At 39.4% G+C, this 144,179-nt stretch overlaps 1 protein-coding gene across 1 annotated transcript; it reads left to right on the top strand.

The window, feature by feature from the left end:
• The first annotated feature begins 39,026 nt into the window (after window positions 1–39,026).
• Window positions 39,027–112,745, top strand: LOC122023017 (histidinol dehydrogenase, chloroplastic-like). The gene is made up of 9 exons (XM_042581117.1): window positions 39,027–39,084; window positions 39,135–39,220; window positions 39,328–39,399; window positions 39,486–39,548; window positions 39,631–39,672; window positions 40,516–40,575; window positions 41,500–41,610; window positions 41,792–41,938; window positions 112,371–112,745. Exons 1-9 carry the CDS (start codon window positions 39,027–39,029, stop codon window positions 112,743–112,745), a joined length of 1,014 nt encoding a protein of 337 aa, XP_042437051.1.
• Window positions 112,746–144,179: the final 31,434 nt, after the last annotated feature.

Here is a 144,179-nt window from a genome sequence, read left to right as displayed (position 1 = left end):
ATTATGAACAATCTCAAGGAACTCTTTGGTCATCAGGATAGGGCTTCTAGGCAAGAAGTCATGAGAAAGATAATGACAGCCACCATGCAAGAGGGTACTCCTGTGAGGGATCATATCCTAAAGATGATGGCTTATCTGAACGAGATACAGATCCTTGGAGGAGAAATTGATGGGGAAACCCAGATCGATATGATCCTCCAAATTCTACCTAGAAGTTTTGAGCAGTTCCGCCTGAACTATAATATGAATAAGAGGATTTATTCATTAGCGGAACTACTGACAGAACTTCAAGCAGCAGAAGGATTATTTCGTCACAATTCTCAAATTCACTATGCTGAAAATGGTTCTACTTCTAAACCCAGAGGAAAGAAGAAGGAGAAACAAGCTGGTTCAGCAAAGAAAGTGAATAAATCTCAGAGTACGGGATTTAAAGCTGGAGTGAAGAAGCCGAAGGGCAAGTGCTTCATCTGCAAGCAGGCAGGACATTGGAAGGCGGACTGTCCTCGTAGGAACCAAAACAAAGGTATATCTCATGCTCTAGTTGTTGAAACATGTTTAGCGGTGTTATCTACCAGCACCTGGTGTGTAGATACGGGAGCCACTGATCATGTCTGTAATTCCCTGTAGAGGTTCCAAGAAACCCGACGACTAACTGAAGGAGAGATTACCGTCTACATGGGCAATGCTACTAAGGTGGCGGCTGTTGCAGTGGGAGACGTCTACTTATCTTTTAGTAGAAATAGAAATTTGGTTTTAAGAAATTGTCTTTATGTACCCAGTTTTAGAAAGAATTTAATTTCAGTTTCTAAACTGTTCTTAGATGGATATTCAGTTTCTTTCAGTAACGATGTAGTTATTAAAAGAAATAAAGTGATTATCTGTTCTGGTGCATTAGTTGGCAATTTGTATACTTTAAATCCAATTTCTTCCACAAAGCAAAACATGGAAATTTATAACTCATCTTCTAACTCTAATAAGAGAAAAGAACCTTCGGAAATGAACCAAGCATATCTTTGGCATCTAAGGCTTGGTCATATTAACTTAAGTAGGATTCAGAGGCTTATAGCCGATGGACTTTTGAGTTCATTAGAGTTGGAAAATTTTCCAACTTGTGAATCTTGCTTGGAAGGTGAAATGACCAAGAGGCCGTTCAAGGCCAAGGGGTATAGAGCCAAAGAAGTGTTAGAATTGGTTCATTCTGATTTGTGTGGTCCTATGTCTGTCCAAGCAAGAAGTGGTTTTGAATATTTTGTCTCTTTTATAGATGATTATTCAAGATACGGATATATTTACCTAATGCGCCGCAAGTCCGAGTGTTTGATAAGTTCAAAGAATACAAGGCTGATGTGGAGAAACGATTAGGTAAAAGTATCAAGACACTACGATCTGATCGTGGTGGCGAATACCTCTTAGGAGAGTTTATGAATTACTTATCAGAGGCCGGGATCCAATCCCAATTGTCTACACCTGGAACACCCCAACAGAATGGTGTAGCAGAACGAAGGAATAGGACTCTTATGGAGATGGTTAGATCGATGATGAGTTATTCAGAATTACCAAATTTGTTTTGGGGATATGCTCTGGAAACAGCAGTATACGTTTTGAACTTAGTACCTTCTAAATCAGTTTCTTCTACTCCCATAGAATTGTGGAATGGGCGAAAGCCCAGTCTAAGACATATTCGAATTTGGGGTAGTCCAGCACATGTGCTAAAACCAGATGCTGATAAGTTAGAATCTCGTACAGAAGTTCGCGTGTTTGTGGGATATCCCAAAGGAACGAAAGGAGGTTTATTTTATAGTCCTAAAGACCAGAAGGTCATTGTTAGCACCAATGGTCAGTTTTTAAAAGAAGACTATATAATGGATCACAAGCCCAGTAGTAAAGTTGTTTTAGAAGAACTTAGAGAGGACACGTCTACTTCAGTACCAACAGTACAAGATGAAGTACCACAAGAGACTGCAACACGTGTCACACATGATACACAACCACAGACAGTGCCTCGTCGTAATGGGAGGGTTGTAAGGCAGCCTGAAAGATTCATGTTTTTGGGAGAGTTTTCGGACTTGATCCCGGGTAAACATGAACCTGATCCACGAACATATGACGAAGCACTCCAAGATATAGATGCAGCATCTTGGTAAAAGGCAATGAATTGTGAAATAGAGTCTATGTACTCTAATAAGGTCTGGGATCTTGTAGAACCACCTGATGGTGTAAAAGCCGTTCGATGCAAGTGGATCTACAAAAGGAAAAGAGGGACAGACGGGAAGGTAGAAACCTTCAAAGCTAGGCTTGTTGCGAAAGGGTACACTCAGAAAGAGGGAATCGATTATGAGGAGACCTTTTCACCGGTGGCCATGCTTAAGTCTATCCGGATACTCTTATCCATTGCTGCTCATATGGATTATGAGATTTGGAAAATGGATGTCAAGACAGCTTTCCTTAATGAAAGTCTTGAAGAGAACATCCATATGAAGCAACCAGAAGGGTTCATTGAAAAAGGCAAAGAGCATCTAGTGTGCAAGCTCAATCGGTCCATTTATGGACTAAAGCAAGATTCAAGATCTTGGAACATCCGGTTTAATGAAGTAATCTGGTCATATGGATTTATTCAAAGTCCGGATGAGTCTTGTGTATATAAGAAGTGTAACGGAAACGTGGTGGTATTTCTTGTACTATACGTAGATGATATTTTGTTAATTGGCAACAATGTCAAGGTATTATCAGACGTAAGGGTATGGTTGTCCAAACAATTTGATATGAAGGACTTAGGAGATTGTGCACACATTCTTGGGATCAAAGTTATAAGGGATCGTAAGAAAAGAATGTTGTGTCTGTCCCAAGCTTTATATATAGATACAATCCTTGCTCGTTTTAGCATGCAGGATTCCAAGAAAGGTTTCTTACCTTTTAGGCATGGAGTAGCTCTATCTAAAGAGATGTCTCCGAATACGTCGAAAGAGATAGAGGACATGAAAGCAATTCCTTTTCGGTTGAGGGAAGCCTAATGTATGCAATGTATGTACGAGACCCGATATCTGCTTTGCTGTGGGCATGGTCATATCAGAGTAACCCTCGACAAGGACATTGGACTGCGGTAAAACATATATTAAAGTACCCGAGAAGGACTAGAGATTATATGCTAGTTTACCAAGCGGACGATCCGCTCCCATGGGTTACAGGATTTAGATTTCCAATCGATAGGGACAACGAGAAGTCTACATCAGGCTATGTGTTTACTTTAGGAGGTGGAGCCATTTCATGGAGGAGTGTTAAGCAGAAATGCGTTTCGGACTCAACCATGGAAGCTGAGTATGTAGTAGCCTCTGAGGCAGCTAAAGAAGCAGTATGGCTCAAGAACTTTCTAATGGACTTAGATGTGATTCCTAGTTTGCCCAAAATCATCACAATTTATTGTGATAATAGCGGTGCAGTTGCAAACTCGAAGGAACCACGAGCTCATAAGGCAAGTAAACATATAGAGCGCAAGTACCACCTGATACGAGATATCGTGAAGCGAGGAGAAGTTGTCATCGCCAAGATTGCATCAGCAGATAACCTGGCAGATCCTTTCACTAAGGCCCTTCCGGCGAAAGCTTTCGATCGACATGTGGAGGGAATGGGAATCAGATGTATGGTAGAAGATATGACAGCTTAGTCATTAGTATAAGTGGGAGATTGTTGGAGTGTATACAGAAAGCCTAAGCTTTGTAAACATTCATTATGAATAAAGAATCACATTTGGTCAAATTGTCTACATTTATTTGTAGTTGTTCATTTAATTTATATTGTAGATAACATAGTATGTGGTGTCACATGCAGAAGATGATGTTATCGGTACCTTATAAATTATAAACAGTAGCTCACAACCAAAATGGAAAGGAACAAATCATTAGAAGGTCGTAGTGTAATTAGGTATTAGTTTATCTTTACTATATAATTACACTAGTACACTCAGAGTGTATTGAGTAGGACCATTTGAGGTCGTTTCTTTTATACTGACTTTATAAAGGAACAAAGACCTCGGTTATTATGGAAGTGTGTGCTCTTAATCCTAATATAATAACAAGCACATATATTTGATATTTATTTCTTTAATTTATCAATGGGTGAGATTTAGTTCGATGAATCAATAAGCCTGATAAGTTGGGAAATGGTATCACTTATAGTGTGTGTTGTTGATTATAGAAGGAAACTGTGTCCTAGAGATACTAGGTTGATAATGTCCTCAAGAGGAGCTCATAAGGATTGTCATGTTAAACCCTGCAGGTGGACCTAGTTCGACATGACAATAAGGTTGAGTGGTACTACTCTTGGACTTAGATATTAATTAAATGAGTTGTCAGTAACTCACTTAATTAGTGGGCATTTGATATCTTAAACACAGGGAGACTAACACACTCATAATAAGAAGGAGCCCAAAAATGTAATTTGGGATTGGTGCGGTAGTTCAATAATAGTTCTCTAGTGGAATGAATTATTATTGATAAAATTAAGTTGTGTGTTCGGGGCGAACACGGGATGCTTAATTTTATCGGGAGACCAAAACTAATTCCTCCTCTCGGTCCCTATCGTAGCCTCTTATTTATAGAGTACTATACCCACCTATACCCACCTTCTATACCCACCAATAGGGGGCCGGCCAAGCTAGCTTGGGAGCCGACCTAGGTATAAATTGGGGTGGCCGGCCCTAGCTTGAACCCAAGCTAGTGGGGGCCGGCCAAATTAAATTAAAAAAGAATTTTAATTTTAATTTTTATTATGTGGAAGAAATAATTTATTAAAGAGAATTAAAATTAAAATATCTCTCTTATAAAAGATTAAAGAAAGAGATTAGATCTCTTTCCTTATTTGTAGATTGGTGAGATATTTTATTTTCTATTTAAAAAATTATTCACATGTTGTAAAATTAAAATTATAGAAATTTCCTTTTATCAACCATGAAGAGATTTTTTAAGAGAAATTTTATTTTTTAAAATTTCCGAAAACAAATTAGGAAGTTTTAATTTGTTGATTAAACTTGTCTAAATTGTTTCCCCTTGATGTGGCCGGCCAATATAGATTAAATTGGGAAATTTATTTTATTTTTCTCAATTAAATCATGTCAAGGAAATTAAGGAAATTTTATTGTAATTAAATTTCCTAATTTGCCTAGGCCAAGGAATATAAAAGAAGGGGTGAGGGTGCCTTCATGAGACACAACCTCTATTATTTCTCTCCCTCTTTTATTCCTTGGAGTGGTCGGCCATCCTCTTCCTCTCTCCCTCTTTGTGCTGGCCGAATCTCTCAAAGGCTTGGAGCTCTTGTGGCGGCCGGATGCTACTTGGAGAAGAAGAAGAAGAAGAAGGAGAGAAAGCTAGCATCTCTTGGAGCTTGGTTGGTGTTTTATTCTTCATCCTTGGTAAAGCTTCTTTGTGGCCGAACCTAGCTAGGAGGAGAAGAAGGAGGTTGGTGGTTTCTCATCTCGGAAGATCGTTGCCCACACAACGTCCGAGGTTAGAAGAGGAATACGGTAGAAGATCAAGAGGTTTTTCTACAAGGTATAACTAGTAATTTTTCTTTCCGCATCATACTAGTTATTTATGGAAATAATACCAAATACAAGAGGCTTACGATTCTAGAATTTCGAATATATTTTTCGATGTTGTGTTCTTTTATTATTTCTTTTCCTTGTGATTTGATTGTTTTTTTCGGTTAACCTAAAGTTATTTTAGGAAATTAAATATTAGCTTTCTATAAAAGGTTTTGTCTAGTCGGTGGTGGTTGCTCCCATATCCAAGAAGGCTATGTGCCTCGCCACGTTAGTACTGGGAACCGATTATGGAAATTAATATTTAATGGAATTAATAACTTAAGGTGATTTGGGTCGAACGTGTTAAGTTCCGCAGGAGATCCAAGTCAAAACCTAAAAGAACAAATAGATTAAGTTTTGGATCAAACGTGTTAAGTTCCGCAGGCGATCTAAAATTTAATTTAAAAGAACACATGGTAGCTAGGAAAAGGTTCAGACCTTTGTACAAAATTTTTGTACAGTGGAACCTCTAGGCTTTCCGAGTAGCAACCAACATGAAGAACCATGGAGACTTTACAAATAGCTTAGGAGTTTCCATTACCTTGACCAGATAAAGAAGAAAAGCCACATCGCCCTGAAGAAGAGGAGCAAAATGAGGTCTGCATACATCTAGAGTGGGTGGATGGGATTACACGAATATCTACCGACCTAGAGCCAGGGTTGAAGCAACAGTTAATACACTATTTGAAGAAAAATTATAATATCTTCGCATGGTTGCCAAATGAGGTCAAAGGTGTTTCTCCTGATCTAATATTACACAAGTTAAATATATTGTCAAATTCCCAACCAGTCAAATAGAGAAGAAGGCATTTCAGTGTGGAGTAGAATTAAATTATCCAAGCAGAGGTTGATCAACTCCTAGAAACATGGTATGTAAGGGAGGTGCAATTCTCGGCCTATCTCAGAAATGTAATATTAGTCCCAAAATCGGTCAGTAAGTGACAAGTCTGTATTGACTTTCGAGACCTCAACCCAACATGCCCGAAAGACTGTTATTCTCTTCCTCGTATTGATCAGATGGTAGATTCAACATCTAGGTGTAAGCACATTTGTATGTTGGATATCTTTCAGGGATATCATCAAGTCCCGTTAGCTCCGAATGATCAAGAAAAAGTAAGTTTTATCACTACAGATAAAAAAGTTTGTTATGTTGTTATGTCGTTAGGTCTAAAAAAAATGCAAGAGCCACGTATCAAATGATGATGGATCGGGTGTTTAAACACTAGATCAGGCAAAATATTAAAGTCTATGTCGATGATATGCTTATTAAAACTATTCGTAAGACTTAATCACTGATATTCAAGAGACTCGTAACACTCTAAGGCAGCATGGACTTAAATTAAATCCAAATAAGTGTGTCTTCAGAGTGAAAAGTGGGAGTTTCCTATGATATATGGTGACCGAGCGAGGGATCGAGGCCAACATCGACAAAGTAGAGGATTTGCAACATATGACTCATCCTCAGAACCTTCAAGAGACTCAGAGGTTATTGGGTCAAATAACCTCTCTATCAAGGTTTATCGCCTGAACAGCCGATCGAAGTCTACCCTTCTTTAAAATCCTTCGGCTTCAAAATTTGAGTAGGATGCCAAATGTGATCAAGACTATAATGAACTCAAGGAATATCTTACTGGATTACGTGTGCTCTCTAAACCAGTAGTGGGCAAAACATTGTTTATATATTTATCTGCGATCGAACAAGCAGTCAGCTCAGTTCTGCTACGGGAGGAAGGTACCATTTAATATCTCATATATTTTCATAATAATTTATTGAAAAATACAGAAATAAGATATTCCCTATTGGAGAAGTTGGTGTTGGGGTTGATTTTAATCGCTCGACGGCTAAGGCTATATTTTCTGGCTCATCCTATTATTGTTCTCACAAATAGCCAGCTCATCCAAGTTCTTGTTAACCCTTAAGTTTCTGGGAGGCTTGTAAAATAGATAACTAAGCTGGGAGAATATAACATACAATACCAATCTTGTATGACAATTAAAGCTCAAGCTTTGGCGGACTTTATGGTGGAGGTATCCAGTCTAGATTGTGAAGAGACATGGAAGGTATATGTGGATGGTTCCTCCAACCGGCTGGCCAGTGGAGTAGGAGTCTTATTAATTTCCCCACGGGGAGATATTATTCAACTGGCCATTCAACTTAACTTTCGGGCATATAATAATGAGACTAAGTATGAAGCTCTATTATCTGGTCTCCAAGTAGCGAGAAGAGCATGAGCTACTTGGGTAATTATATACTCTGACTCATAGCTCGTGGCACAATAACCGAACGGTACTTTTGAAGTCCAGAATGAGTGGTTAAAAAAATTTATGGAGGCATTTGATCAGCTAAAAGCAAATTTCCAAGAAGTAAGCCTTCAAAAGATATCCCAAGCGGAGAATATGAAAGCAGATGAGTTAGCAAAGATGGCAAGCTCTCTAGCCTCATGGGCGGTGGATAGTCCAAGCTCCTAGCCCCTGTACTTAGCTCAAAAAGTAATACTATCAAGCGGGAAGAAGACTGGCAAATTCCTATGATTTCCTTCCTCTAGAGCGGAGCATTACCGGCCAACTCAGCTAAGGCCCGGCTATTTAAAAGAAATCTTATCAGGGAACAATTATATCACCGAGCCTTTACCCATCCTTTACTTAAATGCTTAGGACTCGATGACGTAGATTATGTCATGATGGGAATTTATGAAGGCATCTGTGGAAACCACATAGGAGGAAGATCCATGGCTCAGAAGGTGTTATTAGCTAGATATTATTGGCCCACATTACAAGCAGACACAGTTAAATTTGTAGCCTCTTATGAGCAATTGCCACAGGCATCATCCTCTGTCACATCGCCCAACTGAGCAGCTCAAAACTTTTACTATATTATATCCCTTTGACCAATAGGAATAGATATAGTAGGCCCTTCCTGATCTGTCCAAGATAGAAGTGATTCCTACTGGTCATCATAGACTATTTTTTAAAATAGATAGAAGCTTAGGCTCTTGCTCATATCACAGAAGAAGTAGTCATGAAAGTGTTATGGAAAAAATCTCATTTGTCGATATGGAATACCCCATAAACTAGTATCAGATAATGGTTTGTAATTTCAAGGATGCAAGCTTCGGGAGTGGTGAGAAGGTCTTGGTATTCAGTAAGACTTCACTTCGGTGGCTTATCCTCAAAGAAATGGGCAAGTAGAGGTTGCCAATAGTGAAAATGTTTGGGGCCTTAAGATTAACTTAAACCATGTGAAAGGAACTTGGGTCGATGAACTACCGAGTATCTTGTGGGCTTATCAAAAAAATCCAAGAGAAAGCACTGGTGAACACCTTTTCATTTAGTTTATAAAGCAGAAGCAGTGGTACTGGTCAAGATAGGAGAAGATTCAATCCATAGGCAAACCTATGATGAAGAATTGAATGCTGAGTAGCACCTCAATGATCTAGACTTAGCTATCGAAGTTAGAGAAAAAGTAGCTACTTGGCTTATTGCATAGAGACAAAGGATGAAATAGGTGTATAACAAGCGGGTAATACCTCGTTCATTTCAGGTTGGTGATCTAGTATGGCGGAGAGTCAAATCAGTCAGGGATGTTGGCAATCTTGACCCACGATGGGGAGATCCTTACCATGTAACCACCAAGTTAAGCTTGGGGAGTTATTATCTAGAATAGCTCAATGGGTAAAAGCTACCTCGATCATTGAGTGCCAACCATTTGCAGCTCTACATAAATCAATGAAACTTATATCCCTTATATTAAGATAAATGTATGCTTCTTTTTTTAGAAATAAACATCCATTACTACTCAGCCTCTCTACTACACCATCTTGTTATTCTCTAAACGAGAGTTCAACCTTCCTGAGCGGAAGCTAGCCAAAGACATCCTCTAAACGAGGGTTCAACCTTCCCGAGCGGAAGCTAGCCAAATACTGTTAGAGTGTATACTAAAAGTCTAGCTTTTTGTAAACATTTATTTTGAAATAAAGAATCACATTGGTCAAATGTCTACATTTATATGCTAAGTGTAGTTGTTCAATTAATTTATATTATAAATAACATGGTGTGTGGTGTCACACATAGAAGATCATATTATCAATTCCTTATAAATTATAAACAGTAGCTCACGACTAAGATGGATAGGAACAACCCATTGGAATAGTCATAGTGTAATTTGGTATTAGTTTATCTTAACTATAAAATTACACTAGTGCACTCTGAGTGTATTAAGCAAGACAATTTAAGGTAAATTTTTTTTATACTGACTGTATAAAAGAACAAGACCTTTGTTATTATGGAAGTGTGTGCTCTTAATCATGATATAATAACAAACACATATACTCAATATTTATTTCTTTAATTTATCAAAAGGTGTGATTTAGTTCGATAAATCAATAGGCCCGATAAGTTGGGAAATAGTATTATTTATATGGTGTGTTGTTGATTATAGAATGAAACCGTGTCCTAGTAATCTAGGTTGATGATGTCCCCAAGAGGAGCTCATAAGGATTGTCATGTAAACCCTGCAGGTGGACTTAGTCCGGCATGACAATGAAGATGAGTGGTACTACTCTTGGAGCTAGATATTAATTAAGTGAGTTGTCAGTATCTCATTTAATTAGTTGGCATTCTATATCTTAAACATAGGGAGATTAACACACTCATGATAAGAAGGAGCTCATATAGTAATATGAGATTGGTGCGGTAGTTCAATAATAACTCTTTAGTGGTATGAGTTATTATTGATGAACTCGAGTTGGGTGTTCGGGGTGAACATGGGAAGCTCAAGTTCATCGGGAGACCAAAACCAATTCCTCCTCTCGGTCCTTGTCGTAGCCTCTTAAATATAAAGTGTTATACCCACTCATACCCACCTTAAGGTGGTCGGCCAAGCTTAGCTTGGAGCCCAAGCTAGGGCCGGCCAAACCAAGGTTAGATGGGTCAAGTAGGTGGCTGGCCCTAGTTTGAACCCAAACTTAGGTGGCCGACCACAATTAAATTAAAAAGGATTTTAATTTTTAAAAATCTTTCCTTATGTGGAAACCATGGTTTTAAAATAGAGTTTAAAATTTAAATCTTTCCTTTTATAGCTTTTTACAAAAGATTAAGAGAAAGGTTTGATATCTTTCCTTATTTGTAGTTAAAAGGAATATTTTAATTTTTATAAAACTTTCCTTTTTTGTAACCATCCTCATGATTTTAAAGAGAGTTTTAAAATTAAATCTTTCCTTTTATAGTTTCTACAAAAGATTAAGAGAAAGGTTTGATATCTTTCCTTATTTGTAGATTGAAAGGAAGATTTTAATTTTGGAGAAAAATTTCCTTATTGTAATCATTCACATGTTTTAATTGAGAGATTTTAATTTATAAAAGTTTCCTTTTATAACCAACCATGAAGGAAATTTTTAAAGAGAAATTTTTATTTTAAAAATTTCTGGAAATAAATTAGAAAGTTTTAATTTTGTGTTTAAAACTTTTCTTGTTTGGAGGAATTGAGGTGGTCGGTCACATTGATAGAGAAAAGGAATTTTTTTTTAATTAATTAAAATTTTCTTTCAATGGCAAGGAAAATAAGGAAGTTTTTATTAAAACTTTTCTTATTTACCAAGACCAAGGAATATAAAAGAGAGGGTAGAGGTGCCTCACCTCATAAGAACATACATCTAGTATTCCTCTCTTCTCTTCCTTGTGGTGGTCAACCCTCTCTTCTTCCTCTTCCCCTATTCTTCTTCTTAAGTGGCCGGTGGCATCATCTTCTTGGAGAGATCTTGCTGGCCGGATTTTTCTTGGAGAAGAAGAAGAGATAGGAGGCATTGTTTTCTAGCATTCCTTGGAGCTTGGTTGGTGGCCGAAAGTTCTTCATCTCTTGAAGATTGGTGGTGGCCGAAACTTGCTTGGAGAAGAAGGAAGCTTGGGTGGATTCTCGTATCGGTAGATCATCGCCCACACGACGTCTGAGATAAGAAGAGGAATACGATAGAAGATCGTGAGGTCTATAAGTTATAAAAGGTATAACTAGTTATTATTTTCCGCATCATAACTAGTTATTATTTTCCGCATCATAACTAGTTCATCTTTTTGTTTAGATCTTGAAATACCAAACACAAGAGGCTAACGTTTCTAGGTTTTGGATTTATGATTCGAATTTGTGTTTCTTTTATTTTTTGATCTTGTGATTTGATTGTTCTTATTGGTTAAACCTAGGGTTACTATAAGGAAATTAAATATTGAATTTCGTTGAAAGGTTTTGTCTAAGAAGTGGTGGATGCTCCCATAACCAAGAAGGCCTAGTGCCTCACCATGTTTAACTTGGAAACCGATCTCTGAAATAAATATTTAATCAAATTTATAACATAGGTGGATTTGGATTAATAATGTTAAGCATCATTTGCGATCCAAGTCTAAACTTCTAAGAACAGATAAATTGAATTTGGAATCAATAATTTTAAGTTCTGTTTGCGATTCCAAATTTAATTTCTAAAGAACACAATAGGTTGTTAGGAATGATTCAGGACTTGTACAAAATTTTTGTACAGGGAAACCAGTACGATATTCCGAGTAGCAACCAACAAATACATCCTTTAAATGATAGTTCAACCTGCTCAAGCGGAAGCTAGCCGAAGTCATCCTCTAAACGAGGGTTCAACCTTCCCGAGTGGAAGCTAATAAAAGATATTCTCTAAACGAGGATCAAACCTTCCCGAGCGGAAGCTATCCAAATACATCCTCTAAATGAGGGTTCAACCTTCCTGAGCAGAAGCTATCCAAAGACATCCTCAAAACAAGGGTTCAACCTTCCCAAGCAGAAGCTAGCCAAATACCTCCTCTAAACGAGGGTTCAATCTTCCTGAGTAGAAGCTAGCCAAAGACATCCTCTAAATGAGGGTTCAACCTTCCCGAGTGAAAGCTAACCAAAGACATCCTCTAAATGAGGGGTCAACCTTCCCGAGTGGAAGCTAGCCAAAGGCATCCTCTAAATGAGGATTCAACATTCCTGAGTGGAAACTAGCCAAATACATGCTCTAAACAAGGGTTCAACCTTCCCGAGCAGAAGCTAGCCAAAGGCATACTCTAAATGAGGGTTTAATCTTCCTAAGTGAAAGCTTGCCAAATACACCCTCTAAATGAGGGTTCAACCTTCCCAAGCGGAAGCTAGCCAAAGACATCCTCTAAATGAGGGTTTAACCTTCTCGAGCGGAAGCTAACCAAAGACATCCTCCAAATGAGGGTTCAACATTCTCGAGTGAAATCACATCCTCTAAATGAGGGTTCAACCTTCCTGAATGGAAGTTAACCAAAGTTATACTCCTAGAGAGAGGGCTCAATCTTCCTGAGCGAAAGTTAAAAGTTATGCAAAGTGTAAAGATTTCTAAGTGTTGTGTTCTCGAGAAGGCAACATGACATATTCAAAATGCATGGTTCTCTCTCGATTAGATATGCATTGTTCTTGCTCGATCAGATATATCACAAACATCCAGCAACTTGCATAATTAAAACAGATTTAGGTAACTTCAACAAAGGCAAGGATTTGTATGCTCTAAAAGCTTCAGGAGTTTGAAAGTTGTACAGACATCAATCAAGTTACATCTTTTTTATAGTGTCTTTTCAGACTCAAGTAACTCCTCCCATACTTTTTCTAAGTCTAAGAAATCAAGGTTGGTGCCTAGAGAAACCAATCTTGCTCTAACAAATTTTTGGGAAGCTCCTTCAAAACCTTACTTCAGTCTCTTCAAAATCTAAGCTGTCAGCAGATCAGAATATTCCTCGAATTTTAGGAAGTCTAATTTGAAGGTCGCTCAATGCTCTCCTTCTTGGGATTTGTAAGAAGCCATCTCCAATTGTGCATCCTCAAGAAAAGTCATGACCTTCACCTCGTGCTGAATACATCAGCCATCAGTTCACAAAGGGTGGCCACTTTTCCATCAGCCTGAGTTAGTTGGCCATGAAAATCGGATACTTGTTTATCCAAGGCGGTGAGGCGGACCTCCTGTTCGATGACTCGGGCAGTAAACTCGATCGACTAGCCTCCAGTTAGACAACTTGGGACCATGATGAGTTTTCCCTCTGAATTGCTTCATCTAGATCAGCTTGGAGGAAAAATACTTGGGACCTAGAAAGTTTGAGCTGCTCAAAGAGCCCTGTAGTTGAGTTTTGCTGGAGGAGGCACTTTTCTTTTGCCTGAGTGACTTATGCTTTAGCCTCAGCAGCTGCTCAGGTTGGTTCTTCAATCAACATTTCCAGATCGGTGATTTATTGTAACAATTGACCGATCTGCTTAACTAGCGTCGGAATGCGGCTGTGAACGTGCATGTTTTCTGTCCATAGCTAAACGAAGGATTTCTATCTACCTCAATTGACCACTTAAGGAAATGAAGGAAAAAAAAAGTAAAGAGTATACATTAAGCATGATACTATTGGTACGACTACTAACTTTCAGCAAGTCTATTTTCTCTAGAGACTTGGCATAATCACCAGTCTTTAATAGTTGTAACATATCGGCCTGGCATGCCATTTCCTCCGATCAGCTAGCACTAAGAGGAATTCGAGGAAAGATGGGGCTCGAGGAAGTTTCTAGCTCGGGGATGGAATCACTCCTGGTCGGGCCCACTAGAGTGATAAGTGGACCTTTAGATGTAGAGGGAAGAGGAATGGTGACCGGAGAACTAGTTAAGGGTTCCCCACTTGGCTCCCTAATCGTAAGGCTTGCTCTTGATCGGGAGGACGGTTGCTCAAGTGAAGGTGTCGCTTGGCTGGGAGGCTCAAAACACTTGTCCCTCCTAATTCTCAGAGGGGAAGATGGCGCTTTGATCTCTTCGTCGATTGGGGAAAGGGCCACTTTATTTCTCTACTGAGGAGCTAGATTCGCAGTTGACTGAGGGTCCAATCGGGCGATCTCCTCCACTCACTCAGCCACTGGTGGAGCTGCTCCAAAATCTGCCTCAGAGGTTGGGGCCTCTTGGCTAGATGAGGCAATTTCATTGCTCGTTCCCAAGGGCTCTCGAGGAGAAGGCAGATCCATCTTACCTGAAGCAACAGCAGGGGCATCAAATGAAACCTCTGGAGTCGCCAGAGCCTAAAAGATCGCTTAGCTGGCCTTCAGTAGCTTGCTCATTGAAGTGTCCAACATTGTATCTTCTACAAGATGACTAGAAAAATAAGTTCGTTCTCACAGAAGATAACAACTATGAAACTCTTACTGAGCAGTTTCTCCAGATTGACTGCGTTAGGACTTAAACATGACCGATAAAGAAGGCCTTCATTCTGGATGATGGCAATGCAGTTGAAGCACACGCCAGCTAATATCTCCAACGCTCATTAATACTTAGGATTCTTCTTGCACTTCCCGAGTGGAGGTGGTTCGGGAAGCTCTTCTCTCCAACCGGTTGGGAAGTTGAAGGGAGTCGAAGGTTTCAAATAGAAAAATCTATTCTTCTAGCCTTTATGAGATAAGGGGTTGCCTTCTAAAAATTTACATCCCACATGAGACATAAAATAAAAGGCTCCTAACTCAACTTGCTTCGGATGAAAGAAGTAATAGAAGAAAGTATGGATGAGAGGAATGCCATATAACTAGAAAATTACAACTACCTCGTATAGAATCCTAAAAGCATTCGGGGCTAGTTGGTGAAGAGAAATCCCAAAATACACAAACATCTCAGAAAAACTCAGGCATAGGAAAATGAAGGTTGCTCTTTATCTAGCTATAAAAGAATGTGGTAAAATCAGGAGGTGACATTGAGGGCACTTGGTCCCCTCTAGGTACTTGAATCAGATAATCCGGAGGAATGTCATAGTCTATCCTAAGTTTTCCCCTTAATTTCTCAGTCATAGAGGAATTCGTGGTCTTATACCACAGGGTGAAGGCCATGGGAGATTTGTTGAGAAAGAGATTTAATAAATGAAGAGGGGTCGAACGAAGGGAGAGGGCATACACAAGAATAAGGGATTATAGATGCTGAAGGAAGATGTCGCAGATTCAGATAGAGGCGGTGAAGAAGAAAAAACATTTAAAACCCTAATGTGGCATTGATTCCTTGACGTCGACCATTGGATCAAAAGTTGTTATAGTGGTGGAATTTAATTGACATCATTGGATGCAGTGCAAACTTCGAGAAGCATGCAGGTTATACTTACCTGTGCTAACACTTTGGAATTGCTAATGGTCACATCACTTGATGTGACCATGATGCGACTTCATTCGGGTAAATGATGACTCATAATGGTATTGGTCTGCTGAGAATGACATGTCACTAATCTGTTGGAACCCCAAGGTTATTTTGCTGTGATCGACTAGTTAAGTTAGGTTCTGTGTTGTTTTAACCTTATGTCTAAGTGTGCAGGAGCTTAGGAGCACAAGTACTCGAGCGGAAGACGCAGCTAGCGAGAAGGATGGCACGCGGTGCGTCCGAGGGATGAGGTGCTGCGGAAGAGTACCCCGATGGACGAGAAGGAAGCGTGCGGTGGTTCCGAGGGACGAAAGCCGGAGCGGAAGATTGCTCGGGGAGCAAGAGACGCAGCTAGCGAAAAGGTCGGCACGGGACGAAGACTGCGGATGAGAACACTGGTGGACGAAAAGGAAACACGCAGCGATTCCGAGGTACGAGAAGTCGGAGCGGAAGGCTGCTCGAGAAAACCGGAAGTTGGGTTCGGGTGAACCCTTTTCCGGATGGTAGAGATCACCCAAGTGAGCGGATCCGGAGTGGAAGACCTGGACCGAGCTGAACCGAACCAGAGCAGTGGTCCCGGATGAAAAAGTCAACACAGGTTGACTTTACTGGTCCGGGGCGCCCGGAACAGCCCGGGGCACTCGGAACCCTTCCGGGCGCCCGGACCAGCCTTTTGTCCAGGATCGAGTTTTGACTCAATCTAATCGTTGGGGGATAAAGTTTATCCTCCCCAGGGCGCTGGAAACCCTTCCAGGCGCCCCGACCAAGGCTATAAATAGAGCCTTGGTCCAGAAGCTTTTCAACGAACTCATTACTTGTAATTCCAATGCTTGTGCGCTTTAGTTTAGAGTTAAGCTTCTGTTTTCTGCGCTTCATTGTTGTACGAGGCTTCTCCGCCTGAAGGAGATTGATAGTGGGCTTTATCTTCCTTGGATTAACAACCACATCGGTTGTAACCAAGTAAATATTGGTGCCTCGTCTTTTTAATGTTTCATTTACTTTCTGCTTATTATTTATGCAAGTGTTAGCTTAAAGAGTTTGAGGAAGGGTTGTTTGTTTTGATTTTGCAGGATATCCAATAACCCCCCCCTTCTAGCCAGCCCAATGGTCCTTCAAGTGGTATCAGAGCCGAGACGCCTCAGAAGGACTAACTGCCGTCTGAACCAACAAAACGATGGCCGAAGCTAGCGTCTACCCACCAGCGTTCGAGGGGGAGTTTGATTCTTGGAGGCAAAGAATGGAGGTATACCTACACTCATATATTGGTATTTTTCTAATAATGAAAATAGGTTATGAAGCATCGAAGAACACGAACGGAGAAAAAATCGACATACGCCTCTGGAACGAGAAGCAACGTGACGAGTCCATGGAAAATGCTCGGGCAGAGTTTCACATTCTAAGCGCAATACCAACTAAAGACTTTGACAGAGTCGGAGAGTACAAAAGCGCTAAAGAACTTTGGGAAAAGTTCTTAAAGCTCTACGAAGAACTGATTGAAGTCATCTCCTCAATAGACATCGAGCCGTCATCAGAAGAATCCGAGACGGAAGAAATTACCGAGACAGCCCCAACAGCTGAAGTACATCCCGAGGACACAGAAAGCCCCTCGTCAATCAGCATCGATGGAGAGGAAGAATCTTCGGAAGAAAGCAACTCAACAAGGGGAGAACCAACGGCCAACGAGGTAAGTAAGGTATGGCTTCTACCTTCTGAACAATTAGTTAAAACAATTGAAAACTTACCTAAAAATTTTTCTGAATTAGAAATTATGTTACCAAAAGATTCTTTCGAATCCAAATTTTTTTTCGAATCACAAAATCTATTATCGAACGAGTCTTGCAAACTACAAAATATTCTTTCGAACGAATCTTGCACATTACCAAAAGAATTTTTTATATTGTCGAAAATTTTTATCAAGTTAGAATCTATGCCATTGAAATATTTTTGTGAATTTGAAATTCATAAAATAATAGAAATTAACATGATACAAATTGTTGCATGTTTAATGTTTGTGGCTTTAAATCTGAAAAAATGTAACTTAAGAAGTTATAAAAAATTAAAATGGAAATTTAAAACTTTCTGGTAAAAGCATTAGAACTAAAAAATAAAATAAAAAAATAAATAATTTAGAAAAATTCTCAAAAAGCCATTTGTGCTTAAGTTAAAAAGTTTTTTTTGAAATTAGAAAATTCTTCTTAAATGACTTAGAAAATTTATCAGTTTTTTTTTACTTAAGTCATTTCGGTTTAAATTACTAAGAAAATCTTCAAAAGTTTCTTAAAATTTTACTGAGAATTTTTTTAAGGAAGTTTCTGTGAAAATTTTTGCAAAACTTAAACTTGTGTTACTTAAGTTTTATTGATGCAATACTTAGAAATTTAACAACAGGTCTTTTACTTAGAAATTCTGTTAAATTGAAATCAGTTTCAAAATTTTCTAAGTTTTAAACCCTTAGATTTCTTCTTACAAATCTCAATTTTTTATGTGATCAAAGGGGGAGAAGGAAAATAAAAGTCTAGGGGGAGGTAGACAATTTAAATTTTCTATCTTTTTGTACTTAAATGTAAATTTTTATTACTATCAATTTATGTTGGTTTCCCTAGCTTAACTTGGGTTGATCACATCAAAAAGGGGGAGATTGTTGGAACCCCAAGGTTATTTTGGTGTGATCAACAAGTTAAGTTAGGTCCTGTGTTGTTTTAACCTTGTGTCTAAGTGTGCAGGAGTTTAGAAGCACAGATACTCGAGCGGAAGACGCAGCTAGCGAGAAGGATGACACGCGGTGTGTCCGAGGGATGAGGTGCTGTGGAAGAGTACCCCGATGGACGAGAAGGAAGCGTGCGGTGGTTCCGAGGGACGAAAGTCGGAGCGGAAGATTGCTTGGGGAGCAAGAGACGCAGCTAGCGAGAAGGTCGACACGGGGTGCGACCAAGGGACGAAGACTGCGGATGAGTACGCTGGTGGACGAGAAGGAAACACGCAGTGATTCCGAGGGACGAGAAGCCGGAGCGGAAGGTTGCTCGAGAAGACCGGAAGTTGGGTTCAGGTGACCCCTTTTTCGGATGGCAGAGATCACCCAAGCGAGCGGATCCGGAGTAGAAACCCCAGACCAAGCCCAACCGAACCGAACCAGAGCAGTGGTCCCGGATGAAAAAGTCAACACGGGTTGACTTTACTGATCCGGGGCGCCCAGAACAGTCCGGGGCGCCCGGACCAGCCCGGGGCGCCTGGAACCCTTCCGGGCGCATGGACCAGCCTTTTTACCAGGATCAAGTTTTGACTCGATCTAATCATTGGGGGATAAAGTTTATCCCCCCCAGGGCGCCCGGAACCCTTCTAGGCGCCCCGACCAAGGTTATAAATAGAGCCTTGGTCCAGAAGCTTTTCAACGAACTCATTACTTGTAATTCCAACGCTTGTGTGCTTTAGTTTAGAGTTAAGCTTCTGTTTTCTACGCTTCATTGCTGTACGAGGCTTCTCCTCCTGAAGGAGATTGATAGTGGGCTTTATCTTCCTTGGATTAACAACCACATCGGTTATAACCAAGTAAATATTGGTGCCTCATCTTTTTAATGTTTCATTTACTTTCTGCTTATTATTTATGCAAGTGTTAGCTTAAAGAGTTCGAGGAAGGGTTGTTTGTTTTGATTTTGCAGGATATCCAACAACCCCCCTTATAGTCGGCCCAACAGTCCTACATAATCATGGTATGCTTCATTAATAGGCATCATGGCTCATAAATGAGCAAATCTCATGGATTCTACTATAATAAATACTGGAGATTACCTTCTTTCTCTCTCACCCTCTTTTTCCACGTGATAAGAGATGGTTAGCTATTAACCAAGTCCTATCTTCAATAAGTCAGCTATACACTTTCCTCGACTGAACTAAAAGGGTAGGATTATGATGTGATAGGCCATATGAGATGCCACATGGTGTCAAGAAGTCAATGACAGTCAAAGTCTAAGGATTAAATTGGGAAAAGGATACATGCAGCTTGGGGTAATAATTTAGCTGGTCAAGAGAGGGGAATTCGTTTACCAAGAAAGTCCTTATTGTTTCTAAAGCCTTATCGACGGGAATTATAGCAGAGTTGCTGCTCAGGGGTCAAAGGTACTTTCTAGTTTATCACCGTCGAGCAGTAATTAAAGCATAAATTGTGTCATAATTTGAGCGAACACTGTCCAGGAGGTAAATCACCGAAGCACCGATCAGTTTAATTATGACATTAACTTGATGCATCATTGGGCAACACTAAATGCCCAATACCACTTACATTTAGTGTTTATTATGGGCTCGTAAATATGTGAGAAAGGAGAACAGGTAGAAGAGGCCAATTAATAACCTGGTGCATTTATTATGTCCTCACCAATAATAACCTCGTTAAAAGCCTAGAAGAAGATGAAAGGTCTCTTGTAATTAATACACCAATAATTGGTTCATCATTCTCTTGTAATAAACATAGTTTCATTAATGAGGGAGGTGAAATGTTTGAGGGAAAAGTGTATAAAAGGATTGTAATAAAAAAGGAAAGGGGAACAATTTTTATTTTTGTTTTCTCTTCTCTAATTGAGATTAACCTCCACATCACTTGACCATACCAATTCTCTTGTAATCTTGCAAATATTCCAGCAAGTCCTTCTAGAGAAACTTGGAGCAGGATTAGCATCTATCAGTCATCAGTCGATTGATAGTACCATTAGTTCTTGCTATTAGTTAGATCCCTAGAGCCAATCATTTGATGATTGTATAGACTCATTGTATCATATTCTTGTATATAAATAAAGGCATTTGTTTTTGGTTATTATACTTACTTGTATTGGAGCCAAATAACTAAGTATAATAGCGTCCTTGAGTAGAAGGTTCTTACCTATATCAATCGATTGGTTGAATCGATAGTGAGATGATATAGGGAACACTACTCTTAATCATTCCTAGTCGAGTATTAACATTCAGGGACAATGTTAATGCGACGAGACTAGCATGTAGGTCAACTCGATGACTTGATCTCACAAGTCATGGATATGGAGATATCAAGTTGACATATGGGTATGTATTGGAGAATGTATACTGAATGACCCGCCATGAGAAAGTATCATGGATCGTTATATGAGTGTCATATACTTTCTCATGTGGTTATTAGTATGACTACTAGTCCTTGGACCTGAAGTCACCATGGTTCCCTACATAAGGAGTTACGTACTTTGGCTTCGTCAAACGTCACCCGTAACTGGGTGGACTATAAAGGCGATTATTGGATATGTAACAAATTATGCGGAGGGATGTGAGTGATGTAGATGGGATCTATCCCTCCTATATGATGGGAGTGACATCGATATTCTTGATAGAGTGAGACTACGAAGTGCATGGCCATGCCCAAATGAGTCAATATGAGATATTGAGCTCATTTGATTGAGTGAGTCTACTTGGAGTTCAAGATTTAGATTGATTAGAGGATGACACGTTCTATGCCTCACATTGATCAATCTAGATGTCAAGGATAGAAGGACACTTGTCATATATTGTGAGGAGTCACAATTAGTAGTCACAAGGTGATGTTGGATCTCAACATTCTTGTAACTTGGGTAGTAATGATGTGTTGCTAGATACCTCTCATTACATATGCTTCTAAATGGGTTTAGGAGCATTGCCAACGTTACAAGAACCTATAGGGTCACACACAAAGGACAATTAGATGGAGATTAGGTTCATTTGATAAACCTAAAGGATTAGGTTCATGTGATGAACCAAATTGGATTAAGAGTAATCCAAATTAGGCTAATTGAGTTGGACTCAATTCGGTCCATGTATTAAATGAGTCTAATTCGGACTTGGACTCATTGAATTAATTTAATTCAATGAATAGAGATTCATTAAATTAAAATTGACTTGAACCAATGGTTATATTTGATCAACCATGGGAGAGAAGTGGTCAAGTTTGACTTGACTTGAGAGGAAGATGAAGGGTCAAGTTTGACTTGACCATTTGTCACCTCATTGGTGAGTTGGCATTAAGTGGGCCAATGATGATGCTCCACATCATCATGGTTGCTTAAGTGGGATGTCACTGTTAGCTAGAGCCCTAGAGCCAATCATTTGATGATTGTATTATAGACTTGTTGTATCATATTCTATATAAATAAAGGCATTTGGTTTTTGGTTATTATACTTACTTGTATTAGTGCCAAATAAACTAAGTATAATAACGTCCTTGAGTAGAAGGTTCTTACCTATATCAATCGGTTAGCTGAACCGATAGTGAGATGATATAGGGAACACTACTCTTAATCATTCCTAGTCGAGTATTAACATTCAGGGACAATGTTAATGCAATAAGACTAGCATGTAGGTCAACTCGATGACTTGATCTCACAAGTCATGGATATAGAGATATCAAGTTGACACATGGGTATGCATTGGAGAATGTATACTGAATGACCCGCCATGAGAAAGTATCATGGATCGTTATATGAGTGTCATATACTTTCTCATGTGGCTATTAGTATGACTACTAGTCCTTGGACCTGAAGTCACCATGGATCCCTACATAAGGAGTTATGTACTTTGGTTTCGTCAAACGTCACCCGTAACTGGGTGGACTATAAAGGCGATTACTGGGTATGTAACAAATTATGCAGAGGGATGTGAGTGATGTAGATGGGATCTATCCCTCCTATATGACGGGAGAGACATTGGTATTCTTGATAGAGTGAGACCACGAAGTGCATGGCCATGCCCAAATGAGTCAATATGAGATATTGAGCTCATTTGTTTTAGTGAGTCTACTTGGAGTTCAAGATTTAGATTGATCAGAGGATGACACGGTCTATGCCTCACATTGATCAATATAGATGTCTAGGATAGAAGGACACTTGTCATATATTGTGAGGAGTCACAATTAGTAGTCACAAGGTGATGTTGGATCTCAACATTCTTGTAACTTGGGTAGCAATGATGTATTGCTAGATGCCGCTCATTGCTTATGTTTCTAAAGGAGTTTAGAAACATTGCCAACGTTACAAGAACCTATTGGGTCACACACAAAGAACAAGTGGATGGAGATTAGGTTCATATGATGAACCAATTGGATTAGGTTCATATGATGCACCAAAGATTGGATTCGGATTAATTCAAATTAGGCTTATTGAGTTAGACTCAATTAGATTCAATTGTTGAATGAGTCTAATTTAAATTTGATTCATTGAGTCAATTTATATTAATGAATTGAGATTCATTAAATTAAAAATTGACTTGAATCAAAGGTTGGATTTAACTCAACAAGGAAGAAAATTGGTCAATTTTGACTTGACCAAATGGAAGTTGAAACATCAAGTTTGACTTGATGTATTGCCACATCATGAAGGTTGACTCATCCTACATGGCATGACTAATCTTGCCACATCATCTCCACCTTATTATGGTGTGCCACCTCATGGAGGTTACACATCCCATTCACTTAATGTGGCCGGTCACATTAAATGAGGGGGTTACAAGATGTGGCCGGCCACACTAATGCTTGTGGAGAGGTTTTGTTTTGTGGCATTGATGTGTGTTTATTGTTGTATCTTCTTCCTTGGGTTCTTCCTCCTCCTCTGCTACTGTTGCCGTGGGTTTCAAGCAAGGAAGAAGAAAGGTGAGTGAATCTAATCCAAGAAGAAAGGTTAGTGAAAGTCACATAGAGTTTTTAGAGGAGTGTGTTCTCTTCTTTTCCTTTCTTCATCTTCCAATCCTATCCAAGAGCATCAAGAAGTGCTAGCACACTTGTGGTGTTCTCTTCTCTATCATTGAGTGTTAGAGAACACTTCTTGTTCGTGTGGATACTACTAGAGGTGTGTACGTTTGAACACACTCGAGATCCGGCGTACCTTGGACGAGCGGGATTCGCAAAAAGGCATGCAACAAGGGTAACCTTCTAAACATGTAGATCTAAGTGTAGATCTAGTTAGTAAACTCGTACATGTAAAATTTTGTTCTATACTCTTCGCACGGATCTGTTGGCTAGGGAGTTTCGGGGTTTCCGTGACGCGAAAAAGCTGTTTTCGCGGCCCGAAAAACCCAACAACAACCTCATGGGAGTTACCAAGAGTTGTGACTCTTGGCATCCCATGGAGGTTACAAACCAATCAAAAGTGGTCGGCCACTTTCATTCAAGGGGTAAGTTTCATTTTTGTATTGAAACTCCCATCTTCTTCCTCAAGCTCTTCTCTTCTCTCCCTCTCCTCCATGGTTACTGATCTTCTAAGGTTGCTAGCACATCCTTAGAGGTTCTCTCCATCGACTTGTTCGTGTGGATACACATAGAGGATTGTACACTTGACAAATTCGAGATCCGGCATCACTTGGACGAGTGGGATACGCGAAGGGCTTCGCATCAAGGGTAACCTTTCTTCCTTGTAGATCTAGTGTAGATCTAGGTTAGAAAACTCATACTCCAAGTTTTACGAAATTTTAATCTTCGCACGGATCTGTGGCATGGGAATTTCGGGGTATCCGCAACGCAAAAAGTAGTTTTTGCGGCCCAAAAAATCCAACACTTGCTTCTCTAATGGTGGTAATTATGTCCCTGAGGTAGAGTTAAGTTAGCTAGTGTGGGGCAAGTTGCTACCATAGGGTAGGATTCGAATCTCAGCAAATCTAAGGAAAAAAAAACCCTCCCCACATTAGTCAAATATAGTTTTTTGATTTACCTCCTCACAGATAACCATGTGGTCAACTATGTTGGACTGTTGAGGTGATGGATTTCACCTTTTGCTACCATCAAATAGTGGTCCAATTCGAATATGGAAATTATCCAGGCTAGAGGTGGTCAACTATCCAGGCTAGAGGTGTAAATATAGAAATTATTTTCTAACTATTATGGCATTTTTCTGTTATTGTCCTCCATGTGCACCAACCCTAGCTGCTGTCATCTTTAGCCACCGCCATCGGGTCGAGTCGTCGCATCCATCTTGCTTCTTATTCCGCTGCGCCTCTGGTGCTCCATAAGTACCACGCCTCGCAAGAATCCGATCCGTGACAAAAATAGAATTTTACATATATCGATCCTATATTCCACGAGGGAATATACATGTAATCTAGATCGAAAATAAAATTTCTAAAAATAATACAGCTCCTGCTGTATTTGATACATATAATCATGCACACAAAATAATGCCCTTGACATGTCCAAGGGTCCAATCACACACAACATCAATAAGTCATAATAGTTGGAGCCTGCAACCAAAGAGTTAGCACATCCTTCTATTATCCTGCCTAAATTATGTATGACATGTGCATAACCTATTTGAATTCTAAAAACACAGAGGCAAACCCTAGCTCTGATACCAATGGTTGGTTAGTCCTAGGAAAACGTACCGGTTCCACTGTACAAAATTTTTTTTTACAAGTGTCGAACCTTTCCTTAAATAACCTATTGTGTTCTTTAGAAGTTAAATTAGGAATCGCAGACGGAACTTAACATCATTGATTCCAAATTTAACTTATCTATTCTTAATGGTTTAGATTTGAATTGCAAGCGGAACTTAACACTATTGATTCAAATCCACCTATGTTATTAATTTCATTAAATATTAATTTCCAAAATTAACTTCCAGGACTGCATGGCGAGGCACATGGCCTTCTTGGATATGGGAGCAACCACCACCGCCTAGACAAAGCCTTTTAAGGAATATTTAATTTCCTTAAATAACTCTAGGTTAACCAAAAAGAACAATCGAATCACAAATTCGAAAAAGAAGAAAGCACAAACTCGAAAACCTATTTCGAAAAACTAGATCTAATTGCCTCTTGTATTTAGAATTCTTACAAAGAAAATAACTAGTATGATGCGGAAGAAAATTACTAGTTATACCTTCTCTTTGTAAACTAATGACCTCGAGATCTTTTGTCGTATTCCTCGTCTCGCCTTGGACGCTGTGTGGGCGACGATCCTCCAAGATGAACACCACCCAAAAGAGCTTCTCCTCCTTGTAATATTCGGCCACCACCACCACAATAGAAAAGAGAGCAAAGGGAGAAGAGAGGGAGAGAGGGGCCTACCACCAAGAGAGTCTCCAAGCCAAAGAATAAGAGTTGTGTCTCATGAAGCCCCCTCACCCCTTCTTTTATATTACTTGTCCAAGGAAAATAAGGAAAAACTTTTACAAAAAATAAAATCATCCAAGAGTTTTTCCTTTTCCCTTTTTATTTTTCCTTTTCTTTCCTCTTGATTGAATCAATCACCAATTTTAATTTGTGATGATTTTAATTAATTTTAATATGGCCAGCCCCTTGCTTGGGCACCATGCAAGGTGGCCGGCCACCTCATCAAGGGAATAAAGGAAATATATTTTTTATAAAATTTTACAAGAAAAACTCTTATAAAATTTTACAAGCTCTTTTTCCTAAAGTAGGAGTTAAAAAAGGAAAGTTCTAAAAATTAAAACCATGTTTTAAAATTTAAAACTTCTCTTACAAAATTTCCTTTTTTAACATGATGATAGAAAATTTTAATTTTAAAACTTATCTTCCTTTTTTTTCTTAAACCATGAGGATGGTTAAAAAAGGAAAGTTTTAAAACTTTTAAAACTCTCTATTAAAACAAGTGGTCTAATTCAAATAAGGAAAGTTTTACAAATTAAAATCTCTCTTTTAAAACTTATAGTTTTCTACAAAGAGAAGATTTAAAAAATTCAAAACAACTCTCCCTTTTTGAATTAATCTTGGTCGGCCCCTACAAGCTTGGTCACCAAGCAATAGGGCCGGCCCCTATAAAGAGGATGTGGCCGGCCATTGCTTGGTCACCAAGCAATGCTCCGACCCCCTTCTTGGACACCAAGAAGAGGCTTACATTTGGATGGACTTGAGGCTATAATGAGGCTACGACAGGGACTTAGAGGAGAAATTGGTTTTGGCCTTTCGATGAGCTTGAGTATCCCATGCTCGTCCCGAACACACAACTCAAGTTCATCGATAATAACTCATTCTACTAGAGAGTTATTATCGCACACTGCACCAATCCCAAATTACATTATGGGCTCCTTCTTATTATGAGTGTGTTAATCTCCCTGTGTTTAAGATTACGAATGTCCACTAATTAAGTAAGTTACTGACAACTCACTTAATTAATATCTAGCTCCAAGAGTAGTACCACTCAACTTCATTATCATGTCGGACTAAGTCCACCTGCAGGATTTAACATGACAATCCTTATGAGTTCCTCTTGGGGACATTCTCAACCTAGATAACTAGGACACAGATTCCTTCTATAATCAACAACACACACTATAAGTAATATCATTTCCCAACTTATCGGGCATATTGATTTATCGAGCTAAACCTCACCCTTTGATAAGTCAAAGAAATAAATATTAAATATATGTGCTTGTTATTATATTAGGATTAAGAGCACACACATCCATAATAACTAAGGTCTAGTTCTTTTATTAAGTCAGTATAAAAAGAACTTACCTAAATGGTCCTACTCAATACACTTAAAGTGTACCAGTGTAATTTATTAATCAAGATAAACTAATACTTAATTACACTATGACTATTTCGATGATTTGTTCCTTTCCATCTTAGTCGTGAGCAACTGTTTATAATTTATAAAGATCTGATAACATGATCTTCTAAGTGTGACACCACACTCCATGTTATCTACTATATAAATTAATTGAACAATTATATTTAACAAATAAATGTAAATGTTAACCAAATATGATTCTTTTATTTCAAAATAAATGTTTACAAAAGCTAGGCTTTTAGTATACACTCCAACAATCTCCCACTTATACTAAAAGACTAAGTTGTCATATCTGTTGCCATACATCTGATTCCCATCCCCTCCACATGTCGATCAAAAGCTTTCGCTGGAAGGGCCTTAGTGAAAGGATCTGCCAAGTTATCTGCTGATGTTATCTTGGTGACGACAACTTCTCCTCGCTTGACGATGTCTCGTATCAGGTGGTATTTGCGCTCTATATGTTTACTTGCCGTATGAGCTCGTGGTTCCTTCAAGTTTGCAACTGCACCACTATTATCACAATAAATTGTGATGATCTTGGGCAAATTAGGAATCACATCTAAGTCCATTAGAAAGTTCCTGAGCCATACAGCTTCTTTGGCTGCCTTAGAGGCTGCCACATACCCAGCTTCCATGGTTGAGTCCGAGACGCATTTCTGCTTAACACTCCTCCATGCAATGGCTCCACCTCCTAGAGTAAACACATAGACTGATGTCGACTTACTGTTGTCCCTATCTGATTGGAAGTCCGAATCTGTGTAATCCACAGGGAGCAAATCATCTGCCTGGTAAACTAGCATATAGTCTCTAGTCCTTCTCAGGTACTTTAATATATGTTTTACCGCAGTCTAATGTCCTTGTCCAGGGTTACTCTGATATCTGCAAACCATGCCCATGGCAAAACAGATATCAGGTCTCTGTTGGGTTTTTCGGGCCGCGAAAACCGCGTTTTCGCGTCGCGAAAACCGCGTTTTAGCCTCGCGGAAACCGCGTTTTCGCCTCGCGGAAACCGCGTTTTCGCCACGCGGAAACCGCGTTTTCGCCTCGCGGAAACCCCGAATTACCCATGCCACTGGATCTCGTGTGAAGGATAGATTTCAAAAATTTACATGTACGAGTTTCTACTTAGATCTACTTCTGTATTCTTGATAGAGTGAGACCACGAAGTGCATGGCCATGCCCAAATGAGTCAATATAGGATATTGAGCTCATTTGATTTAGTGAGTCTACTTGGAGTTCAAGATTTAGATTGATTAGAGGATGACACGGTCTATGCCTCATATTGATCAATCTAGATGTCTAGGATAGAAGGACACTTGTCATATTTTGTGAGGAGTCACAATTAGTAGTCACAAGGTGATGTTGGATCTCAACATTCTTGTAACTTGGGTAGTAATGATGTGTTGCTAGATACCGCTCATTACTTATGGTCTTAAATGGGTTTAGGGGCATTGCCAACGTTACAAGAACCTATTGGGTCACACACAAAGAACAAGTGGATAGAGATTAGGTTCATATGATGAACCAAGAGGATTAGATTCATGTGATGAATCAAATTGGATTAAGAGTAATCATAATTAGGCTAATTGAGTTGGACTCAAGTTGATTCATGTGTTTAATGAGTTTAATTTAGATTATGACTCATTGAATCAATTTAATTAAATGAATTAGATTCATTATATTAAATTGTCTTGAATTAAATGGTTGGATTAGATCAACCATGAGAGAGATTAAGTCAAGTTTGACTTGACTTGAGAGGAAGAGGAAGAGTCAAGTTTGACTTGACTATTTGCCACATCATTAGTGATTTGGCATTAGGAGGACTAATGATGATGTGCCACATCATCAAAGTGTGCCACCTCATGGGGGTTACAAATCTATTCTCTTTAATGGCCACATTTAATGAGAATGAGGGTTACCTTTTTGATTTTGAATGAGAATGAATTTTTCATTCACTCACATTCACATCATCTTCTTCCTCAAGCTCTCTTTTTGCTCATTCTCTTCTCTTGGTCGTGGGTTTCAAGCAAGGGAAAAGAAAGGAGAGTGAATCTAATCCAAGAAGAAAGGTTAGTGAAAGTCACACAGATTTTAGAGGAGTGTGTTCTCTTCTTTTCCTTTCTTCTTCTTCCAATCCCATCCGAGAGCATCAAGAAGTGCTACCACACTTGTGGTGTTCTCTTCTCCATCCTTGTGTGTTAGAGAACACATCTTGTTCGTGTGGATACTTCTAGAGAGTTGTCTACTTTGACAACTAGAGATCCGGCATCTCCTTGGACAAGCGGGACTCGCGAAGTGCACGCATCGAAGGTATAAGATTTTCTCCATGTAGATCTAAGTGTAGATCTAGGTAAACTCGTACTCGTAGTTTTTCGAAAAATTTTCTTTGCACAGATCCGTTGGCTAGGGAGTTTCGGGGTTTCCGCGACGCGAAAAAGCGGTTTTCGCGGCACGAAAAATCCAACAGTGGTATCAGAGCCACGTGCGAAGGCGTGTACGAGTTTGTTTTTGATTTAATGAAAAAAATAGCTTCTGTGATTTTCTGTAAATTTATGTTTTTTTATAGTTTTTATGGGTAATTTTCTCGTAGAAGCGAAGCACAAGTGTTTCGGCACTTGTAGGCTTCCGCTACCGGGAAGATTTTTCCAAAACGGCTTGGTTTCGCCCCAAATCTTTTTGGGACAGTGGGCTAAGGTGCTGTTAGATCGTAAAGGAACTCTCGCGATGGTTAGATCGCGGGTAGGGGCGCTCCCCCTGGCCCCGCAAGGGGATTCGTTCCGCGATTGCACCCGAAAACCGCTAAACGGAACTGCCGGGAAATTGTACCCGCAAAAATTGTAAAATTATAAAAAAAAATTACAGAAAATTATAGAAATATATAATTTTGAATTATATATTAATTTTGTGATAGTCATGTCCCAAACGACCCAAATTGGATTTGAAAATGTGTTGTAATTCATAATACGGCCTGCGTGCCGTTATGTGATGTGTGTGCTGTATTTGATAAGCGACCTGCGCGTCGTGCCTCCCTATTTATATTCTGGTTGTAAATTAGATTTAGACTCGAATGTAACTCGAGTTTCAAAATGTAATGTAAATTTTAAAGCGGTGGAAGATCCACTCAAGACGGAGTTACGAGGAAGGCGCAAGCAACACAAGGTGGTCAAAAGGAAGGCGCTTGAGAAGCTGTTGACCTTAGGTTGACCATCTGATCTTCTCATTGGCTTGAGAAGATCGTAGTAGGGGCATGACATAATCACAAAATTATTTAATTAATTGCTTTTGTGTGTATGTGATGCATGCTAGTTAATTAAGTAATTAATTAGTGCCTAACGATTAGATTAGATTTAAGTCATGCACATGATGCACCCTTCGATTAGATTAGATCTATCGAGTATATGATACGCATCATCATTTAGATTATATCTAAATCGCGTCAACTCGTAATGCCTACCATGCCGTGATACCTACCACTACCTCGATCGCATGTTGTTGTTGAATCTGCCAAAGCAGAGCAACACATACTATCTTGGTAGGGTACGGAGGGACAATCTTGGTCCTGCCTATCAACGCATGGGTGAGTACAACTCAATTAGATTGAGTAACTAGTTAACTCAATTGGATCGAGTTTAACTATAGGCATTATCCAATGGTTGGTAGATAGGTCAAAATCACATTTATATTAACTCTTGGGCGTATTAGCCAAAGCTAACTCGAGTTTTAATATAAATGCGGATTTTGATCCTATAAACAAGAGTTGCATAGAGATGTAATTGGTAATCGTTACCTACCGATCATACTAAATCTTGGGCGTATTAGCCAAAGCTAACTCAAGGGTTAGTATGATGTGGATCTTGTCCCACATGAATTATAGAATTTAGTGGGAGCATCATTTAGTTAAAGGCCTAATTAAATGATTAAGAATATGATATTTATTTCTGCATTTATATCTGTTGTAGATTACCATGACGTCAAACACGAACAATTTCTCCCTGCGTTCTGTCCTTAAGAAGGACAAGCTCAATGGAGCAAATTTCCTGGACTGGTATAGGAACTTGAGAACAGTTCTCACTCAAGAACGTAAACTGTACGTTCTGGAGCAGCCCATTCCGGAGGCTCCTCCTGCCACGGCCACGCGAGCAGACCGAGATGCTTACAAGAAGCATCAAGATGACGCATTAGATGTGTCATGTCTTATGCTCGCGACCATGAACTCTGAGCTTCAGAAGCAACATGAGTTGATGGGCGCTTACGATATGGTTGAACATCTTTGTCACCTATATCAAGGATAAGCAAGGCATTGGAAGAGGAACTCCAAAGAATACCTGGAAGATCTTAAGAAGAAGAGAAATAAGATTTCTACTTCAGGTATACATGTTATAGAAGTCATCCTCTCTATTTCTTCATCGTGGGTATAAGATACCGGATGTGCTTTGCACATTTGTACTAATGTACAAGCGCTGAGAAATAGCAGGGCATTGACGAAGGGTGAGGTAATGGAGCACGGGTTGCTGCTATTGCAGTAGGAACTTACTATCTATCTCTACCCTCTGGGCTTGTACTAGAATTAGATGATTGTTGTTATGTGTCTGCCTTGACTAAGAACATAATTTCAGTTTCTTGTTTGGACAAGAAAGGATTTTCGTTTACAATAAAGAACAAATGTTGTTCCGTCTATTTAAACGATATGTTCTATTGTAGTGCACCTCTGATGAACGGACTCTATATTCTAGACCTTGAGAGCCCTATCTATAACATAAATACCAAGAGGTTCAAGTCAAATGACATGAACCAAACCTACCTCTGGCTCTGTCGCTTAGGTCATATAAATGACAAGCGCTTATCCCAGCTCCATAAAGATGGTTTACTGGACTCATTTGATTTTGATTCATATGAGATATGCGAGTCATGCCTACGAGGCAAGATGACCAAGACTCCCTTTAGTGGGCACAGCGAGAGAGCGACTGATTTGTTAGGACTTATACATAGTGATGTATGTGGCCCTTTCAATGTCGCTGCTAGAGGAGGTTATAGGTACTTCATCACATTTACTGATGACTTCAGTCGATATGGTTATGTGTACTTAATGACACATAAGTCTGAATCCTTTGAAAAGTTCAAAGAATTCAAGAATGAAGTACAGAACCAGCTTGGCAAGAGTATTAAAATACTTCGATCCGATCGAGGTGGAGAATACCTTAGCCATGAGTTCCGTGACTATCTAGCTGAGTGTGGGATTCTATCCCAACTCACTCCTCCTGGAACACCACAGTGGAATGGTGTATCCGAAAGGAGGAATCGTACCCTATTAGATATGGTACGATCGATGATGAGTCACACAGATCTTCCGACATACCTTTGGGGCTATGCTCTAGACACGGCAGCTTTTATACTCAACCGAGTTCCATCCAAGGCCGTGATAAAGACACCATATAGGATATGGACTGGGAAAGATGCCCAGGTGTCTTTCATGAGGATTTGGGGTTGTGAGGCTTACGTTCGACGTCAAGTCTCAGACAAGTTAGGACTCAAATCCGACAAGTGCTATTTTATTGGATATCCCAAGGAAACTAAGGGATATTACTTCTACATTCCCAGTCAGCACAAGGTAGTTGTGGCAAAGACTGGGTCTTTCTAGAAAGGGACTTTGTTTCTAGAAAGACTAGTGGGAGCGCGTTCGATCTTGAAGAAGTTCAAGATGTGAACAATAGAACTGATGCCTCGATGGAAATTGAACTGGAACCACAAAGTGTTGTGGATGATGTTGTTCCACAAGGAGTTGAGGAACAACAACCAGTTCAGGTATACATACCTCTTCGCAGGTCTGATAGGGTACGTCGTCAGCCTGAGAGATACTCATTTCTCTTGTCTGACCATGATGACATTGTGCTCATAGAGGATGAGCCCACCACCTATCAGGAAGCTGTGATGAGACCAGATTCTGAGAAATGGCTAGAAGCCATGAGATCCGAGATGGAATCCATGTACACCAACCATGGACTTTGGTTGATCCACCTGAAGGAGTAAAACCCATTGGGTGTAAGTGGGTCTTTAAGAGAAAGACTAACATGGATGGACTTATCTATAAGGGTATCTTGGTAGCTAAAGGTTTCAAGCAGATTCATGGTATTGACTATGATGAAACCTTTTCTCCAGTAGCGGTGTTTAAGTCCATTCGGATCACGCTTGCTATTGCAGCTTACCACGATTATGAGATCTGTCAGATGGATGTCAAAACCGCATTTCTAAATGGAAACCTACTCAAGGATGTGTACATGACACAGCATGAGGGTTTTGTAGATCCACAGCATACTAGCAGAGTATGCAAGATACATAGGTCCATTTATGGACTAAAGCAAGCTTCTCGGAGCTGGAATCTTCGATTCGATGATGCAATCAAACAGTTTGGTTTCATCAAGAATGAAGATGAACCTTGTGTCTACAAGAAGGTTGTAGGGGACATAGTTGTCTTCCTCATATTGTATGTGGATGACATACTGCTCATTGGGAAAGACATCCCTTTGCTACAGTCTGTCAAGACTTGGCTAGGGACATGTTTCTCAATGAAGGACTTAGGTGAGGCATCCCGCATTCTAGGGATGCAGATCTATAGAGATAGATCTAAGAGATTGCTTGGCCTAAGTCAAAGTACATATATTAACAAGGTACTCCTTTGGTTTGCCATGCAGAACTCCAAGAAGGGATTTCTGCCGATGTCACATGGCGTGAGTCTTTCGAAGACTCAAGGTCCCTCTTCTAGAGAGGAGAGAGACCGTATGGATCAGATCCCTTATGCCTCAGCCATAGGATCTATCATGTACGCCATGCTATGTACTCGACCTAATGTCTCGTATGCTTTGAGCATGACGAGCAGATACCAGTCAGATCCAGGTGAAAGTCACCGGATAGTGGTCAAGAATATTCTTAAATACTTAAGAAGGACTAAAGAATATTTCTTGATATATGGAGGCAATGATGAGCTAGCTGTAAAGGGTTACAGTGATGCTAGCTTCCAGACAGACCAGGATGACTATAGATCGCAGTCAGGGTTCGTGTTTTGCATTAATGGCGATGCTGTGAGCTGGAAGAGTTCGAAGCAGGACACAGTAGCTGATTCTATGACAGAGGCCGAGTATATTGCTGCATCAGAGGTAGCAAAGGAGGTAGTTTAGATTCGCAAGTTCATCACTGAACTTGGGGGGGTTCTTAGTATTGCTGACCCTATTGAGCTCTATTGTGACAACAATGGAGCTATAGCACAGGCGAAGGAAATCATCGAGAGAGGAGATGCTAAGATTTGCAGAGTACCTACAAAGGCTAACATCGCAGATCCCTTGACCAAGGCTTTGGCACAGAGGAAGCATGATGATCACACTAGGTCATTTAGGCTTAGAGCCTACACTGATTAGCACTAGTGCTAGTGGGAGATTGTTAGCTAGAGCCCTAGAGCCAATCATTTGATGATTGTATTTTGGACTTGTTGTATCATATTCTATATATAAATAAAGGCATTTGATTTTTGGTTATTATACTTACTTGTATCGGTGCCAAATAAACTAAGTATAATAACGTCCTTGAGTAGACGGTTCTCACCTATATCAATCGGTTAGTTGAACCGATAGTGAGATGATATAGGGAACACTACTCTTAATCATTCCTAGTCGAGTATTAACATTCAGGGACAATGTTAATGCAATAAGACTAGCATGTAGGTCAACTCGATGACTTGATCTCACAAGTCATGGATATAGAGATATCAAGTTGGCACATGGGTATGCATTGGAGAATGTATACTAAATGACCCGCCATGAGAAAGTATCATGGATCGTTATATGAGTGTCATATACTTTCTCATGTGACTATTAGTATGACTACTAGTCCTTAGACCTGAAGTCACCATGGATCCCTACATAAGGAGTTATGTACTTTGGTTTCGTCAAACGTCACCCGTAACTAGGTGGACTATAAAGGCGATTACTGGGTATGTAACGAATTATGTAGAGGGATGTGAGTGACGTAGATGGGATCTATCCCTCCTATATGACGGGAGAGACATCGGTATTCTTGATAGAGTGAGACCACGAAGTGCATGACCATGCCCAAATGAGTCAATATAGGATATTGAGCTCATTTGATTTAGTGAGTCTACTTGGAGTTCAAGATTTAGATTGATTAGAGGATGACACAGTCTATGCCTCATATTGATCAATCTAGATGTCTAGGATAGAAGGACACTTGTCATATTTTGTGAGGAGTCACAATTAGTAGTCACAAGGTGATGTTGGATCTCAACATTCTTGTAACTTGGGTAGTAATGATGTGTTGCTAGATACCGCTCATTACTTATGGTCCTAAATGGGTTTAGGGGCATTTCCAACGTTACAAGAACCTATTGGGTCGCACACAAAGAACAAGTGGATAGAGATTAGGTTCATATGATGAACCAAGAGGATTAGATTCATGTGATGAATCAAATTGGATTAAGAGTAATCCTAATTAGGCTAATTGAGTTGGACTCAAGTTGATTCATGTGTTCAATGAGTCTAATTTAGATTATGACTCATTGAATCAATTTAATATAATGAATCTAATTCATTATATTAAATTGTCTTGAATTAAATGGTTGGATTAGATCAACCATGAGAGAGATTATGTCAAGTTTGACTTGACTTGAGAGGAAGAGGAAGAGTCAAGTTTGACTTGACTATTTGCCACATCATTAGTGATTTGGCATTAGGAGGACTAATGATGATGTGCCACATCATCAAAGTGTGCCACCTCATGGGGGTTACAAATCTATTCTCTTTAATGGCCACATTTAATGAGAATGGGGGTTACCTTTTTGGTTTTGAATGAGAATGAATTTTTCATTCACTCACATTCACATCATCTTCTTCCTCAAGCTCTCTTTTTGCTCCTTCTCTTCTCTTGGTCGTGGGTTTCAAGCAAGGGAGAAGAAAGAAGAATGAATCTAATCCAAGAAGAAAGGTTAGTGAAAGTCACATAGAGATTTTAGAGGAGTGTGTTCTCTTCTTTTCCTTTCTTCTTCTTCCAATCCCATCCGAGAGCATCAAGAAGTGCTAGCACACTTGTGGTGTTCTCTTCTCCATCCTTGTGTGTTAGAGAACACATCTTGTTCGTGTGGATACTTCTAGAGAGTTGTCTACTTTGACAACTAGAGATCCGGCATCTCCTTGGACAAGCGGGACTCGCGAAGGGCTCGCATCGAAGGTATAAGATTTTCTCCATGTAGATCTAAGTGTAGATCTAGGTAAACTCATACTCGTAGTTTTTCGAAAAATTTTCTTTGCACGGATCCGTTGGCTAAGGAGTTTCGGGGTTTCCGCGACGCGAAAAAGCGATTTTCGCGGCACGAAAAACCCAACAGTCTCGTACACAGCATTGCATACATAAGGCTTCCTACAGCCGAGGCATAAGGAACTCCTTCATGTCCTTTATCTCCTTTGATGTCTTCGGAGACATCTCTTTAGATAAAGCTACTCCATGCCTAAAAGGTAAGAAACCTTTCTTGGACTTTTGCATGCTAAAACTAGCAAGGATTGTATCTATATATAAAGTTTGGGATAGGCACAACATTCTTTTCTTGCGATCCCTTATAACTTTGACCCCAAGAATGTGTGCACATTCTCCTAAGTCCTTCATATCAAATTGTTTGGACAACCATACCCTTACGTCCGATAATACCTTGACATTGTTGCCAATTAACAAAATATCATCTACGTATAGTACAAGAAATACCATCACGTTTCCGTTACACTTTTTGTATACACAAGACTCATCTGGAAACTGAATAAATCCATATGATTGGATTACTTCATTAAACTGGATGTTCCAAAATCTTGAAGCTTTTTTCAGTCCATAAATGGATCGATTGAGCTTTCACACTAGATGCTCTTTGCCTTTTTCAATAAATCCCTCTCGTTGCTTCATATGGATGTTTTCTTCAAGACTTCCGTTAAGGAAAGCTGTCTTGACATCCATTTGCCAAATCTCATAATTCATATGAGCGGCAATGGACAAGAGTATCCGGATAGAATTAAGCATGGCTACCGGCGAAAAAGTCTCCTCATAGTCGATTCCCTCTTTCTGAGTATACTCTTTCGCAACAAGCCTTGCTTTGAAGGTTTCTACCTTCCCATCTGTCCCTCTTTTCCTTTTGTAGATCCACTTGCATCCAATGGCTTTTACACCATCAGGTGGTTCTACAAGCTCCCAGACCTTATTAGAGTACATAGACTCTATTTCAGAATTCATTGCCTTTTGCCAAGATACTGCATCTATATCTTGGAGTGCTTCATCATATGTCCGGGGATCAGGTTCATGTTTTCCCGGGATTAAGTCTGAAGACTCTCCCAAAAACATGAATCTCTTAGGTTCACTACAAGAAAAATGACATTCAACAACACACAAACGACAACGGTTTTATACCAAACCGTTGTCTTTTTGCCTTTTAACAACGGTTTTAACAAAAACTGTTGTCTTTTAATAATTTTTTTAGCCTATGACAACTGTTTTTAAAAACTGTTGTCTATTTATGTTTTTTTTGGGATACGACAACGGTTTTTAAAGGGTACGACAACAGTTTTTTAAAACTGTTGTCTATGTGTGCTTTTTTGGGATTACGACAACGGTTTTTAAAAACCGTTGTCTATTAAATGTTGTTGAATGCGATTGTTTTTTCTTTCGCCACTTTTTCTCCTTCGTCATTTTTCTGTCAGTGTTGTTTACGCCTTGTTTTTTTCTGTCTCTTTCCCAAAACCCTACTCTTCGCCGCCTCCTCCTCACCGCCCTCTTCGCCGCCTCCCTCCTCACCACCCTCTTCACCGCCTTCTTCGCCGCCTCCCTCCTCACCGCCCTCTTCGCCGCCTCCTTCCTCGTTGCCCTCTTCGTCGCCTCAACTTTCGGCCTCGCCACCTCCTCCTCGCGGCCTCTACTTTCAGCCATCTTCACTGCCTCCTCCTCGTCGCCTCGACTTTCAGCGATCTTTGTTGCCTCCTTCTCACCAGCGCCTCCTCCTCGCCACCTCGACTTTCATCCATCTTCGCTGCCTCCTCACTAGTGCCTCCTCACTTCTGCTGCTGGAATCATCGACACAAAATGACATGATGGATAAAGGTACGACAAACTATTTCCTTTATCTGCAACAACGACATAGACAAAAGTGTTGTTTTTGTTGCTCAAGCAAGGAACAAGCTGATACAAACTCTGGGCCTCGATTCTTCTCCTACAACTCATGAAACTTGCCCACCAACTATTTTGGTAATGGTCGAAGCCAGAGCTTGAAAGATCGGAGGGTGACAAAGATTAGGAAGGGAGGCCACAGCTTCCGCTCGCAAACTTCGGATCCACCAAGCGGATCGTGCCGCTTTTGTAAGATAGCTGAGTGATCAAGTAGTGTGTGGAGCCGATGGAGATGGTGGCTTTGTCGCCGTCGCAGGTGAGCTCGTACATCCGATCCCCGCACTGAGGCGGATCAGTTGTTCGACGAAATGGGTGGCTGATGTCGTGGAACAGACCGCAAGAGAAGGGAGCACAAGCTTCTTGGCTCCACTGCTGCTGCTGCTGCCCCGTAGCTGTAACAGCAGCCTGGGACAGGAGGAGGAAGAGTAGCGGCAGAAGCATAAGTATGGCCTCCTCCACGCTTCCTATCTCCCAATCCCAAGCTTTCTGTGCTTGAGCATGCCTCATCCTTGCCTCCCTTTCTGGTCTGGTTCGTTTCGCCCTCCCTCACCATCACCGGAGAGAGGCCTCCTACCGGAAGCCCCTGTGCACCATGGTCGTCACGGCGACCACCGCAGAGATGCCGAAGAAGCGGCAGGCCTCCCGGGACCGCTCGTTCGTTGATGAGATGAGGACCGTTGCTATGAAGCTGCACACCAAGGAATAGCACGGTGCATTGCATCTGTTGGCCTTTATGTTCCAGGGGGTACTGTAGTCTTACCCTCAACTGCTTTGATGCTCTCGGTGGTATAGTATCCTTGTTTACAATATCCAATGTTGTAGTCATAGTGAATTTTGACACATTTAGGCAAAAGGATCTGGTTTAACTTTCAATTTATTTATGTATGCACCAGCCTCCACAGATTGCTGGGTGCAACACCATTGTTCTAGCAACTCCGCCTGGTCGTGATGGCAGTATTTGCAAGGTAGCCTTAAAAAATAATCTATCATCACTATCCCTACACTGGTTTTCCATGTTAAGACATAGGTTAACATGATTATGTGACAACAGGAAGTGTTATATTGTGCAAAGAAAGCTGGCGTCACCCACATTCTAAAAGCTGGGGGAGCTCAGGTTCGTCAATTTCTAACCCTTTTCATTCTTTTTTTCTTCAACAAGTCTTTTCCCACAATGGTATCTATGCATTCTATCTTAGGCGATCTCAGCGATGGCTTGTGGAACATCATCTTGCCCAAAGGTAATCCTTACAAACATCTAATACGTTGATTGCAAACCCTCACCATTGAAAGTTCATCTCTTGTTTGGCAGTATTTTCAAGTTTCTTCTGTCTTTGCTTTATCTGGATTGTAATTTTGTGCTTTGTATATGTAGCTTGATTTTGAGGTGGTATCTCTTTATCATTTTGGGAAACTTAATAGTGATAGGTGGGCATCTTGGCTAGAAAGAGTAGGAACTAGGAACACTAGCACTAACTCATCTTCTACTTTTACAAACTTTTTTACAGGAGAGCTATCTTGCATACAAAATCATCATTTTTGCAATCTTGAACACAAACTATTATTCTCATGCTTCAATTATATATATACATATATATAACTTTTTTCATCATTATGAGCCTTGTTTCATGAATATGATACTATATTACGGTGGATTTTGTTGCCTGAGCATTGTGTGCAAATTTCTCTGTTGCATTCTATATTTGAATCTCTCATTTAGTTAGTACAAAAACATTTGGAATGTAGGCGTTCTGAACCAACGGAGTTAGTGTTGCTAGTGTTGCTTATTTTATTTCCATTGAGTAACGAACATTTAATTAAGCTTTGCACTCAAGATTTTGATTTGTGTATTTCAGACATCAGCTATTCACTACCCCCTCCTCTAGCTGTTGTGTCAATCCTACATATCATACATGAACAAATATACACCTATATGAGATTCTCTTGTGGTGCAGGATCTCCCTACTAACTCAATCTTTGTTTTCTGTCAAGCTTTTAATTGATACTCCTCTTCATTTGGTTTAAGCATTATGTAATATTGATTGCACTTACTTTTACGTCTATGTTTTAATTGCTTTTTTCAGGTTGAAAAAATTTTTGGGCCAGGAAATCAATATGTTACTGCTGCAAAAATGATTCTTCAGGTATGATAATAATTCTGTAGCCTCACATTTCTATGAATATTGCTCTTATCATTTGATTACATCTACTTACCTTGTTTTAGTCCTATGCACAAATGATTTTTTCCTTGTCATGAGGTACTGGAAATGTAGTGATCAATCAAATCAAATCTGTAGTATTAATTATCTTGTTTTGTGGTGATTTTTGGAAGAAGATAATATGTTAAGTAAGAAGATCAAAATGTAACAGATAATATGGCCATTCCTTTCTAGATCTTTCAGGAATGAAATGACAGATCAGTTGGCTCTTCTGTAAACTATTAGCTCTTTTCCCCTTGCAGTTAATCAGAAACTTGGAGCTATAGGTCAGATAAGATTTGTTAGGAACAATCATTCAGCTAAATCCCTGCCTTAAGAATAAAATTGAATCATGTACCTCAGGTACTGTTATTTCCTGGAAAAGTGATTAACAGAAACACAGGAACCAAATTTTATCAAGAAAGTTTCATAGCCAGTGGGAACTATAATAATGTTTATGTTCTTAGCTTAAAAAATTGTGACATTGATAGCCTCTAAATAGTGAATGCAAATATAATTTTTGAGCTGTTAAAACTAGACTCAGGATTGGAGTGGAAACAACTACATCATTGCCCAAGTAATACACAAATCATCTACCATCAATTTTCTGACACTTAAAAAGATAAATCTGCTTTAACCTATCAACTTGGGTGTTATTTATTTGTTTCTCCCTAATTCCGATAACCTTTGCCAGTGTCGTGGCTTCATTTTTTATTCCCAGTAAGGTGTTCAATTGGTATGGATATATCTCATAGATATTGTATTAGAGATATGTCTACAGTAGTTAAATTTCTGTTCAATCCTCATAGTTGTTCATTTTGTTGATCACGAAGAGAATGATCCTTGGTGAATACTTTGGCTGATTTGCAGAATAGTGAAGCCATGGTTTCCATTGATATGCCTGCTGGCCCTTCAGAGGTGCTGGTCATCGCCGACAGACATGCCAATCCAGTTCACATAGCTGCAGATCTACTCTCTCAGGTGCAGAGTCTTCTGTTCTATTGTGCCTGTGTTATTAATGTTTTTTGTTGTAATTTTCAGTAGCTGGAATTTATTACCTGAAGACTTGATAAAAATCCACAATGAAACCTTTCAAATTGCTATAAGGATAGTTGTTCCATGGGTTTGGTGCTCTTCTTTTATAAAATCGCTAATTTTACAGGCAGAACATGGTCCTGACAGTCAGGTAGTTCTTGTCATTGCTGGAGATGGTGTCAATGTTGATGCAATTTTAGCTGAAGTGAGCAAACAATGTGATAGCCTTCCTAGGGGAGAATTTGCTTCAAAATCACTTGGTCATAGCTTTGTTGTATTTTGTTGGTTGCTTATGAAATTTTGTTGGTTGCTTATGAAATTTCTTCGGAATGTTATAGATATTATTTTTGAATGTTAGAAAATTGTATATTAAATTTTATTTTGAAATTTAGTATTTTGAATGATTTATAATATTGAAAAATTGTGTATTAATTTTTTTTATTTTTTTTCTAAAAAAGACAACGGTTTTTCACCGTTGTCGTAGATAGTTTAAAACTGTTGTTGAAGACCCTGTTATTAAAGGTAGACGCTCAAAGACAACGGTGAAAAACTGTTGTCTTTGAAGGAAAAGACAACAGTTTTTTACCGTTGTAAAAAATGTTGTCTTTGCCTTCAAAGACAACGGTTAAAAACTGTTGTCTTTTGCCACCCCTTTTAACAACACGGCCTTTAACAACAGTTCAAAATGGCCTACGACAACGGTGAAAAACCGTTGTTGTTTGACTTTTTTCTTGTAGTGGTTGCCTTACAACCCTCCCACTACGACGAGGCTCCGTCTGTGGTTGTGTATCATGTGTGACACGTGTTGCAGTCTTTTGTGGTACTTCATCTTGTACTATTGGTACTGAAGTAGACGTGCCCTCTCTAAGTTCTTCTAGAATAATTTTGCTACTGGGCTTGTGATCCATTATATAGTCTTTTTCTAAAAACTAGGCATTGGTGCTAACAATGACCTTCTGGTTTTTAGGACTATAGAATAAACCACCTTTCGTTCCTCTGGGATAACCTACAAACACACAAACTTTTGTACGAGATTCTAACTTATCAGCATCTGGTTTCAGCACATGTGCTGGACTACCCCAAATCCAAATATGTCTTAGACTGGGCTTTCGTCCATTCCACAATTCTATGGGAGTAGAAGATACTGATTTAGAAGGTACTAAGTTCAGAATGTGCACTGTCGTTTCCAGAGCGTATCCCCAAAATGAATTTGGTAATTCTGAATAACTCATCATCGATCTAACTATTTCCATAAGAGTCTTATTCCTTCGTTCTGTCACACCATTCTATTGGGGTATACCCGGTGCGGACAATTGGGATTAAATCCTGACCTCTGATAAGTAATTCCTAAACTCTCCTAAGAGGTATTCACCACCACGATCAGACCGTAGTGTCTTGATACTTTTACCTAGACGTTTCTCCACATCAGCCTTGTACTCTTTGAACTTATCAAAGCACTCAAACTTATGGCGCGTCAGGTAAATGTATCTAGATCTTGAATAATCATCTATAAAAGAGACAAAATATTCAAAACCACCTCTAGCCTGGATAGACATAGGACCACACAAATCAGAATGAACCAATTCTAACGTTTCTTTGACTCTATACCCCTTGGCCTTAAAAGGTCTCTTGGTCATTTTACCTTCCAAGTAGGATTCACATGTTGGAAAGTTTTCCAACTCTAATGGACCCAAGAGTCCATTGGCTACAAGCCTTTGAATCCTACTTAAGTTAATGTGACCAAGCATTAGATGCCAAAGATGCGTTTGGTTCATTTCCGAAGGTTCTTTTCTCTTATTAGAGTTAGAAGATGTGTTATTAATTTCAATATTTTTCTTTGTGGGAGAAATTAGATTTAAAGTATATAAATTGCCAACCAATGCACCAGAACAGATAATCACTTTATTTCTCTTTATAACCACATTGTTACTAAAGGAAACTGAATATCCATCCAAATACAGTTTAGAAACTGAAATTAAATTCTTTCTAAAACTGGGTACATAAAGAGAATTTATTAAAACCAATTTTCTATTCCTATCAAATGATAAGTAGGCGTCTCCCATTGCAACAGCCGCCACCTTAGTAGCATTGCCCATGTAGACGGTAATCTCTCCTTCAGATAGTCGTCGGGTTTCCTGGAACCCCTGCAAGGAATTACAGACATGATCAGTGACTCACGTATCTACAAACCAGGTGCTGGTAGATAACACCACTAAACATGTTTCAACAACTAGAGCATGAGATATACCTTTATTGTTCTGATTCCTACGAGGACAGTCCGCCTTCCAATGCCCTGTCTGCTTGCAAATGAAGCACTTGCCTTTTGGCTTCTTCATTCCAGCTTTTTGTCCCTGAGGTTTATTCACTCTCTTTGCTGAAAATACCTGTTTCTTCTTCTTCTTGCTTTTCGGCTTAGAAGTAGAACCATTTTCAGCATAGTGAATCTGAGAACTTTGACGAAATATACCTTCTGCTGCCTGTAATTCTGTCAGAAGTTCCGCCAACGTATACTCTCTTTTGTTCATGTTATAGTTCACCATAAGCACTACAACTTCATGGTGATGTAGGCTTGTTGAGACAAATAAGCACTACATCACCATAGTCAGATAAGAGAAAAGAATATCTCTCATATTGATGACGGGTCCTATTAGATCTACGTAGAACTTGTGCTACTTGAACAAGTTGTGGCTCCACAACTTCTTGTGGTGTAACAAAATCATGATCCACAACATCTTGTAGTACTTATTCAATTTCCATCAAGGCTTCGGTGCTAGATTGTGTATCTTAAATTTCTTCAAGATCAACTTTACTCCCACTAGTTTTTCTAGAAATAAACTCCCTTTCTAGAAAGACACCATTTCTAGTAACAAACACTTTGCCTTATGTGGGATTATAAAAGTAATATCTGTAAGACCGTTGGATTCGATAGAGGGGGGGTGAATATCGATTCGAAAATATCGAGTATAAGCGCAGCGGAAAAGTAAAGTAGACACAGTTGTTTTTACTTCGTTCGGAGCCTGTGACGACTCCTACTCGAAGGCCCGTGGTCCTTGACCACTTTCGTTGGGCAATCACTAGCAATTCGAATATAATTACAAAATGAATACAGGAAATGCTAATGAAACAAAGTAATACCGACAAGGAAATTAAGAAAAACGAAGAAGCACTTTGTCGGAGCTTTGTTAGCGTCGCAGGAACGTAGAGCAGCAGGACCAGCAGTCGAAAAGTTCTCAGTTGATGATTGATTCTGAAGCTCCTGCCTGGGGCTTCTTTTATATGCTGTCCCGGGCGCCTGGAATGTGACGTAGCTGCACAAACCATGATGCTCCACGTGGCGACGACTCGGCTGGATAAAATTTGCCTTCCGGGCGCCCGGACCCCTCTTCTCCAGAAAGTCCTTCTCCTACAAGAAAAGGTTAGTCCGAGGCAAATGTACCCTGCAGCAAAGAGTGTTAGCACAGTTTTATAGATGAGCAAAGTATGACTTAGATTCTGTCTTTCCGAGACCGGAATCTAGTCACGATCTCGACTTAGATATCCGAAATGGATCTAAGCCGGATCGACGCCTAATGTTCCCTACCCGGGAACGCGTCCTCGCAGTCACTCCCCTCCAGTGACTTACCTCACTTACCTGCCAGACGTCCGGTCAGCCTGTCGACCCGCTTGGACTTCTCGCCAGCTATCCGGTCAGCCCGTCGACCTAGCTGGACTTCTCGCCAAGCGTCCGGTCAGCCCGTCGACCCGCTTGGACTTCTCGCCAGCTATCCGGTCAGCCCGTCGACCTAGCTGGACTTTTCCTGCACACTTGATAAAAGTGTCAGACAACAACAAACCTAACTTAACCTGATTTGTCATTCATCAAAACCTGAGTTAGACCGTTAGTGCTAACCGCACCAACAATCTCCCCCTTTTTGATGGAATGACAACCTGGTTAAGTTAGTGATAAAAAGTATGCAAAAATCAAGCATGATTTTTGAGGTTTTTAAGGTTTAAGTTAGTTTTTTTTAAGTTTGCATTTAGTTGCCCTAACTTAACCAACCTAACCCTCCCCCTTTGGCATTCATCAAAAAATAAGGGTAAACAATCATAGCGAGAAATACTGAAAACAGTAATACCTTGAACAATAACTGAGTTTTTAAATCCAAGAGAAGATCAAATTGACTTGGGGGGGTATAAAGTTTTGAAAATTTGTTTAAAGCATTAGCTTTTAGCTTTTAGAAAAAATGCTAAGTTTAGATAGGTTAATTTTCAAACATAAGTGTATAAGGTCTAAAAAAAATTTTCAAAACAAGTTTCAACTTTGAAATGCTACTTAAACATAAGTTTTCAAAACCAAAATTCCAAAACTAAGTTTGAAAAGTCTATTTTTCAAAACTAATTGAATTTTATTTTTCAACACTAAGTGTATAAGATTCAATTTTCAAAACAAGGAAAATAACTTTGAGAAGCTTAGTTTGTAAACTAAATTTTGTAAAATTTATCCTTCAAATATAAATTGTCAAAATTAAGTAAAATCAAATTTTTAAGAAGTAGACTCAGGACAATTTTCAAAGTAAAATTAAGTTTAAATCTTTACTTTTAGTTTTCAAAGGAGTTTTGATAAACGTAAGAAAAAAACTTTTGGAATGTAAAGTTTGCTTTTCAAAATCAAATTTTTCAAAGTTTAAAAGTATTAGATTCAAAACCATGGTTTAAGATACTTGAAAAGTTCAGTTTTCAAAGAATAGGTAAAAAGGATAAAAAGTTTGTGAGTTTAAAATTTTCACAATTTTAAACAAATTATTTTTAAACTTTGATTTTCAAAATTAAGTTTAAAATTCAATTTGGAAAACTAAAGTAGTTTTATTTCTCCCCCTGAATTTGATATTTAACTTCAACCAGCTGTCTAACCAATTAGGTACTAACTAACTATTAGAAAATAGTAGTTTTCACTTGGTTAGTCAGATTAAGTTAATTATAATCAGTCAGTGTTTGACTCGACTGATGAACTTTAACCTGATTAATATTTGTATTTAACGTCCAGACTTATACTGATGCACTGAAATAAGCATCTTAAGTCCAGACAGATGGCCTATGCATCTCACCCCTTTCTATGTTTATCAACCACAAGCAAGGTAAACCTAAGGTGTTGGTGAGATGCTCAAGAACTAAACCTATGGGTACATGCTTTCTAAGGATGTAAGACTAGTCTAAGGCCAAAACTGTTTTTGAAAGTTTAAAAATGGAAATTTTTGAAAACAAACAAGTTTAGCCTATAAGTTGATAAAATCAGTTTTGAAAGTATTTATGAAGGATTCTAGTCTATTGAGCACATCCCTAATTGTCGTCGTAAGTTGCTAAATTCACTTTCAGGGAGTGGTTTTGTAAAAATGTCAGCTAAATTTGATTTAGACTCAATGTACTTGAGTTCAATATCACCTTTAGTAACATGATCCCTGATGAAGTGATGCCTAACTTCAATATGTTTGGTTCTTGAATGATGCACAGGATTCTTGGTTAAGTTAATCGAACTTATATTATCAATTAATACTTTTACATTTGTGATATTTAAGTTGAAATCTTTTAGAGTATGCATCATCCATAATATTTGTGCAACACACTCGCCTATAGCTATGTATTCTGACTCAGTTGTAGATAGTGCAACACAGTGTTGCTTTCTACTAAACCAGCTGACAAGGGATGGACCAAGTAGTTGGCATCCACCACTTGTGCTTTTGCGGTCTAATTTGCATCCGGCATAATCTGAATCAGAATATCCTATTAATTCAAAGTTGTTGGTCCTAGGATACCAAATACCTACATTTGTGGTTCCCTTGAGGTATCTAAAGATTCTTTTGACTTGAGTCAAATGAGATTCTTTAGCACAGGTTTGGTATCGAGCACACATACTAACTGCAAATAAAATGTCAGGTCGGCTTGCAGTTAAGTAAAGTAGACTACCTATCGCGCTCCGATAATGTTTTAAGTCTACTGATTTTCCATTAGGATCATCATCTAGGATTGTGTTTACAGCCATAGGTGTTTTTATTTCTTTAGTATTTTCCATTCCAAATTTTCTAAGTAACTCCTTAGTATATTTTTGTTGATAAATATAATTTTCTTCATTTGTTTGTTTGACTTGTAACCCTAGAAAATAAGTTAATTTTCCTACCAGACTCATTTCGAATTCGTGTTCCATTAGGTTTGTAAATTCGTTTAAAAATTCTGAGTTGGTTGAACCAAAGATGATATCATCTACATAAATTTGAGCTATAAAAATATCTTCTTTTATTGATTTCACAAATAGTGTTGGGTCAATTTGACCTTGATTGAACCCTTTAGAGGTTAAGTAAGAGGTTAGTCTTTCATACCATGCCCTAGGTGCCTGTTTAAGTCCATATAATGCCTTTTTTAATTTGTAGACATAATCAGTGTTCTAGGCTTTCAAAACCTGGCGGCTGACCTACATACACTTCTTCTTTTATCAATCCATTAAGAAAGGCAGACTTGACATCCATTTGGTATAGTTTGAATCCTTTATGGGCTGCATAGCTTAGTAACATTCTAATGGACTCTAGTCTAGCTACCGGGGCATAAGTTTCATCGTAGTCAAGTCCTTCAACTTGACTGAACCCTTTGGCAACTAACCTGGCCTTGTTCCTAGTAATTTCTCCAGTTTCACTTAATTTGTTTCGAAATACCCATTTGGTTTCTATTATTTTCTTATCGGTAGGTTGAGGTACTAGGTCCCAAACTTCATTGCGCTCAAATTGAGCTAATTCTTCTTGCATAGCTATGACCCAGTCTGGGTCAAGTAGAGATTCAGCTACAGTTTTGGGTTCAATATTTGAGATTAACGAGATTTGACTTAGGTTTCTAAAAGATGACCTAGTTTGAACCCTCAGGTCTGGGTCACCAATTATTTGATTAGTAGGATGGTTTGGGTTGACTCTTATGGTTCGAGGAGGTTGACTTTCTTGTAGTTGTTCTTCTTCTTCATTATTTTGGGTTTGGTTTGTTCCCTCAGAATTGATATGTTCGTGAACAGAGTCAACTGGTTGAGGTTGGGCTTGTTCTAGGTTTTGATTGGATTCTTTGAATTTTACATTGGTGGTTTCTTCAATTCTTAAAGTGACTTTATTATAAATTCTGTAGCCTCTGCTATTCAGAGAGTAACCTAGAAAATTCCATTTTCTATTTTGGAAGTGAATTTGCCTAAGTGTTCTCTAGTATTTAGGATAAAGGCTGGGCAACCAAATACCTTAAAGTATTTTATATTAGGTTGCTTGTTGTAAAATATTTCAAAAAATGTTTTATTGTGGTTTTTGTTTAGTGTTGTTCGGTTTTGTACATAGCAGGCTGTACTAATAGCTTCTGCCCAAAAATATTTAGGTAAGTTGTATTCATTTAGCATAGTTCTAGATGCTTCAAGTAAGGTTCTATTTTTCCTTTCTACAATTCCATTTTGTTGGGGAGTTTTAGGGCAAGAAAATTCATGATGGTAGCCATTTTCAAGGCAAAATTTATCAAAATTATGATTTTTAAATTCTCCTCCATTATCACTTCTGATTCTTTTAATTTTTATGCCTTTTTCATTTTCAATTTGTTTGCAGAAATTCGTAAAAATTTCAAAAGTTTCATCTTTATGTTTTAAGAATTTGACCCAAGTGAACCTAGAATAGTCGTCTATTATAACTAAACAGTACAGACTTCCATTTATTGATTTGACCCCGTGGGAGTCAAATAAATCTAAGTGTAAAAGTTCTAGGACTGAGTTGGTTTGGGATTCATTAATTGGTTTGTGGGTAGATTTTGTTTGTTTGCCTTGTTGACAAGCATTACATATTGTTGAATCTAAGTTAGGTAATTTTGGTAAGCCTCTAACTAGACCATTTAATTTACTTATGTTTCTGAAATGGGTGTGTGACATTCTTCTGTGCCATAACCAGGTTTCTTCTTTTTGCGTTAAATAACACTTGACTGAAGAAGTGGTTAAGTTGATGGCATAGATATTGCCTTTTCTAAAGCCTTTTAAGCTTATAGTTGGATTATCTAGATGTTTGATCAAACATTCTGTGGATAGAAATTTTACCTTATACCTAGTGTCACACAATTGACTTATGCTCAGAAGATTGTATTTAAAATTTTCAACAAGTAGAACATTTGAAATTATGAAATCTATTTTTAATTCAATATTACCTATACCAATTACCTTGAGTTTACCGTTGTTTCCAAAGGCAACTGTTCCTAGGCTTTTGTAGGTTAATTGAGTGAACTTGGTGTGATCTCCAGTCATATGTTTGGAGCAACCACTGTCCAAAATCCACTTGGTTTCCTACAACAAGTAGGATTTTTATGTTAGTCTTAGTTTATCAACTTTTTAATCAATCATTATTTAAGTTAAAATTTTTTTTTTTTTTAATTGAGATTAAAACTAATTTAGGTTTTAGAATTTTAAGTTTTAAGATTAAAATTTTGAAATTGATTTAAGTTTTAAAATTTTGAAATTAATTTAAGTTTTAAAATTTTGAAAATAATTTTTTAAGTTTAAAATTAAAATTTTTGAAATTAATTTTTAAGTTTAAAATTAAAATTTTGAAAGTAATTTTTAAGTTTAAAATTAAATTTTTGAAATTAATTTTTAAGTTTAAAATTAGAATTTTTGAAATTAATTTTTAAGTTTAAAATTTTGAAAATAATTTTTTAAGTTTAAAATTAAAATTTTTGAAATTAATTTTTAAGTTTAAAATTTTGAAAATAATTTTTTAGTTTAAAATTAAAATTTTGAAATTAATTTTAAGTTTAAAATTAAAATTTTGAAAGTAATTTTAAGTTAAAATTAAATTTTGAAATTAATTTTAAGTTTAAAATTAAAATTTTGAAATTAATTTTATGTTTAAAATTTTGAAAATAATTTTTAAGTTTAAAATTAAATTTTTGAAATTAATTTTAAGTTTAAAATTAAAATTTTGAAATTAATTTTTAAGTTTAAAATTAAAATTTTGAAATTAATTTTTATGTTTAAAATTTTGAAAATAATTTTTAAGTTTAAAATTTTTGAAATTAATTTTTAAGTTTAAAATTAAAATTTTTGAAATTAATTTTTAAGTTTAAAATTAAAATTTTGAAATTAATTTTTATGTTTAAAATTTTGAAAATAATTTTTTAAGTTTAAAATTAAAATTTTTGAAATTAATTTTTAAGTTTAAAATTAAAATTTTTGAAATTAATTTTTAAGTTTAAAATTAAAATTTTGAAATTAATTTTTATGTTTAAAATTTTGAAAATAAATTCTTTAAATTTAAAATTAAAATTTTTGAAATTAATTTTTAAGTTTAAAATTAAAATTTTGAAAGTAATTTTTTAAGTTTAAAGTTAAAATTTTTGAAATTAATTTTTAAGTCTAAAATTAAATTAAGCCTTATTCATCTCATCCGATCTATATTATCAATCAGGGAATCCTATGATTTGGTGAGATGAAATTGGTTTGATTACAGACTTTTGGTTTCACTTGTGTTAGATTCAGATTTAGTTTTGGTTTCCACAAATAGGCATTCTTCGGATAAACTTCTAAGCTTGGTGAGTCACAGGGACATCATTGGAAGTAACCAACCTTTCGAAGTTTTCCGAATAGTCCTATCCACGGAACTTAGTACTAAATCTTGGTCTAACTGGTTAGGATTCGTTTAAGGGTAGCTTCGGTCAGTTCCACTTGGCCAAATGCACCAGATCGAAGCCATATCTTTCTAGACATGCGATGCCCAAGCTTCCCTAACGTACTATCATCCAAAAACTTCACCAGTACCATGAGTCAAGTTAACCTCGGTCTCTTTTTAACTAATCCTGATTACCCTGTCGGGTTAGTTTGTTTTGGATTACCCTGTCGGGTTAGTTTGTTTTGGATTACCCTGTCGGGTATGTTAGTTTTGGAGGTGCCAGCTATTCTGGAGCCTCCCCCTGAATTATTGGCCATTAATTTAGATTTTGGGTTTGTGTCGATTCTTTTTATAGTTATAATCAACTTGGTGATAGTCTAAATTTTGTAGAGTTTTGAATTTTGATTTTAAGTTAAATTTATTTTTTAGTTTTTGATCTGATTTATTCAAGTTTATATAATGTATTTTATCTTTAGGTATATAGAATTGATTAAGTCCTACTTGCGTGGTTAAGCACGCTTTCGGGACCCAAGCTTGTTTAGTTGCTTTGTGTTGGGTTAATAATGATTTAAAGGTTTTGTTTGATTTTGACTTATATCCAAGTCCGGTTTTATTATAGCATGCCTTTTGGTTATTTAGAATTAAATCTAAATTTTTAGATCTTGTTGTGAATTTTTCCAACAATTCTTTTAACTTATTAATTTCACTTTTTAATGATAAATTCTCCTCCTCAAGTGTTCGATCTTGAGTTGGATTCGAATTTTTTAATTGTTCCTTGAGGTTTTGATTTTCCTCAAGAAGTGATTTATTTTCATTTTCCAATTTAACTAATTTTTTATTTAAACACGAGATAATTCTAAAGAATTTACGATTTAAGTTTAGGTATACCTCTTCGGAACCTTCGGAAACGAGTGCGGACTCGTGGCTCGATTCGGGTTCGGACCCGTCTTCCGATTCCTCTTCGCGAGCCATCAGCGCGAGGTGACTTTGGTGCTTTTGCCTTTCTCCCTCCGATTCGTCTGAGGAGAAATCGTCCCATGTTGCTTTGAGGGCTTTCTTCTTTGTTGACTTTGGTTTGTCAAGTTTCAATCTTGGGCATTCGTTCTTGTAGTGCCCCTTTTTGTTACATCCGAAACATGTGACATTTCTTGAGTCGGCTGGCGAACTGATCTTCTGAAGATCCTGTTTGCTGAAGTTTCTCTTTTTCCTGGTGAACATTTTCCTTACCAGGTTCACCAGGTGTTCTTCGTCTTCAGAGTCTTGATCGGAATCTTCTTCAGATTCGGGTTTGTTCTTCTTTTCTTTAGAGGAACCTGCGAATAAAGCTACACCTTTCTCGACCCCGGCGTTAGTTTGCTCATGAAGTTCTAATTCACAGAAGAGTTCATCCAATTTTAATTTAGATAAATTTTTTGAAATTTTGTAGGCATCTACAATTGATGCCCACAAATTATTTCGCGGAAAAGCATTTTGTTGGTGCGGTTAGCACTAACGGTCTAACTCAGGTTTTGATGAATGACAAATCAGGTTAAGTTAGGTTTGTTGTTGTCTGACACTTTTATCAAGTGTGCAGGAAAAGTCCAGCTAGGTCGACGGGCTGACCGGATAGCTGGCGAGAAGTCCAAGCGGGTCGACGGGCTGACCGGACGCTTGGCGAGAAGTCCAGACGGGTCGACGGGCTGACCGGACGTCTGGCAGGTAAGTGAGGTAAGTCACTGGAGGAGTGATCGCGAGGATGCGTTCCCGGGTAGGGAACATTAGGCGCCGATCCGCTTAGATCCATTTCGGATATCTAAGTCGAGATCGTGACTAGATTCCGGTCTCGGAAGACGGAATCTAAGTCATACTTTGCTCATCTATAAAACCGTGCTAACACTCTTTTGCTGCAGGGTACATTTGCCTCGGACTAACCTTTTCTCGCAGGAGAAGGACTTTCCGGAGAAGAGGGGTCCGCCGGGCGCCCGGAAGGCAAATTTCATCCAGCCGAGTCGCCGCCACGTGGAGCATCATGGTTTGTGCAGTCACATTCCGTGCGCCTTAAGGGATCCAGCGCCCGACAAAGATATAAAAGAAGCCCGTGCAGGAGCTTCGAATCAATCATCAATCGAGAACTTTTCGATCGGTCCTCGCTTTACGCTCTCGCGACGCTAACAAAGCTCCGACAAAGTGCTTCTTCGTGTTTCTTAATTTCCTTGTGGTATTACTTTGTTTCATTATCATTTCCTGTATTCATTTTGTAATTATATTCAATTGCTAGTGATTGCCCAACGAAAGTGGTCAAGGACCACGGCCTTCGAGTAGGAGTCGCCACAGCTCCGAACCAAGTAAAAACAACTGTGTCTACTTTACTTTTCCGCTGCTTATACTCGATATTTTCGAATCGATATTCACCCCTCTATCGAATCCAACGGTCTTACAAGTGGTATCGAGCGAGGTCGCCTCGATTTGGTGCAACCACCAATCGACAGGGGGTGAAATATTTTTTTCAATTCCAAACTGATATTATTATCTTTTTGGAAGATTTTTTTCCCGTTACACTTAGAGTTTCTATTTTTTCCCGCACTGCTAATCCAAGACGAAGTCTTGGGATTTTTTCCAGTTAATTTAGTGTGTGCAGGATAAGATGTCTCAACAAGAAGGCTTCAGCACAGTTCGTCCTCCCCTATTCAACGGGGATGATTTTTCGTACTGGAAGAGAAGAATGGAGGTCTACATGAAGACAGACTACGACCAATGGATGAGCGTCACAAAGGCTTATAAAATTCCAGTAGACAACTCCGGGAAAATAATAGACCCTGAAGAATGGACAAATGATTTAAAGAAAAAGGCGTCAATTGAAAACAAAGCCATCAACACTCTACACTGCGGACTAACACGAGAAGAACTGAACCGGGTCGGACCGCATGAAAACGCTAAGGAGCTCTGGGATAAACTGATCGAGCTGCACGAAGGAACAAGCGACGCGAAGGTAACAAAAAGAGATTTGCTGTTAAATAAAATTTTTAATATAAAAATGCAGGAAGGAGAAACGGCAAGTCAGCTCCACGCGAGGGTCAAAGATATCCTCAACGGTCTCCACAGCGATAGGACACCAAATGGAGAACCGAGACTTAATAAGGTACGCGTTAAATGCTTTTCCGAGAAATAATTTAGGCATCAATTGTAGATGCCTACAAAATTTCAAAATATTTATCTAAATTAAAATTGATGAACTCTTCTATGAATTAGAACTTCATGAGCAAACTAACGCCGGTCGAGAAAGGTGTAGCTTTATTCGCAGTTCCTCTAAAGAAAAGAAGAACAAACCCGAATCAAGAAGATTCCGATCAAGACTCAAGACGAAGAACCTGGTGAACTGGTAAGGAAAATGTTCACCAGAAAAGAGAAACTTCAGCAAAGATCTAGAAGATCAGTTCGCCAACCGACTCAAGAAATGTCACATGTTTCGGATGTAAAAAGAGGCACTACAAGAACGAATGCCCAAGATTGAAACTTGACAAACCAAAGTCAGCAAAGAAGAAAGCCCTCAAAGCAACATGGGACGATTCCTCCTCAGACGAATCGGAGGGAGAAAGGCAAAAGCACCAAAGTCACCTCGCGCTGATGGCTCGCGAAGTTGAAACGGAAGACGAATCGGAAGATGGGTCCGAACCCGAATCGAGCCACGAGTCCGCACTCGTTTCCGAAGGTTCCGAAGAGGTATACCTAAACTTAAATCATAAATTCTTTAGAATTATCTCGTGTTTAAATAAAAAATTAGTTAAATTGGAAAATGAAAATAAATCGCTTCTTGAGGAAAATCAAAACCTCAAGGAACAATTAAAAAATTCGAATCCAACTCAAGACCGAACACTTGAGGAGGAGAATTTATCATTAAAAAGTGAAATTAATAAGTTAAAAGAATTGTTGGAAAAATTCACAACAAGATCTAAAAATTTAGATTTAATTCTAAATAACCAAAAGGCATGCTATAATAAAACCGGACTTGGATATAAGTCAAAATCAAACAAAACCTTTAAATCATTGTTAACCCAACACAAAGCAACTAAACAAGCTTGGGTCCCGAAAGCGTGCTTAACCACGCAAGTAGGACTTAATCAATTCTACATACCTAAAGATAAAATACATTATATAAACTTGAATAAATCAGATCAAAAACTAAAAAATAAATTTAACTTAAAATCAAAATTCAAAACTCAACAAAATTTAGACTATCACCAAGTTGATTATAACTATAAAAAGAATCGACACAAACCCAAAATCTAAATTAATGGCCAATAATTCAGGGGGAGGCTCCAGAATAGCTGGCACCTCCAAAACTAACATACCCGACAGGGTAACCCAAAACAAACTAACCCGACAGGGTAATCAGGATCAGTTAAAAAGAAACCGAGGTTAACTTGACTCATGGTACTGGTGAAGTTTTTGGATGATAGTACGTTAGGGAAGCTTGGGCATCGCATGTCTAGAAAGATATGGCTTCGATCTGGTGCATTTGGCCAAGTGGAACTGACCGAAGCTACCCTTAAATGAATCCTAACCAGTTAGACCAAGATTTAGTACTAAGTTCCGTGGATAGGACTATTCGGAAAACTTCGAAAGGTTGGTTACTTCTAATGATGTCCCTGTGACTCACCAAGCTTAGAAGTTTATCCGAAGAATGCCTATTTGTGGAAACCAAAACTAAATCTGAATCTAACACAAGTTAAACCAAAAGTCTGTAATCAAACCAATTTCATCTCACAAAATCATAGGATTCCCTGATTGATAATATAGATCGGGTGAGATGAATAAGGCTTAATTTAATTTTAAACTTAAAAATTAATTTCAAAAATTTTAAACTTAAAAATTAATTTCAAAAATTTTAATTTTAAACTTAAAAATTTATTTTCAAAAATTTAATTTTAAACTTAAAAATTAATTTCAAAAATTTTAAACTTAAAAATTAATTTCAAAAATTTTAATTTTAAACTTAAAAATTTATTTCAAAAATTTAATTTTAAACTTAAAAATTAATTTCAAAAATTTTAAACTTAAAAATTATTTTCAAAATTTTAAACTTAAAAATTATTCTCAAAATTTTAAACTTAAAAATTATTTTCAAAATTTTAAACTTAAAAATTAATTTCAAAAATTTTAAACTTAAAAATTAATTTCAAAAATTTTAAACTTTAAAATTATTTTCAAAATTTTAAACTTAAAAATTATTTTCAAAATTTTAAACTTAAAAATTAATTTCAAAAATTTTAATTTTAAACTTAAAAATTTATTTCAAAAATTTAATTTTAAACTTAAAAATTAATTTCAAAAATTTTAAACTTAAAAATTAATTTCAAAAATTTTAATTTTAAACTTAAAAATTTATTTCAAAATTTTAATTTTAAACTTAAAAATTTATTTCAAAAATTTAATTTTAAACTTAAAATTTATTACAAAAATTTTAAACTTAAAAATTATTTTCAAAATTTTAAACTTAAAAATTATTGTCAAAATTTTAAACTTAAAAATTATTTTCAAAATTTTAAACTTAAAAATTAATTTCAAAAATTTTAAACTTAAAAATTAATTTCAAAAATTTTAAACTTAAAATTATTTTCAAAATTTTAAACTTAAAAATTATTTTCAAAATTTTAAACTTAAAAATTATTTTCAAAAATTAAAAATTAATTTCAAAAATTTTAATTTTAAACTTAAAAATTTATTTCAAAAATTTAATTTTAAACTTAAAAATTAATTTCAAAAATTTTAATTTTAAACTTAAAAATTTATTTCAAAAATTTAATTTTAAACTTAAAAATTAATTTCAAAAATTTTAATTTTAAACTTAAAAATTTATTTCAAAAATTTTAATTTTAAACTTAAAAATTAATTTCAAAAATTTTAATTTTAAACTTAAAAATTAATTTCAAAAATTTTAATTTTAAACTTAAAAATTAATTTCAAAAATTTAATTTTAAACTTAAAAATTAATTTCAAAAATTTTAATGTTAAACTTAAAAATTTATTTCAAAATTTTAATTTTAAACTTAAAAATTTATTTCAAAAATCTAATTTTAAACTTAAAAATTAATTTCAAAATTTTAATTTTAAACTTAAAAATTATTTTCAAAATCTTAAAAAAAGGGTCAAAAACCAGGGGCGGGCGCCCCTGGTATTCTCGTCGGGGGCGCCCGGAAGGGGTCCCGGGCGCCCCGCCCCAGCGCCCCCAACCTCTGCCCCACTCATTCTCACTTTTGCCAAGGTTCACTTTGAACCTCAGTGCGAAAGTACTCTAAATTAAATTTTCGTGCGGTGAAGACGCTGTTGCGATTCAACCGAGGTCGTCAAATCTATATTTTTTTGATGGCTCCTCGGTAAAATATTCTTCCCCTCTCTAAAATATTTTTTTTGTCTTCTAAATTTTTTATATATATTCTTTATATACAGTAAGAAACGAACAAATACTGGTGCTGGACCCTCCAATGCTAGTACAGACCCTAGGTTTCCCACAGACGAACTTAGGATTAAATTTGAGTCCACCATCTATAAGGCCATTAGGACTACCTGCGTAGATAGAGCGTTCTTCCTAAGGTCATGTCCCTCTGCCTTAGAGGTTATAGGCCACTACAATTTAAGGAACCTTGTAGAATGTACCAGTCCAATAAACATAAGTCTATGTGCCGAATTTTGCAATAACTTAGTAAAAGTAGATGACTTCACCTATACCACTAGGGCAGCAGGCACTGATATCGTATTTTCCCCTACGACTATCAGAGAGTTTTTAGAGTTGCGTCCTTCTACTTGCTCCTTTTTGTGCTATCCTCCGAGGGATCTACCGTTCGACGATCCCTACTCACATATTACTCTCGATACGATGTATTCGTATTTTTTTGGGGGAGAGAGAGATCCCACTGTGACACAGTTTAGGTCAGTAGAACTTAGAGTCCAGGACTACGCTCTTTATAGAGTTGTAGTTCTTTGTATTTTACCACTGACCACTCGGGACATCGCTGTGATGCGCCCATTCCATTCATTCCTACTTTATGCCCTGATTCATAGGTTGGAGATTGACATTAGCCTACATATCTTCTCCACCATCACTTACGCAACCGGATACGTGACTGACAGTCGAGTCCATATGCCATTTGGTCACATTTTGACAGCCTATATGTCCTCACTGCACATTGATGTCACTAGAGGAGACGTTGCCCATATGACCGAGTTCAATGTTATATCCTCTCGGAACTTCTCCTTAGCCGGCATCCAGGTAGATAGAGATGACGGGACTATGACTTGGCGGAGGGGGGCACAGCACCAGCCCGATCCAGACGCACAGATGGACGAGTTCATGCTCGCACTATTTCCGGAGGAAGCCGCACCGGCTCCACCACCCCCCCCAGCTCGAGCACCACGACACGCTCCCCGCACTCTAGCCGACCGTATGACCGGACTAGAGAGAGCCATGGCGAGTCTCCAGCAGGAGAACTCCGATTTTCATCGGGACATACGGCGAGAGGTTGCCGAGTTACGAGCTGCCGGGGACACCCGCCACACTGAGCTGATGACACTTCTTCGATCCTTGGGATCTGGACCACCCTCTTCATCATCTCAGTAGCTTTAGTGATGACCTACTTCTGTAGCTACACTATTTGTAAAATATTTTTGAATTTATCTTGTGACATTTCAAACTTACATTGAATATGCTCGTGCTCAATAGACTAGGATCCTTCATAAATACTTTCAAAACTGATTTTATCAACTTATAGGCTAAACTTGTTTGTTTTCAAAATTTCCATTTTTAAACTTTCAAAAACAGTTTTGGCCTTAGACTAGTCTTACATCCTTAGAAAGCATGTACCCATAGGTTTAGTTCTTGAGCATCTCACCAACACCTTAGGTTTACCTTGCTTGTGGTTGATAAACATAGAAAGGGGTGAGATGCATAGGCCATCTGTCTGGACTTAAGATGCTTATTTCAGTGCATCAGTATAAGTCTGGACGTTAAATACAATTCAAATATTAATCAGATTAAAGTTCATCAGTCAAGTCAAACACTGACTGATTATAATTAACTTAATCTGACTAACCAAGTGAAAGCTACTATTTTCTAATAGTTAGTTAGTACCTAATTGGTTAGACAGCTGGTTGAAGTTAAATATCAAATTCAGGGGGAGAAATAAAACTACTTTAGTTTTCCAAATTGAATTTTAAACTTAATTTTGAAAATCAAAGTTTAAAAATAATTTGTTTAAAATTGTGAAATTTTTAAACTCACAAACTTTTTATCCTTTTTACCTATTCTTTGAAAACTGAACTTTTCAAGTATCTTAAACCATGGTTTTGAATCTAATACTTTTTTTGAAAAATTTGATTTTGAAAAGCAAACTTTACAAAAACATTCCAAAAGTTTTTTTCTTACGTTTATCAAAACTCCTTTGAAAACTAAAAGTAAAGATTTAAACTTAATTTTACTTTGAAAATTGTCCTGAGTCTACTTCTTAAAAATTTGACTTTACTTAATTTTGACAATTTAATTTGAAGGATAAATTTTACAAAATTTAGTTTACAAACTAAGCTTCTCAAAGTTATTTTCCTTGTTTTGAAAATTGAATCTTATACACTTAGTGTTGAAAAATAAAATTCAATTAGTTTTGAAAAATAGACTTTTCAAACTTAGTTTTGGAATTTTGGTTTTGAAAACTTATGTTTAAGTAGCATTTCAAAGTTGAAACTTGTTTTGAAAAATTTTTTTAGACCTTATACACTTATGTTTGAAAATTAACCTATCTAAACTTAGCATTTTTTCTAAAAGCTAAAAGCTAATGCTTTAAACAAATTTTCAAAACTTTATACCCCCCAAGTCAATTTGATCTTCTCTTGGATTTAAAAACTCAGTTATTGTTCAAGGTATTACTGTTTTCAGTATTTCTCGCTATGATTGTTTACCCTTGTTTTTTGATGAATGCCAAAGGGGGAGGGTTAGGTTGGTTAAGTTAGGGCAACTACATGCAAACTTAAAAAAACTAACTTAAACCTTAAAAACCTCAAAAATCATGCTTGATTTTTGCATACTTTTTATCACTAACTTAACCAGGTTGTCATTCCATCAAAAGGGAGAGTGTTAGCACTAACGGTCTAAATCAGTTTTGATGAATGATAAATCAGTTGTTAGGTTTGTTGTTCCGACACTTTTATCAAGTGCAGAAAGTCCGACGACCGGATAGTCGGCGAGAAGTCCGCGCGACCGGACGCACGAAGTCCAGGTCGACGGATCGACCGGAGTCGACGGCCAACCGGACGCTGGCGAGAAGTCCAGACGGTCGACGGGCTGACCGGACGGTTGGCGAGTGTGAGGACGCGTTCACGGGACGGGAACATTAGGCGCCGATCCGGCTTAGATCCATTTGGATATCTAAGTCGAGATCGTGACTAGATTCCGAAAGACGGAATCTAAGTCATACTTGCTCATCTATAAACCGTGCTAACACTTGCCGCAAGGCATTTGCCTCGGACTAACCTTTTCAGAGAAGGACTTCCGAGAAGAGGGTCCCGCGCCGAGGATCCGGCGCCGAGGTCCGGCGCCGGGATCCGCGCCGGAAATTTCATCTCGCCACGTGGAGCATCATGGTTTGTGCAGCTACGTCACATTCCGGAGCGCCGACAAGATATAAAGAAGCCTCAGAGCTTTCAATCATCAATCGAGAACTTTTCTATCACCTGTTTTTGCTGTCAACTAACTCCTGTAAAAGTGCTTCTTCAGATTTTTAATTTCCTTTTCTATTACTTTGTTTCGTATTAACATGATACATATCATATTTACTACAATTAAGAGTATTATTCTTAGGAAAATTTGTATATATGTGCAAAACTTCTGTCAGCACTTCTCCCCACTGATTGAGCAACACATTTTGAGGGTTTAATCTTCAATGCCATGAATGTGCTTTCTCCCTTCAGCACACTGAAGATACTCAACTTGCATAGTAAATTGCAAATTCATTTTCACCATACAAATTCAAAGTTTTATTCACTAATACATAATAATCAGTGTTCAACATCAACACCTATATTACCTCAAGAAATCTTCTCTTGATGGCCTTCGTCAGTCATTCTCTATCCGAGCTCCTTGGCGTTTTCATGCGGTCCGACCCGGTTCATTCTTCTCGTGTTAGTCCGCAGTAGAGTGTTGATGGCTTTGTTTTCAATTGACGCCTTTTTCTTTAAATCATTTGTCCATTCTTCAGGTCTATTATTTTCCGGAGTTGTCTCATCGAATTTTATAAGGCTTTGTGACGCCATCCATTGGTCGTAGTCTGCCTTCATGTAGACCTCCATTCTTCTCTTCCAAGACGAAAAGTCATCCCCGTTGAATAGGGAGGACGAACTGTGCTGAAGCCTTCTTGTTGAGACATCTTATCCGCACACACTAAATTAATCGAAAATAAAATCCCTTGGTGGAAGCGAGAAAAATAGAAACTCTATGTAACTAGAAAAATCTTCCAAAAGATAATAATATCAGTTTGAATTGAAAAAATATCCCTCGTCTGATTGGTGGTTGCACCAAATCGAGCGACCTCGCTCCGATACCACTTGTAAGACCGCTGGATCGAGAGGGGTGAATATCGATTCAAAATATCGAGTATAAGTGCAATGAAAAGTAAAGTAGACACAGCTTGTTTTACTTGCTCGAGCCTGTGACGACTCCTACTCAAGGCCCGTGGTCCTCGACCACTTTCGCTGGGCAATCACTAGCAATTCGAATATAATTACAAAATGAATACAGAAATGCTAATGAAACAAAGTAATACCGACAAGGAAATTAAGAAAAACGAAGAAGCACTTTGTCTGAGCTTTGTTAGCGCCGCAGAACGTAGAGCAGCAGGACCAGAGTCAAAAGTTCTCGCTGATGATTGATTCAAGCTCCTGGGCTTCTTTATATGTCCCCGCTGGATCCTTCCGCGCACGAATGTGACGAGCTGCACAAACCATGATGCTCCACGGCGACGACTCACTGGATGAAATTTACCTTCCGGCGCCTGATCCTTCCGGCGCCTGGACCGCGCCGACCTCCGGGCGCCGGATCCTCCGCGCCGGACCCTCTTCTCCAGAAAGTCCTTCTCCTGCAAGAAAAGGTTAGTCCGAGGCAAATGTAACCTGCAGCAAAGAGTGTTAGCACAGTTTTATAGATGAGCAAAGTATGACTTAGATTCCGTCTTTCCGAGACCGGAATCTAGTCACGATCTCGACTTAGATATCCGAAATGGATCTAAGCCGGATCGACGCCTAATGTTCCCTACCCGGGAACGCGTCCTCGCAGTCACTCCCCTCCAGTGACTTACCTCACTTACCTGCCAGACGTCCGGTCAGCCCGTCGACCCGTCTGGACTTCTCGCCAAGCGTCCGGTCAGCCCGTCGACCCGCTTGGACTTCTCCCCAGCTATCCGGTCAGCCCGTCGACCTAGCTGGACTTCTCGCCAAGCGTCCGGTCAGCCCGTCGACCCGCTTGGACTTCTCGCCAGCTATCCGGTCAGCCCGTCGACCTAGCTGGACTTTTCCTGCACACTTGATAAAAGTGTCAGACAACAACAAACCTAACTTAACCTGATTTGTCATTCATCAAAACCTGAGTTAGACCGTTAGTGCTAACCGCACCAACAATATCCCTTTATTTCCTTGGGATATCCTACAAAATAGCACTTGTCTGATTTGGGTCCTAATTTATCTGAGACTTATCATCAAACATAAGCCCTACAATCCCAAATCTTCATGAAAGACATCTTGGGACTCTTCCCAATCCATATCATATATGGTGTCTTTATGGCGGCCTTAGATATAATGCGATTAAGTGTGAAAGTGACTGTCTCTAGAGCATGTCCCCAGAAGGAAGTAGGAAGATCTGTTTGAATCATCATCGATCGTACGATATCTAATAAAGTATAATTTTTCCTTTTTGATACGTCATTCTATTGTGGTGTTCCAGGTGGAGTGAGTTGAGATATGATCCCACACTTAATGAGATGGTCAAAAAACTCTTAGCTAAGGTATTCCCCACCTTGATCTGATTGAAGAATCTTAATACACTTACCAAGTTAGTTTTGTACTTCATTCTTGAATTCTTTGAACTTTTTAAAGGATTCTAACTTGTGTCTTATCAGATATGCATAGTTGTACCTACCGATATCATCAGTAAAAGTATTGAAGTAATGATTGTCTCCTTTAGCTGCTATTCTGAAAGGGTCACATACATCAGCATGTATAAGTCCTAACAAGTCATTAGTGTTGGGACCTTGACGTCTGCTAGAGGGGGGGGTGAATAGCGTCTCACCCAAATCGTCACTTCCTACACTTGTTAGTACGCAGCGGAAAATAAAATACAAACTAACAAGAAGAAAACTAAACCCTATAAACAATAAGGAAAGACAATAAATCAAAAACAAACCGTAACACAAGGCATTTACATGGTTCGGAGATTAGGGCTCCTACTCCACTGCTGTTCGTAAGGTGGACGATCCCAATATGTCTATGGATGACTTCTCGGAAAACTCCGGCTAGCTCAAACATCCTTCTCGGTGGAGAAACCTCACCACAACCTTGATCCAAACACTCTTAGATCACAAGAAGAGCTTAGAGGCTTTAGAAGACTGCTAATAGGGGTTGACCACCTCTATTTCATCAAACATACCCAAGCACCCCGAGCTCTATTAAATAGAGCTCGAGAGGAAAACATTAAGTTGTTTTCCCGCAACTAGTCGACTGGTGTATGCACCAATCGACTGGTGTATGCACCAGTCGACTAGCCCTTTAAGTGAAGCCGACCATAACCCAATGATCGGCTACCAGTCGACTACTACAGTAACCAGTCGATTGCTCGACTGCTACAGCACTGCTACAGTATCACAACAGTGTTGCTACAGCGTCACTACGGTACTGCTACAGTAAATCCTAAACACATAGAATTTTGCCCTGAGTACAATCACTCCGCACTCGTCCTCGCCCGACCAACCTAGACCTAGCCTTCTAGTCTCCCCCATCAGCCTCGCGTCCCTCGGATGTCTCCTCATCCTTCACGTTGTTAACGTTCCGCAAGTGTACGGATACATCGTCAGTAATAAAGAAAGATATCGTATCTACAGGGAATGGTTATAACCACTAAAGATATCTCAACATGAATTAGCTAAACAACTAATCAATTGATTTATAAAAGCTAGGTGCAACTATAGAAAGTAAAACCTAGAAGTAAAAGCATAAAAACAGGGATAAGGGCTATGATAAAGGATGTTCTAGGAGTTTTGGTTTCTTTGTAATGTTATTCAATGTAAATGATCTACCAAATCCTATTCCACAATTGTCCATCATTTGTAGAAGGTTGCCGATTCTCTCTTGCAATAGACAATCGGCTTAGGACTAAAATCTATATCTAAATATGATCAATTAGTAATGATTCCTATGATGTCCTTACACGGGCTTGCCTGTCACTTGCATCCCTCGGATAATCAACATAAAAATGCATTACTTCTCAACCCATATTAAGATATAAAAGATTAATGCATACAATCTATCCTACCCCCTTGAATGTCCTTATTTCCCCTTCAGGATTTTCCCTCAATCGTCCTTACACGAGCTTGTCTGTCACGTACGTCCCTTGGATAATCGAATGAGGGATTACCTCTACAAGATCCATAAGACACTCAAACATTCGATCAAGTATGGTAATTAAGTCCAATCACATCAATCCACACAAGATCAAATAGATACAAACAAGACAACATCATAGAAATAGAAAATTGACAAACCCACAAGAGTTTACATCAAATCACATTACAAATACTCTCTCCATCCTAGAAAAAAGAGATCTAATCCATAGAATAGGAAAAGAAACCCAAAGACAAGAAGATTACAAGCATCTTGATCCCAAAAAGAGAAAGGGAAGAAAAGCTTTTCTACGATGAAGGTCTTCGGATCCAATCCTCGTTCCCGGAGTTGATTCATTGAAGATATACCCTTAGATCACCGTAAAATCCCTCCAAGAAGGTGAGGAATCGCCCAAATCTCATCCTCTCCCAAGAGGGAGAACTCCCCCTTCAAATGATGCAAGAACCCCTTATATAGGGCAGAGACTTTGGGCGCCACACGACCCCGAGACTAGGCCGTGTATGAGACACGACCTTGATCATTCCCTTCACTGCCCATCTCACACGGTCGTGTAGTGCACACAGCCGTGACATGTTCTGCCACTGTCCTCCTTGCACGGTCGTGTAGATCTACACGACCTCTGCTGCCTCCGGTTCTGGAACTCATGCACGGTCGTGTCTGGGACACGGCCAGGCCTTGTTTAGCTTCTGGAAGGCTTGCACGGCCGTGTCTGGGACATGACCATGTACTGCTTTGGCTCTGGAAGGCTTGCAAATTGGCACGGTCGTGTGATACACACACGGTCGTACGGTCGTGTGCTACACACACGGTCGTACGACCGTGTGATACACACACGGTCGTGACCTCTTCCTTTTCTGCAGAGGCTACACGGGTGATCATCACCACACGGCCTGGACATTGCCCTGCTCTGCCAATGCTACATGGGTGAGGATCACCACACGGCCTAGGTCACTCTCCCAGACATGGTCGTGTGGCACTCCAAGACGGTGTCTTCCTCCTTTCGTTAACTTACAGATTTAGCCTCGATCATAAATTCTTCTCCAAATACGACTCCTGCGTACAAAAAATGCACAAAAGCATATCTCTGAACAAAAAGAGTAAATATGCTGAAACAAAGCTGGAAGTACGAAAATGCATAGTTAAAGCATGCGCAAAATATGTGAATGTGCGTCAAAACATGCTAAACAAGTGTATACAATCTACACACATCACACCCCCAGACTTAAACTTTTGCTTGCCCTCAAGCAAAAAATGTCGTAATCTTAATTCATATGCTCTACAATGCATTCATAATCCCTAATGTACTTTCCTAACTCTATCAAAAAGTTTCATTAATAAGCATGATCATGGAAACAAGTCAAGTATGACTCAAGCATAAGTCTCTCGTGCACAGTGTAAAAAGTGACCCAAACTTTTCAAGTTTCAATCTATGTCCTAATCAAGTCGTCATCTAGATGAGTTCCTAACATTTCCGGTGATAGGTACTTACCTGCCATACACTTGGTTCATATTTCTCAATAACCCAAGGTCTTAAAGGCGTGCTCAATCTCAAGAGAAGCTAAGCAGTCATTTCCCCAGTAACCTAACTCGGTCTCAAAGGGGTGACTTACTAGATTCCACTCACGACAACTATTTTTTATATCCCTTATTCACTTTTTTTCCTTTTTTTTATATATAAGTACTTGCATTGTGCAAAACTTATTTACAAATGTACTTTTAGCACAAATGTTGGAATATTTTGATTTTTCCAAATGAGCTTACATGATTTGAGTATCATCTAGTAACCAAAATTAAGTTTGAGAAATCACCATGGAAACCAAGTACTAAACAAACAAGATGAATCATGTCTATTTCAATGATATCAACTATCCAAGCTCAAGTATAGTGAAGGTAAGATCCTTAAGGTCAAGCCAAATTTCAAACTTATCTCCATATGATACTTAGCTTATTTCATGCTACCCAAGATAGAGAAAAGAAATACACTAAGCATACTACTAGCATCATTTACAACATCATGAATCAAGATAATAAACGTGCTAACATTTTTACTTAAAGACAAGAAAGCATATAAGTGAAGTTTGATGTTCTCAAGATGTATGCCACAAGGTTTTTCAAAAGACAGTCAAGTGACTATCAAACCAATCCAAGAAAAACAAGAACAAATGTAAAACAAAATAAACTACAGAACAAAACAGAAAATGAAAAAATTTTCAGGTTTTCAAACCATCCCCCCCCCCCAAGGCTTAAACTTTTCATCGTCCCGATGAAATCAATATGGTGGAGGAGGTGGATGAGGGAAAGGAGGTCTACGTCGTTCCCCAATAGGAAAACTAGGAAAACTAGGGGTTTCACTCAGGAATCTATCATATTTATAAAGAGCATCTATTTGTTGGCTAGTAATACTCAAGCCCTGCATAAAATCCCTCATTCTAGCTTGATCAATATTATAATCCTGAACAAATTCATCCATTTGACCTTGAAAGTTCCTCGTAAACTGAAAGTAATTTTGTACTTCTCTAAACTGGTCATCAGATAAAGAAAACTGGCTTTCCAACGTTGTACGTTGGGCATTTTGCTTCTCATGAAGTGAGTCCAGAGATGCACGGAAATCTAAAAAATCAAATTTGGAGAGACCCGTACTATAGGAAAAAGAATGCCTAGCGGGCTCCGGATGTCCGAAGGGCTGCGGGTATCCAAATGACGAGGGCTCAAGGTGTGGCTCTATGTCTCCAGATATAGAAGGGACATTCTTGGGGTCTAAATCAGTAATTATCCAATTAGTAGGGTTACGAATAGAAGTTCGTTCGGGACAAGGAAGGGGTAAAGGAAAACCATGCGTCCTAGGAAATGCAAAACCATTCTCATCCCGACAAATTATTTTCATAGCAAGACATGTATCAATGTCTATCATGTCATTGCCATGGATGACTTCCAACCCATCTAAATCAAGCCCAAATTAATAGCCATTTGAGTAATCAAACCTCCGAAAACAATTGATCCCGAGGATGCCCTCCAGGCTCTCACTAAGGTTTGCAAAAAATGAAAACCCGAATCGAAATCGACTTTATGTAACATAGCACACAAAACGTAAAGCTCTACTTTCTTGATGACTCCATCACTTTTCCCTCTACCAAAAATAGTTTTGCTCATAACACAATATAAGTATCTAAAGAAGGGGTTTTTCATGTGAGAAGCCTTAGCTCTAGAGGGCTCATAAGGTGGTTCTAATCCAATGATCAAACTCCCAAATTGATTCCAATTAAACCTAGAATCAAACCTGCAAGAGCTACCGGTAGACAATCCAAAACAAGTGTTAAGGTCACTAAATGTCCACTAAAACTCTTGATTCATAAGCCTAAAAGTTATCTTGCCAACATAGTCATCCTCATTGGCAAAGTGAACATCTAATGAACTTAAGAACTCCAAAATAATGCGAGGATATGTAGGTAGATGTGTGTACAAAATGTCATTCCAATCTAGGAACCCAATCATCCAATCTATATCATCTCTAATCCCTAGCATATCCAAAACGGTTGGATCCATATAACGTGTGCACACAATCTTTCTATTGACAAGAATCTCAAATCTAAATTTATGATCTGAATTTCTAAAAATGATATTAAATTCATTATCATTACCTTCGTCGCATGCTATCCTCTTTCCTTTTCCTTTTGTTGGTTGTTTCCCTTTTTCCCTTGTTGGCTCCTTCCCTACACTTGATCCACCGCTTCCCTTGCGAAGTCTCTTCAGAATATTGGACATGTTGTCAAGATTAAGTGGGGAAAGGTGTTGTTTTTGGTTGGAGAAGTCAGATCTTAAAGAAATAGATCTTGAGAAACAAGATCTATGGCTAAGGAGTTGGAGATCTTGGATATAGGAGAAGAGAAAAGTCTAGATCTTGATGAAGTTTATGGAGAAGAAAGAGTTTGAGATCTAGATCTGAGAAGGTTTAGGAGAAAGGTTGAAGAAAAAGGAAATTTGGAAAAGAAGAGTGTGTTTGAGAAAGTGTGGGTGTGCGGCCGACACGGCCTAGGTATGACCGTGTATAACAGGAACGGCTAAGTCAATTACTCCACACGGGTCGTGTGGATCTATACGGCCCCAACTTTCCTCTCCTCGGGAAACCTTGCATGGTCGTGCTAATCAGCACGGCCACAGCCATCTCCTCCTCGGATAAATTTGCACGGCCGTGTCTGGAACACGGCCGCATCCTTTTCTTTGTCGGGTTAGTTTGTACGGTCGTGCAGTTATCCAGGGCCTCAGCCTTCTTCTTTTCGGTTCAGCTCGCACGGCCGTGTATGGGACACGGCCGAGATTCTTTCCTCTAGAATCACCACACGGTCGTGTCTGGTACACGACCGTGCAATCTCTCTTCTCGGGAGACCTCACACGATCGTGTCTTGCAGACTCGGCCCTAGCATCCCCTTTTTCTGCAGGATATACCTAGCCATGTATGACACACGACCAAGCTCTATTTTGCTACCAAAAGGTAATATCACTCCTTCCTTGCTTCTCCAACACTTCCATGCCCATGAAGAAGTCATGGCCAGCTCATGGAAGCAAAATTTCAACCTGAAATCAAGGCAAAAACAAATTTACAAGTACTAATGAAGAATGAAAACTGAAACTGAAAATACTAAAAGAACCCTTGGGTTGCCTCCCAAGAAGCGCTTGTTTAGAGTCGTTAGCTCGACCAATATGATCATTCCTCTCTTTTTCTTGCCCGTGGAGGGCAGATGTATTTCTCATTTTCGTTGGGAGGTCTTCTCCCAACATCTCCCACCAAAGTGTACTCCTCATTTGGTGACCTCCCATGAGGATGGAAATTCCATTCCTCAGGTTTGTAAATGTTTGCCCTGCTATAAACATTTAAATGAGAAGGGGCATGGTTAGAGGTATTAGATAAATCATATTCCAACCTTTCCTTACCAATTACCAAAGAAAGTTTATGATTTTTAACGTCAATAATATCTCCAGCTGTAGCAAGGAATGGTCTTCCCAATATGATAGGAATTTTTGGATCCTCCTCCATCTCAAGTACTACAAAATTCGTTGGAATTATACTCCCACCTACCTCTACTGGCACGTCTTCAACGATACACATAGGGTACCTACAGGAATGGTCAGCTAGTTGCAGTGGCATAGTAGTAAGTTTAAAGTTTTTGAGACCTAATTTATTACAAATAGAATAAGGAATGAGGCTAACACTTGCCCCTAAATTACAAAAAGTTTTCTCAATAAATTCAGCTCCTATGTTGCAAGGAATATAAAAGCTTCCTGGATCCTTCAGCTTTGGGGAAATGTTCCTTTCAAAAAGAGCACTACATTCCTCCAAAAGTGTTATGGTCTCTATGTCTCCTCTTCTTCTCTTATTTGATATGATGTCCTTCAAAAATTTGGCAAACTTGGGCATTTGTATGATTGTATCATTGAGAGGAACTTCAACACATATCTCTTTGACTTTCTCCAAGAATTTGCCAAACTCTTCATCCTTCTTAAGCATAACAAGTCTTTGAGGAAAAGGGACTACTTGACTTTGTGAGCAAAGTGGAAGAGTCTTTTTAACCTTAGCAGTACTCTCCTCTTCTTCTCGAACCTGAATAGGTTCTTGTGTTGAAGGAGAGAGCTCTTCTTCAAAGTTCATCCCTTTTTGAGCAGCCACTTGGGGATCTCCCAAGGTTCGTCCGCTCCTAAGTTCAATTCGATTGCAGTGCTCCATAGGATTAACATAAGATTTTCCAGGAAATTGACCTGGTGCTCTGGAAGATGAAGAAGCTAATTGGGCAATTTGACTATCCTGAATCTTTTGATATTTTTCAGAATTATCCATTCTCTGAGTAAGCTTCAAAATATTTTGATTCATTTCATTTTGATTTGAGATAATTTCTTCAAACATCTTTTCAATTTTAGACATTGGAAAGTCTTGAAAAGATTGTTGTTGTTGAAAATTTTGCTACCTAGACTGAAAATTAAGTCTTGCCCCCATAGTTGGTCCTTGCTCTTGATTATTTCTATAAGAAAAATTCGGATGACTTTTCCACCCGGGGTTGTATGTATTTGAGTACGGGTTGTTCTGCCTCTGATTAAAACCCATGATTGCATCACATTGCTCCAATTGATTGATTTGTGCAGAGATAGCTCCCAAAGGACATGAGTCAGTAGAGTGATCAGAACTTCCACATACTTCACAAGTAGATACAATGGCATTAACCGTATTTGAATTAGTCCCCATGCTTTCTAATTTCTTTGTAAGAGCATCCAGTTTTGCAGCCATTAAAGTGACTGCATCAACATCGAACTTTCCTGACTCTTTTGTTGGGTTTACACAAGAATAGCCACCACTTCTCTCATTTGCCCATTGATGATGATTTTTTGCTACACTTTTAATTATTTCCTCAGCTTCATCTAGGCTTTTATTCATGAGTACCCCTTTAGCAGCTGAATCTAGGGACACATTAGTATGATAATTAATGTCATTATAGAATGTGTGCAACACTAACTACTTCTCCAAGCCATGATGTGGACATTGCCTAAGCATATTATTATATCTATCCCAAGCTTCAAATAGAGATTCTGAGTCGGCTTGTTTGAAAGTTGTAATGAGATTCCTCATATGAGCTGTTTTACTATGTGGATAGAATTTATCCAGAAATTGTTGCTCGCATTGTTCCCATGTGGTGATGTTATTTGGAGCTAAAGAGTTTAGCCATTGCTTAGCTCTGTCTCTTAAAGAAAACCTAAATAATAATAAATGCACTGCTTCAGAAGGAACACCATTCATTTTCATTGTTCCGCATATCTCATAGAAGACCTCCAAGTGTTGATTTGGATCCTCATGCGGTCCTCCACCAAACTGATTCTGCTGCACCATAGAAATAATAGCCGATTTGATCTCAAAATTATTTGCTTCAACAGAAGGTCTTGAAATGCTAGATCGAAACCCTCTAGCATAAGGTGTTGCATAATCTTTTAATGGTCTATTTGCCATGCTAGAATGTTCTTATTCTTCTTGATGTCTTTGTGAAGTTCTTTTTCTATGAAATGTTCTGTCTATTTCGAGGTCTAAAGGAAGAAGTTCTCCTGCAAAGTTAGATCTTCGCATACACAAGAACAAGATTGCAAGATATATTTGTTCAAAAGAAAATAAGAAAGAAAGAGAAAAGTTAGATCAAAAGAAAAACAGAGAAAAACTAGATTAGAATGCTAAAAATCAAAAATGCAAAGTTAGAATTAGAATTAGAATTGCAACAAAATGAATTGTCAAGAAGTAGAAAGATATGCAAGAAAAAGAATTCTAAAGATTAGTTACAACTATGCTAATGAAAAGAAAAGAAAAGTTATGTTTAGTCTAACTCAATTGATTATCTCTAATGTTATAGCGCAGTCCTCGGCAACGGCGCCAAAAACTTCTTAACGTTCCGCAAGTGTATGGATACGTCGTCAGTAATAAAGGAAGATATCATATCCATAGGGACTGGTTATAACCACTAAAGATATCTCAACACGAATTAGCTAAACAACTAATCAATTGATTTATAAAAGCTAGGTGTAACAATAGAAAGTAAAACCTAGAAGTAAAAGCAAAAAAATAGGGATAAGGGCTATGATAAAGGATGTTCTAGGAGTTTTGGTTTCTTTGTAATGTTATTCAATGTAAATGATCTACCAAATCTTATTCCTTAATTGTTCATCATTTATAGAAGGTTGTCGATTCTCTCTTGCAATATACAATCGGCTTAGGACTAAAATCTATATCTAAATATGATCAATTAGAAATGATTCCTATGATGTCCTTACACGGGCTTGCCTGTCACATGCATCCCTCGGATAATCAACATAAAAATACATTACTTCTCAACCCATATTAAGATATAAAAGATTAATGCATACAATCTATCCTACCCCCTTGAATGTCCTTATTTCCCCTTCAAGATTTTGCCTCAATCATCCTTACATGAGCTTGTCTGTCACGTACGTCCCTCGGATAATCGAATGAGGGATTACCTCTACAAGATCCACAAGACACTCAAACATTCAATCAAGTATGGTAATTAAGTTCAATCACATCAATCCACACAAGATCAAATAGATACAAATAAGACAATATCATAGAAATAGGAAATTGGCAAATCCACAAGAGTTTACATCAAATCACATTACAAATACTCTCTCCATCCTAGAACAAAGAGATCTAATCCATAGAACAGGAAAAGAAACCCAAAGACAAGAAGATTACAAGCATCTTGATCCCAAAATCCAAGAAGAGAAAGGGAAGAAAAGCTTATCTACGATGAAGAACGGTCTTCGGATCCAATCCTCGTTCCCGGAGTCGATTCGTTGAAGATATACCCTTAGATCGCCGGAAATCCCTCCAAGAAGGTGAGGAATCACCCAAATCTCATCCTCTCCCAAGAGGGAGAACTCCCCCTTTAAATGATGCAAGAAACCCTTATATAGGGCAAAGACTTTGGGCGCCACACGACCCCGAGACTAGGTCGTGTATGAGACACGGCCTTGATCATTTCCTTCACTGCCCATCTCACACGACCGTGTACTGCACACTGCCGTGACATGCTCTGCCACTGCCCTCCTTGCACGGTCGTGTAGATCTACACGGCCTCTGCTGCCTCCGGTTTTAGAACTCATGCACAGCCATGACTGGGACACGGCCAGACCTTGTTTAGCTTCTGGAAGGCTTGCACGGCCGTGTTTGGGACACGGCCATGTACTGCTTTGGCTCTGGAAGGCTTGCAAATTGGCACGGCCGTGTGATACACACACGGCCGTGACCTCTTCTTTTTCTGCAGAGGCTACATGAGTGATCATCACCACACGGCCTGGACATTGCCCTGCTCTGCCAATGCTGCAAGGGTGAGGATCACTACACGACCTAGGTCACTCTCCCAGACATGGCCGTGTGGCACTCCAAGACGGTGTCTTCCTCCTTTCGTTGCCTTCTGGAGCTTCCTTCGGCCTTGTCCATATTGTCGGGTCTTCCTTTGCCAAGAGGCTCCTCACCTTCGAGACTTCATCCATTGCCCAGTCACACTTGGACTTACGTTGCCAAGACTACATGCTTGGACTTACACCGCCAAGACTCATCCTTGGGCTTTCCTCCTTTGCCAAGATCACACTTGGACTTTCCTTGTTGTACATGTATCCTGCACACTCACAATGCATATCAAATACAACAATAAACCTAACTTAAACCTTTGCCCAAACATCAAAACCTAGGGTACTCAGATTGCTCCAACAATCACCCCCTTCTTGATGTTTGGCAACCCGTTTAAGTTAGGGAAACAATATAGCAATACATATGCAAATAAATATGCAAATCAACTCATGCATAAATAATAGAACCTAAATCCCTAGGCTCCCCCTTCACCTAAGCTCTCCCTTGAGCTAGGATTTCCAGCAAAGGTAAACTTCTCCCCCTTTGCCTAAACAATCGCTCCCCCTTCACCTAAGCTCCCCTTAGCTAGGATTTCTTGCAAAGGTGTGTAGGTTTCCCACTTAAACCTAAATTTCTCCCCCTTTGCCATACATCACAAAAAATTCCAACAATATCTCAATTGTTGAAAACTTGTCATCCAAATTGACCTTAAATTCATGTATTTATCCCCCATAAATCTCATACATCTAGATGAGTTGACACGGTCAAGAACAATGCTTAAAAATACTTTTAGGCTAGTATCAATCGACTGCACTAGGTACCAGTCGACTGCCCCCTTCGATTTCCACTCACTGAACCATCTGTGTTCGAAATACACTGTTACCAGTCGACTGGTATTGACACCAGTCGACTGCCCTCATCAAAATGAGCTTACAGAGATATTCTGTGCTCAAAAACACTATTACCAGTCGATCGATATCTGCACCAGTCGACTGGTACCCTATTTCTGTAAAAATTAACCTTTCTGACCCAACTTCAGAAATACGTCAAAAATTCCATAGACTTCCAAAAAATCCCAAATTTTGTGGGGAGATCTATTTTAACCTTGTCTACTTGGAAAAAATATATACAAAAATATATTTATCATAGATCCCAAGAATGACATAAAATTCAAAGCTATCTAAATGGTTCACTTAAACCCTTGACCTAAAGTCCTAGTTTTGGCTTCCTCTTGATGTATCTGCCCATACTAAACCACAATACTTCCCTAGCATGAGTTTATATGGTATCTATACATCAAAAACTAATTTTCATGTAATATGACCCCAATGTCATATTTTCATGCATTAAACTTAACCCAATTGTGCCAACCAACTACAGTAAAGACTCAAATCCATCTCTAATCCCTTTGGCACATATTGGTTAACTTGAGATCATTTATCATATGCCTCAAATACTCTTTGAGCTCCCCCTTGAGCTATTAATCTTATCCACCTCCTTAGGTGATTCATCCACTATGGCTAGGCCACTTCGGTGCACCTTGGGTGACACTTGGCCTACAAAACTCACCTTCTTAACCTTAGACACCTTGTCTTTGGTTAGTTTCTTCTTGTCCTTCACCTTGGACACCTCATCCTTGCCATAATTATATGTCACCCTAGCATATTCCTTCTTATTGACCTTGGATGACTCTCCCTTGTCCTTGGTCACACCTCCCTCACCAATGTCATATGTCACCTTAGCACTTGACCTCCTTTTTGTTGGTTAGTCCTAGGAAAATTGTACCGGTTCCACTGTACAAAAATTTTATACAAGTGTTGAACATTTCCTTAAATAATCTCTTGTGTTCTTTAGAAGTTAAATTAGGAATCGCAGATGGAACTTAACATTATTGATTTTAAATTTAACTTATCTGTTCTTAATAGTTTAGACTTGGATCGCAAGTGGAACTTAACACTATTGATCTAAATCCACCTACGTTATAAATTCAATTAAATATTAATTTCCAAAATTAGCTTCCAGGACTGCATGGCGAGGCACATGGCCTTCTTGGGTATGGGAGCATCCATCACCGCCTAGACAAAGCCTTTTAAGGAAAGCTAATATTTAATTTCCTTATATAACTCTAGGTTTAACCAAAAAGAACAATCGAATCACAAATTTGAAAAACAAAGAAAAACACAAACACAAATTTCTAATTTGAAAAACTAGATCTAATGCCTCTTGTGTTTGGAATTCATACAAAGAAAAATAACTAGCATGATGCGGAAAACAATTGTTAATTATACCGTTTCTTTGCAAGCTAATGACCTCGAGATCTTCTGCCGTATTCCTGGCCTCGCCTTAGACGTCGTGTGGGCAACGATCCTCCAAGATGAACACCACCCAAAGCTTTCTTCTCCTTCTTCTAATATTCGGCCACCACCAACAAATAGCAAAAGAGAGCAAAGGGAAAGGGAGAAGGGAGAAGGTCGGCCACACCAAGAGAATCACCAAGCAAAAGAATAAGAGTTGTATCTCATGAGGCCTCCTCACCCCTTCTTTTATATTACTTGCCCAAGGAAAATAAGGGAAGAATTTTTACAAAAATTAAAATCTTCCTCTAGTTTTCCTTTTCCCTTTTATTTTTCCTTTTCTTTCCTCTTGATTGAATCAATCACCAATCATGGATTGAGGATTTAATTTGATTGGTCGGCCCCTTGCTTGGGCACCAAGCAAGGTGGCCGGTCACCTCATCAAGGATAAGAAAATATTTTTTTTTATAAAATTTTACAAAAAGAAATCCTCTTATAAAATTTTACAAGCTCTCTTTCCAAAAGTGGATGTTAAAAAGGAAAGTTTTAAAAATTAAAATCAGGTTTTAAGATTTAAAACTTCTCTTCAAAAATTTCCTTTTTTAACATGAATAGAAAATTTTAATTTTTAAAACTTCTCTTCCTTTTTTTCTAAAACCATGAGGATGGTTAAAAAAAGAAAGTTTTAAAACTTTTAAAACTCTCTATTAAACCATGTGGCCTAATTCAAATAAGGAAAGTTTTTAAAATTAAAATCTCTCTTTTAAAACTTATAGTTTTCTTCAAAGAGAAGATTTTAAAAATTCAAAACACCCCTCCTATTTGAACTTGTTATGGTCGGCCCCTACTTGCTTGGTCACCAAGCAATAGGGCCGGCCCCATAGAGGAGATGGTGGCCGGCCATTGCTTGGTCACCAAGCAATGGGCCGGCCTCCTTTCTTGGACACCAATAAGGGATTTTAATGAGTGGTTTATAAGGCACTAATGAGGCTACGACAGGAACCTAGAGGAGAAATTGGTTTTGTCCTTCCAATGAGCTTGAGTATCTCATGTTCGCCCCGAACACACAACTCAAGTTCATCAACAATAACTCATTCCACTACAGAGTTATTGTTGCACTACCACACAAATCCCAAATTACATTATGGGCTCCTTCTTACCATGAGTGTGTTAGTCTCCCTGTGTTTAAGATAACGAATGTCCACTAATTAAGTAAGTTACTGACAACTCACTTAATTAATATCTAGCTCCAAGAGTAGTACCTCTCAACTTTATTGTCATGTCGGACTAAGTCCACCTGCAGGGTTTAACATGGTAATCCTTATGAGCTCCTCTTGGGGGCATTCTCAGCCTAGATAACTAGGACACAGTTTCCTTTTATAATCAATAAAACACACTATAAGTAATATCATTTCCCAACTTATCAGGCCTATTGATTTATTAAGCTAAATCTCACCCTTTGATAAGTTAAAAAAATAGATACTAAATATATATGCTTGTTATTATATTAGGATTAAGAGCACACACTTCCATTATAACTAAGGTCTAGTTCTTTTATTAAGTCAGTATAAAAAGAACTTACCTAAAATGGTCCTACTCAATACACTTAGAGTGAACTAGTGTAATTTATTAGTCAAGATAAACTAATACCTAATTACACTACGACTATACCAATGGTTTGTTCCTTTCAATCTTAGTCGTGAGCAACTGTTTATAATTTATAAAGAGTTGTTAACTTGATCTTCTGTGTGTGACACCACACACCATGTTATCTACTTTATAAATTAATTGAACTAAATTTTACAAATAAATATAGACATTTGACCAATGTGATTCTTTTATTTCAAAAATAAATGTTTACAAAAGCTAGGCTTTTATTATACACTCTAACAATCTCCCACTTATACTAAAAGACTAAGCTGCCATATCTGCTGCCATACATCTGATTCTCATCCCTTTCACATGCCGATCAAAAGCTTTCTCCGGATGGGCCTTAGTGAAAGGATCTGTCAAGTTATCTGCTGATGCAATCTTGGTGACGACAAATTCTCCTCGCTTGACGATGTCTCGTATCAGGTGGTACTTGCGCTCTATATTTTACTTGCCTTATGGGCTTGTGGTTCCTTCGAGTTTGTAACTGCACCACTATTATCGCAATAAATTGTGATGATTTTGGGCAAACCAAGAATCACATCTAAGTCCATTAGAAAGTTCCTGAGCCATATTGCTTCTTTGGCTGCCTTAGAGGCTGCCACATACTCAGCTTCCATGGTTGAGTCTGAAATGTATTTCTGCTTAACACTCCTCCATGCAATGGCTCCACCTCCTAAAGTAAACACATAGCCTAATGTAGATTTACTGTTGTACCTATCTGATTGGAAATCTGAATCCCTGTAACCCCACAGAGAGAAAATCGTCTGCTTGGTAAACTAGCATATAATCTCTAGTCCTTCTAAGGTATTTTAATATATGCTTTACAGCAGTCAAATGTCCTTGTCTAGGGTTACTCTGATATCTACTAACCATGCCCACGGCAAAACAGATATCAGGTCTCATACACAGCATTGCATACATAAGGCTTCCTACAGCCGAAGCATAAGAAACTGCCTTCATATCCTCTATCTCCTTTGATGTCTTCGGAGACATCTCTTTAGATATGGCTACTCCATGCCTAAAAGGTAAGAAACCTTTCTTGGAGTTCTGCATGCTAAAACAAGCAAGGATTGTATCTATATATGAAGCTTGAGATAGGCACAACATTCTTTTCTTGCGATTGCTTATAACTTTTATCCCAAGAATGTGGGCACATTCTCCTAAGTCTTTCATATCAAATTATTTGGACAACCATACCCTTACATCTGATAATACCTTGACATTGTTGTCAATTAACAAAATAGCATCTATGTATAGTACAAGAAATACCACCACGTTCCCGTTACACTTCTTGTATCCACAAGACTCATCCGGACACTGAATAAATTCATATGACTAGATTACTTCATTAAACTGGATGTTCCAAGATCTTGAAGCTTGCTTCAGTCCATAAATGGACCGATTGAGCTTGCACACTAGATGCTCTTTGCCTTTTTCAATGAACCCTTCTTGTTGCTTCATATGGATGTTTTCTTCAAGACTTCCGTTAAGGAATGCTGTCTTGACAGCCATTTGCCAAATCTCATAATCCATATGAGCAGCAATGGATAAGAGTATCCGGATAGACTTTAGCATAGCTACCGCGAAAAAATCTCCTCATAATTGATTCCCTCTTTCTGAGTATACCCTTTCCTAACAAGCCTTGCTTTGAAGGTTTCTACCTTCCCGTCTGTCCCTCTTTTATTTTTGTAAATTCATTTTCATCCAACAGCTTTTACACCATCTAGTGGTTCTACAAGCTCCCAGACCTTATTAGAATACATAGACTCTATTTCAGAATTCATTGTCTTTTGCCAAGATACTGCGTCTATATCTTGGAGTGCTTCATCATATGTCCGGGGATCAGGTTCATGTTTACTCGGGATCAAGTCTGAAGACTCTCCCAAAAATATGAATCTTTCAGGTTGCCTTACAACTCTCCCACTACGACGAGGCACTGTCTCTGGTTGTGTATCATGTGTGACACGTGTTGCAGTCTCTTGTGATACTTCATCTTGTACTGCTGGTATTAAAGTAGACGTGTCCTCTCTTATTTCTTCTAGAATAATTTCACTCATGGGCTTATGGTTCATTACATAATCTTCCTCTAAAAATCGAGCATTGGTGCTAACAATGATCTTCTGATTTTTTAGGATTATAAAACAAACCACCTTTCGTTCCCTTAGGATATCCCACAAACAGACAAACTTCTGTACGTGATTCCAATTTGTCAGTATCTCCCTTCAGCACATGTGCTAGACTACCCCATATCTGGATCTGATTTAGACTAGGCTTACGCCCATTCCATAATTCCATGGGAGTAGAAGGAACTGTTTTAGAAGGTATCATATTCAGAATGTACACTGTTGTTTCCAGAGCATATCCCCAAAACGAATTTGGTAATTTTGAATAACTCATCATCGATCTAATCATTTCCATAAGAGTCCTATTTCTTCGTTCTGCCACACCATTCTGTTGGGGTGTACCAGTTGCAGACAATTGGGATTGAATCCCGACTTCTGATAAGTAATTCCTAAACTCTCCAAAGAGGTATTCACCACCACGGTCAGACCGTAGTGTCTTGATACTTTTACCAAGACGTTTCTCCACATCAGCCCTATATTCTTTGAACTTATCAAATCATTCAGACTTGCGGCGTATCAAGTAAATGTATCCATATCTTGAATAATCGTCTATAAAGGAGACGAAATATTCATAACCACCTCTTGCCTGGATAGACATAAGACCACACAAATTAGAATGAACCAGTTCTAACACATCTTTGGCTCTATACCCCTTGGCCTTAAAAGGCCTCTTGGTCATTTTTCCTTCCAAGCAGGATTCACATGTTGGAAAGTTTTCCAACTCTAATGAACCCAAGAGTCCATCGGCTACAATCCTTTGAATCCTACTTAAGTTAATATGACCAAGCCTTAGATGCTAAAGATATGTTTGGTTCATTTCCGAAGGTTCTTTTCTCTTATTAGAGTTAGAAGATGTATTATTAATTTCCATATTTTACATTGTGGGAGAAATTAGATTTAAAATATATAAATTGTCAACCAATGCACCAGAACAGATAATTACCTTATTTCTCTTTATAACCACATTGTTACTAAAGGAAACAGAATATCCATCCAAATATAATTTAGAAACTGAAATTAAATTCTTTCTAAAACTGGGTGCATAAACATAATTTCTTAAAATCAAACTTCTATTCCTATCAAAAGATAAGTAGACGTCTCCCACTGCAACAGCTGCCACCTTAGTAGCATTGCCCATGTAGACGGTTATCTCTCCTTCAAATAGTCGTTGGGTTTCCTGGAACCCCTGCAAAGAATTGCAGACATGATCAGTGGCTCCCGTATCTACACAACAGGTGCTGGTAGATAACACCGCTAAACATGTTTCAACTACTAGAGCATGAGATATACCTTTATTCTTCTGATTCCTACGAGGACAGTCCACCTTTCAATATCCTGACTGCTTGCAGATGATGCACTTGCCCTTCGGCTTCTTCATGTAACACCCACGAAATAATAAGCTATACCTATGGGTATTTTTCTTTTAGAATAAAAGGGAAATAGAAATAGAACCAAAAAGAAATAAAAAGAAAGAGAGGTTAAGGTTTGAACCTTGAACCTCCCACAAATGATAAAGTTAAATTGGTGTATAATAACCACTAGAATCATGAATGACATATGAATAGCAAAGAATGGAAATTATAGATAAAGGTAAAGAGTATGATTAAATACGGGAACAAGAGAAAGACAAGTGGCTTTCCTCCTCTTTCTCTTGGTTAAGAAAAGAAGCAAGCAAAGGACAAGTTGCCTTTTTCTTCCTTCTCTTGTTATTTTCGTGGGAATGAAGAGAGTGAGAAGATAGAGAAGGCAAGGGGATGAATTGGGACACTTTTCATCTTCATTGGGAATAAATAAGAATGAGAGAAGAGAAGGGAAAGAAAGTTTGGTTAATCCTTCCTCCTTCTTCTTCCTCCTCCTTCTTTCTCCTTCTTTCCTCCTCTACCGAGACCTAAAGTCCCCTCTCTCTTATTTCTGAAATCCAAGCTAAGGTTTTCTTTCTAAGAAAACTAGTTCATAAGAAGGAGTCCTCAAGGTCTACTCCTTACAAACAAGAGAAAACAAAAGGAAGAACAAGAAGGGGGAAGCTTTCTTCTTCCTCTTCACAAGGGTACCATCTTCCTTAGGAAAAACAAGCAAGAGGAGGTAAGTATCTCCTCACCTATGGTACAAGTTGTTTATGTGTTTTCCATGAGGTTAGAATGCTTAAAAACCTAGGATCATTTCTTGAAACTTTCGGCCAAGACTTGAATAAAAGATTTAGAGAGGTTTAAGACCTAACTAAGCATGCTCACTAAGTTCTTATGATATGTACCCTAGTATAGGAGTTAGTTAATGTTTATTATGCTTGTATGCTTACTTAAAACTTAGATCCATGCTCTTGAACTTTCGGACAAAGTGTGAATAAAAGATTAGGAAGGCTTAAGACCTAAACTAAACATGCTCACTATGTCCTTATGATTATGTACCCTATGATAAGAGACTAGTTTGGTGTTCTTATGCTTGTATGTTGCTTAAAACTTAAATTCATGCTCATGAAGTGTTCGGCCATGATAGAAGTAATTGGCTAGGAAAGGTTAAAAATTTAGTCTACCATGATCATGACTTGCTTATTAATATGTTATGAAGAGTGCTTAGTGTTTTCACACTTGTATGTTGATTGGAACCTAAATGCATGCCACCTTAGGGAATTAGGGTTTCGGCCATGATAGAAATGAAGACCTAGAAGTGTTTAAAATTTAAGCTATCATGCTCATGACTTTCCTTATGAAAAGGTATGAAGGTTTCTTAGGGTTTCATGCTTGTATGTTGTTTGGAACCTTGATGTATTACACCTTAGGGCTTCGACCATGATGAGAATTAAGACCTAGGAGAGCTTAAAACTTACTCTAACATGCTCATGACTCTTCTTATGACATGATATAAAGCTAACTTAGGGTTATCATGTTTGAATGTTGCTTGAAATCTAGATACATGTCTCCTTATGTTTCGGCCATGATGAATTTTAGGGTCCAAGGAAGCTTAAAATTAAATCTAGCATGCTCATGAATTCCCTTATGATATGATATGAAGTTAGCTTGATATTCTTATTCTTGTATGTTGTTTAGAACTTAGTTTCATGCCCCTAAGTTTCGGCCATAACCAAGTTAAAAGACCTAGGGAGCTTAGAACCTAAACCAAATATGCTTATTATGTTCTTAATGATTTATGATATGAAATTGGTTTAGGGTTCACATGATTTTATGTTGTTTATAACCTAGGGCTAGGCTTGGAACTTTCGGCCACTACATGGAATTAGGGTTAGAGACCCAATTATGATTTTACTATGTGTCTCACATGCTACGATATGAATGAAGAGATGCTAGTTAAGGTTTTCCATGCATGATTATGTTTCTTATGATGCATTATATGCTCATTTATGTATGCTTATGAACCATGCATGATAATGACTCTTATGATGTGTTTTATGCTCAAGTGTGCATGCTTTATGATATGACAAGTAATATGCTCATTTATGTATGCTTATGAACCATGCATGATAATGACTTTTATGATGTGTCTTATGCTCAAGTATGCATGCTTTATGATATGACAAGTAATATGCTCATTTATGTATGCTTATGAATCATGCATTATGATGACTCTTATGATGTGCTATATGCTCAAGTATGCATGCTTTATGACATGATAAGTAAAGGCCTAAGAGTTGCTTCCCTATTAAGTGGGACTAAGAGCACTCTTTACGATATGATAAGTAAAGGCCTAAGAGTTGCTTCCCTATTAAGTGGGACTAAGAGCACTCTTTATGATATGACAAGTAAAGACCTAAGAGTTGCTTCCTTATTAGTTGAGACTAAGAGCACTCTTCATGATATGATAAGTAACTATGACATGTTATTTTACTTTGTATGTCTTATACCAAGGGTGGGCTCCAAAAGCGCCCCTAGGCCGACGGACTATGAACGGGTCTAGTAAAAAGGGATGGGCTCCTTAGTACGCCCCTAAGTCGACGGTCGTAGTACGGACCTAGTTCCCTAGTAGGTTCGGGGCTAGCTACCCTGTCCTAGGGATTGCGCGCATTTATGTATGTATGTGGTACAAGCCGGGCCCTCATGATGATATTATGTTCAAGTATTATATGATATGTTTTAAGACATCTTGCACATGACATGACACATGTTTTAAAAGACATCTTGCATGATATAATAAGTTATGATATGATATGCTCTTATGATTTATATGACATGATGCTCTTTTATTTATGATATGATATATCATGATGTTTCTTTATGATATGATATGCTCTTATGATTTATATGACATGATGCTCTTATGATTTATGATATAATATAGCATGAGGTTCTTTATGAGATGATATGTTATGATGCTATGTTTACATGATATGATGTTTAGATGATTATGTCTCCATTGCTATCTGCTTATGTGATTATGCTATGAAAAACGTTTTTATGAGTAGGAAAGGATCTTACTAAGCCTGTGTGCTTATAGCTTACTTTCCTTGTACCGCAGATAAAGGCAAAGAATGGATAAACTAGGGGAGCCGCAGGAGAGGCAAGAGATGTGTGTGGTGGTGGCTCGGCTAAGAAAAAAGAAAAAGACCTGCTTATGTTTATTTTATATTGACATGAACTAGGTTTATTTATGTTAATGTTTCACATGATTTCATAATGCTTATTCATGTTTATGATACAATTTGACATCGTGACCTCGTTCATTAAAAGAATATAAAAAAAAAAATAAGTACTTCTGCTGTTTTATATTAAAAAGAAGTTTTAATATGCATGTATGTTTTGCATCTTTGCAAGTAACCCCGCCCTACTAGCAGGAGGGGTGGGCGTTACACTTCATTCCAGTCTTTTGTCCTATACCCTGAGGTTTATTCACCTTCTTTGCTGAAAAGACCTGTTTCTTCTTCTTCTTGTCTTTCAACTTAGAAGTAGAACCATTTTCAGCATAGTGAATCTGAGAACTGTGACGAAATATACCTTCTGCTGCCTGTAGTTCTGTCAGAAGTTCCGCCAACGTATACTCCCTTTTATTCATGTTATAGTTCAGGCGAAATTGCTCAAAACTTCTGGGTAGCGTTTGGAGAATTATATCAACCTGGGTTTCCCCATCGATATCACCTCCAAGGACTTGTATTTCGTTCAGATAAGCCATCTTTTTGAGGATATGATCCCTTAAGGGTGTCCCCTCTAACATGGTGGCTGTCATTAACTTTCTCATTGCCTCTTGCCTAGCAGTCTGACTCTGGTGCCCAAAGAGTTCTTTGAGATTGTTCATTATATCATAAGCAGTTGGTAAATCTTGATGCTAATGTTGCAATACATTTGACATTGAAGCCAAAATGTAACACCGTGCCATCTCATCTGCTTTTACCCATTTCTTATGATACTCAATCTCCTCTGGGGTAGAGTCACCATTATGTGTATCTAGGCATACCTCTGTTAGTACAAACATATAGCTTTCAGCAGTTAAGGCAATGTCCAGGTTTCTTTTCCAATCTATATAGTTGGGACCAGTAAGTCTATTTTCTTTTAGAATAATGGCCAGTGGGTTGAAAGTCATCCTAAGAATCATAAAATAAATTTTGGTCAGGATTCTAAATTTAGAATAATATTGATTCCTCAAACAATACTATTTAAATTTACCAACACCTCAAAACACCGTGAATATTACATGCCACGTTAGTGTAGACGTATACAAATTCAACATTTGTAAAAGGAGGGTGTAACCCATTAATTTTATTATCTTGTCATCCTAACTTTATGACAAATAAAATTAATATTTGATTTTCCTTTGGTCACACAAAATAATAGCAGTGACTTCATTGGGGAGGATACTATTGAATGCGTCTAAGTGTATACCATTACTTGATACTTAGTCCATTAAATAGGATTGTGCCCCTTCAGTTGGAGAAGATCACACGCTCCTAAATAATTTCCTATAACCATCCATAAAGGAAGTTTGATCTAGTGATCTGCAACAAACCCATCCATTGTGGAAGGAGACACTCAGAGTGTAACACCCATATGGTCCTTAGCAAAATTCTAGAATATTTTATCATGAATAAAGAAAAAATATATATATGCTTTAGTTAAATTTTGCTCCTAGCCGAACACTTAAACAAATAAAATAGAAATAAAAATATATAAGGTCTAGGACTTGAACTCTAGATCTCTCATTAGATGCCTGAATAAGATAACCACTAGACCAAGAGAAATTATTGTTAGAAAAGAGAGGGAAACCATAATTAAATGTAAGAAGAAAAGGCTCTTCTCTTAGAAGGAGAAGTGAGAGTTGTCTTCTTCCTCTCTAATGAAGAGATGCTCTAGAATATTCTCTTCTTACTCACCAAGAAGGGATGTATCTAGACTTTTCTCTTAATTATGAAGAGAGTAAAAGAAAGGAGGAAGAAAAATATATTTTTCCTTCCTCCTCTCATGATGAATAAAAGGAGGAAATTAAAATGAGTTGGCATTTTTCCTCATTCACCTTCCTACTCCCTCCTCCTCCACCGTGACCTCTTCTTCACCATTCCCTCTTCTTGCCGAGACCAAGGAGCAAGGAAGCTTCCCCTCTCTAGGAAGGATCCACAACAAAGGTTAAATCTCTAAGGAAAACAAGCGCAAGGAAGTGAGTATCCCCTCACTGCAGTACAAGTAGCTTCGGTTTAAAATGTTTTTCAAAACTCTAAAAATTTTCTTGCAAGAATGTGGTCAAGATAAAGAATAGGTAGTCACTTAGGGTTAACAAGTGACAAGAGATGCTTCATGTTGTAGAAAAATAAAAAAAAAAAAAGAAATTTAGAGCCTTATTGCATGTTTCGGCCAAGGATGGAAGAGAGGACCTAGAACAAGTTTTCTTTGATCACATGCTTAATTTTTCTACTCTATGATATATGAATTTCACATGTTGTTAGTTAAGTCTTCATTCTTCATGTTGTGAAAAAAAAAGAGATACCTATCTATATGGTTCGGCCAAAATTGATTATAAGGCCTTAGGTCAAGAATTTTAGATAGAAACCATACTAGTTGTACCTCTTTGTGATGTATGAATTTTTACATGTTTATAACCAAGGTTTTTATACTTCTTATGGAATAAAATGGTATGAAACCCTACTGATATATTTGTCCAAATTGAAATAAATGGGTTAGGGTTAAAGTTTTGAACTCAAATATGCTTAGATCATGAAGTACAATACCTTGTATGCACTTAGATTAAATGGGCTTGTTATATGTTTAAGTTTTATGCTCCTTATGGAATAAAATGATATGAAACCCTACTGATATGTTTCGGCCAAATGAAAATAAATGGGTTAGGGTTAGAGTTTTGAACTCAAATAGGCTTATTCATGAAGTATAGTGCCTTGTAGGTACTTGTACAATGCTCTATAGGTACTTAGATTAAATGTGCATGTTACATGTTTAAGTCTTATGCTTCTTATGGAATAAAATGATATGAAACCCTACTGATATGTTTCGGCCAAATGAAAATAAATGGGTTAGGGTTAGAGTTTTGAACTCAAATAGGCTTATTCATGAAGTATAGTGCCTTGTAGGTACTTGTACAATGCTCTATAGGTACTTAGATTAAATGTGCATGTTACATTTTTAAGTCTTATGCTTCTTATGGAATAAAATGATATGAAACCCTACTGATATGTTTCGGCCAAATTGAAATAAATGGGTTAGGGTTAGAGTTTTGAACTCAAACATGCTTATTCATGAAGTATAATGCCTTGTATGTGTTGGTGCAACCTTAGGTCAAGGTTGACCTGGTTGACCAGACTCGAGTTGACTTGACTCGAGTTGTGTTTTGATATTTGACCTGGTTGACCAGACTCGAGTTGACTTGACTCGAGTTGTGTTTTGATGTTTGACGAGTTGTGTTTGACAATGGTTGTATCTTGATGTTTGACAAGGATACAAGCTTGGGAGATTGTGGGTGCAACCCGTGGTCAAGGTTGACCTGGTTGACCCGAGGTGAGTTGACCTGACTCGGAAAAGTCCAAGTGTGGAGACTTGGCACGGGAAAAGTCCAAGTATGGAGACTTGGCACGGAGAAGTCCAAGCAGGGAGCTTGGCACGAGGGAAAGTCCTAGCTGGGTTGTTAGGCAGGTGGAAAGTCCTGGTGAGTGAAACCAGGCAGTGGGAAAGTCCTAACTGGGATGTTAGGCAGTGTGGAAATCCTGGTGAGTGAAGCCAGGTGAAAGTCCTGGTGAGTGAAGCCAAGCAGTGAGAAAGTCCTAACTGGGATGTTAGGCAGTGTGGAAACCCTAGTGAGTGAAGCTAGGTGAAAGTCCTGGTGAGTGAAGCCAGGCAGTGGGAAAGTCCTGGTAAGTGAAGCTGGGCAGATTGGAAATCCTGGTGAGTGAAGCCAGGTGAAAACCCTAGTGAGTGAAGCTAGGTGAAAGTCCTGGTGAGTGAAGCCGGGCAAGGGAAAATCCAGATGGATCAAGGGTGATCGGACATCTGGTGTTGAGAAGGTCAAGTAGGTCAAGGGAGTGACCGGATACTTGACACGAAGAGAAAAGTCCAAGTGGGTCAAAGGGATTGACCGGACACTTGGTAGGGAGTCTTAGCAGGTCAAGGGAGTGACCAGATGCTAAGCATGAGATACCAATAGGTCAAGGTTGACCGGATATTGGTTTGGAAGGCTTGGGACTTGATTTGGGCAAAAACCAAGCTCTGGATCGATCAGTGGATCGATCCAGTGATACACTGGGTATCTGGATCGGTCTGGTGACCGATCAGTAACCAAACAGTAGCCTACTGAGTGTTATCTGATCGGTCTGCAGACCGATCAGGAAACAACGATCAGAAGGCAAAAAGCTCGGGAGAAAAGGAAGAGGATCGGTCCCTGGACCGATCAGAGAAAGCTCTGATCGGTCCCCAGGACCGATCAGGATGAAGCTGGACCGATCAGGAGCATGCCTGATCGGTCCAGGAGCTCTGTGGACCGATCAGGCTGAAGCCTGATCGGTCCAGGTCCTAGCCGTTGCGTAGCAACGGCTAGTTTCTGCTGTGTCTTCTTCGCAGGTTATAAAAGGAGTTCAAGGGTTTCTACAGTGCCTGCTTCTTCCTCTTTGTTCCTGGTTGCTGCTACTGTTTCTCTAGAGCTTTGCTAAGCTCTCATTGTGTTGAAGCTTCGGGTGAGCTTTCGTGCTGGTTTTCTAGCGATTCTAGGAGCCGTGAAGCTGCTGCTTCATCAACAAACTCCGACGAGAAGGCAAGCAAGTGTTGTTCACATTACTGTTAGTCTTGTTCTTCTTGTTCTATTTTATTGTACTCCTTATTGCTGTTGCAAAGGATTTGTGGTGAGGTTTCTCCACCCAGAAGGAGTTTTCATTAGCCGGTTCTCCGGGGTTTCATCCACCGAAGGATTGATAGGCTTCGTCCACCTTACGGACACGCCGAGGAGTAGGAGCTCTAATCTCCGAACCTCGTTACATCCTTGTGTTAAGATTTGGTTTTCTTCTCTTTCGTTTCTTTGGTGTATTTTCCGCTGCGCTAACCCTAGTTTGTAGAAAGAAACGGAAGATTTGGGGTCGGCTATTCACACCCCCCTCTCTAGCCGCGATCATCGGTCCTAACAAGTGGTATCAGAGCGAGGCCGCTCTTCGACGGATCAACACCCGGGGGAGCACGGGCTAGAGATGGATCTCTATGGAGAAGATGTCACGATTCAACCTTTCTACGAGTCTCACGACAACTTCACATATTGGAAGGTAAGGATGATGTATTTTCTTAGGACTAATATGTTAAATTGGTTTTGTGTACAAGAAGGGTTTTCCCCTCCGATGGATGAGGAAGGAAAACCTATCAAGAAGAAGGAGTGGACGAAAGAGCAAATCCGACAATCCGAAATCAATGACGAGGTAACAAAAATTATTGAATTTGCTTTACCTAATAATATTTTGTGCAAGATAGATAGGTACAACAACGCCAAGGAATTGTGGAACAATTTGGCAAAATTCCATGAAACGGAGCCTAGTGAGCCAAGTAGCTCACATCGTGGAGGTGAGGAATTAGAAGTTGAGGGCTACTCAACATCTAAAGAAGAAGAGGAGGTGAGTTCTTCTTCAAGATCGAAGCACGAAGAAGAAGCTTCTACCTCCGGGAGGGATGAAGAAGAGAGCATCCATCCATCCTCAACCCTAGGTAACTCAAACACGTTAAGTTCAAGTAAATTGCATATAATGTGTTTTGAGTGTAGGGAATTTGGACATTACAAGAGTAAATGTCCAAAGAAGATTAAGAAGACTCCACCGGCGCCAAAGATCAAGGAAGTCGGAGTCCCAAAATGCAAGGGCAAGGAGCACGTGGTGTGCTTCCAATGCAAGCAACGGGGACACTATAGGAGTCAATGTCCAAGGGGGAGGCAATCTCATAAGGACAAAAGACCAAGCACGTGTAAAGGGGGAGCGAAGGCAAACCCTAAGGTATCCTCTAAGGTTCATTCTTGCACTTCTAATAAGATACATGCTAGTAGTCTTATTGCAATTGTCAAGAATGATAAGCATGTTAACTTTAGGAACCAACATATGTGCTTAGGTGCTAAACATGTTAGCCTAGATAAGGGTAACACTAGGAAAGCCAACCCTAGGATCAACTCATCTAAGGCTAAGGAAAATCTAGGTAGAAATCCCAAAACTACTCGACATATGCCTAGGAGTACCTCAAGGAACAATGACAAATTAAAACTTGAGGTATTAGAAAAGGAGAATCAAGTCTTGAGGTCAAGACTTGATACTTTGGAAAAGGCTCTTAAGAACTTGGAGAAGTCATCTCTAGGGTTTAAGGGTCAAAAATCCAAGTCCAAGGACAAGAAAGGTTTGGGTCACAAACCTAAGTCCCAAGTGGTCAAGCCCACTTACCACAATGTTCCTTTCGATTATGGAACAAAACCTAGGGCTAGGAAGACCATTACCAAGGTTACAAGGGGAGTCACCCCTATAGTTGACCTTGATGAGACCCAAATGACCAAGGCTTCAAAGCCTAAGAGGGTCATTAGGAGGGTTGCTAGGGAAGTCATCCCTAGTGAATATTTAGTGAACCCAATGAGCTCAAATAGGTATTGGGTTCCTAGGAGCATCTTCTCTACCCCATAAATGGGTTAGAGAGTGTCAACTCCAATAAGAAGGGTAGTTAACCCAACTTTGAGGAAATTGGCACTCAAGGAGCATTTTCAAGGTTTTGTGAACCTTTGAAAATGAAATGGAATTATCATTTACTCCTTGGAAGAGTAAAATGTGCCATTATGGAAAAGAATGATTTTAATTGGCACAATTTGGGAAAATCTAGAGAACTCTCGAGGAAAAATGAAACATGCCAAGTTTTGAGGATAAATTTGATCTTTAAGTGGCATGAATTAATCTAGAGTTCAAGAAGTGTCAAAATTAGGATTTTGGCATTTTTAGGGCAATCAAGGGTTAAATTTTAGGTTAGCAAAGTGGTTAAGGATACTTAGATAGGTAATCTAGGTATATTTATTTATGCTAAAATCTTGCCATAATTGTTTGCCCTCACATGTCATGACATCATGTTTAGTTTTATTATCATTTGAAATGTCATGATAATGCTTAGGCTAGTTTATATGTCATGTTTATTTAAGTTTCAAACTTTATGCCATGACATCATGACTTTGGCACATATTTTCATTTATGATACCATTTTATGCCATGTCATCATCTCGTGCATTAATAATCAATTGAATTGATTTAAGGATGAAAAACACATTTTGATATTGAGATCAAATTTGTGTTTAGAAAATGCATGAGACCTTAGTCTAAGATACCTAAACCCATATCTCACATCAAAATTGCCATGGATGTGTTTTGATACACTTTAGATGTGTGTGAGATATTAGGATCATGAATTAGGATCAAGGTGCATAGTTCTTGTACCTAGATGAGCCTAATTCAAGAAATGGAGGATCATAGGGAAAGCTTGTGTACAAGTCATGTACATTTAGCCCTAAGATTATGGTCCTAAATTAAAAGGTTTAAAATCATTTTGAAATTGATTTGGAAAACCTTGATGAAGCCATCTTAGTGATTGCATTCATCATTGAACATTGTGATACAAAGTTGAGTTAAACTTGAACTATTTCAAAGTTTTTGAACTTTGTATCAAGATTGAAAAATGGAAGTTATTTTCATAGAAAACTATTTTTCCATGATAGTATATGCTATGAGGAATGTATCCTCAACATTTTACAATTTCTGAAATTTTCTGTGATTTTCTAGAGGTTTCTGAATTTCGGGAGAAGAAATCAGAAATCTGATATCAGACTTGTGGACCGATCAGGAGGTTGCCTGATCGGTCCAGGGGATGCTGGATCGGTCACTGTGACCGATCCAGGGAATCCCTGATCGGTCTGGTGACCGATCAGGGCGTGCCAAATGCTGATTTTTCGACTGTTTTGTCTGAAATTTCAGCTGGGAGTTGGTGTTTTGGATTTCTAAAGGTTTGAAACTCACCAAGACATTGTTGGTGCAATGGTCAAGGGGGAGTTAACCTTTAGGGGGAGTTTTACCTATTAGTCAAGGGGGAGTTGACTTTTAGGGGGAGTTTTTACTCCTAAAAGACTTGAGTGATATGGGATTATCACTAAGTTAATTATTAACTCTAGTGTCAAGGGGGAGATTAAGAGTTTCAATGAAAGGTATGGGACTTTCATTAGGAAGAAACTCTTGACCTTGATTCACTCTTTTTGATGTGTGTCAAAAAGGGGGAGAGTAGAAAGGAGAATGGAGAATGTCTAGAGAATGTTCAGGGAAGAATATTGGAAAACCTAAGTTAGGTTATCGGGTTAACCTAACTTGATTATGGGTTTGATTATGGGTTTTGTCAAACATCAAAAAGGGGGAGATTGTTGGTGCAACCTTAGGTCAAGGTTGACCTGGTTGACCAGACTCGAGTTGACTTGACTCGAGTTGTGTTTTGATGTTTGACGAGTTGTGTTTGACAATGGTTGTATCTTGATGTTTGACAAGGATACAAGCTTGGGAGATTGTGGGTGCAACCCGTGGTCAAGGTTGACCTGGTTGACCCGAGGTGAGTTGACCTGACTCGGAAAAGTCCAAGTGTGGAGACTTGGCACGGGAAAAGTCCAAGTATGGAGACTTGGCACGGAGAAGTCCAAGCAGGGAGCTTGGCACGAGGGAAAGTCCTAACTGGGTTGTTAGGCAGGTGGAAAGTCCTGGTGAGTGAAGCCAGGTGAAAGTCCTGGTGAGTGAAGCCAGGCAGTGAGAAAGTCCTAACTGGGATATTAGGCAGTGTGGAAACCCTAGTGAGTGAAGCTAGGTGAAAGTCCTGGTGAGTGAAGCCAGGCAGTGGGAAAGTCCTGGTGAGTGAAGTCGGGCAGATTGGAAATCCTGGTGAGTGAAGCCAGGTGAAAACCCTAGTAAGTGAAGCTAGGTGAAAGTCCTGGTGAGTGAAGCCGGGCAAGGGAAAATCCAAATGGATCAAGGGTGATCGGACATCTGGTGTTGAGAAGGTCAAGTAGGTCAAGGGAGTGACCGGATACTTGACACGAAGAGAAAAGTCCAAGTGGGTCAAAGGGATTGACCGGACACTTGGTAGGGAGTCTTAGCAGGTCAAGGGAGTGACCAGATGCTAAGCATGAGATACCAATAGGTCAAGGTTGACCGGATATTGGTTTGGAAGGCTTGGGACTTGATTTGGGCAAAAACCAAGCTCTGGATCGATCAGTGGATCGATCCAGTGATACACTGGGTATCTGGATCGGTCTGGTGACCGATCAGTAACCAAACAGTAGCCTACTGAGTGTTATCTGATCGGTCTGCAGACCGATCAGGAAACAACGATCAGAAGGCAAAAGCTCGGAGAAAGGAAGAGGATCGGTCCCTGGACCGATCAGAGAAAGCTCTGATCGGTCCCCAGGACCGATCAAGATGAAGCTGGACCGATCAGGAGCATGCCTGATCGGTCCAGGAGCTCTGTGGACCGATCAGGCTGAAGCTTGATCGGTCCAGGTCCTAGCCGTTGCGTAGCAACGGCTAGTTTCTGATGTGTCTTCTTCGCAGGTTATAAAAGGAGTTCAAGGGTTTCTACAGTGCCTGCTTCTTCCTCTTTGTTCCTGGTTGCTGCTACTGTTTCTCTAGAGCTTTGCTAAGCTCTCATTGTGTTGAAGCTTCGGGTGAGCTTTCGTGCTGGTTTTCTAGCGATTCTAGGAGCCGTGAAGCTACTGCTTCATCAACAAACACCGACGAGAAGGCAAGCAAGTGTTGTTCACATTACTGTTAGTCTTGTTCTTCTTGTTCTATTTTGTTGTACTCCTTATTGCTGTTGCAAAGGATTTGTGGTGAGGTTTCTCCACCCAGAAGGAGTTTTCATTAGCCGGTTCTCCAGGGTTTCATCCACCGACGGATTGATAGGCTTCGTCCACCTTACGGACACGCCGAGGAGTAGGAGCTCTAATCTCGGAACCTCATTACATCCTTGTGTTAAGATTTGGTTTTCTTCTCTTTCGTTTCTTTGGTGTATTTTCCGCTGCGCTAACCCTAGTTTGTAGAAAGAAACGGAAGATTTGGGGTCGGCTATTCACACCCCCCTCTCTAGCCGCGATCATCGGTCCTAACAGTATGTGCTTAGATCAAGTTTACATGTTATGTGGATAAGTTCTATGCTTCATATGGAACCAAATGATATAAGAACCCTACTGATATTTTTCGTCCAAATTGAAATAAATGGGTTAGGGTTAGAGTTTTGAACTCAAACATGCTTATTCATGAAGTATAATGCCTTGTATGTGCTTAGATCAAGTTTACATGTTATGTGGATAAGTTCTATGCTTCATATGGAACCAAATGATATAAGAACCCTACTGATATGTTTCGGCCAAATTGAGATAAATGGGTTAAGGTTAGAGTTTTTGAACTCAAACATGCTTATTCATGAAGTATAATGTCTTGTATGTGCTTAGATCAAGTTTACATGTTATGTGGATAAGTTCTATGCTTCATATGGAATGAAATGAGGTTGAAACCTACTGATATGGTTCGGCCAAGATGGATTAATTGGGTTAGGAAAGAGTTTAAACCTAACCAAACATGCTTATGCATTTTCATGATATATAATATATAAGTAGATTAAGCTTTCATGCTTTATGATGTGATGAAAATATGCTTTACTATATGTTGCATTTCTATGTCTTATGATAAGATGTGCCATGTTTATGATATGATATGATAGACTTATGACATGATAGGCTATGGTCATGATATGATATGCTAGACTCATGATATGATATGCCATGTTCATGATATGTTATGCTAAGTTCATGAGATGATATGCCAAGTTTGATGATAAGAAAATACCATGTTATACTTTATGTTATGATAAGAACATGTTATATAATGCATGTGTGAATGGCTTATGTAAGAAGAAAAGCCTAAAGAGTTGCTTCCCTTAAGTTGGGACCAAGAGCATTCTTCATGTTATGAAAAAGAGTTGCTTCCCTTAAGTTGGGACCAACAGCACTCTTCATGTTATGAAAAAGAGTTGCTTCCCTTAAGTTGGGATCAAGAGCACTCTTCATGCTATGGTAAAGAGATGCTTCCCTTAAGTTGGGGATCAAGAGCTCTCTTCATGATATGACAAGAATTATGACATGTATGATATGATGAGATATGATATGCATGATATTTTACTTTGTATGGCTTGTACCAAGGGTGGGCTCCATAAGCGCCCCGGGGTCAACGGACTATGAACGGACCTCGTTAAGGGATGGACTCCTCAGTACGCCCCTAGGTCGACGGACTATGAACGGACCTAGATCCCTAGTAGGTTCGGGACTAGCTACCCTGTCCTAGGGATTACGCGCATTTATGTTTACATGTGGTACAAGCTGGGGCCCTTCTCATGATGATGATATGATATTCAAGTATGTATACTATATGTTTTGAAAGAAGCATGATGCATATGTGCATTCCATGATACATGTTTTAAAAATATACATATTGCATCTACATGCACATATTTATGAAATTATGTTTATGCACCCTTATGAACAGGTATGAGTTATGATACATGTTTACATGATATGATAGGCTTCATGATATGTGCTTACAGAATGTGATATGAATCATGATATACACTCACATGCTATACTCTGATATGTTATGCTCCTTATGTGATATGATATATTATGTTATGTTTTCCCTCATGTTATGTTATGAGATGTTATGGTTTTTACATGATAAGATATGTTCTATGTTATGATTCTCCATGCTATGCTATGCTATGCTATGCTATGGTTTCTACATGTTATGTTATGTTATGTGTTTTTCGGATTTATGGGTAGGCAAGGATCTCACTAAGCCTTTGGCTTATAGCTACACATTTTCCTTGTATTGCAGATAAAGGCAAGGAATGGATTGTTTAAGGGGAGCAGAGCAGGAAAGGCAATGAGGATGTGTGTGGAAGTGCTGGGGGATAGATCTATTTAAGTTTTTGAATTATCTAAGTTATGCATGTGAACAATGTTGGACCTATGCTTATGATAATGTTCAGCTAGAATGATATCCTACTCATGTTATGTTGGTACGTTTGACTTCACATGCCATGTTAAGAGAACTAGATGCATATGGTATATGTTATGATATGAAAAAAAAACAATTAAATATATATGTCTTCCGCTGCCATGAATCCATATGCATTAGTATAATTGATGTCTATGTTTTAGTGACGTCCGTCCCTCTGGGGTGGCCTTAGTGCTACCTGGAAGGGCGGGCATTACACAGAGCCAACACGCAAGCTTGTTGCATCACTTACAAACCAGTAATGGAGACCGTGGAATTTATTAAAATCCCTCTCCCACTTAGTTATTTAAAATTGAGGATTTTAACCTATGCTAGCATACATCACATGCACATAAACATCACAATAAATAAAAGCAATAAATTTTGAAATTAATTTTCCAACTATTATAGCATTTTCCATTACTGTCTTCAGTATGCTCCCACCCTAGCTGCTGCCATCTTTAACCACCGCCATCAGGTCAAGTTGTCGCATCTATCTTGCTTCTTATTCCGCAGCGTCTCTGGTCCTCCAAAAGCACCACGCCTCGCAAAGATACGATCCGCGACAAATATAGAATTTTACATATATCGATCCTATATTCCATAAAGGAATGTACATGTATTCTAGATCGAACAAAAATAAAATTCTAAAAATAATACAGCTCCTGCTGTATTTGATACATACAATCATGCACACAAAATATTGTCCTTAACATGTCCAAGGGTCCAAGGACACACAATATCTAAATGCCATAATAGTTGGAGCCTGCAACCACAAAGTTAGCACATCCTACTATTATCCTTCCTAAATTATGTATGACATGTGCATAATTAATTTGAAAACCTAAACACATAGAGGCAAACCCTAGCTCTGATACCAATTGTTGATTAGTCCTAGGAAAATCATACCGATTCCACTGTACAAAAATTTTGTACAAGTGTCGAAGCTTTTCTTAAATAACCTCTTGTGTTCTTTAGAAGTTAAATTAGGAATCGCAAATGGAACTTAACATTATTGATTCCAAATTTAACTTATCCGTTTTTAATAGTTTAGACTTGGATAACAAGCGAAACTTAACACTACTGATCCAAATCCACCTACGTTATAAATTCAATTAAATATTAATTTCCAAAATTGGCTTCCAGGACTGCATGGCGAGGCACATGGCCTTCTTGGGTATGGGAGCATCCACCACCACCTAGACAAAGCCTTTTAAGAAAAGCTAATATTTAATTTCCTTATATAACTCTAGGTTTAACCAAAAAGAACAATCGAATCACAAATTCAAAAAAAAAAAACACAAACACAAATTTCTAATTCGAAAAACTAGATCTAATGTCTCTTGTGTTTGGAATTCATACAAAGAAAAATAACTAGCATGATGCAGAAAATAATTACTAATTATTTCTTTGCAAGCTAATGACCTCGATATCTTCTGCCATATTCCTCGCCTCGCCTTGGACGTCGTGTGGGCGACGATCCTCCAAGATGAACACCACCCAAAGCTTTCTTCTCCTTCTTCTAATATTCGGCCACCACCAACAAATAGCAAAAGAGAGCAAAGGGAAAGGGAGAAGGGAGAGGGTCAGCCACACCAAGAGAATCACCAAGCAAAAGAATAAGAGTTATATCTCATGAGGCCTCCTCACCCCTTCTTTTATATTACTTGCCGAAGGCAAATAAGGGAAGAATTTTTACAAAAATTAAAATCTTCCTCTAGTTTTTCCTTTTCTCTTTTATTTTTCCTTTTCTTTCCTCTTGATTGAATCAATCACCAATCATGGATTGAGGATTTAATTTGATTGGTCGGCCCCTTGCTTGGGCACCAAGCAAGGTGGCCGGTCATCTCATCAAGGATAAGAAAATATTTTTTTTACAAAATTTTACAAGAATAAATCCTCTTATAAAATTTTACAAGCTCTCTTTCCTAAAGTGGATGTTAAAAAGGAAAGTTTTAAAAATTAAAATCATGTTTTAAAATTTAAAACTTCTCTTCAAAAATTTCCTTTTTTAACATGAATAGAAAATTTTAATTTTTAAAACTTCTCTTCCTTTTTTTCTAAAACCATGAGGATGGTTAAAAAAGGAAAGTTTTAAAACTTTTAAAACTCTCTATTAAACCATGTGGCCTAATTCAAATAAAAAAAGTTTTTAAAATTAAAATCTCTCTTTTAAAACTTATAGTTTTCTTCAAAGAGAAGATTTTAAAAATTCAAAACGCCCCTCCTATTTGAACTTATTATGGTCGGCCCCTACTTGCTTGGTCACCAAGCAATAGGGTCAGCCCCATAGAGGAGATGGTAGCCGGTCATTGCTTGGTCACCAAGCAATGGGTCGGCCTCCTTTCTTAGACACCAAGAAGGCCTTTTAATGAGTGGTTTATAAGGCACTAATGAGGCTACGACAGGGACCTAGAGGAGAAATTGGTTTTGTCCTTCTGATGAGCTTGAGTATCCTGTGTTCGCCCCGAACACACAACTCAAGTTCATCAACAATAACTCATTCCACTACAGAGTTATTGTTGCACTACCACACCAATCCCAAATTACATTATGGGCTCCTTCTTACCATGAGTGTATTAGTCTCCCTGTGTTTAAGATAACGAATGTCCACTAATTAAGTAAGTTACTGACAACTCACTTAATTAATATCTAGCTCCAAGAGTAGTACCACTCAACTTTATTGTCATGTCGGACTAAGTCCACCTGCAGGGTTTAACATGGCAATCCTTATGAGCTCCTCTTGGGGGCATTCTCAGCCTAGATAACTAGGACACAGTTTCCTTTTATAATCAACAAAACACACTATAAGTAATATCATTTCCCAACTTATTAGGCCTATTGATTTATTAAGCTAAATCTCACCCTTTGATAAGTTAAAGAAATAGATACTAAATATATATGCTTGTTATTATATTAGGATTAAGAGCACACACTTCCATAATAACTAAGGTCTAGTTCTTTTATTAAGTCAGTATAAAAATAACTTACCTAAAATGGTCCTACTCAATACACTTAGAGTGTACTAGTGTAATTTATTAGTCAAGATAAACTAATACCTAATTACACTATGACTATACCAATGGTTTGTTCCTTTCCATCTTAGTTGTGAGCTACTATTTATAATTTATAAAGAGCTGTTAACTTGATCTTTTGTGTGTGACACCACACACCATGTTATCTACTTTATAAATTAATTGAACTAAATTTTACAAATAAATATAGACATTTGACCAATGTGATTCTTTTATTTCAAAAATAAATATTTACAAAAGCTAGGCTTTTAGTATACACTCTAACACTTTTGGTCTTGGAGGGACCCAATTTGATATTTTTGGGTCTTTAACCACCTAAACACATGTCAAGTCCTCTAGGCCCAATAATGAACATATCTAGGACTTTCTCCATTTCTTCAAGCCTTACCTTCAAAGCTTGATTTTCCAATTCTAGGATCCTAACCCTAGAGTCAACATGCCCACCTTAGACATCGCTAGACCTACCCACCTTCCTAGGCATGTGTCTCCCCTTCTTGGGATTAATGCTTAGGTTTTCAACCACCTTCTTCTCCTTAGTCAAGATAGGTTGTCTCCTTTTAGGTCTATCATTTGAAAATGGTTTCCAAGGGTTATCACTTACATTAACCCTATTCCTATCATTATATCTAAAACCACAAATATGCATGGGAAAATAATTCATATTATTTCTAACATGCATGGAGGAATTTAAATTTGAACTTGAATTCAAGTTAGGGTTTACCTCTCTTTCCCTTGAAGCTCTCTTCTTCTCCCACTTCCTTAAGTGTGTCAATTTCTTGAGCTCTCCTCTTCTTGGGCACTTTGTGTGGTAGTGACCCCCACTCACCACATGTGAAGCATCGAATATGCTTCTTCTCCTTCTTCTTCCTACAACTCACATTAGTTTCTAAATTAACTTTAGTGAGTTTAGAGTTTACCTCCTTTACCTTCTTGAGCGAAGGGCACCTACTCTTGTAGTGTCCCATCTTATCACACTCAAAGCATTTGATGTGGCTCTTCTCGCTCTTCTTGGTAGTTGAGGTTGAGGGTTGAGCTTCCAAGACCTCCTTATCCTTGGATTGCTCTTCTTCTTCTTCACTTGAAGATGTGGATGGTTCCACTTCATCCTCCCTTGAAGATGTGGATGATACCTCCTCATCTTCCTTCTCCTCCTCGGATGTTGAACCCGTGCCAACAATTGATTGGTTCTTTTCTTCTTGGACCAATCCTTCTCCTTGGGCTCCTTCTCTTCTTGGATTTGTGTAGGACTCTCATGAAGCGCAATTACCTTTTTCCAAAGGTCACTTGCGTTCTCGTATTCACCTACATTCAATATCGCATTAGGAGGTAATAAATTAATTAAAATTCTAGTTACCTCCTTGTCCGTCTCCGATTACTCTCTTTGCTCCTCGGTCTAATATCGACGTCGGAGACACTTTCCCTTCTTGTCCATTGGAGCTTTAAACGGTTCCTCCAATGCAATCCATGGGTTCCAATTCATTTGGAACCACATCTCCATGCGCTTCCTCCAATAGTCGAAGTCCTCGTGCTCGCATGGAGGTGGGATTCGGATGTCCCATCCAAGAGGTCCCTCCAACTCCATCTTCTTCCTCTATCCGCTCTCTTGGTGATTAGTCCAACAAGAGCTCACCTAGCTCTGATACCACTTGTTGGGACCTTGATGTCCGATAGAGGGGGGTGAATAGCATCTCACCCAAATTGTCACTTCCTACACTTGTTAGTACGCAGTGGAAAACAAAATACAAACTAACAAGAAGAAAACTAAACCCTATAAGCAATAAGGAAAGACAATAAATCAAAAACAAACCGTAACACAAGGCATTTACATGGTTCGGAGATTAGGGCTCCTACTCCACTGATGTCCGTAAGGTGGACGATCCCAATCCGTCTGTGGATGACTCCCCGGAAAACTCTGGCTAGCTCAAACCTCCTTCTCGGTGGAGAAACCTCACCACAACCTTGATCCAAACACTCTTAGATCACAAGAAGAGCTTAGAGGCTTTAGAAGACTACTAATAGGGGTTGACCACCTCTATTTCGTCAAACATGCCCAAGCACCCCGAGCTCTATTAAATAGAGCTTGAGAGGAAAACACTAAGTTGTTTTCCCACTACTAGTCGACTGCTACAGTGTACCAGTCAACTGCTATAGTAACCAGTTGATTTCTACAGTGTCACAGCATTGCCACTACAGTACTACTACAGTAAATCCTAAACACATGGAATTTTTCCCTGAGTACAATCATTCAGCATTCATCCTCGCCCGACCAACCTAGACCTAGCCTTCTAGCCTCCTCCATCAGCCTCGCATCCCTCGGATGTCTCCTCATCCTTCATGTCTTACCTTCTGGAGCTTCCTTCGGCCTTGTCCATATTGTCGGGTCTTCCTTTGCCAAGAGACTCCTCACCTCCGGGACTTCATCCATTGCCCAGTCACACTTGGACTTACGTTGCCAAGACTACATGCTTGAACTTACACCGCCAAGACTCATCCTTGGACTTTCCTCCTTTGCCAAGATCACACTTGGATTTTCCTTGTTGTACTTGTATCCTGCACACTCACAATGCATATCAAATACAACAATAAACCTAACTTAAACCTTTGCCCAAACATCAAAACCTAGGGTACTCAGATTTCTCCAACAATTAGCTCTTTCTCTGTGTCCACTAAATAGAGTCTTTATCATCTTGCCTTGAAGACAAGATTCGCATACCTCATATGATTCAAAATCAAATGAGTCCAAAAGTTCATCCTTATGGAGTTGAGATATGACACTCTCATTTATGCGACCTAAGCGGCAATGCCAGAGATATGTTTGGTTCAAATCATTAGATTTAAACCATTTAGTATTTATGTTATAGATTGAGTTATCAAAGTCTAGAACATAGAGTCAATTCACAAGATGTGCACTACAAAGAACATTTCATTGAAATAAATAGAACAATATTTGTCCTTTATTACAAATAAAAAATCTTTCTTGTCCAAACAAGAAACAGAGATAATGTTCTTAGTCAAGGTAGGCACATAACAGCACTCTTCAAGTTCTAAAGCAAGCCCAATAGGCAAAGATAAGGAATATGTTCCTACAGCTATAGCAGCAACTTTTGCGTCATTTCCTACTCGTAGGTCCACTTTACCTTTTGTCAATGTTCTGTTATTTCTCAGCCCCTGCACATTAGTAAAAATGTGAGATGCACACCCGATATCTAATGCCTATGAAGAAGAAATAGATATATTGACTTTTATAACATATATACCTGAAGCAGAAGTCTCACTTCTCTTCCTTTGTAGTTTCTCTAGGTACAATTTGTAGTTCCTCTTCCAGTGTCTAGTCTCACTACAGTGGAAGTAGGTTCCTTCTTTAATAACCCCACCTTTGGATTTCAATGCATGAGTCTTGCCCTTGCCTTTAGCTTGGGTCTTACCCTTACCTTTGGGCTTCCATTTGCCTTTGCCCTTTTGCACCATCAATATGGTACTTGGCTTTGCCTTCTTAAGGTTGAGTTCAGCAGTTCTCAATATGCCCAACATCTTAGGCAATGGTTTGTCAATTTTATTTATATTATAGTTCATGATAAATTGACTGTAGCTCTTAAGCAATGATTGCAGAATAAGGTGAGTGGCCAACTTTTGGCCTAGTGGAAATCCTAATCTTTATAGATTCTCTATATACCCAATCATTTTGAGTACATATGGTCATACTGGACTGCCTTCTTGCATCTTACATTGAAACAGAGCCTTAGAGATCTCAAATCTCTCATACCTTGCTTATCCTTGATATAGTTGTCGAAGATGTTAAACCATATCATAAGCACCCATGTTCTCATGTTTCTTATGAAGCTCAGAGTTCATGGTGGCAAGCATAAGCTATGATACATCTAATGTATCATCTTGATACTTCTTTTAAACATCCTTATCGGCTCTAGTGGCAGTAGTGGGGGTGGTTCAGGAATGGGCTGCTCTAGAACATATTGTTTTCTCTCTTGCTTGAGAACTATTCTCAAGTTTCAGTAACAGTCTAGGAAGTTAGCTCCATTGAGCTTGTTCTTATCAAGGACAGATCGCAATGAGAGTGTATTCGACATACTAGACAACATGGTGATCTACAACAATAAAATATAGAAATAAGTATCATATTTAGATCATTTAATTAGGCCTTTAATTAAATGATTCTTCCACTGAATTCTAAAGTTTGGTCGGAGCAAGTCACTACTAGCTCTAAACCCAAAAGCAAAGACATTCAAGTGGAACAAGATCTATATTATACCTCATCTTGAGTTAGCTTTGGCTAATCGCCCAAGACTTGTATAACTTAGGTAGGCAACGTGTATCAATTGGACAAGATCCATATTATACCTTATCTTGAGTTAGCTTTGGCTAATCGCCCAAGACTTTTATAACTTAGGTAGACAACATTTACCAAATACATCCTATGTAACTCTTGTATCATTAGGTGAACAAGACTATTTGTTCATTTGCCTATTTTATAAAATCCATATTATAACTTATCTTGAGTTAGCTTTGGCTAATCGCCCAAGACTAGTATAATTTGAATTACGTCGCATGGCATATGCCTCTAAGTTCTCAATCCAATTGAGGTAACTTAGTTAAGTCATACCCAAAGTCCAATAGTCGGACATCACAATTATCCTGTCGTATTCTACCAAGATAAAATGAGTCAATTTACTTTGGCAAAACCTGACTACAAATGATCAAGGTAGTAGTGAGTATCAAACTTTGGTAGGCATATGAAAGGGACCTAATTACGATAGCTACACATGTATCACATACATTCATAACATATCATGACATACATCAACATATATGCTAGTTCAATGTGACATGGCTATGGCCCCATCAACTACAATCTTCTCAAGCAAATGAGAAGATCGGAAGGTCGACCTAGGTTAATGCATCTTCTCCAAGTGCTTCGTTGGTTGCCGTGTGTTATTGTCCTTCTCCCTTTTTACCATTGTCCAGTAGACTGGTTCTTTCTCTAATTTTTACATTATAAAATATAAAGAAATCTCGAGTTACATTCTAGGGTACTCTAAATTTACAACAAGAATGAAAAAGGAGAGGCACAATATGTAGGTCGTATTATAAATTACAACACACACATCCAATCACATCGGGTTAAGGGTCATAACCATGCACCATGTCATATAACATTCACAATATCTTTATGGCATAAAATCTACTATAATTTCAACAAAGACTTATGAGTCGCAAGGCCATGGCGGTCCTGCTAAAACCTTTGGCCAAAATCTTGCTATTCACAACAGTGTTGGCCGAGAACTTTTTGTTCAAAACAATTTCTAGGCTGAGACCGTTGGCCAAAATCTAACTCAAACCATGCAAATTATAGTAAATATCTCATGTAATTTCCATATCACATATAAAAATCTAACTACAACTTAGTATATGCCTTCGCAAGTGGCTCTAATGCTACTGTAAGGATCTAGCGTGCTAAACACGTAAAAAGCGCAACAAAAAAATAAACTAAATCCTCTTCAGAAGATCCATGCGAAGGAAAACCATATACTAAGTATGATGAGAGGGGTTATACCTTTGTTGCGTGCCCTTCGTAATCCCGACAACAACTTTTCTTTGGATACAAATCTCACCGTGATCAAGTGGTTGCGCCTCTACGGTATCCACACGAACACGTTCCGTCCGTCTCACGAACTCACGATTTGGAGAAGAACAACCACTGTGGTGCTAGCCACACATGGAAGTTCGGCCATAGAAAGGACTCGGCCATGAGGATGAATAGGAGGAAGAAGATGTAGAAAGAACACAAGTCCTCCACTAAATGAATACAAAACCCCCTTTTGTATTAATTCACCCAATTAGTCTTAATTATCATTAATTACCTTAATTGGAATTAATTCTCCATTAATCCAATTAAATCTTGATCTTTCCACTTCCTTGGTGAATTCGAGTTCACCCAGTGAGTCCAACTAATTAATCCTCATCAATCTGAATTGACTCCATGTGTCTAATTCGAATTGGACACAACATAATAGTTAGATTTAATTGAGTCTAACTCAATGATCTTCCTTCTTCAATGCATAATTAATCTCCATTAATCATCTTTAATGGGTTGGATTTTAGCATATTAGATTAATCAATTAACCCAATAAGGACATTAACCCAATAAACCTAAACATATCATAATTAGTTCTTAGGGCAAATACTAACAGATTTGTTGGCAGAGAACTACATAATAGTAGATTCAATCACAAGGTTGTTGTGCTTGACCATCATGGTATCTAAGGGTTTGTCGATCATTAGGAACTTCTAGCAACAGAATCTGCATATTCTCTACGACTTGAAGGAGGCGGCACTTTCCTTTGTCTCAATGCAATATGATAAGCTATGATTTGATAATTATTGGAAATTATTGCATATTATATCTAATAATCATGAGGTTGTACCAATCATCTCCAAGATTAATCGGTTTGAAGAATTGAATATTTGGATTATCCAAAAAAAATACATATGTTGAGCTTATTATTGCTTCCCTTCTTTCTTCTGTTTTGATAGTAATTTATAATATTTTGATGAATTCCAATCCTATTAGAGTTTATCATGATAATGTGATATAAATAGTCTTTACCAACTGATCCTGTTTGAAAACTGAAGAGATGGCGTGCTGGCAGCAGTGGCTTAGTTTTTGACTGAGAGAAGAATTTTTGCTACAAGGAGAAGCTTCCCTTAGATCCTACACACAATAAGAAGAGCCAATAAAACGTCAGCGCCTAGAGACCAGGGGGACTCCCTGGCAAAGGCCCTCTAACGCCCAAGTCAGTATAAATTTTGGACAGGTGAATGAAGAACAGTAAAGATTGCTCACGCGATAGTAAGGTTAAGATGTTCCAAACGTACCTTGCTAACAGAGAGGGCCCCCTCTTTATTTACCACCTCTCATAACCTCTATAATCATGAGGTGGCAAAGAATGTCAGAGATTGTTGAGTAATGAAAAGTATACAATCTGTGTAATAATTATCCGAAAAATTTTCTCTTACCCACATGTATACCTCTTTTGTCATTTATAACTTAGGCCATTGATGAAGCAGTTGAAGGAATATACTATCATAAGTGGTTGACTGATGAGACACAAGATAATCCTTAAGGAAGGTTTCAGAAGAATATTCTCTAACGTGTGGTTATTATTCTGACAGATTGTTAGGATTCTCTACTCATGTTATCTGCTGGGTATATTTCGGCTGGCCTATAAGGCTGGATGTTTTTATGTCTGTCCTCACATTAAGCTAATGGATTATGTGCTCAATGGTGTTAGCAGTTCATTTGGAGAATAATATAATGCATTGGTCTTGCTGATAATCCTTTTGAGAAGTAATATGATAACCTATGAATGTTGAAACTCCATTTGAGAAGCAATATGAAGCTAAGTGTCTCGGGCCTGGTCGGCCTTTTATCTGGCCGGGCATGTAATTGCCCCCGGCCTAAGTTATAGGGCCTCCTAAACCTGCCTGATTTCATTGCTGAACTGATACACATGCACAATGTCATGTGGAAACCTATAGGGATGACTAGAAATAGGATCGACCGGGTGTGTGTAGAGAGGCTCATATAGAGTAAGGAGTTTTGACCTTTCCCTCAATCGGACCTATGGTCGATCCATTGTGTGGTGGGTTGGACATCCCTTAAACTCAATCAGCTATTGGATGACAGGCCATGCTAGATTCCCCATTCAAGAGTAAAGTATCCAACCCCCTATGTCCGACCAGCCTAAGGGATGGGCGATCCTATCCCGAACGATTTGTAATCCGACCAGGTTGATGTTGCAAACTTAAGCGCTTGACGAATAACAAAACCGATTGAGAAATGCTTCCTTCCTTTGACTTTGACCACCATGTTACCTTGACTTTGACCTCCACGCTATCTTTTGGGTCTGCTTGTTATATCCGATATCACTAGCCTCCCCTTCAAGTCTAATTGAAAGAAGTGTAGCCGACTGATCAGACTCAAGTCCAATTTTAGTTCATTTGCTCCTTTGACTTGGGTCATCCAGAGATTCGTATTTTCATTTGTGCCTTAGCCACTTAGTGATATTTTTCAAAAACTTCCTGCCAATGATCGTCTATTCAGAGAGTACCAAGGACGCGTGGTGAGGTGCTTTGGCAGCATAATGATTCAGTTGTCACCTCCATCAGAAATGTCCTTTTATGGATGAATGCCACATAGTTCCACTCCTTGTTCTTTGAAACACCCTCTATTGCATGGTTCTTCATACGAATCTATGACACCTCTCTCCTTGGAAATAAACAATCCTCTATGCATCTGCTATTTTAATCGAATGGCTATAATGGCTGCAATCAAGTTGCGATCTACAAAGCCCTAAACGACACCCACTCCTAAAACTTTAAGCTTCATCTTCCCTATTCTCCTTCTTTGGCAATTTTCCCTTACAAACTTCTTCTCTTTCACGCCCTAAGTGACCTAGTAAGTTGCTCATTCTCTGTTTTCTTTGCATTTTCCCATGGATTAAGAATCTTTCGCTCCCTAGTTTATTCTCACTTGCTCAGACTTCGATAATTTTGATAGAGCTTCTATCCTCATTTGATATGAAATCTCAAAGAGTTGCCGTATTGTTATTCCTGCCCCAGACACTCATCCTCATCGTCCTCCTTCTAACCGCATTACCTTCTTTAAGGACCAGTTAGCAGTCGGTCTACATTTTCCTATCCCTCCATTCATGTCGGAGGTGAGTCGGAATTTCAATGTCCCTTCTTTAAGGACCACTATGTGCAACATGTTCATGCTATTTCTCCTGTATGGCATTCCTCCGACTCCTCACAATCTTCATTTGTTCTCTTACCCTAAGAAATCAGAGACAAGGATCTTCATCTTCCAATCTCTCCTGAAGGTGGTCTTCTTCGAGGGCATGCCTTCCTCAAACAAGGACTAGAAATTTTGTTTTTTCTTTATTGAGAGGCCTGAGCCTGCCACCTGGCCGACCGAATGGTAATCTTCCCTTCCTCCTCTTCCTAACCTCATGAATTATAATTATGACCTAGCCTTTATTTCATATTCTACTAAGCTGAGTGACCAATGATTTAAAATCCACAAGTGGCTACGCAAAGGCCTATTTTACTTGTTTGGCTTGAGCCCCAATCGAACAAAGTTGTCTTTCTCTTTTGGTAAGTCTTGGTAACTTGGTCATTATGTTATCACTAACTAAGATATTTCTTATTTTACGTAGTGGATGTCATTTTTGAATCTCTGGTTGCGGACGAGATTAATTTGGAAGAGGAAGAGCTTCTTACTCAGGAGTGGGCACTACTAGATGAGTGAGCTTCCCAACCGCCCATCCCTTCCAGCGGGGCTTCTGGCAGTCGAGCGTTGAATCCAGCATAGCCACTACTTCTGGGGAGTTATATCCTAATCCTCTCTTGGTGTCAAAGAGATCTCCTTCAGAGGTGGAGGCCATCCCAAAAAGGAGACACAAAAGGTGTAAGCTTGTCCATGCCCAAGTCCCTGAAAGACGAGCATCCCCTATTGAAACACCTTCTTAGCCTTTATCTCCCACCCAAGAAGAGACCATTCAGGAAGAGATGCAAGCACAATCCTCTGAATAGACTTTGTTTGCCCCCTTCCATCAGTTCAACATCAAAAATCGCTCAGGCGTAAGAGGTCACTTCCTCGTCGGGCGGCTCTCCATCTCCTACCCTTTTTGTGTCACCTCGTGCGAGGATTCTCTCGACCTCCACCCTTAATCCGCCAAGGAGGCCTTATCAGTTCTCGACTACCCATGATGTACCGTAGGCCCAGGCCTTGACTTCTCCATCGATTGCCTCCCCTATGATTGGCCAAATATTTCTGAGGGGTCACCTAACAGAGGCATGGGAGGTAACAAGGAACCAACTGAGCGATCTTACTCCTATTGTAAAATATGGCACCCAAATAATAATAAAATAATAATATTATTTGAGGAATAACCTTAACAGAATTTTTAATAATTTTTAGAAATTTTTTGCGATTTAATCGGAGCTCGTATGACGTATTGAGAGGAGATGCATTTATAGGCTTAGGAAAAGTCCGTTTGGAATACCCAAAGGTGGGAGTTGATTGAGTAATGTAACCTTAGGTTTAATCATCTAATTTAAGTTTATTTCTTTTTATTTTCTCTCCTCTCACCGCTGCAAACACCTCCGCCCGAATCGCTTCCTCTTCCCCCTTCGCTGTCGTGCCCTATTTCTCCCCTCGCCGAACCCATCCTCTCCTCTTCTCATCGCTGCCCCATCTTCTCCTCTTCCCCAACCCGACGCGACACCTAGACTCCTCCCCTTCCTCTAGACTCTGCCCCAACTCTTCTCTCTTGACGATGTCGCACGATTGCTGGCCACCTCTGCCCTAGACGCAACCGGCACTATCGCATTCGACCACCGGACCAGGCTACTTCAGCCATGCTATGCCCTAGCCCCCAACCACCGCTGACCATTTCTGGTCTTTCCGATCAAAGATGCCACCTCTGCACGAGGCGACCATCAGCCAACGGAGGAGGGTCCGAGCCCTAGGTTGGTCTCCCTCCTCCCGTGCGCTGGTGTTGAGGTATTACCGTCGATCTCCTCCCGTGCCCTAGATTCCACCTCGAGCCAGTGTTCTGCAGGTATGGACAGGGATACGTGGTGCCCTAGATGCCATAGTTTTTCTTCATCATTTTCATTAGGGATAAATATAATCATTTATCTTCTTTCTATGTGTTATTATCTTTCATCTGTACAGATTTGAGGTGGTTTGGTTGGAGGATAGCAATACTAGTTTGCTTTGTCCACCAATTTCCAGTGGCAAGCATTCATGGTAGTAAACTATCAGGGAAGCAATTAGTATTGAGGTATGTATGTTTAGGTATTAATTTTATATGGGTTTGGTTAAGTAAAATATGTTGAGTAACATTTATGAAGAGGATAGAACGATTAGGGTTAATGGAGCTAACCCGAGTTGATTGATGGATTAGATTTAGTTGGGGATTTGATTTAGCCAATTAATTTATATGTAATTAGCTAAATCTGTATATCATGTATTACAAGACTTTAATTCAAGACGGCATCTCGACATGGGATCTATTTCGGATACGATCTTCATTTTTTAGGCGGGTACCTTGACTTATCTCTTTTGATAATGTCATTTTGATATGCGTAGTAGGTTATAGCCACTAGTAATAATTATGTTATCTTTGTTTTGGGTATGTCACTACTTAATACCTATAACATGCCTTTGTTTGTTATTATCTGTATGCATTTAGACTTATATTCTTTTGTTCTTGCCATTTGTACCTATGATCATATAAGTAGTGACATACATTGTCTTACTATGTTCAGGACTAGTTACTAGACATATCTGATATGTGTACCTAGTTTCATGATACTTAGATCCTTGTTGGATTACTTTACCTTTTGGTATATATTATGGAGGTGTCAGGACTTATATGCTTAGTGACATGCATCATTTTACATGATTGCATGTTGAATGATTGTCGACTCGATTATTGTTGAGTACATCACTTCAGTTACATGGATCTGCACACATAACCACTCATGGGTTAGTGGTATTTCAGGTAGGGTGTGTTGCAGCAGGTTGCTCTATCAAGGGATCCGCTGGCCCGCTCATGGGTAGCGATGATGCAGCGTGGTAGCAGGACAGGGATCCCTCCTCTGGACTCTCTCAGGGAGATGAGAGCATTGAGCTCCCCCCACTCTGTTTGGGGTAGGAGGATAGGTGTACTCCGACAGCATCCTGTCCACTCGGTCACTCAGGAGTAGTGATGGTAGAGTGTATAGTTGTCATAGCCCTACCCACTTGGTCTCACCATCGCGTGTGAGATAGTTGTCTAGCATCAGGGTTGACCAGGATATTTTACGTCATATGCATGGGTTGCATTTATTGCTTGTGATTACTGCATATTGGATGTTGCATTTATGTGGTTGCATATGATTGACATGCATACATAAAACATGATGGGTTTGGTTTGACGACTTTTATGTCAGGATAGGAGTCCTTGGTAAGTAAAGTTTCTCTTACCTTTCAGTTTTGCATTTTCAGTTATTTTCCAGGAGACTGTACTGCATATTTATTATTATTGGTTATATTGTACTATGCATGTCAACTTGGTATCCGCTGAGTTCTTGGACTCACCCCGTGGTTTTATTTTTCTATTTCAGGTTGAAGTTGTCAAAAGGTTCCAGTCACTAGTCCCCACTAGGTGTCAAGGTGGTTTTATATTATCAGACTTGTGCTTCCTTATTAGTGAACTACATACTTGTGATGTATGTGTTTTGTACTTTGGATTTTATATCATGCTTCGGGTATGATGCCCATGTTTCCGTTGTGAAGGTTTTCTGTTGTGTTGTGTGTTCCTTGTTGTAATGGAGTAGGTTTTTACCATTATAACTGCATGGTTATGCCAGCCGGAGGCTGAATTATAGAAACTGCGTGGAATGCTTATCTTATTTCATTATATATGTTCCGACCGTGTTGGCCGAGGTTTGTGAACCCTGAGCGCTATGTAGATGAGTTTCATATTGTCACCCATGCAAGGGAGATGCTGTCAAAATTTCCTCTGACAGTGACTCCCCCAGGGCGTGACAATTTATTTGGTATCAAAGCAGGTTTACGATGCATGTTTTTCATGTTTTGGATTTTCGAGTTAATCTGATACCAATTTATTTAGTATCAGATCCCAGGTTTTGTGAGTCAATCTGAGTATTTTTCGGATTTATATGGATTTTCGTCGATTTTTTTGTTTCAAAATTCTGAGGTATTATTTGACCTCATCAAGGAAAAGTCATAATTGGAGATTTGGAAGTGACGGGACATCTCCAGAAGGTAAATAGGTATGATGATTCATTTTATAATTTAGGTACTTGTATTAATACCTGCGTAATAAATTTAATAGATATGAGGCAGAGTACACGTGTTCCCGTGCCAAGACATGGTGTTGGACGGCCACGCAAGAGGGCGTTGGTATCTCTGGCGACGGAGTCGTCAGAGAGGTCTATTGGGATTGAGCTTGTCGCTCAGGGACAGATTCCTCATGGTACCACGGGTGCATCGGGCTCACAGATGCCGACGGTTCCTTCTTCAGAGGTACCTACCTCGGCCATACCAGTCGCACCCACCCTTGCAGCGTCCACAGTACCACCAACAATACCACCTGTGGTATATCCGGCACCTCCTCCAACCGTGCCTATTGTGTACCCAGCACCATCGACACTTGTGCCTATTACTGCATATTCAGCACCTGCACCAGCAGTACCGGTTGTTCCTTATCCACCCTTATAGTACAAGCTCTAGTGATTCCGCTAGTTCCCGTGGTGAGCTCTACTCACCCTACAGATATTATTGCGGTATGAGCTCGGATTCCAGCATTGGCAGAGTCGGTGAAAAGCCGATTCACGTTATTCCGTGGAGAGACCGATCCGAGCATGGCTTAGTCTTGGATAGAGATGTTGGAACTCCAGGGTGTTTTGAAGTAATCAAACAAGTTAAGCTAGGTCCTGTTTTGTCTAACCCTTGTGTCTAAGTGTGAAGGAGCTTAGGAACATAAGAAGTCGAGCGGAAGACGCGGCTAGCGAGAAGAATGGCACGGGGAGAGAGTTGACGAGCTCGGTGCGTCCGAGGGATGAGGTGACCGCGGAAGAGTACACCGGTGGATGAGAAGAACGTATGCGACGTTCGAGGGACGAGAAATTGAGAAGAAAGGCTGCTCGAGGAGAAGGCCGGAACTTAGGTTCGGGTGAGCCCTATTCCGGATGGCCAAGATCACCCAAGCTAGCGGAGCCGGAGTTTAAGACCCGGACTGAGACGAGCTGAACCGAAGCAGAGCTACCGGACGGAAAAAGTCAACCAGAGTTGACTTTTGGGGTCCGGGGCGCCCGGAACGTACCAGGGCACCCGAAACGAAGATTTTGACCAGATCGAGTTTTGACTCGATCTGAACGTTGGGGGATAAAATTTTATCCTCCCAGGGCGCCCGGACCCTTGAGGGCACCCCGAACAGTGCTATAAATATAGCACTGATCTGCACAGTCTTAGCAATCAACTTGTAATCCATTTTCTTGTGCTTTACTATTCTTTTGTGTTGTCAACGCTGTAAGAGGCTACTCCGCCCAGAAAAGATCATCAGATAGTGCTCCGTATTCGTCTTGGATTAGCAATCCTCTGATTGCAAACCAAGTAAATCCTCTGTGTCTGAGTTTGTTTTTAATTAGTCTCTTTTATTTAAAGTTACAAGTTTTATTATTAAATTGAAAATCTGAGAAAGGTGTAATTTATTTTTGTAGGGCAATTCACCCCTCCCCTCATGCCGGCCTCCAAAGGGACCAACAAGTGGTATCAGAACAAGGCGCTTCAGGAGAACTAACCGCCGATCGAAGCAACAAGATGGTCAGACCAAGCATTGCTCCACCAAAATTCAAGGGGGACTTTGCACATTGGAAGCGTCGTATGGAGGTATTCCTAAAAACTTATTTTAAAATTTGGTTAATTATAAAGTATGGGTTTGTAGCTCTGACAGATCAGAATGGAGAAGAAAAAGAAGAGAGCCAGTGGACAAAGAAGGAGTAGAATGATTCCGTAGCGAACAACCGTGCGGAATATCACCTGCTGAGCGTGTTGCCACCTCAAGAAGTCAACCGCATTGGAAGCTACTCGTCGGCCAAAGAACTCTGGGAGAAGTTCCTGGAGCTCCATGAAGGAACATCCGAAGCCAAGCTAGTAAGAAGAGACATCCTTCATAACAGACTGACGAACATCCGTCTGGAAAAAGGTGAGAAGGTAGCCAATCTACACGCGAAGGTAAAAGAATTGTTTACTGGTCTCGAGAACCTCGGTGAAACGGTAACAAACTAAGACACCATACGCTATGCACTAAATGCGTTTCCCAGAACACCAGAATGGAAATCAATCGTCGACGCATACTATATTTCAAAAGACCTGGAGGTAAGTACTTTAGAAGAATTGTTCTCTACTCTTGAATTACATGAAACCAGGTGTGTAGGGACAACAAAGGAATCAAGTCAGATGATCACACTAAACGCAACCAAGAAGGATGAACTCGAGTCAGATTCAGAAGAGGATCAGAAAGCGTATATGGTAAGAAGAAATTTTAAAAAGTTTTTTAGATCTAATAAATTTAAAGAAATGCAGAATAAAAAGAATCCAAGAAATAAAAGAAGGATGCATTGCTACCAGTGTCAAAAAGAAGGACACTTACAAGAAGAATGCCCAGAACTAAAGAAGGACAGAGTCAAGATACCCAAGAAGCACAAGAATCTAAAAGCAACTTGGGACGATAGTTCATCATCTGAGTCCGAGATTCAAGAATATGTCGGGATAGCACTGATGGCAAGCTATGAAGGGCAAAGTACATCAGAACCCAGCATCGATGAAGGGGGAGGGACGTCAGATAAATGCAGCGAAGCAGGGGGAGAATCAGGCTTCAAGTATGATATGGTAAGTAAGGTATGCCTCTTACCTCCTGATCAGCTTTACTTTGGTATTAAGGCTATGGCAAAATCCATGTATAAATTAGAAAATAAAAATGCCAAATTAAAAAAATGAAATTTTAGAAACCAAAAGAATTTTGATAAAATCATGTCTAATAGAGGATTTTGATAAATTGAAACTTGAAAATGAAAAATTAAAAGAGGAAATAGAAAATTTGAAAAAGTCTAAATGTTCAAATATTTTTTATTTTAAAAATTATAGAGGACTAAACTGGTACTATAGGTTTCACCAAAGTCAAATTAGAAAAATATCAAAAACCTATGTACCTAGGAAATACTTGATTAACCCTGTAGGTAGGAACCTCTATTGGGTTCCGAAAATATGTTAACTTGAATTTAAAATTAAACTTAGCATTTTTAGCAAGAAAGTTAAACAGATAGTTTCTTTATGAGGCTTTATCTAAGGAAGTGGTTGTTGCTCCAATAACTAAGAAGGCCTAGTGCCTCGCCACTACCTGGAAGCCAAAATATTGAAATCAAATGTTTAATTAACATTCTGGAAAAAGTATTAAAATTAGAATTAAATAATGCTTAAAAGTGTTTAAACATTTGTTTTGAAAATTTTGTTTAACTTAGAAAATGTCTCTGTTGCAAATTTTTAAAAAAATTATTATTATTATGAAAATTTCTTCCAAAGAAAATTTTAAATTATGTTTGAAACTTATATTTTTTAACTTAAATTGAAAATTATGTTTAAAACCTAAAAAGTATGTTTTCAAAAAACTTGGAAATTTGGTTTTAGAAATTTTTTTATTTTTTAAATTTTCCTTAGAAAAACTTTACTTATGAATTTTTCTTACTTAGAATTTTCACAAAACTTAAACTTTTGAAAAATTCTCAAATTTTCTAACTTCATTTTTTTAAGTTAGAATTTACCTTAGACTTGTTAAAAAGAACCCCACTTTTTTATGTGATCAAAGGGGGAGAAGTATGTTAAGTCTAGGGGGAGGTATATAATTTTTGAATTGACAAATCTTTGAACTCATTTGCAAAATTATTTTTTTTATTGCATTTGTTTACCCTAGCTTAACTTGGGTTGCTCACATCAAAAAGGGGGAGACTGTTGGAACCCCAGGGTGTTTTGATGTGATCAAACAAGTTAAGCTAGGTCCTGTTTTGTCTAACCCTTGTGTCTGAGTGTGCAGGAGCTTAGGAACACAGTAAGTCGAGTGGAAGACGCGGCTAGCGAGAAGGACGGCATGGGGAGAGAGCTGACGACCTTGGTGGGTCTGAGGGACGAGGTGACCGCGGAAGAGTACACCGGTGGACGAGAAGAACGTACGCGACATTCAAGGGATGAGAAACCGGGAAGGAAGACTGCTCGAGGAGAAGGCCGGAACTTGGATTCGGGTGAGCCCTATTCCGGATGGCCGAGATCACCCAAGCTAGCGGAGCCGGAGTTTAAGACCTGGACCGAGACAAGCTGAACCAAAGCAGAGCTACCGAACTGAAAAAGTCGACTAGAGTTGACTTTGGGGTCCGGGGCACCCGGAGCTGACCGGGGCGCCCGGAATGTACTGGGGCGCCCGGAGTGAAGATTTTGACCAGATCGAGTTTTGACTCGATCTGAACATTGGGAGATAAAATTTTATCCCCCTAGGGCACCCAAACCCTTCAGGGCACCTCGAACAGGGCTAGAAATATAACACTGATCTGCACAGTCTTAGCAATCAACTTTTAATCCATTTTCTATGTGCTTTACTATTCTTTTGTGTTGTCAATGCTGTAAGAGGCTACTCCGCCCAAAGGAGATCATCAGATAGTGCTCCGTATTCGTCTTGGATTAGCAATTCTCTTATTACAAATCAAGTAAATCCTCTGTGTCTGAGTTTGTTTTTAATTAGTCTCTTTTATTTAAAGTTACAAGTTTTATTATTAAGTTGAAAATCTGAGAAAGGTGTAATTTATTTTTGTAGGGCAATTCACCCCTCCCCTCTTGCCGGCCTCCAAAGGGACCAACAAGAGACACTGGAGTAGATTTTCTTCTACATGGCTTGCTCCGAGTGGGAGAAGGCAGAGCTGACTACTTTCCACTTATGGGGCGAGGCCGATATCTGGTGGGATATGCAGTGCTCGATCATAGGGTGAGTAGCACATCATCTGGGCGCAATTCAGAGAGGATTTTGAGAGTTGGTACTTTCCACAATCATATCAGATGACACATTGTTAGGATTTCTTGAGTCTTCAACATAATAACCACACAGTGATAGAATATAATTCTGAATTTAATTGATTGGCCAAATTTTCTCCGGAGTTAGTTGCTGAGGATAGGTCTCGTATGCTTCGGTTTGTTCAGGGATTGGATGGGCATCTGCAAGTAAAGATTGCCGATTTTGGCAATTCATCTTACATAGAGGCATTGGGCAGAGCCCTTATGATCGAGTCAGCTCAGTAGAGAACTAGTGCGGACAAGAAGAGGAAGCAGACTAATCAGACTCTAGGGCAAATCCAGCAGCCACAGGCTACTGGACAATAATAGAGTGGGCGCAGTCAGTTGGGTCGGGGTACTTCTGGTGCATCTGGTTGGCCTCAGAAGTCATGGTGATCTTCATCAGGATGTTTCTGGCCTCCTTAGCATAACTGAAAATAGCCCACCGACGACATTTACTACACCCGATGTGGGTCCAGGGATCACATCACATCAGCTTACACCTTGGTATAGTCAGTTTGCTACTATTGCAAACTTCCTGGGCACATGAGCTGAGATTGTTCGTTGAAGGCTCAGCACGTGACTTCCGGAGTCTTTATTCAGGGAGGACAGTTCAGTTAGATAGAGACTCAACGAGGGGGGAAAAAGGCCCAATCTTTGCATCATCAGCAGCGGACAACTCCCCCTGCAGTAGCTGCATATGGCTACACAGACAGGAGCACTCTAGTGCCCTTATGGTATCCCAGAGCTCTATCCCGAGACCTCAGTATCTAACGCAGGGGTAGTATCAGTTGCAGCCTCAGCCACTAGTGCAGTATCAGCTGCAGCCATAGCCACTAGTTCAGTACCAGTCACAGCATCAACCCTTAGTCCAGTATCAACCGCAGCCTCAGCCACTAGTTCAGTACCAATCGTAGCCCCAGCTGTCGGTCTAGTATCAGTCGCAGCCCACATATCCATCTCTGGCTCAGTATCCGGCACCGTCACAGTGGCAGGCTCAGACTCAGGCGCAGCAGCCTTTGGCAGCACTACCACCTCCACCACCGCCAGAGGCTGGACATATTCACGCGATTACCATAGAGGATGCTCAGCAGGCTGATGGATCCATTTTTCACGGTACGATTTCACTTTATGCATTTTCCACTGATATACTAATTGATACTAGTAGTTCACATTGCTTTATTTCTAGTGCATTTATGAGGGAGATTGGTAGACTACCTGTCCTTATACCACGGTGACTGACCGTCGCCCTATCGTTCGATGATGCATTGGGCGTCACTCAGGAGGTCAGAGGATGCCCATTGGACTTCGGCAACCATATACTCATTGTAGATTTATTGGTACTATAAATGGTCGAGTTTGACATTATCCTTAGCATAGATTGGTTGTCTACATATCATGCCACGGTTGATTGTCAAACAAGGGTGGTCACATTTTGACCTCCGAACCAACCCTCGTGGGATTTCACTAGCATCAGGGACGACGGCATATCGACCATTTCTGCGATTCAGGCTCAGAAGCTGTTGTCGCATGACTGTCAGGGTTTTCTATTGTTGCTAATTAATGCTGACAACAGTAGTAATTCTTAGCTCTCGAACATTCCAGTGGTCTGAGAGTATCCAGATGTATTTCCAAATGAGCTACCACGTTTGCCTCCCCGAAGGCAAGTGGAGTTTGCTATTAAGTTGATTCCGGGGACCACGCCAGCATCAAAATCTCCTTACCGTGTGGCATCGAAAGAGTTGGACGAGCTAAAGGTCCAACTCCAGGAGTTATTGGACAGGGGATTTATTCGCCCTAGTGTATCTCTATGGGATTCTCCGGTATTGTTTGTCAAGAAAAAGGATGGTACTCTGAGGTTGTGTATTGCCTACAGATAGTTGAATGCATTGACCGTTAGAAATAAGTACCCCTTACCACGGATTGAGGATTTGTTTAATCAGCTCAGAGGTACATCTGTGTATTCTAGGATTGATCTGCGATCCGGATATCATCAACTGAGAATCAAGGATTCTTATGTTCAGAAGATAGCATTCCGCACCAGATACGGACATTATGAATTTTTGGTAATGTCATTTGGGCTTACCAATGCTCCAGCAATATTTATAGATTTGATGAACCACGTCTTTCTGGAGTATCTAGATCAATTTGTTATCGTATTCATCGATGACATTCTAATCTATTCACGTTCCGAGGAGGAGCATGCACAGCATCTTCGCATAGTCTTGGAGACTCTTCGACAACATCATCTATATGTGAAATTCAGCAAGTGTGCTTTTTGGTTATCCTCAGTCGATTTTCTGCGACACGTGGTGTCTAGCCGATGTATTTCTATAGACCCTTAGAAGATCGAGGCTGTCACCAGCTGGGAGCAGCTGAAATCAATTTAGGAGATCCGTAGTTTCTTGGGACTGGCTGGATATTACAGATAGTTCATCGAGGGTTTCTCTCGCATAGCTATGCCGTTGACACGCCTGACAATGAAAGGCATGAAGTTCACTTGATCAGAAGCCTGCGAGACCAGCTTCCAAGAGCTGAAACGGAGATTAGTGTCGGCACCAGTTTTGATTTTACCTTCTGGAGAGGATGGATTTGTACTCTACACCGACGCTTCTCTACAGGGTTTGGGCGATGTTTTGATGCAGCACGGCAGGGTAGTATCCTATGCTTCTTGTCAGTTGAAGGAGCATGAGAAAAACTACCCAGTACATGATTTGGAGCTAGCCGCTATTATCTTTGCTTTGATGATTTGGCGGCATCATTTGTATGGTATTACATTTGAGATTCTCACTTATCATAAGAGTCTCAAATATCTTTTCACTCAGAAGGAACTCAATCTCCGGCAAATGAGATGGATGGATTCATGAAGGATTATGACTATACCATTAGCTATCACCCGGAGAAAGCTAATGTGGTTGTCGATGCACTTAGCCGAAAGTCCAGAGGGACTTTAGCGTGCCACCGAGTTGTGGTCACAGACTTGATTCAAGGTTTCTAGGAGTTGGGCCTTGAGGAGCAAGGATAGACATAGCAGGGTATTCTGGTTACCATGGTTGCTTAGTTGTCAATCAGGACGAGGATCCGAGAGGCCCAGGCCGGTGATCAGCTCTTACAGTCCATTGGCAACCAGATAGCTTCCGGGTAGCAGACCGAGTTCACCCGAGATGACGAGGGCATTATTTATTTCCGAGGTAGATTATGTGTACCTCAATCTCACCCGGACTTGGAGGAGCTACTTCAGGAGGCTCATCGCTCTTGATTTGTGATCCACCCAGGCGGAACACACATGTATAGAGATTTGAGGCGTTCTTATTGGTGGAACAGCATGAAGAAAGACATCGCGGAGTTCATAGCTAGATGTCCAGTATGTCAGCAGGTGAAGGCTGAGCACCAGAGACCTGTCGGATTACTTCAGAGGATTCCAATTCTAGAGTGGAAATGGGAGCACATCACTATGGATTTTGTGGTGGGATTGCCTAGGACACGACGAGGCCATGACGCAATTTGGGTAGTCATTCACCGATTAACCAAATTCATACACTTTTTAGCGTTTGAAGCGTTGTATGGTAGGCCTTGTCGGACACCCATTCTCTGGGAGGAGGTTGGGGAGGCCCAACTGCTAGGACCGCAGAGAGCTCAGCAGGAGGCAGAGTTGGTTCGCACTATCAGACGGAGAATGTCAGAGGCGCAGGACCACCAGAAGAGTTATACTTATCGGAGATGTAGACCCCTGGAGTTCTCTACTGGCGACCATGTATTCCTGAGAATTTCACCCACGAAAGAGGTGAAGAGATTTGGTCTCCGAGGTAAGCTAGCTCCATGATACATTGGGTCTTTCCAGATCTTAGAGAGGATTGGAGCAGTAGCTTATCGTCTGGCGTTACCACTGGCTCTGGCAGGCATTTATGATGTATTCCATGTGTCTATACTAAGGAGATACGTAGTTGACCCAGCACATGTTCTATCAGATATATCAGTTCTCATTCATCCTGACGTTACCTACGAGGAGGTTCTGGTACAGATTCTAAACTGCAAAGAGCGTCAGCTGAGGAACAAGACTATCCGGCTGGTTAAAGTCTGATGGCAGAATCATTCTGATGAGGAGACTACTATTACATCACCACAAGTGTACAGTTACGTCGCCAATAATATAAAAAATATTGTATCCACAGGGACTTGTTATAACCACTAAAGATATCTCAAAGTGAATTAGCTAAACAACCAAGCAAGAATTACACGAACTAAGACAAAACTAGAAAATAGAAATAGAAAGGTAATGCAGGAAACTAGGTTTTATGAAAGTTCTAGGAGATTTGGTTTCTTTGTGATACTTATCAATGTAATATGGTCTACCAACCCTATCCTCAATTGTTATGTGCTTGCAAAAAGTTGTCGGTTATCTTCTGCAGAAAAACATCGGCAAGGGACATTAATCTACACCTTAAGCAACTAAATAGAAATGATCCCTATGAAGTTCGTTAACGAGGCAGCCCTGTCACGATGCCCCTCGGTCATACAACATAGAAACTCATCACTAATCAATTCACATCAAGATATAGGGTACAACACATTTATCTATCCCTCTTCTTTGTAGATTCTTGAATCACCCTTCAAGGTGATCCCCTAAATATACGTTAACGGGATAGCCCTGTCACGACGTCTCTCAATCATACAATCTAGAGAATTCCTCTACAAGATCCATAAGAAATACAAACAACCAATCAAGAATGGTAATTAGATTTAAAACACAACAATCCATACAAAATTGAATTGATACAAAACATAACAACATCATTGAAACAAGAAGATGGCAAATCCTTGAAATCTTACATCAACTCACATCACAAATACTCCCTCCATCCTAAAACAAGAAGATCTACTTCATGAAACAAAAGAAAAGAACCAAAGACAAGATGATCGTAAAAATTTCGATCCCAATCAAGGAGATAGAGAAGAAATGCTTATCTAAAGACGACGAGTGATCTTCGGAACCAATCCTTGCTACCGAAGTCAAATCTTGGATGGAAACAACTCTTGATCATCGGAATCAACACCCAAAGTTCGAAGAAAGCTTCAAGATTGGATCTCCCCAAAGGCAGAACCTCCCCCCTTTTCAAAGGAGAAGAACTCTTCATATAGAGACGGGGGTTTGGGCACCACACGGCCCGTGCCACGGTCGTGTGGATCTCACACGGTCTAGTAGTGTTTCCTCTCAGCCAAGGTCACACGGTCGTGCCATGCTCTGTCACTGGATGTCTTGCACGGTCGTGCAGATCCACACGGCCTAGCAATATTCTGCCTCTGGAAATGTCACACGGTCGTGTGGCACACACGGCCTGGCAATGCTTTGGCTCTAGAAAGGTTGCACGACTGTGTAGATCTACATGACCGTGTTCTGGAATTGTTTCAGGGATGACATGACCATGTTAATCCATATGGACATGTCATGCTTCTCCTCTGCTGATGCTGCACGGGTTGTCTGCTCCACACGGCCAAGGTCATTTTCCTTTGGCATGGATGTGTGCCTCACATGACTGATGTTGTCTTCCTTTACTTGCTTCTAGAGTTGGCCACATCAATTCTTCTCCAAATTCAACTCCTGTAGATAGAAAATGCACACGAGCAAATCTCCGAACAAAGAAGAGTAAATATGCTAAAAGTAAAGCAAGAAGTATGAAAATGCATAGATAAAGCATGCGTAAAACATGTGAATGTGCGTCAAAACATGCTAAACAAGTGTATAAAATCTATGCACATCACACCCCTAGACTTAAACTTTTTCTTGTCCTCAAGCAAAATACCACATTCTAGACTCACATGCTCAATAATGCATCATAATCCCTAATGCACTTTCCTAACTCTATCTACAAGTTTCATTGATAAGCATGATCATAGAAATAACCCAAGTATGGCTTAAGCATAAGTCTCATGTGCACAGTGCAAATAAGTGACCCAACCCTTCAAGTTTCAATCTTCGTCCTAGTCAAGTCGTCATCCAATTGAGTTCCTAATGTTTCCGGTGATAGACACTTACCTACCACACAATTGGTTTGTATTTCTCAATCAACCCAAGGTCTCAAAGGCGTGCTCGATATCAAAAGAATCATAGCAGTTATTTTTCCAGTAACCTAACTCGGTCTCAAAGGGGTAACTTGCTAGTTTCCACTCATGACAACTATTTTTTATATCCCTTATTCAACATTTTTTTTTCATTTCCTTTTCACATTTTTCTGAGTGATTGCAAGGTGCAACACTTAACACATATGTACATAAGCACAAATGTTGGGGATATTTTGATTTTTCCAAATGAGCTTACATGATTCGAGCCTCATCCAGTAACAAAAATAAAGTTTGAGAAATCACCATGGAAACCAAGCACTAAACAAATAGGATGTGTAAAGCCCGAAAAATTCCCGAATTCATTTTATAATTATTCTATGATTTTTCTGGAATTATTAGATATTTTTCCAGAATTTTCCGAGTAGCGGAAGTAGCAAAAACAAATAGGTCGCAAAATAGCTTAGGCGGGAATCGAACCCGAGACCTATGGTGTAAGGGATAATGTTAGTAACCAGTTGAACCCAGCAGGGCCGTGCTGAGAGAAAGGAGAAACGTTTATATTCATATTAGAGTTGGACCGGAATTACCACTTGATATAAATAGGAGGTTTAAGTAGGTTTGGTTTATTTTGATTTAGTTGGTTCGGCACATCTCCTCCCCCTCCAAACCTCACGCCGACGCCACCCTCTTCTCTTCCTCCTTCTCTCGGCGCCACACCAAGAGAACATTAGGGTTCTCTTCCAAGGACTCTCGGATCATCTTCCGGCGACGACTCCAACACGAAAAAGATTCTTCTCCGCGAGAGGAACGCGAGGACGTAAGCGGTTCGTCGAGAGGATCAGTTTTTCGAGAAACCTAGCGAATAGAATCGTAAGAAAACCTTGCGATTGAGGTAAGAAACCCCTCACCTGCAGTATAATTGCTCTCGCTTGTTAATTTTAGCGTTAGTTCAGTAGTTTTACAGTTTTCAGTTTTAGGGTGTGCTTTTAGTGCATACCAAGCGTTCGGTAGAATGCCCAGTTCAGAAGGATGCACCAGTAGGCGTCCTAACAGTATGTAAAATGTATTAGAAACATTTTATTCAGTTTATTATCAGTTATTACAGCTATATGGATCAGATATCCATTGGGTGGGCTCCCACAGTAGCCTCTAGGTTCAGATAACCTAGCTCTAGGTTCAGATAACCTAGAACAGCAAAGTAAAATAAAACAGTATTCAGTTGGCACTGTACTGGATCAGATATCCATTGGGTTGGACTCCCACAGTCGTCCCTAGGTTCAGATAACCTAGTAAGGTTCAGATAACCCAGTCAGTCGCTAGGTTCAGATAACCTAGTAGACCCTACTAAATTCGGGACTTGCAAACCCGGGTCTAGTTAGGGATGCGCGCACAGCAAGTACAGTTGCCGGGCCCAAACAGCATGTTTAGTATTTTCATCTATTATATGTATAGTTTTCAAATTTGAAACCAGTGATGAGAACACTAGTTTAGCTTTCAGTTCAGTTCAGGTTCAGTTTACATGATTTGAGTTCATGTACAGATTTAGATATATGCATGATTAGTTCAGTTTTATGCTCATTTTATAAGTATGTCATGTTCAGTTTAAAGCATGTTCAGTTTTTATGTTATGCCATGCTTTGTATGATACCATGCCATGTCATGCTTGCATATTCAGTATATTTTTCAAATAGCATGATTTAAAATCATATTTGCATCGTATGCATGATTTTGTGAGGTAGATGGTTTCTTACTAAGCTTTAAGCTTACAGATACTATTTTCCTTATACTGCAGATACAGGTAAAAGGAAAATGGACTAGCAGTGGAGGCTGGAGGTCAATGCAGATGAGGATGTGTGTGGAAGGAACTGGAATAAAAGACCCTCTGGGGATTTAGTATTTACTTTAGCACTTTACAGTTTATTAGTTCAGTTTTCATGTCTTAAGCACTTTTGAACCTTAGCAAGTCTAAGCAATTAGAACTTTGGGAATTCATATCTTCATGCACTTCAAGTTGTTAAAATGCCATGAACCAGTAAACCTTGCTTTAGCTTAAGTTAGAATTGTTACTACATGTTGCTAGAATGTTTATTATACATTAGATAGTTGTAGTGGGAGGTTTTGGCACGAACCAGTGCTGAAATCAGAGTTTCTGATTCGAAATCAGAAACCCTGATCGGTCAGCCGACCGATCAGGAATGAGTTGGTGTCACGGGATCGGTCAGCCGACCGACCCAGGCACGAACAGAGAGTTGGCAAGGGTTATGGATCGGTCAGCCGACCGATCCAGAGGCGAACAGAAACATAGGAAGTGCACTGATCGGTTTACCGACCGATCAGGGTGCTCCTGGAACGGTCGGTAGACCGATCCAGCTGCGCCCAGCAAGCAGACGCACGGAGGCTCACTGATCGGTCAGTCCGACCGATCAGTGAGGTCCTGGATCGGTCGGCAGACCGATCCAGGTGCGTACAGAAGCGAAAGAAAAGGGGAAAGCTTGTGGATCGGTCTGCCGACCGATCCAGAGCCTTCTACCGTGCCAGTGTCAAGCTGGATCGATCACGGGATCGATCCGACAGCCCAATCGATCCATGGATCGATTGAGATGCCTGATTGTAGATAACGGGTCATTGGGGATGTATAGGATATCTCCCTTAGCATGTGTACGACTCCTAGGTACACCCAGAGCATTAAGTTTTGATCAGTTTAGCAAAAATTTAAATTAGCTCAGTTTTCCGCACAGTCAGTACAGCAGTTACGTAACGATCGACCTCGCAACCTAGTCAGTAGGAGGTGGGTCGTTACAGAGTGGTATCAGAGCAGTGTTCCATACTTCCTACACACACATCAGCATTGTACCTGCAGCTTCCAAGTAAGAATACCTCTATTCTCTTTATTGTTCTTGTTTTCTTATTACAATTCATGTTTATATGCCTACTGTTTGTTAGTATGGGATAGTTTAAACATGATATCAGTAGTTAGATAACTATGATAGTATTAGTTATACATATGTCCGCTATGTCATTAGAAATGGCACGAGGACGCCCAGCTAGAAGGACACCAGCTACTGAGCCCCAGCATGAGGCAGGCAGTTCAGTGCCTCCCCCAGACCTTACAGCGTTAGTGGCTCAGTTACAGCAGTAGCTAGCAGAACAGCAGCAGAAGATAGCCACCCTCAGGGCTAATCAGCAGCAGGAGCAAGTCCTCTCAGAAGCTAAAGGTCAAGGAGGCTCAGACACTCAGAAACAACAGGGCCATAGCTCTCATGGCTCTAACCGGAAAGGGAACTCCAGCAACAAGCGCAAACCAGGAGGTTACCCAAAAGGAGGACCAGCCAGCAAGCAGCCCAGATATCCAAAGTGTGCTACTTGTGGGAAATTCCATCTTGGAGTTTGTCGTAAGGGCACACGAGGATGCTTTGAATGTGGACAAGAAGGGCACATGGCCAAGCAGTGCCCGAACAAGACCGGTCTTCCTCAGCCACAGCAGATTCAGATGCAGGCCGCTCTAGAAGGTCCACTTATCAGCCAGGGCAGATTAGAAGCCCCTCCAGCTATGGCGAATGCGAGGATCTACTCACTCACCAGAGAGGACGTAGCCAATGCCTCGACAGTTATCACAGGTCAGATTAGCATTTTACAGTATAGCGCTACTGTCCTATTTGATACTGGGGCAACCCATTCATATATAGCCAGGATGTTTTCCGAAAAAATTAGAAATACCCCCAGAGGTACTCAGTGGTCAGTTTTGATGACACTGCCCTCAGGAGACATTATGGCATCTACGCACTGGCTCAGAGAAGTGCCAGTCATTATAGCAGACAGGGAGCTTTTTGGTGATTTGATAGTGCTAGAAATGACTGACTACGATGTCATCTTTGGAATGGATTTTCTGATCAGATACGGCGCTTCTATAGAGTGCCGTAAACAGAAGGTCATATTCCAACCTGAAGCAGGAGTACAGTTTGAGTACACGGGGAAGCCAAAGAGGAAAGCGAAGTTTCTCTCGATTGGAAGCACAGCTATTGGATTCAGGATGCATGGGATTTTTAGCAAATGTAGTCAACACCAGCCAGGACAAGAACCAACAGCTATCAGAGGTTCGAGTCGTTTGTGACTACCCAGCAGTCTTCCCTGAAGAGCTACCAGGCTTAGCACCAGACAGGGAGATTGAATTTGAGATAGAGCTCATTCCCGGCACAAATCCAATTTCCAAGGCACCAAACCGCATGGCTCCAGCAGAACTGAAGGAACTTCAGGAGCAATTACAGGAGCTTCTTGACAAGGGTTTCATACGCCCTAGTCACTCACCATGGGGAGCACCTGTGTTGTTCGTGAAGAAGAAGGATGGAAGCATGCGCCTATGCATCGACTACCATGCCTTGAACCAGGTCACAATTAAAAAATAGGTACCCTCTCCCCAGGATAGATGACCTGTTTGACCAACTAAAGGGAGCCACAGTGTTCTCTAAAATTTACCTCAGATCAGGATATCACCAGGTTAGAGTCAAGGAAGGTGATATACCTAAAACAGCTTTCAGGACCAGATACGGACATTATGAGTTCGTAGTCATGCCTTTCGGCGTGACAAATGCTCCAACTACTTTCATGGACCTCATGAACAGAGTATTCAGAGAATACTTAGACAAGTTTGTCATCGTGTTCATCGATGACATTCTTATCTATTCAGGCACTCAGGAGGACCATGCAGAGCATCTAAAGACAGTTTTGCAGATCCTTCAGCAGAACCAGTTGTACGCCAAATTCACGAAATGTGAATTCTGGCTAGACCAGGTAGCCTTTCTCGGTCACATCATCTCCAAAGGTGGTGTTATGGTAGATCCCAGCAAAATAGAAGCAGTAAGTAACTGGAAGAGACCCAGGAACGCCAGTGAAATCAGAAGTTTTCTGGGATTAGCAGGCTACTACAGGAAATTCGTAGAGGACTTCTCCAGGATAGCCTCCCCACTGACAGCTCTCACCAGGAAGAACAAGAAATTTCAATGGACAGAGGACTGCGAGAACAGCTTCAGTGAACTAAAATAGAGATTGACCAGTGCTCCTATTTTAGCTATACCAGAAAACACAGACAGCTTCGACATCTACAGTGACGCCTCTAAATTGGGATTAGGAGCAGTACTGATGCAGCAGGGCAAGGTGATCGCCTATGCCTCCAGACAACTCAAGGATTATGAGAGGAACTATCCTACTCACGACCTTGAGCTTGCAGCAGTGGTGTTCGCTCTCAAGATTTGGAGACATTATTTGTACGGAGCTCAGTGCAGAGTGTATACAGATCATCAAAGTCTGAAGTATTTCTTTACTCAGAAAGATCTGAATATGCGACAGCGCAGATGGTTAGAGCTGGTCAAGGATTATGATATAGATATCCTTTACCATCCAGGGAAAGCTAATAAGGTAGCAGACGCACTCAGCAGGAAGTCCAACGCTACCTTATTATCTTTAGCAGCTATGTCACCACCCCTAAGGCAGGAGATTACAGCCTTTAGTCTCGAGCTTATAGTCGGACAGCTTTCCACTATGACCTTAGCATCTACCTTCCTTGATGATATCCAGACAGCTCAGGAGCAGGACCCTGAAATTCAGAAAATCAAGCAAGGGCTAGCAGAATCAGGAAGTGGAGAATTCAGAGTGTCCGATAGCGGGGTGTTGTATTTTGGTGACAGACTCTGTGTTCCAGATCAGGAGGAGCTACGGAGGCAGATTCTAGACGAGGCTCACAGGACTCCCTATGCGATGCATCCTGGTTCCACCAAAATGTATCAAGACCTGAAGAAACGTTTTTGGTGGCCCGGGATGAAGCGAGATATCGCCAGATACGTCAGCATCTGTCTAACCTGTCAGAGGGTTAAGGCAGAACATCAGCGACCAGGAGGAGTTCTGCAGCCGATCCGGATTCCAGAATGGAAGTGGGAGGATATCTCTATGGACTTCATAGTGGGATTACCCAGAACCACGAATGGTTTTGATGCCATCTGGGTAATAGTCGACAGGTTGACTAAATCAGCCCACTTCTTAGCTATTAGAATATCCTATTTCATGGAGCAGCTAGCTCAGTTGTATCTCAAGGAGATTGTCAGGCTGCATGGAGTCCCACGAACCATTATATCAGACAGAGACAGCAAATTTACATCACACTTCTGGAAGTGTGTACAGTCAGCTATGGGCACCTAGTTAAAATTCAGCACAGCTTTCCATCCTCAGACAGATGGTCAGACGGAGCGAGTAAACCAGGTACTCGAAGATATGCTCCGAGCTTGTGCCCTAGATTTCAAGGGAAGTTGGTGCAAATATCTGAGTCTAGCAGAATTTGCATACAACAACAGTTATCAGGCCACTATCGGCATGGCACCTTATGAGGCACTCTATGGGCGGAGGTGCAGATCACCAATCTGCTGGTATGAGAGTGGTGAACAAAAGGAACTAGAGCTTCAGACAGATCTAGTAGCAGATACCACAGCAGCCATACAGCAGATTCGCCAGAGGATAGAGACAGCACAGAGCCGTCAGAAGAGCTATGCCGATACACGACGCAGACCCCTAGAGTTTTCGGTTGGGGATACAGTTTTCCTCAGAGTAGCTCCCATGAAGGGAGTCATGCGTTTTGGGAAGAAGGGCAAGCTAGCTCCCAGATATGTGGGACCATACCTTATCACGAAGAGAGTGGGCAAGGTAGCATATGAGCTAGAGTTACCTCAGGAGATGTCAGCTGTCCACAACGTATTTCATGTCTCCATGCTGAAGAAGCATATTCCAGACGCCACCCAGGTGATTGAGCCCCAGTTGGTACAGGTCCGTGATAATCTCAGCTATGACAGTCGGCCTATTCAGATAATAGACCGAGCAGTAAATAAATTACGGAACAAGGAAGTACCACTAGTCAAAGTCAGCTGGCAAAATCACACAGCAGCAGAGGCGACTTGGGAGACAGAGGCCAGCATGAGACAGAAGTACCCAGAATTGTTTTAAGTTCGGGGATGAACTTTTTATAAGGTATGGGGGATTGTAAAGCCCAAAAAATTCCCGAATTCATTTTATAATTATTCTATGATTTTTCTGGAATTATTAGATATTTTCCAGAATTTTCCGAGTAGCGGAAGTAGCAAAAACAAATAGGTCGCAAAATAGCTTAGGCGGGAATCGAACCCGAGACCTATGGTGTAAGGGATAATGTTAGTAACCAGTTGAACCCAGCAGGGCCGTGCTGAGAGAAAGGAGAAACGTTTATATTTATATTAGAGTTGGACCGGAATTACCACTTGATATAAATAGGAGGTTTAAGTGGGTTTGGTTTATTTTGATTTAGTTGGTTCGGCACATCTCCTCCCCCTCCAAACCTCACGCCGACGCCACCCTCTTCTCTTCCTCCTTCTCTCGGCGCCACACCAAGAGAACTTTAGGGTTCTCTTCCAAGGACTCTCAGATCATCTTCCGGCGATGACTCCAACACAAAAAAGATTCTTCTCCGTGAGAGGAACGCGAGGACGTAAGCGGTTCGTCGAGAGGATCAGTTTTTCGAGAAACCTAGCGAATAGAATCGTAAGAAAACCTTGCGATTGAGGTAAGAAACCCCTCACCTGCAGTATAATTGCTCTCGCTTGTTAATTTTAGCGTTAGTTCAGTAGTTTTACAGTTTTCAGTTTTAGGGTGTGCTTTTAGTGCATACCAAGCGTTCGGTAGAATGCCCAGTTCAGAAGGATGCACCAGTAGGCGTCCTAACAGCATGTAAAATGTATTAGAAACATTTTATTCAGTTTATTATCAGTTATTACAGCTATATGGATCAGATATCCATTGGGTGGGCTCCCACAGTAGCCTCTAGGTTCAGATAACCTAGCTCTAGGTTCAGATAACCTAGAACAGCAAAGTAAAATAAAACAGTATTCAGTATTTTACTTTTATTCAGTTGGCACTGTACTGGATCAGATATCCATTGGGTTGGACTCCCACAGTCGTCCCTAGGTTCAGATAACCTAGTAAGGTTCAGATAACCCAGTCAGTCGCTAGGTTCAGATAACCTAGTAGACCCTACTAAATTCGGGACTTGCAAACCCGGGTCTAGTTAGGGATGCGCGCACAGCAAGTACAGTTGCCGGGCCCAAACAGCATGTTTAGTATTTTCATCTATTAAATGTATAGTTTTCAAATTTGAAACCAGTGATGAGAACACTAGTTTAGCTTTCAGTTCAGTTCAAGTTCAGTTTACATGATTCGAGTTCATGTACAGATTTAGATATATGCATGATTAGTTCAGTTTTATGCTCAGTTTATAAGTATGTCATGTTCAATTTAAAGCATGTTCAGTTTTTATGTTATGCCATGCTTTGTATGATACCATGCCATGCCATGCTTGCATATTCAGTATATTTTTCAAACAGCATGATTTAAAATCATATTTGCATCGTATGCATGATTTTGTGAGGTAGATGGTTTCTTACTAAGCTTTAAGCTTACAGATACTATTTTCCTTATACTGCAGATACAGGTAAAAGGAAAATGGACTAGCAGTGGAGGCTGAAGGTCAATGCAGATGAGGATGTGTGTGGAAGGAACTAGAATAAAAGACCCTCTGGGGATTTAGTATTTACTTTAGCACTTTACAGTTTATTAGTTCAGTTTTCATGTCTTAAGCACTTTTGAACCTTAGCAAGTCTAAGCAATTAGAACTTTGGGAATTCATATCTTCATGCACTTCAAGTTGTTAAAATGTCATGAACCAGTAAACCTTGCTTTAGCTTAAGTTAGAATTGTTACTACACGTTGCTAGAATGTTTATTATACATTAGATAGTTGTAGTGGGAGGTTTTGGCACGAACCAGTGCTGAAATCAGATTCGAAATCAGAAACCCTGATCGGTCAGCCGACCGATCAGGAATGAGTTGGTGTCACGGGATCGGTCAGCCGACCGACCCAGGCACGAACAGAGAGTTGGCAAGGGTTATGGATCGGTCAGCCGACCGATCCAGAGGCGAACAGAAACATAGGAAGTGCACTGATCGGTTTACCGACCGATCAGGGTGCTCCTGGAACGGTCGGTAGACCGATCCAGCTGCGCCCAGCAAGCAGACGCACCCTGGATCGGTCGGCAGACCGATCCAGGTGCGTACAGAAGCGAAAGAAAAGGGGAAAGCTTGTGGATCGGTCTGCCGACCGATCCAGAGCCTTCTACCGTGCCAGTGTCAAGCTGGATCGATCACGGGATCGATCCGACAGCCCAATCGATCCATGGATCGATTGAGATGCCTGATTGTAGATAACAGGTCATTGGGGATGTATAGGATATCTCCCTTAGCATGTGTACGACTCCTAGGTAAACCCAGAGCATTAAGTTTTGATCAGTTTAGCAAAAATTTAAATTAGCTCAGTTTTCCGCACAGTCAGTACAGCAGTTACGTAACGATCAGCCTCGCAGCCTAGTCAGTAGGAGGTGGGTCGTTACAGGATGAATCATGACTATTTCAATGATATCAACTATTCAAGCTCAAGTAAAGTGAAAGTAAGATCCTTAAGATTAAGTCAAATCTCAAACTTATCTCCATATGATATTTAGCTCACATCATGCTACTTAAGATAGAGAAAAGAGGTACACTAAACATACTAGCATCATTTACAACATCTTGAATCAAGTTAAAAGCGTGCTAACAATTTTTTCTTTTAGACAAGCAAGCATATAAGTGAGAATTGATGTTTCCAAGATGAATGCCACAAAACACTTCAACAGACAGTCAAATGACAGTCAAAAACAAACCAAACAAGCATAACAAATACGAGACAAAAATAAACAAAATGCAGAAAATTGAAAACTGAAAATGCAAAAAAATCAGGTTGCAACCCACCCACCCACCCCCCACCCCCCAGACTTAAACTTTTCATCATTCCGATGAAATCAATATGGTGGTGGAGAAGGTAGTTCAGGGAACTCAGGAAGAGGAAAAGGTAAAGCATTAATGAACCATCTTACTTCATCCCTAAAAAATTTATGATATTCAAACAATTTATCTAAATCATCTTGTAAATATCTCATAAAACCTCGAAAATCTTCATTAAACTCCATTCGAGCTCTATAAGAATTCATAAATCCAGAAATTTTATCACACAACTCTCTCTCACTCTTAAAACACTCTTTTAATTTCCTAAATTGTTTCTCTCCCATGCAAACTTTATTTGTAAGTAGTTCGTTAGTCGAATCTAAATCACTATGAATTTTATCCAAAATAGAATGGAGTTCATGAAAATCAAATTTATGAATGTTATGACTAACTGAAGGGACATCTCTTGAAATTGAGGCTGACAATAATCTAGATTGTTGACTCGCTAAAATTAAACGCTAATTATCCTTAACACGAATAGTAGTAAGGTCGTGATTGGGCAATTTTAAAGGGAAATTATTTTTAATAAGAAGACTATACCTATGTTCCTCACGCCTTATTATTTTTATTGCTAAACATGAATTTAGATCTAATCTACAAGATTCATCAATCACCTCTAATTCATCAAGATCACACCCTAATACTAATGTTATTTGAGTTAACAACCCTCCTAAAACAATGGGTGTGGTAGAATCTGCTTTCCCTAATTTTACTAAATGTTTAAGATAGAAATAATCGGAATTAATTGAAACATTTTCAACCATTGCCTATAAACAATACAAATCCATAAGTCTTACTATCCCTTCGTTATCCTCTCGTCCAAATATAGTGTTCTTCATGACTAAATGAATATATCTAAAAATGGGATTGATGATATAAGGAGATTTAGAAGTGTGAGGGTTAAAATGGGATTGTCTAGAGATTTGTTGTCAAAAGTGTGAATTCTCGAATTTAGGTAAAATTGTACTCACATCATTTTTAGGTAGATCATAACAAGTATTAAAATCACTCAATATCCATTTATAATCTTCATTCAATAGACGAAATTTTAATTTCCCCCTCCTTATACATTATCTACCGTTATAGAACTTAAGATTTCAAAAATGATTCTAGGATAAGTTGGATATTTCATATTCATTAATCCACTCCAGCCTATTCTTTCAAATAACCAACCAATATCATCTCTAAACCCTAAGTTATCTAAAGTTGCATCATCCAAAAATTTAGTACTCAAGAGAGGATGTTTATATAAAGAGAAATATCGAAGTTGTTGTTCTTTGCTAGAAAAGACAATGCCAAAATTATTGGGAATACCTTTGAAACAAGAGTTTCTTCCTTTTGTGGCAAGCATCTTTTCTCCTCTTCTTGTTGATGAAGTATCCTTAATTACATTCGACATAGTAGAAGCTAAAAAGGTTGAACTTTTAAGGAAGATGAGAAAAGGGATTGAGTTGAAGTAGTTTAAAACCCTTGAAGAGAAGAAAATAAGAGAGAAAAGGGGAGTGTGCGTTGGGCACGACCATGTTGCACATACACCCCCGTGCCCTAGCCCTTAAAGACTGGGTTGGGTCGTGCTCTTCCTTTCACATGACCGTGTATGGATTTTCAGCATGGCCGTGTGAATTTACACGGGCCTTGCATTCTCCTTCTCGAGGATTTCCACATGGTCGTACCAAATGGCATGGGCAGTGCAGTCCCCTTCATGGCTTGATTCACACGGCCATGTATGGTACACGGTCGGTTCCTTCTCCTTCTCGAGAATTTCTACATGGCCGTGTGAGTTGACATGTGCAGTGCAGTTCTCCTCTCTGGTAAATTCACAAGGTCGTGTCTAGTACACGGCTGAGCACATCTCCTCCTCAGGTAAGTTCACACGGCCAGTGTGAGTCACACGGTCGTGTACTCCTTCTCTTATGTAGACTTAACACAACCGTGTTTGGTACATGACCAAGCTCTGTTTAACTCAACATAGATGATTTTCTCCCTTTCTGACTTCTCCAATGCTTCCATACCCATGCAATAAGCACGGCCAGCTCATGGAAGCAACATTCAACCTGAAAAAAAATAGCAACAATGAAATAAAAACACTAACTGGTGAGAAGAAAACTTGAATTGAAACTAACTAAAGAACCCCTTGGGTTGCCTCCCAAGAAGCGCTTGTTTAAGGTCATTAGCTCGATTGGTCTTCTTAATCTGGGGGACGAGGTTCAGAGAAGTATAATTTTTGTTTCTCTTCCAAATTTATACCATGTATATATCTTTTTAGACATTGACCGTTCATCTTAATAATTCCCAACTCTTGATTCCAAATATTTATTGCTCTGAAAGGATAAACATTTTTAACCTTGAATGGACCCACCCATCGTGACTTAAGTTTTCCTGGAAAAAGTTTTAACCTTGAATTAAATAATAAAACTAAGTCCCCTTCTTTAAAGTCTTTGCATAAAATATGTTGATCATGTTATTTCTTTGTCCTTTCCTTATAAGATCAAGCATGTTCATAAGCTTCCATCCTTAATTCCTCAAGTTCATTTAACTGAAGTTTTCTTTTTTCTCCTACTATCCTGAGATCCATGTTAAGTTTTGTAATTGCCCAATAAGTTTTATGTTCTAATTCAACTGGAAGATGGCATGACTTTCTATAGACTAACTGAAATGGAGTCATACCAATGGGAGTTTTGTGTAGGACCGTTAGATTCGATAGAGGGGGGGTGAATATCGATTCGAAAAACAAGAGTATAAATACGCAACGGAAAAATAAATGAACACAGTTGTTTTTTACTTCGTTCGGAGCCTGTGACGACTCCTACTCGAAGGCCCGTACTCCGTGAGTACTTTCGTTGGGCAATCACTATCAATTCGAATATTACAGAGTTAAGTACAAGAATTGATAGATAAAGAAAATACCGACAATAGAATTAAAACAAAACCAGCACTGAGTCGGAGAGCTTTTCTTGGCGTCGCAAGAGCACAGAGCAGCAGATCTTGGATTCTTAGTTCTTATTGAAGCTCTACCCTTGCCCCTTCTTTTATATGAAGCTCAGGGCGCCCCGGATCCCTTCTAGGCACCCTGGTGAGACGTGGCAGGTCCAACCAGTGAGCTCCACGTGGCGACGCGCAATCGGGATAAAACTTGCCTCCCAGGCGCCCGGATCCCTTCCGGACGCCCGGATCCCCTCCGGGCACCCGGATCCCCTCCGGGCGCCCGGACCACCTTTCTCCAGAACAGGTCCTTCTCCTGCAAGACAAGGTTAGTCCGAGGCAAGTATAATAAATTTCCTACAAAACAAAGTGTTAGCACAGTTCATGAGTTTGACATGAAAAAGTATGACTTAGATTCCGTCTTTCCGAGACCGGAATCTAGTCACGATCTCGACTTAGATATCCGAAATGGATCTAAGCCGGATCGACGCCTAATGTTCCCTTCCCGGGAACGCGTCCTCACAGTCACTCTCTTCCATTGACTTACCTTTACTCACCTGTCATACGTCCGGTCAGCCCTTCGACCCGTCTGGACTTCTCGCCAGCTATCCGGTCAGCCCGTCGACCTAGCTGGACTTCTCGCCAAGCGTCCAGTCAGCCCGTCGACCCACTTAGACTTCTTGCCAGCTATCCGGTCATCCCGTCGACCTAGCTGGACTTCTCGCCAAGCGTCCGGTCAGCCCGTCGACCCCCTTGGACTTCTTGCCAACTATCCGGTCAGCCCGTCGACCTAGCTGGGCTACGTGTCAGACATCTGGTCAGCCCGTCGACCTGTCTGGGCTTCTCCTGCACACTCGATCAGAGTGTTAGACAACAACAGACTAACTTAAACTGATTTGTCATTCATCAAAACTTGGGTTAAATCGTTAGTGTTAACCGCACCAACATTTTGTAGCAGTACGATATGCCCATAAAGCATCATCTAACTTTAATGATCAATCTTTATGTGAAGTTGAGACTGTTTTCTCTAGTATAGCCTGGATTTCACGATTAGAGATCTCAACTTGCCCATTAGTTTGTGGATGGTATGATGTTGCCACTTTGTGATTTACTCCATATTTCTTGAGTAAATTTTCGAACTATTTTTTCTATAAAATGTGACCCCCCATCACTAATGACTGCCTTAGGTACGCCAAATCGTGGAAAGATTGTCTTTTTAAATAATTTGATGATTGTTTTTGCATCACTTGTAGGAGAAGCTACTGCCTCCACCCATTTTGACACATAGTCCACCGCTACCAGAATAAACCTTTTTCCATATGAAAAAGGAAATGGTCCCATAAAATCTATCCCCCATACATCAAATAATTCAACTTCAAGAATGTAGTTTAGTGGCATTTCATTTCTCCTAGTGATATTTCTAGTCCTTTGACAATGATCACGGGATTGCACAAATTCTAGTATATCTTTGAATAGAGTAGGTCAGTAAAACTCTGCTTGTAGATTTTTTTGCAGATATCTTTAAACATCCCAAATGCCCTCCATATGATGAAGAATGACAATGGAACAATATATCCTTAACTTCTTCCTCTGGTACACATCTTCGATAGATCATATCACTACATTTTTTGAAAAGAAGCGGTTCATCCCAAATATAATTTTTAACATCCGAAAGAAATTTTTTCTTTTGTTGTCTAGAGAAATTTGGGGAAAGAACTCCACTTGCTAGATAATTAACAAAGTCTGCATACCAAGGTATCTTTACACATGCCAATGCCAATAGATGTTCATATGGAAAAATATCATCAATAGGTACATCACACTCTACATCCTTTTCTCCATTTTGTCATACTCGAGATAAATGATCCACCACTACATTCTCTGCCCCTTTTTTATCTCTGATCTCTAAATTGAATTCCTAAAGAAATAAGATCCATCTGATAAGTCGTGGTTTAGCATCCTTCTTATCTAGCAAGTACCGAATGGCCACATGATCAGTATAAACTATCACTTTTGAACCTACCAGATAAGATCTGAACTTATTAAATGCAAAAACTACTACTAGGAATTCCTTTTCTGTAGTATAATAGTTCACTTGAGTTGCATCTAGTGTCTTGCTTGCATAATGAATTGCATGAAAAATCTTGTTCTTCCTTTGCCCTAAAACTGCTCCTACTACAAAATCACTGGCATCACACATAATCTCAAATGAGAGCTCCCAATCTGGTGCTTGGATTACTGGAGCTGAGATAAGGGCACTTTTATTTTTTTTTTAAAGCCTCCATATAATCATCATCAAAACAAAATTCAACATCTTTATTCAACAAATTTGTAAGTGGCTTAGTAATTTTTAAGAAATCCTTAATGAAGCGCCTATAGAATCCAGTATACCCCAAGAAACTCCTTACTCCTTTCACATTAATCGGCGGGGGTAACTTCTCTATTACTTCCACCTTGGCCTGATCTACTTCAATCCCATGCTCTGATATCTTATGTCCCAAAACAATCTCTTCTTTAACCATGAAGTGACATTTTTCCCAATTTAACACCAAGTTTACATCTTCACACCATTGAAGAACCGTAGAAAGATTAAGTAAACAAGTATTGAAAACATTTCCAAAAACTGAGAAATCATCCATAAATACTTCAATGATTCTCTCTATTAAATCTGAAAAAATTTCCATCATGCACCTTTAAAATGTAGCCGGAGTATTACAAAGTCCAAATGGCATACGACGATAAGCAAAAGTTCCGTAGGGACATGTGAAAGTAGTCTTCTCCTGATCTTGAGGGTGAATTGAAATTTGGAAGAATCCTAAATAACCATCTAAAACAAAAATATGAATGTTTTGCCAATCTTTCAAGCATCTCATCAATAAATGGTAAAAGAAAATGATCCTTCCTAATTTATTTATTTAATTTCCTGTAGTCAATACACATTCGCCACCCTATAACTGTTCATGTTGGAACTAATTTATTATTCTCATTTCTAATTACAGTCATCCCTCTTTTCTTGGGAACCACATGCACTAGACTCACTCATTCACTATCTAAAATAAGATAAATGATCCCAGCATCAAGAAGTTTAAGTACTTCTTTCTTCACTACCTCTTTCAAATTTGGGTTCAACCTCCTTTGATGTTCAATTGAATTTTTATATCCTTTTCAAGTAAGATTCTATGCATGCAAAGAGAAGAACTAATTCCTTTAATATCATCAATAGTGTACCCAATTATTTTTCTATGCAACCTTAACTCCATAAGCAATCTTTGTGTCTCCAGCTCAGTTAAATTTGTGTTGATTATAACTGAAAAAGTGGAATTAGGTCCAAGGAATGCATATTTGAGCTTAGGTGACAATGGGTTTAGCTCAAGCTGTGGAGGTAAAATTTCTGGCAAAGTCAAGTCTTGCTCTAGCAACTTTATTTCTTCTTTTGGAAACTCTTCTTCAAGATTCTCCTCGATTTCTAATTCCATCCCTTTATTTTCCTCATAAATATCTTCGTAAACATTTAGACATTCTGCCTTTTCAAAAGGTTTATTTGAAGAAATCTCTTTGCCAAACATTTTTGATATAGATTCACAACACCAAGGGAATAAATCTTGGGAATCTTTTCAATTCAAAGTGATGCCTCCTTCAATCTTATTCACACATTCTTGCTTATTTTCCTCATCACTTTCTTTTTCTTTATCTTCACATACATTGAATGAGAGAGTCGTTGGATTTTGCCTTGACCAATCATTAAGATTTGACACTATCTTGTAGATTATCTCATATGCTTCATCCAAGCTTCTCTTCATAAAAGATCCTTTAGATGCTAAATCTAACTGACTCTTACTTCTGAAAGAAAGCTCAACATAGAATAAATGTGAAATTAACCATTTCTTGATACCATGATGTGGGCATGAATGTAGGAGAGATAAATATTTCTCCCAGGCTTGATGTAATTCCTCCCCAACAAGTTGCTTAAAGTTCAAAATTTGATTTCTCAAATGTATGGTCTTTTGCGGTAAAAAATATTTGTTCAGAAATCTCTGCTCTAACTTATCCCAAGTTCTGATACTCTGAGGTTGAAAAGTATAAAACCACCTATTCGCGGCATCCTTAAGACTGAAAGGAAAAACCAATAATCGTATAGCATCAGATGAAACTTCCTCATATTTCAATATATTACAATATCTATGGAATTCCATGAGATATGAATAAGGGTTCTCCAACTCTAATCCCCCAAACTAATCCTGCTTAATCTTTGAGATAAAGGATGGTCTAAGCTTAAAATTCCTCGCTTGAATTTCTGGATGAACAATTGGCTCTAATTCTAAGACAGACTTTGGAGCTCCATAATATTTCAATGGTCTGAAAACCATATTTGAATGTACTTGTTCTTCGGAATGTCTTTGTGAGGTTCTCCTTTTATGAAGGTTCTATCAATTTCAGGATCAAGAGGAAATAAATCTCCTACAAAGTTAGATATTCGCATAAAAGAACAAGATTACAAAATTTGATTTACAAAGAAAAGAATAAAGAACACAAAGAATTTGATTCACAAGAAAAAAAAGAATAAAGAATGCAAAGAAGAATTTTAGAACATAATTAGAAAACTAGTTACAAGATAGATGTAAGAAAAGAAAAGTTTAGTCTAATTCAAATGATAATCTCTAATGTTATAAACGCAGTCCCCGGCAACGGCGCCAAAAACTTGTTGTGTCACCACAAGTGTTCGGTTACGTTGTCAGTAATATAAAAGGATATCGTATCCACAGGGACTGGTTATAACCACTAAAGATATCTCAAAGTAAATTAGCTAAACAACCAAGCAAGAATTACACGAACTAAGACTCCACCTCGAATAACCGTCCTCCCGTGCGCTGGTGTTGAGGTATTACCGTCGATCTCCTCCCGTGCCCTAGATTCTACCTCGAGCCAGTGTTCTGTAGGTATGGACAGGGATACGTGGTGCCCTAGATGCCATAGTTTTTCTTCATCATTTTCATTAAGGATAAATATAATCATTTATCTTCTTGTTATGTGTTATTATCTTTCATCTGTACAGATCTAAGGTGGTTTGGTTAGAGGATAGCAATACTAGTTTGCTCTGTCCACCAATTTCCAGTGGCAAGCATTCATGGTAGTAAACTATTAGGGAAGCAATTAGTATGTATGTTTAGGTATTAATTTTATATGGGTTTGGTTAAGTAAAATAGGTTGAGTAACCTTTATGAAGAGGATAAAATGATTAGGGTTAATGGAGTTAACCCTAGTTGATCGATGGATTAGATTTAGTTGGGGATTTGATTTAGCTAATTAATTTATATGTAATTAGGTAAATCTATATATCATGTATTACAGGACTTTGATTCGAGACGGCGTCTCGACGTGGGATCTATTTCAGATACGATCTTCATTTTTTAGGCGGGTACCTTGACTTATCTCTTTTAATAATGTCATTTTGATATGTGTAGTAGGTTATAGCCACTAGTAATAATTATGTTATTTTTTTTTTGGGTATGTCATTACTTGATACCTATAGCATGCCTTTGTTTGTTATTATTTGTATGCATTTAGACTTATATTCTTTTGTTCTTGCCATGTGTACCTATGATATAAGTAGTGGCATACATTGTCTTACTGTATTCAGGACTAGTTATTAGACATATCTGATATGTGTACCTAGTTTCATGATACTTAGATCCTTGTTGGATTACTTTACCTTTTGGTATATATTATGGAGGTATCAGGATTTACATGCTTAGTGACATGCATCATTTTGTATGATTACATGCTAAGCGATTGTCGGCTCCATTATTATTCAGCACATCGCTTCAGTTACATGGATCTGCACACACAACCACTCATGGGTTAGTGGTATTTCAGGCAGGCTGTGTTGTAGCAGGTTGCTCTGTCAAGGGCTCCGCTGGCCCGCTCATGGGTAGCGGTGACGCAGCGTGGTAGCAGGACAGGGATCTCTCCTCTGGACTGTCTCAAGGAGATGAGAGCATTGAGCTCCCCCACACTATTTGGTGTAGGAGGATAGGTGTACTCCGACAGCATCCTATCCACTTGGTCACTCAGGAGTAGTGATGGCAGAGTGCACAGTTGTCATAGCCCTACCCACTCGGTCTCACCATCGCGTGTGAGATGGTTGTCTGACGTCAGGGTTGACCAGGATATTTTGCATCATATGTATGGATTGCATTTATTTCTTAGGATTGCTGCATATTGGATGCTGCATTTCTGTGGTTGCATATGATTGGCATGCATACACGAAACATGATGGGTTTGGTTTGACGACCTTTATGTCAAGATAGGAGGCCCTGGTAAGTAAAGTTTCTCTTGTCTTTCAGTTTTGCATTTTCAATTATTTTCCAGGAGACTATACTGCATATTTATTATTATTGGTTATATTGTACTATGCATGTCAGCTTGGTATCCGTTGAGTTCTTGGACTCACCCTGTGGTTTTATTTTTCTATTTTAGGTTGAAACTGTCAGGAGGTTTCAGTTGCTAGTCCCCACTAGGTGTCGAGGTGGTTTTATATTATCAGACTTGTGTTTCCTTATTAGTGAACTACATATTTGCGATGTATGTGTTTTGTAATTTGGATTTTATATCGTGCTTCGTTTATGATGCCCATGTTTCTGTTGCGAAGGTTTTCTATTGTGTTGTGTGTTCCTCGTTGTAGTGGAGTAGGTTTTTACCATTATAACTGCATGGTTATGTCAACCGGAAGCTGAATTATATAAACTGCATGGAATGCTTATCTTATTTCATTATATATGTTCCGACCGTGTTGGCCAAGGTTTGTGAACCCTGAGGGCTATGTAGATGAGTTTCATATTATCACCCGTACAAGGGAGATGCTGCCGAAATTTCCTCTGGCAGGGACTCCCTCGGGGCGTGACACCCATAGAGCTAGTCGATGAGTATTCATACGAACTAACTAAGGTACTATAATCTTATTGATTGTTTCTCATGTTGGATATTTCTAACTCTATTTGTCTTCTACCAATGGGTAACAGGGATGGGCTTAACATAGAAATTGTCAGCTCTAGCCCAGGAGAATGCATCCCTGAAGCAGCCCATTTCTAAGATTGCTACCATATACGCTCCCGATCGATTGAGCAAGCTAGAGACTCAGCTTCAAGAAGCTCAAGGGTTGGCCAAAACCAAGCTGAGAAGATGGCCAAATTAAAGACCACCCTGGAGACTTTTGAAACCCAACTCTGATTGGAAACAATCCGTTGAGCAAAAATGAGGTCCTAGACAAAAAAAACCACAGATGTCAAGCATCTTTCTACTCATCTGAAGGAACTAAAAACTACACATGTCTCTAATTGTCCACCAAAGAATCCGAGCTGGTGGTTCAAAATGCTGAGCTAGGATCTCTACATTCAGACTTAGAAACTACTCAGACCACATTATCTATTAAGGAATCTGAACTGGTGGATCTCTCTGCTGTATTAATGGCTGCCTGGGCGGAGTTAGCGGCCTACCAAGCGGGGGAAGACGAGCGATTTGAAGCAAGAAAGAAAGCTCTCCTTCAATCACTCGTCTTTAACGCATATATCTCCAGCTCTATCAACAAAGCCCTTTTTCTCAGAGCTAATAGTGCGGTGGAGCAACTAAGGGAGGGAGGATATCTAGCTTCCAAACCCCCAGCTTGTTTCCTTGACCACAAGAAACTAGTCCAGAATCGTCAGCCCGACTTGTTTCCTAATTTATTATGATTTGCCTTGTCTTCATATTCCCTTTCATTTGACAAACAAAAATTTGATATTTGTATCCGTTAGTATGCACCGCTAAGTTTCTATTAAATTTGTTGTCCTTCTCCAATCTAATGTTGATTATTCAATAGCTTTTGTTTTTCCTAAGTGTGTATGAAAAACTAAGGACAACATAAATCTTTCCGAGTCAAAGCCCGGATAGGCTATAGTGAGATGAGGATTACTCATGGAAATACAATGATTTTTAGAAACTGTTCGGCGTCAAATTCATTCAAACTTTAAGGTCGAATGGACTATAACAAGTGATATTTATTTAGTTTAACGTGGCGATATTAGAAATCGTTCGAGATAAAATTCATTCAAGATTATTTCTGTTCAGAGTTAAGACTCGTTCGGCATGAATTTGGCCAAAGTTTCAATCATTGTTACTTTGGACAAGTCTTAAAAATTTGATCGAGATTAGGACCAAT

The sequence above is a fragment of the Zingiber officinale genome, chromosome 9B, assembly GCF_018446385.1.
Source record: "Zingiber officinale cultivar Zhangliang chromosome 9B, Zo_v1.1, whole genome shotgun sequence".
NCBI classification, from domain to species: Eukaryota; Viridiplantae; Streptophyta; class Magnoliopsida; order Zingiberales; family Zingiberaceae; genus Zingiber; species Zingiber officinale.
This window is presented reverse-complemented; position numbering and strand designations above follow the sequence as displayed.

Excerpts from the sequence above, each read along its gene's own strand:
- LOC122023017 (XM_042581117.1), top strand. The coding sequence starts at position 39,027 with ATGGTCGTCACGGCGACCACCGCAGAGATGCCGAAGAAGCGGCAGGCC. Across the intron at positions 39,400-39,485 it reads GTGATGGCAGTATTTGCAAG|GAAGTGTTATATTGTGCAAA; the intron begins GTAGCCTTAAAA and ends ATGTGACAACAG. Across the intron at positions 41,611-41,791 it reads CTGCAGATCTACTCTCTCAG|GCAGAACATGGTCCTGACAG; the intron begins GTGCAGAGTCTT and ends CTAATTTTACAG.